This window comes from Cornus florida, unplaced genomic scaffold, assembly GCF_030987335.1.
Source record: "Cornus florida cultivar Cherokee Brave unplaced genomic scaffold, ASM3098733v1 CherokeeBrave_3.0.0_Hap2_Chr11, whole genome shotgun sequence".
Classification (NCBI taxonomy): domain Eukaryota; kingdom Viridiplantae; phylum Streptophyta; class Magnoliopsida; order Cornales; family Cornaceae; genus Cornus; species Cornus florida.
The window spans coordinates 107,043,059-107,148,014 of NW_026775581.1; the positions used below are offsets into that span (position 1 = coordinate 107,043,059).

Sequence of the window (104,956 nt, forward strand, 5' to 3'; positions counted from 1 at the left end):
AAGCATCACCTAAAAAATAAAATAAAACAGAAAAAAAGAAAAATAAAATATTCTCAACACTTTTTTTTTTTTCAACACCTTTAATATTTTTCTCAACTTATTTAATTTTGTTCTCAACACTTTTTAATCTTTTTATCAACACATTTTAATCTTATTTTCAACACTTTTAATCTTGTTCTCAATACATTTTAATCTTATTCTCAACACTTTAAATCTTGTTCTCAACAATTTTTAATCTTTTTCACAACACATTTGATGTAGTTATCAATGCATTTAATCTTATTCTCAACACTTTTTAATCTTGTTTTCGAAAGTGTTGAGATAAAGATTAAAATGTATTGAGATAATGATTAAAATGTGTTGAGTTGGAGATTAAAGGTGTTGAAAACAAGATTAAATGGCGTTGACAACAAGATTAAAATGTGTTGAGAACAAGATTAAATATATTGATAACAACATTAAATGTGTTGAGAAAAAGGTTAAAATTGTTGAGGACAAAATTTAAGGTGTTGACAAAAATATTAAAAGTGTTGAGAATAAGATTAAACGGTACAGTATTGATAAAAAGATTAAAATGTGTTGAGAACAAAATTAAATAAGTTGAGAAAAAGATTAAGACTATGTTTGGTGTAAGTGAATGGAATCAAATGAAGGTGGAATGGAATGCATTTGTTTCCATTCTTTTGTTTGGTGTGTCACATTACAAGTGGAATGAGCATTCGGCCATTCCTAGGGAATGCCCATCCCATCAAAAAGGTGGAATGCCCATTCCACTTCTTGAGAGGTGGAATGATCTCTCTCTATCTCGTTTATTTTTCTCTCTCTATTTTCTCTTTCCCTTTTATTTTTGCAAATTAATTTTTTTAGTTAATTTTTTTTACTAATAATAAAATGTAATTTAAAGAAATAATATAAATTCATTCTATTTTAACTTTCTTACCAAACATAGGAATGAGAATGAGATTTTATTTTTACACATTCCATATTTACAACCAAACGGTGGAATGAGAATCATTATTCTCATTCCATTCCATTCTCATTCAATTCCCACCTCCATTCTCATTCTATTCCAATTCATTCCACCACACCAAACATGCCCTAAAGGTGTTGAAAAAAATAAAAAAATAAAAAGTGTTGAGAACAAGATTAAAGAGATTGAGAATAAAATTAAATGTGTTAAAAAAAAAAAATGTTTTGATAATAAGATTGAAGGTGTCGAGAAAAAAAATTAAAAAGTGTTAAGAACAAGATTTAAAGTATTGAGAAAAAAATTATTATTAAAGGTGTTGATAAAAAGATTAAAAAGTGTTGAGAATAAGATTAAAGGTGTTGAGAAAAATATTAAAAAGTTTTGAGAACAAGATTTAAGGTAAGAAAAAGATTATTATTATTTCATGTTGTAATCAAGATAATATTGGGTTTGTTAATAAAAAAGAAGACAGAAATCACTATTAGAACCACCCTTTTGTGTACCTGAAGAGTTGTACATTTTTCAATAATGGCCTTATATTATGAAGCTTTGCATCATATATAATCTTCAATCAGTCTTTCTATAAAAGGTGTTGAAAACAAGATTAAATGTATTGAGGTAAAGATTAAAAGTGTTGAAATAAAGATTAAAAGATATTGAGATAATGATTAAAAGGTGTTGAACTACAAATTAAAGGTGTTGAAAACAAGATTAAATAGTGTCGAAAACAAGATTAAAGGTGTTGAGAAAAAAAGATTAAAAAATGTTGAAAGGTACTAAGGTAAAAATTAAAAGGTATTGACTATTGAGGTAAAGATTAAAAGTGTTAAGATAAAGATTAAAAGGTATTTGGGTAATGATTAAAATGTGTTGAGTTAGAGATTAAAGGTGTTGAAAACAAGATTAAAAAGTGTTGAAAATAAGATTAAAAGTGTTTATAACAAGATTAAAAAGTATTGAGAACAAGATTAAATGTATTGATAACAACATTAAATGTGTTGAGAAAAAGATTAAAAATTGTTGAGGACAAGAATTATGGTATTGATAAAAATAAATAAATAAATAAAAGTAAGTGGTTTTGATAATAAGATTGAAGGTGTCAAAAAAAAAAAAAAGATTAAAAAGTGTTGAGAATAAGATTAAAGATGTTGAGAAAAAAGATTAAAAAGTGTTATCTTTAAAGGTGAATAAGATTAAAAGATGTTGAGAAAAAAGATTAAAAAAGAAAAAAAAGTGTTGAAGGGGTTGAGAAAAAAATTAAAGGTGTTGATAGTAAGATTAAATGATGTTGAGAATAAGATTAAATGGTGTTGATAATTAGATTAAATGTATTGAGGTAAAGATTAAAAATGTTGTGATAAAGATTAAAAGATATTGAGGTAATGATTAAAATGTGTTAAGTTACAGATTAAAGATGTTGAAAACAAGATTAAATGGTGTTGAGAAAAAAAATTAAAAAATGTTGAAAATAAGATTAAAGGTGTTGAGAAAAAAGATTAAAAAGTGTTGACAACAATATTAAAGGTGTTGATAATAAGATTAAAAAAAAAAAAAAAAAAAGTATTGAGAACAAGATTGAAGAGATTGAGATTAAGATTAAAGGTGTTGAGAAAAAATGAAAAATGGTGTTAATAACAAAATTGAAGGTGTTGAGAAAAAAGATTAAAAAGTATTGAGAATAAAATTAAAGGTGTTGAAAAAAAAGATTAAATAGTGTGAAAAGGTCCTGAGGCAAAGATTAAAAGTGTTAAGATAAAGATTAAAAGTGTATTGGGGTATTGATTAAAAAGTGTTGACTTAGAGATTAAAGGTTGTGAAAACAAGATTAAATGGTGTTGAGAACAAGATTAAAGAGGTTTAGAAAAAGATTATAGGTGTTGAGAAAAAAGATTCAAAAGTGTTGAGAACAAGATTAAAGTTGTTCAAAAAAAAGATTAAAAAATGTTAAAAAGTAGTGAGGTAAAATTAAAAGTGTTGAGATAAAGATTAAAAGGTATTGAGGTAATGATTAAAAGGTATTGAGGTAGATATTAAAAGTGGTGAAAATAAGATTAAATGGTTTTGAGAACAAGATTAAAGAGTGTTGAAAACAAGATTAGAGGTGTTGATAATAAGATTAAAATATGTTGAGAATAAAATTAAAAAGTGTTGAGAACAAGATTAAATGTATTGATAATAACATTAAATATGTTGAGAAAAAAGATAAAAAATTGTTGAGGACAAAATTTAAGGTGTTGAGAAAAAATTAAAAGTGTTGAGAATAAGATTAAAAGTGTTGATAAAAAGATTAAAAAGTATTGAGAACAAAATTAAACAAATTGAGAAAAATAAAATAAAAAATAAAAAAACTATGATATTTTTTAAGGCGATGCCTGAACAACTATGCTATTTTGAGGTACATAGTGATGAGGGAGAGATATGCTATTTTGAGGTACATAGTGATGAGAGAGAGATGACGGGATGGTGACGAGGGAAAAAGGTGCTGAAGCACCAGAGGATATTTTGTTTTCTTTTTTTCTTTTCTTTTTTTCTTTCTATTTTTTTTTTTTTTTTTTTAATGTCGTTCCTTCTTTGGTGGGACACGACCTGTTTACAGCAAAGATCTTAGCCCTTTGATAGGACCTGAAATTTCACTTTTCCAGCACAAGGCTAGATTTAGCTGCCTAGTTTCTTTGAGAAAGGCCAGAATTGTCAATTGGATTTTTTTTAAGAAATTGTCTACTACTACTACTACAATGCTACCGCTAAATATGAACAATTAATAATTTCAGTAGGTTGTGCATACACATGCACAGGACTTCTGCAGCGAAATAATATGTACGTACTTTAGATAATTATGTAGCATATATAAACAGTTCTATAACACACCCAAGAACTATGGCTCAGCAGAATCCGGAGGGATTCCAGAGATCTCTGAAAACTAAATAAATAAATAAAAAACCAGCAACAATTGGATTTTCTTGAAATTGGATAGCTGTCTAGGTTATATGGTAGCAATTAAACACAAATTATTGTCTATTTTTATAAGCTTCACATAGTTTACCAATTGTGATCCACCCTTCCAAATATAATAATAATTAGAAGATCAAAGCAATCGATATGCAGCATAAAACAGAAGTAGACCATTAAGGTGAAAAACAATACAAAAGCCATGAGATCTGATCCCTATTTTAGTCCCTAGCAAGCATCATTATCACAAGAATTGCTCATAGAAATTGCAATATATCTGGCTTCTGTCACTAATGCAACATCGACAAGATATTGTCAGCACATGCACCATCAGGAGCCCGCCATCATTTTCCCCTGGATGAAGGAAAAAGCAAAAGATATCAGGAGAAGGAAATTAGGAGGTAGAACTGTGGTGTAAAAGCGTGTATTCACATGCATATGGGAAAATGAGTCATGGCATTTACGTACGTGTTCATCATCAGCGTGATGTTATCCCCTTTTAGCAGGATCCTTCCTGGAAAAAAAAAAAAAAAAACAGCAGCAAGATTTACATTAAAAAGGGAAGAGATCTTGTGGGAAATGCAAACCAAGGGTTATTTTGCTACCCACCCAGAGACTTTCTGCTCTTCTTCTTTACATTGACTTCCTCGGCATCTTCCAGAACCAAATTCATGTACTCATCAAACCCCTAACATCCCAAATAAAAACAATATAAACAAGGATGTAAAATGTGATATAATGGAACAGAAAATCAACAATTGGCCTATTTCTTGCAGCACAAATACTGAGAGAACTCTTGTGGTGGTCCAATACATGCTATTCATTCAGTAACACAAATACAAAAATGCATGCACCCTTCACATGATAAATTTTAGGTGCATTCATCAGCAAATTTTTAAATGCATTTGTAATGTACATGAGAAAATGCATAAACCATAAACAATTTATGCATTGGAATCTATACTGTTAGCACTAATATAGGAGTCTTCCACTATAGTACTAACTGGTCGCCTGCATTAATTATCAGAGGAAACAAGGATTTCCAAAGCCAGATTTTACATAAGAGACTTCTGACCATAGGAGTGCCCTCTTCCCAACTGGAATTTATGCAGTTTATAGGACTTGTTCCTACATTAAAACCCAAATTTTAAAATGCTTGAAAAATTGCTTAGGAGTATGAGTTAATTTTATTTATTTTTTAAAATTTTAATTTTCACTTTTATGCACCCATATGTTTGAAGTTTTTCATTTTCAATGAAGATGTGGCAGTAATTTCATTCGTCAACACATGTTTTACTTTGGTGTTGGGAAGGAGAGCAGGGTATTGGATGTGCATGTGGTAGCATATTTGATATGTTTTATATTAGGACAGCTTGTCATTTACAAGTTTTGAATTCCATGAATTGTCCATGTTAGTTTGGATGGAGTATCCATCCGTCAATCCAACCAGACATACCAAGATATCATATTGAAAATATGGCCCCAATAGTCGATTACTAAAACTTGGGAGGGTTTGAGTCTAACAAATGCCCATGATAAAAAAGAGTTACGTCTTGCAAATGGGCCAAACCCAATCTCAAGAAGGATACAAACAACACATCTAAAATCAATATGCCAAATACACACTACACTCATTAATTTAGAAAGAACGCTAATCTAATAGAAAACAGTGCCGACCATGGTCAATCTCAATTCTGATATTTCGAAATCTACAAAAGTTAAGAGAAAGGGAGTAACCAATAATCAGCAGATTGATGTTGAGAAATTCTGAAATTTTCTAAGGTTTAGCAACCAAGAAAAAAGGTAGGGTTATAGAAGTTTGTTCACAATTTATCTAGATTATAATCTAGCCTTAAAATAATTAGCCATGAGATGCTATTCCTCATGGGCATCCTCTAACAGGCACACCCACTGGGTTTAAAAAAAAAAAAGAAGGCACATACGAGCGTGTGAAGTCTTCAAGCAAGAAACTCAATAAAGATTTTACACAATTTAAAGCATACCATAATAATCACTTTCTATGTTCCTTAATTTCTAAAGCTCCATAATATGCACCAGTCGCCACCCACAATAGAATATCTCTCCCAACTATCAAAATACATTCATGTATTCATGAGTTGTGACCTTGAAAACTGAAGAACTCGTAATGAGAGGAAAAAAATTCCCTTTTCATTTAAATTCACCACCATGCAGTGTTATTATGTTTTATATGTGTGTGTCTGTAAAGATATTTATCAGATATGACTATATATGATAAATATCATCTCCAAACTTCAGAATGATATATCCAGGTTTCCTAAAAACAAATTTCCACAGAACCAAACATAACACTGAAGAACTCATAATGAGAGAATAAAATTCCCTTTTAATTTAAATTCACCACCATGCAGTGTTATTATGTTTTATATTTGTGTGTCTATATATATATATTTATCAGGTATGAAGATATTTGATAAATATCATCTCCAAACTTCTGAATGATATAACCAGGTGTCCTAAAAACAATTTTCCACAGAACAAAAGTAGGGAGGAATAGATACAGGAAGCCCAATCAACATGAACAAGCAGAAAAGGGTCTGAGAGTAGTAAACATACAATAATGCGTCCTTCAATCCTCAAGTCCTTCTGCTCAAAAAGCCAAATCTGGATACGAGCTTTCTGTTTCCATTCAAAGAGAGAAAGCATAAGCACAATACAATTAGCAAAGAATAATAGACAAACGCATGACAAAAATCATCTTTTATATCAAAAACATCACTTACACTTTGAAGAAACCTGAATATGAGATTCTGAAACCACCAGTCGTTCATGAAACAAAAGACATAGTAGATTAGTAACAATTATAGCCAAATCGAATAGCAAGACATAAAAGCTCAGATAGAAAACCGCATACAAATATATTGTATCCAATTCCACAGAATACACAAATTACCGAAAAAAAATTACAGAACACACAAATTTCAGAAAAAATTCCACAGAACAAACCGAAACAATGTATATATAGAGAGAGATAGAGGGAGAGGTGAACGTACGATGGGTTGGGTCATAATCCTCTGGACTTTGGTCGCCATGGCTGCTTCGTGGTTCGGTAACAGAGTTGTCTCTTTCTTCACAGAAACGCAGCACAAATTCCTACAACAAGAGAGAGAGGGGTTTGTATCGTATTGTTATGGTGGAGTAAAAACCCTAGCTTCGCTATCGGGGTCGGTCTTGCTAGGATGTACTCGGTGCGAAAGACCATGAATTGGGCTTAATATCAGTTTTAACTAAAAAAATTTTGGACCCGACTCGGGCTAGATTTAGATCCTTGGCTTTTTTTTTTTTTTTTTTTTTAGACAAATGACATTCAATATTCTTTTAAAAGGAGAGATCTCTCATTAAGTCATTAGGACACTAACCTAATATGAAAAAAAATTAATTTTGGCATTCAATATTCTTTTAAAAGGAGAGATCTCTCATTAAGTCATTAGGGCACTAACCTAATATGAAAAAAAATTAATTTTGGCTTGTCATTTTGGTTCAACTATTTCTAAACAGTTTAATGATAAATTCATTTTTTTTTTTTTTAAATACCTTTGAAAGCTTTTAATATCATTATGTACTCCTTATTTTACCCTTTCTTTGAAGAGAAATCTCCATTTTGCTGGCATTTCTAGAATGTTTCTCCCTTAACTGGTACTCAATATTTCGTAACTAGAATTTATTTTTAGAAAAACTCATTTATTACTACCCTACCTACCAATGTGGGTGTCTAGATGGACTAGACTACCTTCCAATGTGAGTGTAGATGGATTTAGCCAATATGAGTGTATTTCCATGAATTCTAGTTGAAAAATAACTGAGCCCAAGCATAAGGGTGAAGGCATGCATCAGGTGAGGCCAGCCTGGATTCAACTTTTACTTGCTGCAGTAGCCAATGAGTAGAACAAATTCGGATGCAATCAACATTTACAAACAAACACTGCTTGCGGATTACCTGGTAAAAGACACCATATTTCATCAAGTTCACCAAGTTCTTAGCCCATTGTTGAGTGTGCGAGCCACTAGAACTTAAACAATCTCCATTAGTATGGAGATAAGAGAACATCAAGCCCGGAAAAAATATACAAAACCTAAAATAAAAGAATAAATTGGGACACGAATATATGACAAAAAAAAACCTCATAAAGATATTTCCCCATGTTAAGCAAGAGTAGATACCGATTTGGTTCTGAAGACAAAATTATAAGTTACATATAATATTTGATCTCCCATTATCAAGGACACTCTATCCAAGAGATACAAGGGCTAATAACTCTACATCCGAAACGGAGAAAATTATGGTGCCTCCTGAACAAAACAGCATCATAGTCTCCAGACACTAACTTTGAAGTGTGTTAGTTTTTCTCAACCTGGTTTCTACCATGAGCAACCCTTGTTCTGCTCCCGTTCACACTAATCCTTCTAGACCAGGAGAACTGCATTAATACAACCATCATTTTCTGGATTATTTGTCACTTGAGCATATTTCCCTGCATCCACCATGTAAACAAATGAGGATAATTGACGGTAACAGAGGAAAAATGGGAAAACAACAACGATTACATAAGAAGAAGAAGCTTTACCCCATACAACTTTTCCAGCTGGTGTGACCAGACCCAGTTCACTGACATTCACCTATAATTCATGGAAGGGGATATTAAACAAAGACAAACACCACCAGATTTGACTTCTAATCAAAACAAAACAAGAAACTAAAAGGAAAAATTACCTCGATGATGGTTCCTTTAGTCATAACACCAAGAGATGTATACATTGGACCATTAGGATTTTTCTTCACTCCAATGATCTCGAGATTGAAAGTGCATTTAAGTTCAGGGTGCGTCACGTGAGCTTTATTGAATCGCAAGCCTGAAGGACGGATGAATCGTTCATACTTGGGAGGTTTCCTCGTAAAACCTGGTCCTACAAATGTGGCTTTGGTGATCATCCTCTTCCACTGCTTGGCTGTGGAAAAAGAAAACCGGGCATGGACATCAGTGACATAACTAGACAAACAAATATATGTTTCATTCCTTCAGTAGTCTCATAGTCAAAAACTCTGCCTCATAAGAGAAATCACAAGAGTAATATTATGTTGTTCTTTAAAATAGTCGATCATCAAAAGTAGCTTTTATATGGTAACTACATGACACACATACAAACACTATAATCAAACTAATATTATACCAATCAGATCGTGGATCGAGTAATTAATGTATTCCAGTTGAAGGACCCGAAGTTATAAAGATTCAGGCCAGCAGAGCACTTTTCAAGCATGGGGTTTAAGTCCCATAGGGGACAGTTGTTCGTGAGAGTGTACCTTACTCCCCAAAAAAATAATAAAATAATAATCCATGAAACGAAGTTTAATAATTCATATAAATCTAAATATAAAAACAATATAAGAATATTTTAACACTAAACCAAGCAATGACCAGATCCAATAAAATGCTCAGTAAGTTACATATTCAAGCATTCTCAGGAACTGTCCTTGCTGATCACTTTCTATCCACCCTAAAAGGCTAAAACTATCACAAACTTTTTAGTCTAAAAGAAAATTTAAATATTAAGTAACTTAGCAACCTAATATTAGGATTTCTCAGAACAAAACAGATGGAACATATAAACAATTCAAACACAAAAATTAAACCAGGAAAAGAAAGAAAGCAAAAGAAACCATGTAGAATGCTTACTTTTTCGTTTACCGGATCTGATCACTTTAAACATCTCATCTTCAGCTACAGGCCTGACCTGAAAAGCAAAAATAACTTCCACTTATAAAATTGTCTACTCATTATGAAGTAATCACCAGCAACTTATGCAACATAAGATACTAGGTATTAGCGTATTAAAGTTCATTAACTCATCAAACACATACGATCATTACTCCTTGGAAATCAAATTCGTACTTTAGATTCTCTTAGGCGTGCACAAAAATCTGTTAAAATCGGTGAAACAAATGGCTTAGTTTTGAGAACGAATGGTTTGGCTCAGGTTCCTAAAATTAAGGACCATTCTTTTGGTTCAGTCCTTTTGGACCCCAAACCATGAACTGAACCGTTAGAAACACACATACATACATAAATACATATATATATATGTATATATATATTGGTTGGCAATAACCCTTATCATGCACCACGATACATAGGATAAGTCTATATATATAAACCTACTAACCCAGTAACTTTAATCTGTCTTCTCAGCCCACAGCCCTAAATCTCTCTCTTAGTTCACCGCTGGTCCTGTCATCGTCGACCCAATGCCATCGCCTGCTGACACGTCATCTCACCTCTTTGTGGTTTCTCACGCTCACTCTCTAATTTTTTGTTCTCTCCCTCTTTTTCACGCACAACCGCCTGCCTCCTGAAACTTCTCAACAACCATTGTTCATCTCCTTTGGATAAACCACCAATTTGTTTGTTTGTCTGTCTGTCTTTAGACTACACATAGCTCCAGTGTAGTTTATCATGTAAACATATTTCATATTTCAAAAGTAGTATATACTACAGAATTGAGTCAAAAAATTGACTCGAATGTTATGGAATTAGGTGAAGTTACATATTTAGTTAATGCATAACTTAGTCACCATTAGCCATGTAAACTTTAAGTCAATGTATATAGCGTTGTTAAAGGCGCGTCTAGGCTCTATGCTCATACATGCGCCTGTTGTGTGCCTAGGTGCGCCTTTAATATGGAATATGAATATGTTTAATAGTAATTTAAAATTTTAATTGTGCGCCTCGCTTCACTTAGGCTCGCGCTTTGCCTTGCGCTTTGTGCCTAGGTGTTACAAAGGGGAGCTTGTCCCGCCCATTGCAGTTGGTATCAGAGCCAGACCAGTCATTGATTTGGCATCATGCCAAGCGCCCCGCCCACAGAGCGTCTGGGTCTTCACCACGAGTGGGCAGGGTGGCCCAAGCCGCAACAAGGACGTTACAAATTCAGGTGGGGAAGAATGTTACAAGGGGGAGTTTGTCCCATGTCGGATCCAGATGGGAAAATGAATGGGTATAAATGAGTGGGTATGCAGCACTACCCAATAGCTTAAGCTTTTGGCTAAATGGGTAAGCGTCCACCCGTTACACTAGGCTCCAAAGGACATTTAGCGCCTTAGTGTGCCTTGGGCCTTTGATAACACTAAATGTATACGTTGGTCACTATTAGCCATGTAAACTTTATCATTTTAATGTTACATTTTAATCCTCCCATAAAACTTAAAAAGAGATTCAAAATCTAAATTAGCCATATAAACTTTATTTATGTTGACAAAAACTACACTATTTTCAAATAAAGGTGCTACTTAAAAAATTTATTTGTTCACTTTCACAAGAACTTCGCTCTATGAAGAGTAATAGGAATATCTGCCTACAAATATCTTTATAAAGTTTGATGTCATTGCACATAGAAGTACAAGTACGTAAAGGATTAAAACAGATGTCAGGGTGACTAGCACATAAGCTATAAAGGACTAAAAACTACACCACTGAAAGAAACTTCCAGCCTTGTAAAGAGTATTGAGAAGGCATTTGGGTGCCGAAACGTGTTCTACGTATAGTTGCCTTGTATAATCATTTATGAAGTCTCAAACTTCACTCCAAGAGAACCAATTTTTTATGTTAAACATCTAACACAGCTGAAAATCATTTCTATTCTTCACATTTCTGTAAGCACATGGTGCATCCAATGTATGTGAAATGAAACAAGGAAGAAGTGCAACTTATTCTAGAAAAGATGAAATGTGAAAAACAAGCACAAGAACCTACCTTGGGTAGAGGAACCTCCCATTTCCCAGCTTTTTCTTTCCTCTTTTGCTTTATGGTGTTACTAAGAACCTGCATACAGCACGACAGATCCATTAATTGTATCCAGATTCCAGTCAATATAGAATTATACCAATCGTATAAAAAAAAAGGAGACTGAAAAGTAAAACAACCACCAAAATAACATACCTTTGCTCGTGTTGTTGTTTCACGATCAAGCAGATAGGCAGGAACAGCTCCTTCATGTACATCATCATCCACCTTGCGCCTTGTTGAAGATTCCTCATGCATAGCCAATCTGTCATCATGGTTAAAATAAAGAATCAGAAACAATCTTGAACCATTAGACATTCAATAAGAATAATAGCAATCTGGCACATGCAAATATAAGAAATAAACAAATTCTTCACAAACACTATCTCAGATGCTCGACTTCAAAAATAGAAGTTCTGGAATTAGAGTGGCGCTGCACGAGTTGCTTTTGTGAGGGAATAGAAGAGAAATGAAGAAAGTTCGTTAGGGTCATAAGGTAAGGCCAGAGGGATTGGTGCACAATTTTCTAGAGGCGGTCAAGCAGTTTCGGCACCAGAAAGATTGCAAATCATACAGATGAGATAGAATTGCTCTTTCTTTGTAGTCATGGTAAGCAAGTCTATTACTTAGGGGAAAATGCAAAAACAAAAAAATAAATGAAAGAACCACAATTTAAAGGCCAAAAACAATGATAAGCTCAAATCTCATAAAATAAATAAATAAATGACATATTAGAAGTATACACAATTCCCTTAAACACACCTCAAAATATCCATCACATGGATGGAGTATTAAATGTTTATTCATTTATCTTCAACTGTTTTCCAATATATTCCTTCCTTCGAAACAGATGGAGCCATAGGATTATTGAATCCAAAGAAAGACTCTCAAAGTCATGAGTGTGTTTCATCAAAGATATCTGTTATGGCATGTTACACATTATGTGTAATGTAACATAGTAATTAATTATCTTTTTTTTTTCAATTGGGAGAGATGGCTGAGTGGACTAAAGCGTCGGATTGCTAATCCGTTGTACGAGTTATTCGTACCGAGGGTTTTGATTCTTGCTCGAGCCGGATGATGAAAAATTATCATGTCCGGTTCCTTCGGGACAACAGTGTATCGAACAAATATAATTCATCGTGATAAGTGGATCTATTTATCTCCGTTCCATAGGTTTGTAGTTTTATTTCTTTTAGCAATTCTTTCTTGATTTGTTTCATTATTGTAAATGTATTTATCAATAATTTTGTTTGTTGATGATGCAAGAAAAAGTTGTGTATTGATTCTGGGAATATTAATGATATATAGAAAGATATCAAATCTGTTCCTATCTAACGGAACGCTATTGGATCAAATGACAAAGACATTGTTGAGAAAAATCGAATTGAGTTCCTGGATTTACCTAGGTCAGTTTATGAGCCAATAAAGGAATCCCCCGACGAGAAAATGGATTATGGGAGACGAAGAATCCCTTCTAGAATTTTTTTTCCCAGCATTTATCCGTTTTGGGGTTTCTCTCGCTTTTGGCATAGCGGGCCCCCCTGAACCCGGGGTTTTTGATGCATACAAGTATTTTTGTTGGAACGTTGATACATAACTAAACTGTCTACCTGAGACTGTCCCTTGGCCCATAAAACAAACTTTTTTGTCCACAAAAACAGTCTTTTATGCGTATGGAAATCCACTCAACTCAATTCAGTAACAAAACAAGTAACAAATACTCTGAAATAATAGTTCCACTTAATTAGTTTCATTCCCACTTTACATTGACATCTTTAATTGATGGTCGAAGAGTTAACAACAGCTACCCTATAATTTCTCCCCCCACCACCCTTCAAGCCCCAATTCCTCCTTGATGAGTGTGCCCATAACTTCAATAATGTGGAAACTATATATTGAAGGAATCCTGGTTGAAGAGGAAGGAAATTTCACCGAATAGATAGAACTTCTCTGAAATTTCATACTACCTCTGTCCCATTACAGATGTCCACGTTCAAAATTCACACATTTTAAGACACTAGCTTTTATTACATTGGCAGAGCATATATTTCCAAATTTATCCCTTTTAAATATTATTCTTTGATGGGGTCCGCCATTTTGAGACTTTAATGTGTTTTATCTTTTAGGGGTAAATTGGGAATGTTAAAACAAATAGTGCATTGATTTTTGAAATGGAACAACTATTATGAGACAGCCTAAAATAGAAAGATGAACTATTAATATGGGACGAGGGAGTACCATTAAGGCATTAAGGCAAAAAAGAAAAATGAAACTCGGCTTTTTTTAAATGACTCTATACTTCAGTTCTCCAAGTATCAAAAGGTCATTCAGGAATCAGGAATGATATTTTGTTTATGGCTATTTTATATATATATATAAAAAAAAAAAGCATCATACAAGTTAATAAATCAATACATTAAACCCAATCATATGTGAGAAAAACACTCACGTTTTCTTCATTTGAGCCTTCTCGGCATAGCGTTTCTTAGCGAACATCTTACCCTTGATACCCAAGGCCTGTTCCATTCGCATTAAAGCACAAAAATGAGAACTTTACAGAAAATTTTCACAAACACACACATTGGATAGATATAAATAATAGAGGAATGAAGAATTTGAACCTTCTGGGCAATTTCAGATCGCTTGTGAACTTCGCGGGCCTCTTTCTTCCTTTTGCGCTCGAAATGATCATGGCGATAGCCATGTCTCTTCCTGTGAAGATCTATGTAATCCCCTTGCGGCTTAACAATTCATCAAAATAGCATTAATCAATAAACAGTTACATAAAATCCTATGAGAAACCGAACTACTACTAAGCCTATATAGTGAAATTGGTATGTCCAGAAACTAACCATTGCTGTCGACGAAGATTTTAGATTTTCTAGAGAGAGAGTAGGTAGAAACCCTAGCTTGTGACGGTGTAAGGGGGTTTTGTTGATTGAGAAAGAGGAAGAAGTAAACCGGGTTTTAGGATCTGGGTGGGCCGGTGCAGAAATAATTATCTGAATTCTGAAATAAACGTGACCCAACCCGATATGACCCGATCCAATAAATTACACAATGATTCGTTTGGTTAGAGAAGAAGATTGAGACTTCCAAAAACAAAATTAAAAATAAAAAATAAAAAAAGTCAAGTGAGAAACATATTTTCAGAGAATATTTTGTTAATTATGAAAAGAATTTTCAATAAATTTTCATTTTATCATTTAGATAGTGTGAAAATTATAAATAAATAAAATGTAGTTTTACTTTTCAATTTTTTTCTCCAAAACAAACATGGTTGTTTGATAAATTTTAAGAGCTGAATTTTAAATACTAATTTTTTTAAGTGGTAATTAAATATTTTTATATTTTTAAAAAATTTTCAGTGTTCAATATTTAGTGATGAGTGATATTTCCGTCACTTAAAATTTTATTTCATTTTAAGTGGTAATTACTGTTTTTGGTGATATTCAAATTGCTACCAACACAATTGGATAGACGCTTAATCCATTTAGAATTAAGCACTGAATTGAGTAATTAAATATCACCGGACCTAAAAGAAAAATAATGGTGATAGTTTTATATTCAATAAATATTATATAACTTAAAAATTAAATATTTGTATAAGGTGTGGGGATGGTGGAGTTAGATATAATATAAATTTATATTTTAACAAATTGAATAAATTGTAAAAATTACCCCTTGAATTATACATGTTTTGCACCCAAAAAAAAAAAACCAGTGTTGCAACCCTTAAAATTAGTGGTTAAAGATGTAATTTTATCGTATTTGTCATTATCAAAGTCATGCGATGAACCAATGGGTATTTTTCAAACAACATCCTAATGGAGGGGTAATTTACCTAAAAAAAAGAATAATAAAAGGTAGTTTCATGCAAATTTGGAAGTTTGGAGGAGGGCTTCTTGTAACTTGAAGTGTAATTCAAAGAATTTGTGTTTACTCCTTAGAATTATATAAAATGATTGTCTTGCTAAAGTAATATTATGTATGTTTAATCTTATAGAACTTCATATAACGGTTCAAAGTTTGTTTTCAAAATAATAAAGATATATCTTTATATTCTGTAGATGTTGAATGGAGTTTGTGTGTGGATTTGGATCCACGCGTGATGTATTCTTTGAATTCAGATGATGATTATTATTCTTTAAAATTTAAAAGAATTTATATTGATTAGTGAACAAATAAGTATTATAATTAGTAGTTGCATGCCAAAACTATTTTATAGTAGTATTATAGTATAATGTTAGAGTTTAAACAGGACTTTTTAAAAGGAGAGACAAAATTAAATATCCAATTTTTACTTGTTAATATAAAACAATCTAAATTTTCTCAAAATAAAAGTGAAAAGGCAATCAGTTCAAATAAGTGGTGAAAAAAAAAAAAAAAAAAAAAAGAAAAAAAAAAGAAAGTGGTGAGAGGTTTTATTTTGATTAAGGATTTGTGAAACATTACCAACAGGTATGGCCTAGCGATACAAGGCTCCTACTTCTTAAAGGAATATCAGGGGTCGAATCTTAGTGGAGGCAATGTGTATGAGTCCCACCTAAGTGAAAAAAAAAAAAAAAAAAAAAAACTTGTCACACGTTTGATGTTGACAATTGGATTGCATTTACATGGATTAATATCCTCCATGACAGAGCTTCATATCATTACTTAATTTTTAAATTTGTATATGCTATAACATGAAATTGAAATTGAATTGAAAAAAAAAAAAAAAGTCCTAAGTTTGAATTATTATTATTTTTTAATTCCAATTATAAGTCATCAAATTCATGTTACCAAATTAGTAAATATTTGGACAAAATTATCTTTAAGTTGTTGAGGATATTGGAAAATATTGTTTTGATTTTTTCAGCTAGGCCAATGAATTGCTGAGGCGTTCTTTTGTACCTAAAGTTGACTGTTGAAGGTCTTAATTGCATGGAAGCAGCAAGGAATGTCCAAAGAATATGCTATTATTAAATACTAACAAAAAGTGTATATATATATATATATATATTCGTGTATGTGTGAAATCTTGCTGGCAAGTTCAAAGTTTCCTACTGTCCAGTGTTTTTGAAAATTGGAATAAACCAATGCTCAAGATCTAAGAGGAAAAATAACTAAATTAAAATACTCATGAGTCATGATCTAAGCAACCTTGTAATTGTTTTATTGTCGCGTTACTATAATATATATTTTTTATAATATTGTTTTCATTTGGTGTTCTTAGGAGTAAGAAGAGTTTCAGCCAAGGTGTCTCATAACTACCCAAAAATTATAAAAATTATTTAGGGTTGTTTGATAATTATTTTTTGTTTAGTGTTTTCTCCCTTCGGTAGGAATAAAAAATAAATAAATGAAAGGGAGAGAATAAGGGATGACTGAGGCATTCCTAGGGTAAAAATTAAGTATTTTTCTATTTTTGTTTGGTTTGGTTAGATGGAATAGAATGGAAAAACTGACGATTTAATTTGATCTTTAAGATAAAAGGGAAGATAAATTTTTAAATTATTTTTACCATTAAACCCATCACTACTTTATTTATGAAATTTATGAAATATTTATGAAGGGTGATATAGTAATTTAAAACTTTTATAATTTTTCCTATCTTGCGTTCACATTTGGACTGATTAAAATTTGTAAAGGAAGAAGGATCATCCATCATTCCTATTATCCCTTATTTCCTTATATCATCTCTCCTTCATTCCCATTTTCCTTCCACCTCCCTTCTTTTCTTCCTACCGAACATAGCACTAACGTAGTGAAGTGAAGTAAAAGCATGAAGCGTTTTTTATAATATTTATTACAATTTGAATAATATTGAAGTGCTTAAAAAAAAAAAAATGCAAAACACAAAGCCAAAACAAACTTCCAAATATTATTAATCTGCTTCACATCAAAATAAAAGCGCAAAGTAATTCTGATTGCCAAACATGTCCTTACATCACCAATAATCAATTTGTTAATTTTTCTTTTTTTGGGCGAGCATTATTTTGCATATCTTTCGCATCAAACTTATTTTATTTAGTGAGATATTAACTTTTGGTTCAACAGCTATTCTTAAATTAAAGAAATGTTGAACCTCTAATGGAAAATTGAATCAGCTCAGTCTCAAATGAAAATTTCGTAATTTATAATATGCAAATGTATTTAGCAGCAAAGAAACATAAAAGATATTAAGAGCATGTTTGGGTTGGAATAAAAAAATTACTTTTATGCATAGAGCTATCAAAAAATTGCGGTGAGTAAAAAACATGTTAGTTGTTTGGTTACATATTATAATAAGTAATTTTTATTATTAAATTATTTTTTAATAATATTTTTTAAACATTTATATTGCTAATTTTATAATATAATTTAACAGAATTTTACCATATTCGATAATAGAAACTTTATTAAGGAATGAATGTTATTATTTTTATAAAAAATAAAAAGAATATAATTGACTAATGAAAAAAGAGTTACCTAAAATATTTAACATTTACTTAGAATGCAGTTTTAAAAGTTTCAAATTATAATTTCAAAATTTAGTAATGGCGTCTTTAATGGTTACTAAATCCATTTAAACGTAATTTTTTAAAATAAAAACCATAGATAAGCAATCCTAAAGAACTCTAAGCCAGGACAAAAAGGGATAACTAAAAATAAACAGATTATTTATTTGTTTATTTTTTTATTAGTAGATTTTTGGTCACCATTGAACTATTAAAGTGCGCTTTAAAAATAAAAAAAATTAAAGTGCTCTTTTTTTATTTATTTATTTTATATGCCAAATTCTTTTTTCTTTTATATGCATTCACCACTAGGCCACACAATTTGATTATGCCATTTCTTTTATGAAAAGTTTCATACTATTTAAATCATAAAAGGATAATTTTTTCTTAATTTTATTGAAAAATTGTTATGCTAAATAACTGCACAATGAAAAATTTATTTTTCTTCTATTCACTCTATCTTTTACTATTAATTTCATCAGGAAAAATATATTGTATATTGTAAATTTATCGGCATTTAGCATATATACCAAAAATATTATTATCTTTTTTTTTACTTTCCCAAAAAAAAAAATTATTATCATATATATATGGTAGGTATATTATTATAATGCATTCTATAATAAATGCTATCTACCAAGATCTCACAGACATGACATGATGTAGAAGATCCGCCACCAATCTAGCTCATATATTGGAAAAATTTATGCCAGGTTGGAATTGTGATCTGTCTAATAAGGATTTCCTTCTTAATCCATTATTATTACGGAGTATTTTCTAACTATTACTATAATTATTATTCTGACTAATTTAACTTCCCTTAATTTGTCCTAATAACTAACTTATTTTCCGTGATTTCTATTTCATCACTTCAAAATTCCAAACCCCTTTTTACCAAAGTGCTCTTTTTTTTTTCTTTTGTCTTTTTTTTAAAAAGAAGACCGAGGTTTCTCATTCCATTCTCACACGGTTTGGTTGTTTCTTGTTAGTGGGTGTTCTTAGTTGATCACTTTATTGCTTTATTATCTTTATTGTCTTTCTGGTTGTCATTGTTAAGTGTGTTCTTAGTCCATCACTCTATTATTATTGCTTTATTGTCTCTCTGCTAGTCATTGTTAACAGAATCTACCTTATCCCAACCACCCCATGGTAATATGTAGGAAGTTAAAATCAGGGTTGTGTTTGTTTTGGATTATTTTCGACTATATACGGTATACCCACATGGATTAGGGCTTTTGCAAGCAACTTTTTCCCATATTGATTATTGGTAATTTTCCCCAAGTTGGGTTGTAGGTTGTAGTACCTTTTGGGAATAGGAGGAATAGAGCCACTCCACACACCCTTCTCTTCAAACAGCCTTTCCTCTGCTGCATTTGGTGTGGAATGCAGGGGTATTGAAATAGGGTTTTTGAATTTCTGAGTTTTTTGGTCATTTTTCATACATGAATTTGAAGTTTTCTTGGTTATTTAAGGTTTTATATCGTTAGACCTCGAATGGGTTTGTGATTTTCTTCATTTTATGATCTGGGTTCTGATAATTTCTTAGTTTTCTTAGCTTTTGCTCATTGGGTTTAGTATATTTGGGTTCTCTGAGTGAATTGAGTTCAATTGAGTGTCAAATATGGCACCAAGAACAGATTTTTTTAAGTGGTGGGCAAAGGATACTACCAGGAAGGGAACTCCTGTGGTAGTGACCATGGAGAACCCCAATTACTCTGTACTAGAAATCGATGGCCCGGACGCTGCATTCCGGCCGGTTGAGAAGGACCGGGGAAAGAATGCAAAGCAAGTGACATGGGTTTTGCTTCTCAAGGCTCATCGAGCTGTCGGTTGCCTTGCCTGGCTCGGCAATGTCGTCTGGTCATTGCTTGGTGCCATCAAGAAAAGACTGATACTTGGGCAGGGAGTGACAATGGAGAGTGAGAAACCTAGCAAGGGAAGGCTATTGTTCAGAGTCATTCTAGTATTCCTACTGACAGCTTTGGTATTTCTGGTCTTTGAAGTTTTTGCCCACTTTAATGGCTGGTATTATATCCGGAATCATAGCTTGCACGTTCCACAAACCATGGAGATTCAAGGATGGCTACATACTGTATACATTGCTTGGTTGGAGTTTCGTGCCGACTACATTGCACCTCCAATTCAAGCTCTCTCTACATTTTGTGTTGTTCTCTTCCTAATTCAATCCGTCGACAGGCTGATGCTTTGTCTAGGTTGTTTCTGGATTAAGTACAAGAAGATTAAGCCGCGAAGCGAAGAGGATCCATTTGAGTCGCATGATTTGGAAGGTTCAGAATGTAAATATCCAATGGTTCTTGTTCAGATTCCAATGTGTAATGAGAGAGAGGTAAGTTTTCTCATTTTTCTAATATATCAGTTATTTAAGTACTAATTGTAGCTCATGCTCAATTGTTTGTTCTGTTCTTGATTTGATCTGTTGCTTACATTCACTGTTCAAGTTCTAAGTACCCTTGATTAGAAGTGTCACAACTATTATAGTGCGTGGAAAATGATATAAAGTTGTCGGTGGTGTTTTGACACTGCCCATAAATTTCTCGACACAGTGACTACAATGACTTTGGCATTATCTGGTTTAGGTGTATGAACAATCTATAGGAGCAGTCTGCCAACTTGATTGGCCAAAGGACCGATTATTGATTCAAGTTCTTGATGACTCTGATGACGAGAGCATTCAGTGGTTAATCATGGGGGAAGTCTCCAAGTGGAGCCAGAAGGGTGTCAACATTATTTATCGTCATCGATTGGATAGAACTGGTTATAAAGCTGGAAACCTAAAATCTGCAATGAATTGTGATTATGTGAAGGCCTATGAGTTTGTTGCAATCTTTGATGCTGATTTCCAACCAAACCCTGATTTCCTTAAGCAGACAATTCCACATTTCAAGGTGAGTATAACTCATGTGGCCCTTTTAAACCAGTTCACAGATTTTGGTGGGAGGCTTGTTATAGTTAGTCATCCATTCATATTTGCATTGCAGGACAATCCTGAATTGGGGTTGGTTCAAGCTAGGTGGAGTTTTGTGAACAAGGATGAAAATTTGTTGACTCGCCTCCAAAACATTAATCTGTGCTTCCACTTTGAGGTGGAGCAGCAGGTTAATGGGGTCTTCCTCAACTTCTTTGGTTTCAATGGAACTGCAGGTGTGTGGAGAATCAAAGCACTGGAGGATTCTGGTGGTTGGCTCGAGAGGACGACTGTAGAGGATATGGACATAGCAGTCCGTGCTCATCTCCATGGTTGGAAATTTATTTTCCTTAATGATGTGAAGGTAATCAATATTTTTGTCATTTTTCGTTTTCCTCCTACTTTTTAGCATATTTCTTACAATTTGAATTGGGTATCCTATAAACTACTAGTAGGCAAGTTAAATCTCAAAGATGAATACAAGAGATTGAATTTGGGGAACTGATAATGGAATGGTGCTTAATAATTGGGATATTAAATAACTTTTCACATATTACCTTACATGTTAAGTACATATTATTGATGAGAAAGTTGGATACAATTTAATGCATCCCTGAAGATTTGGAAATCATTGCATTATGGAACTACTTTTCAGGTCCTTTGTGAAGTTCCCGAGTCTTTTGAAGCTTACAGAAAACAGCAACATCGTTGGCATTCAGGTCCAATGCAACTATTTCGTTTGTGCCTTCCAGCCATCATTAAGTCCAAGGTTGGCCTCAATTTCACACTTTTTGTTTCTTTTCTAGGGTATAATTTCGACCATAATGTCTCTAAAAGTTGAAATTAATGCCATGATTTTGCAGATATCATTTTGGAAGAAAACAAACCTGATTCTTCTATTTTTCCTATTGAGGAAACTTATCCTCCCATTCTATTCTTTCACATTGTTTTGTATTATTCTTCCTTTAACCATGTTTGTCCCCGAAGCTGAGCTACCTGCCTGGGTTATTTGTTACGTCCCGGTATGCTTGTCATTTCTAAGCATACTTCCCTCACCAAGTTCCTTCCCTTTTATTGCTCCTTACCTTCTATTTGAGAACACAATGTCCGTGACCAAATTCAATGCCATGGTATCTGGATTGTTCCAATTAGGAAGCTCATATGAATGGATTGTCACGAAAAAGTCAGGTCGATCATCAGAGCCTAACCTATTGGCTGCAGCAGAGAGGGATTCCGAAGTCATGAATCAACCTCCTCTTCATAGAGGTGCTTCTGATAGTGGCCTGTCTGAGCTCAACAAGCTGAAAGAACACCAAGAAGTAGCTTTACTACCTCCCGTGAAGAAGAAAATGAACAAGATATTTAAGAAAGAGCTTGCTCTAGCTTTCTTACTTCTCACGGCTGCACTCAGGAGCCTGTTATCAGCTCAAGGAGTGCACTTTTACTACTTACTATTTCAGGGCGTGTCCTTCCTCCTCGTTGGTCTTGACCTAATCGGTGAACAAATGAGCTAACATGATCTGTGGGAGAATTAGAAAAGAACATTAGGGGGAGAAGAGAAGGTAAATGTAAGCAAGGAAGATCCTCAATCAATCCGTTAAAAAAATTACATTGGCATTTCTACTGTTATTGTGTTCAGTCAATCCTTTGCATCCCATCAACCTCGGTTAACAGAAACCAACACTGCTGGCTAATAGCCCCTTTGGTGCTGCAGGTAAAAGCTAACTAGCTCACCATTTCAATTAAGCTTAAACCCAATTATAGTTTCCTTGTAAATAAATTTTTTTCATGCTACTTTATTGATTGTTTCACTCTGCAATAAATCTTCAACATTGTATCATTATCACCATATATTTAATTTCTTCCACTTCTTTGGTTCTTATTGATTAACTGTGCACATTCTCTCTTTTTCCTTTTTGCCTCTGGATTCTTGGTTGGGTTTGGTCTGGATCTTAAATACTCCACTTCATTGTATATGATTTTGTATCTTCAACATTGTATCATTATCACCATATATTTAATTTCTTCCACTTCTTTGGTTCTTATTGATTAACTGTGCACATTCTCTCTTTTTCCTTTTTGCCTCTGGATTCTTGGTTGGGTTTGGTCTGGATCTTAAATACTCCACTTCATTGTATATGATTTTGTATTCAAAGAAACTTCCAGGCTTAATATACACATGCTAATTGGTGCATTGAAATTAGAATTGAAAAAAAAAATTACCGGGTAGTTCAAAGTTGCAATGTATTTGTGAATTTATAGTAGAAAATGACAGATATATCGATTAGTTGTTATTATCGACTGATGTGTCATTTATTGAGATAAACACCTAGAAAGATCGATCGATTATTGTAACATTATTCTTTATAGTTCACTCTTCTCTTTCTCCTTTTATCTTTTGAATTTTAAATGTAACTAGTTTTGATGGTGAAATCAATTAGTGAAGAGCTAAAATGTGTCGGCAGGCAATGGAGGAGAGTGAGGAGGCCAAGGCTGCCAAGCTAGTGTGACAGTAGACCCTGAACATTGGTGGTGGCATGCCCATTACTCATCATGAATTTCATCGTTAAACATGTCCTACTTTGAGTCCCAACTTGATATGATCTGTTTGGGTTTGGTGCCATTTGGAGCTTAGCAATTATTTAAACATAGACCATCACCACTCAACTGTGGGTTGAATGTTGGTGGGCCAGAGACAACTCTACATTCCATGCAACTCATGTGGGCCTTTTCCTCTATTCCGAAGCCTTTTCTACCTTTGCAACACTTTTGAAGCTGGCACAACTATTTTCTTTCATTATAACAAATGTTAATGCATGTTTTGGGAATAAAGTGGTTAGAACTTTTAATACTACTTATTTATTATTATTTTTTATAAAAAAAATATTGGACAGTAAAGAATCATTAATGCCTATAAAAATAGGAAAAAAAAAAAAGAAAAGAAGAAGATTATTATTATTATTATTTTGGTTTTGCTAAGAAAGTTAAATGTATAATTAAAAATATGTGATTAACTATTCAACTCAAATCAAATTAAAAAGACTAGTGCTACAATGCTCGGTTATATAGTGACTTCAATAAATGGAGTCCAACCGTCATTCTTTGTCGGTATTTTTATCATTGATTGTCACATAAGTTAGTCTTAGTATTACGAGTGATAAATTTATATTTTTTTAATTAAAAATAATGGCGTTGGTTGGCTCGCACTCTTAATTTAAATGGTGTTTATATTTTTTTAATTAAAAAAAAAAAAAGGTAGATGGGCCCAGAGTTGATTTGTTGAAATTTAAATAAATAACCAAACTCACATATAATACTGAAATGTCACTGCTACCAACTTAAAAAACTTTTCACACCTACCGTATATACATATCATGAGAAAGCCACAATGTAAATCTAGTTGACACGACTACCTAACCACCTGTTACTACTTCTCTTTCATGTGACATCCACCCCTTTGCATGCCTGCTGTTGTGAAAAATATATATATATATATATATATATATATATATAAAGTGAAATTTCTTTGACTCGGTCGACATTTTTAATTTTAGGTGGAACACGTAAAATTTAATATTTCTTTCTTTTATATTATTTTTTTGTATTACTAAAAATAACTTTTGTTAAAAAAATATGTATTATTCCTAATTCCTCCTTCGATTAATGGGGGATCATAATCCACAAGCACTCTTTCTTAAACCCTCAATTAACAAGAACCACAATAGTGTCTCATATTGCCCAATTATTGTTCTAAATTCCTAACATCTATGACCATATTAATATTATATCACTTAAACCCTATCACTTAAACCCTATCAGCTAATGAATGAAGATGGAAAAATAAGATAATAATAGTTAAATTCTCTATTAAAATCTTGACATAATATTCATTTAAGAGATGAAGGCATTGTTGAATTTTGTAAACATTGCTTTATTTTATTTTTCAGAAAAACATTGCTTTATTTACATGTGTCGGTTGTGTTAGTGGGGGAGAGCTAATTGATCTTTTGGACTTCAATTCACTTTGTACGGATATAATATTTTTGGATCTTTGCCCCAAAACATGAAAGGAATGTGACAAATGCAAATCCTGTTTGGCTTTTGTGGATGTTCAGCTTCCATCTCTCTCTCTCTATATATATATTCCCATCTATATATATGTGTATATATATCTCATTGGAGAAGTTGAATTGTAGTTCATGTAACCATGGATGTTGAGATGGCTAGTTGCCATGTGCTACCTTGTTTTTGCGAATGAGAAATTAATTAAGATATATAGCATCAAGACAGTGCAAGTCTAAGTGTGTCCTATTGCATTGAGTTGGTTCATACCCTCTCGGTACAGACCTCAACTTGTGGACCATAATAGATACTTCTAAGCTAACAATCAAATGTGTGGACCATTACGTTATCGATGAATAAACGAGTGTCCTCTTGAATTACTTGATTAACAGTAAGAAATTTGTAGAATTTAGGGGTAAAAAAAGAAAAAAGAAAAAATATTCACATCCCGAGAACAGCAAGACCATCCACTTACGATTACCCAAAGGGTAACAGTTATGTAATATTCTCGCCAATAAAAACACCATCTTTCCTTCGACAGTAAGAAATTATAAATTAATATTGGCCAGGGTACTATTTTTCTCATACACCGAGATATTAAATAATTACTCGTAAAAAAGGACACTTGCAATGACGTTTACCCTCATGATAGACCTTTTTATTTATTTAAAGGAATTTGGATTTCTAAGTTATCCTAAATTGAATTCTTTACAGATAGACACTTGATATTTAAAATCTATCTATGCTTATGTTAAACCATTCCAACTATTTAAAGATTTTCGATTTGGGCTTTGAACTTTGACACCATTGTCCTTGGCATGTCCAAGATGGTCATTTCATCTTTTGATATTAGCATATCTATACTTTGAAAAGAATCCAAACTGAGGAAATTGAGCCCACAACCCAACTCTTCTAGTTCGAAAAACATTGTGCTAACAACAGTAAATGGTAAATAAATAACCGCTCTTGAGCATGAAGAACTAGTCAATCATATTATATGGTTTTATATCTTAACGTTAAATTTAGTGATGGTTTAAGCTAAAAATCTGAACGCATGGTATTATATGACCTCAATATATTGCTACAATTAAATGTTCCATACACAGGGTTGATTAATTTGCTACCATCAATGACTTCCATCCTGTACTGAAGGTGTAGTATTGTGAAATATTCAAAAGAAAAGTACGGAGAGAGTTAATTTTGACACTACTTCACCTCCTCGCAACTTCTATTTCTTACTATTATACTAAAAAAATAAATTAAAATTGATTGACTTGTACATGTTACAGTTGAAAAAGATTCCCATTTCCCAAACAATTCAAAGTAGAAACAGCATACTAATTACTCAAATAACAATAACATTTTACATTAAGTTATAAATTTATAATTCTGTACATCAGATTTCCAATTTCTGCATCAAGTCAAAACAGCCAGTACCAACCTTTGCCGGCAAGCCAAGGCAGATCCTAGCAGACGGTGTCTCCAAGGTATCAGACATCCCATGATATGCTGCTTCAACAATGAATTTGGAAGCTGTCTCAAAAGACATCTTTAGAAAAGGCGATGTTGATTTTGCTATGCCCCCGTGTCTGCTCATCGGCTGGTACCCACCCGAGTGGGTCATGTAGTCGGCAATTAGGCTAAGGTGCCGGTAATCAACTTCTACGCCATAAATCCCAAAAACATGTTTCACCTCCCTTATGATGGTTGCCCTGGCAGCTTCTACTCCAAACGTATTTAGCATCGCATGGATGTTGTTGGAGTAAATACGGCTGATATCGAGATTTTCTGGCATTTCCCAAAATGCCCAGAAATCCACTCCAGCTGTCTTCAGTGCCCAAGGGGCGGGAATATCTGCATCTGTCCGCTGTGCCTGATTATCTTGGTCTGTCTTTTCTGCCTGTAGTGACGTAGCATTGGGATCTTTGATGTCTGTCTGCAATTCCTGAACACTAGAAACTTTCATGTTCTCCAATTTTATAGCCAATGTATTTTGTTCCTCATCCTCCTTCCAAATCACTTGTTCGTTTTTATCATATTTAATCAATTGACACAGATCAATCTTCCCAGAGCTCTTGATTTGAACTTTCTTGGCAGCCTTCTCAGCAATCTGCAATATAATTACAATTCTTGCAAAACGTTCAGGGGGGGAAAAAGAACAGAGAGGCAAATCATACGTGCCATTGGTAAATGAAAAAAATGCACAACTAATGAAAAAAAAGGCAAAATAGACAATTCTAGATTACCTGAGCCAGCAAAATATGAGGTTGATGGGTAAATTTGAAGTGGACCTCGAAGTGCAATCCTTTAGCTTCCACGAAAATATTTTTATCAGTTTTTTTTGGGGCTAGTTTCACCTTAACCTTATTCTTTTTGTCTTTTGATTTGGTTTTCCTGTCCATTGATTTAGGCTTCGAGAGAACGTCATCCTTGTATGACATTTCGGAGGATTCATTTGCCCCAATTTCATCATCATCCCTAATTTCAATTCCAGCCCCAATTTCATCATCATCCCTAATTTCACTTTCAGCCCCAATTTCATCATCATCCTTAATTTCACTTCCAGCCCCAATTTCATCATCATCCCTAATTTCTTTCTCAAGCTCAGCTGATGCCTCTTCTTCATCAGATCCATCCTCATAATCCATCTCATCTGTAGCTTGTTCTTTTCTTTTATGTGCATCCAAACCTAGATCCTCATCAGCCTTTTCATCACCATCTCCATCGTCGTCATCATCACCATCACCATCGCCACCACCACCACCACCACCACCACCACCACCACCACCATCACCATCACCATCACCATCATTACCACTTCCTTCTCCTCGTGATCTGCTGCCAGAAGCATCTTCATCTGAGTCCTTGATGCCGCTAATTTTGGAGAGCAAAACCAGATGATTTTGTATCCCGTCCTCTAGCTCCCTCAAGAAAATAACTTCCAGGGTCTCTTCCAAGGTCTCCACACAGTCTCCTAATGATATGAGTTTAGGTTTGGATAGCTTTATTGTCAGCTTATAAATTCTACAGACTTCGCCATTGTTAACGGATAATGGCAAAACATGTACTTCCATAGTTTCCATCACGTCAGCAACTGTTACCTTCTTCATTTTATCCACAAGGCACTTAGCATCACCCCTGCACGAAAAATGTATGAAAAAAATTGTTGAGCATGAATGTCTGTGAGGGGTGATGTGCGTGTGCATGAGCGCGCTTGTGAAAGAAAGAGGGACATAGATGCATGTATGTCAAACAAAAATCGACAATCACATATAACATAATCAGGAAAAGAGGCCACAGGTGATCTTAGCCAATCAAAAAATTAATTTCAGAGATGTTGCAACCTTATTGCCCACTGAAATGTTCAGATTGAAGATAAATCAATGATAATGCAAGTTACCAAGGGTTCCCACTTCCCACCATGGAACAACTAACACTCAGCAGGTCATTGCTCTATTTTAAGACTAAATAATAAAGAGGTTAGCCACTGGAACAAAAGATAGCTGCCCTTTCTCTCTTAGGGTCCATTTGGTCAGATAGAAATTAATAGTGGAAAGTGAAAGTAATGAACGATAAGAAAATCAATTTTCTAGCATACACTTGGTTAGCATTTTTTTTCCCTCGGAATGTTGTGGGAAAGTATTACCTAATTTTTTAGAACGTTCAGAGAAGATATAAATCATTTTCTTATTCTTATCAAAAGTTATGCAAGAACGCATTTTATTTAAGAGAAAAAAGGGAATAATTGTAAGTTCACATAACTTTCTCAAGAAAGCGAAAATTTTCAATGTCTTCGTAGAAAAAATAATGAGAAACTTAGGTGGTTATAGAAAGTTGCTTTCCCTCGCTATTTTCATTTTCCTGCAACCCAAACTCCTAAAAATTTTTATTTTTATTTTTTAATGCTATTTCCATCTAACCAAATGGAGCCTTAGAAAACAAGGGAAAAAAGAAAAAAGCCTGGGAAAACTATGTAGGTGGAAGGTTGTCTGCTCTAAAAACTTCTTTTACGTAACTTAGTACAAATATCTCTATTTAATCCTTGTACATATTTATAGTTCTTCATTGGCAAGCTTGTCCACTTACAGACCTCAACCAATGTTGTTCACATCAATCCTGCGGTAGCACTGGCATTTTTACTTCATATTATTTATTTTTTGAGAAACAACTTATACATCAACATAACATGCTGTGTCACCTTCAAATACCATCCAACAAAGGAATGCAAAAGGAACTTCTAACCTGCTTAATGGTAGCATACTGGGCTAATAAACAAAAAAAAAAAGGCACACAAAATGAATTGTAGGCAATGGTACACATGATGAATTGTAAGCAACTTACTTTGACCTCAATTCTAGAAAAGGACATGTCATAATAGGAGTCTTAATATCATTTGAAGCAGTCATCAAGATCTCCTGCAGACGTGGTATACCAAGTGTCACATTCATTTCTCCACGGCCAGCAAGATGGAAAGTGTTTAGTCTGAAAAAAAGAAAGAAATGTCATTCTTAGTTATAAGGAAAGGAACATCCATCATAAAGACAAATACAACTCAAACTTTAACCACCGCGGTCGGGGGGAGGGAATAAAAAACTAAAAATAGTACAAAGCAATTGAACTATTAAGTGAAAATCTCAAAATCCAACAAATTCATTGCGACAAACTAGGAGGTGACTCACATTGTGGAACCGATAGGAAGGTGAACAAATTGCATGTTCACAAAAAAATTGATATTATCTTCATAACTAATATGCAGAAGCATATTTAAACATGAAATATATACAAATACATGGGATTACAAGTACTAAACATGAAATGTAATCATAGACCACTTAAGGGAAAGAAATTGGAAGATGTGTAGCATATGCCATTCAAAAGCATAGATACCAAAAAAGTCTATATACTCTCAGGCACAAACCTGCGTTAACGCACATGGCAGTCCAAGCTCTTACCACTGCACCGAGCAATGGCCCTAGTACCACTCAACCCCTACAGAAAAATGGACTTTATATCCAGACCCACATCAACAATGGCAGGTCTAGAAAAGGTTTCCAAACTACATACAAAGGGTGGCAGTCATGTCAATCTCCAAGAGCCCTTTTTCTTTTTTCTTTTTTCTTTTTTCAATTATCTGTTAGGGTTGGGCAGGAGAGGAAGCTACTAATTTCAGAAACAGGTCTCATCATTGGTCTCTACAACATTCCAACGAAATTATCTGAAAAACCCTATCAAACTGTTTAATACCAATTGGACCACATTTCCAAGGTGCTTTTGTTGCAGGTCCTGGCAAGAAAATATTGCATCACGACAAGAGGTACTTGGTGCAATAGTAAAAGCTCGGCCATTGCATGTACAATGTATCAATAGGATTAAAGGAACTTGATAAAGGGAAAACAACTAGTCGCAACAACTTAGGGACTGCTTGGCAACCGCTTTTGCTGTGTGTTTTTACTTGTAAAAACAAAAACAAGGTAGAAAACATGTTCCGTAAAGTTGTTGCAGTTTGGTAAAAGTTGATAAAATGATTGAGCTTCTACTTTCTTTTTGCAAACGAGTTCCCCAACCACAACACCCCTCCCGCCGCCCCCCCCCCCCCCCCCCCCCACCAAAAAAAAAAAAAAAAAAGGTTACACCAGTCTCCACAACTTAGTCCCCACAAAATCTACATAGCAATTGGCGCTCCGAAGGGATATAATCCAAAGTACTACCTAAGAAACATGGACGCGATACGACACGGATAAGCCAACATGTCAAATTCTATGGACACAACTAATATAAATATAAATTTTCATATATAAATCTATTGACTAAGATAATTATAGAATTTTAATTAATTTACAATTTTTATATTAAAGTTATGTCAAATTTTATTTGTGATGCTGGATAGGCTGCCTTCTATGGTGAATCTTCAGCGGAGGAAAGTTATGTTGGCAGCTAGATGTCCTATCTGTCATCTTGATGTGGATACTAGAGATCACCTATTCCTGTTATGTACATTTGCTAGATCAATATGGCAGTGGGTTGGTGACCTACTTGGATCGGATGATGTTCTTTTTGCAGAGGTTCAAAGTTTTTGGGATTTAATTGCATGGTTTGGTCACATGTACCATAGCTCCAAGTTTCATAGTGCTCTTTTTATTGCTATCATTTGGGGTATATGGCAGGAGAGGAATGCTAGGCTTCATGGGGCTGCAACTAGAGCTCCTGAAGTACTTGCTTGACAAATGATATTTGAAGTACTTGATGTGCACTGAGTCTCAATTCAGGATCTCTTGTAGTTTTTTGATTGTTTTGGCTTTTGGCTGGTATTGAAAATGGGCCTTTTCACTTTTTCTTTTTCATTTCATTGTCGCTTATTTCTCTGAGGGTATGCCCTCTGTGCACCTGGAATTCTTGATCTTTTATAATACAACACCAATTATGAAAAAAAGAAGAAGTTAAAAGATGAGGCTATTCGAATACAATATATATATATATATATATATCACATTACTCTCCAATCATGTCATTATAGTTATGCATTACATACTGAGACGTGTTTAACATCAAATTTTTAAAGAAAAAGAAGTTCAACACTTTGGTGTATGTTCATAATATTGTGTCCAGGCCATAGTGTGTTTGTTTTGTATAAGTTGTGTTGGTCAAGTGTCCGAAACAATAAAATTATTTGTCATTTTGGACACGGCCATGAAGTGTTAAGACATGTCCAGAAATGTCCAGCGTCGGACACGGTACCTTCGTAGAAGTGTCTGCCTTCCTTAAATTAGATTGAAACCTCAAAGTTGGAGATGTAACTTACTTCTCCAAGTTGGAAGGTGCATATTAATCCACATAGTAATTGATGGTTGCCCATTCAATTAATGTCAAAATTAATATTCCTTGACTATCAATGCAACAAGGTTAACTCTATAGGAATAGTTTCGACAATGTCAAGTGAAAGAGGATTGAAAACCCATTCTCTTGAAAAGAAATATATGCTTTTATTTAAGAGTAGATAAGGATTGAATACATGGATTTTTTATTTTTATTTTTCCAATCAAACATCACTTGCTAAGAAGCCACTTGTGTGAATAATGCCTTGAGGTTAGTTTTGCACTCACCAACTCTAATGGCTTGCCAATTGAAAGGAACAAGAATGGATTATGGATTTTATTAGTGAGAATCAAATAAGTTGAATGGGCATTTGTCACAAACCGCCCCACTGTGTAGATTTTGTCCGCTTTGCACTCTTTGTGCTCAAGGTTATCAAAAAGCATTCACACAGTTATGAGAACCACCCACACCCCCACCCCCCCCCCCCCCCCCCGGGCGGGGACGACACAATAGCCCCTCTTGAAATCCAGTGTCCTCTTTGGCTTGACCCTCATGGGCTTGTATACACTCCCCCATTTCTGGCTTTGGATTGGCTCTAATACCAACTGTCACGACCCGCCCTATTGAGTAGATATTGTTTGCTTTGCACTTACATTAATCTCACATCGCCTAGGGGGAAAGAGATTGGTGGCACTTTTACGTGTGGACATCTCCGAACTGTGTAGACACGTTTTTAAAACCGTGAGCACGGAGAGTGTGCAAAGCGGAAATTATCTACAAAGCCAGATGGTTCGTGACAACATTTGGTGATGGAATTCAACTTTCCCAAGTTCAGCAAGTGCTTCCCATCAAATTCTTTCTAAGTTGGAGGTCCCTTGTCAAAGTAGCATTTGGTGAAGGAAAAGATTTAGTCCATAAGATGAAGGACGATCTTCCAATTCTTGTACTTCCTACTTTCAATATACATATCCCATTTAATGGGCTGATCCATCCTCTACGAGATTCAAGCTCTATTATGCATTTCATACATGGAGAGGAACATATTCAAGATCTTTACTGAGCACATATGGTATGCAAGATTTGTTTGTCCCAACCAGAATGAGCTCAATGATTTGTTATCTGGCAATATAGTAATTCAGGTTTTTATTGAAAACAATTGTTTATAGGTTGGGAGCACGCCAATTGCCTTGCAGCGGAGGTAGTATCAAATGGCAATTTGTGGTACCTAGTACGGAAATTGTATGCCTTCTGAATTCCAGTTATATATTGGAAAGCTATGATTTCCTACTACTTTAAGAAGCTTTCAGGAGGAGGAATATTTGTGTGAGATAAATTTGCCCTATTAGTGAGGTTTCAGATAGGCCACTCACCCATCTATTAATGGAGTCTGATGGGGTGAGGATTGAGGAGAGTGCAGTTTGCATCAGTCCTTGGCCTTCTCATGGTGGTTGGTTGGTTCTACAGCTTTCGATAATGGTTAAATGGTAGCTTCAGGTCAAACTTCTTGCCAATATACCAGGCTTTTGTTTGCCTAAATTATGCTATAATACCCTGAGGGCCATTTGGAAATGCTAAAACAAATTACTTTCAAAGTTCAAAATTGTTTTAAATTCTGAATCTATTTCCTCCAAATGGGAACATTTAATATTAAAACCATTTAAGAAAGATCACTGATATCTAGTAAACAGCCCAAATTAGCAGGGAAATAAACTTGCTACCCCTGCAAATGCATCATTGCCAAAAAAAAACCAATTTGGCAAAATAGACAACCATCTTTGTAGGCAAAACATGGTTTACAAGATATAAGATAATGACAGCATTTACTGAGAGAAGAAACGATCAAGGAAAAGAATATCTTACGTCATCTGTGTCGACGGTTCACCTACAGATTGAGCAGCAATCACACCCACTGGTTCTCCTGACTGTGCAAGACTTAAGAGGTACTTTTGCTTCATCAACTTCAAGAAATCCTCTTGCCTCTCTAGTTTTAAAGAAATTCTCTCTTCCATTGGTAACTTATCAACAAATTTTACCGCTTTCTTTTTGAGCCCGTCGGGCAACTCCTTAATATAGGTATTGAATTCAAGCTGATGTTGAAAATTTTCGGAAATGATATCTTGATTCTGAAAATCAATAAATATAAAGACATATACAATAAGTAATTATTTTTGTTCAAGAATTCAAATTCAATAAAGCAGGATTAAAGTACTTACTTCTGCCAGTGCTTTAAATCTTGTAATAAAGCTTGTTTGATGTACATCTACACCATCTTCTCCATAACAAAATTGAATGATGGAACCATCTGCATCACGAACGGTATGATCATAACAAACTTTCAGGCACTCCAGATTTTTTATCAAGCACCTTTGCAGGTATCCACTACGAGATGTTTTGACTGCCGTATCAACTAACCTAAACAAGAGAATTAACCAATAAGGCACAATAGACAGCTAACAAACCTCTAATTACTCTCAAGAGGAATCAGTACAATAAAATCCCTAAGAACCAAAACAGGAGTGTTAAACTAGAGTCATAAGACTCACTCGGAATATAACATTGAAATAATGAAGCAAATACGATTATTTAAATGATAAATTATAACTGGCAGCAAAGTGAAGTCATAAATTCATAACTTTGGCATAATTCTCAATATGAAATACATCATTTTTTTTATTTTATTTTTTCATTGGAAAGAAACTCATGAACCCATTTGGCCCTGCGGGCAAACAGATCAAATAAAGTGCACAAGCAATCATTGCAGTGTTGCAAAAATCGAGGGTATCATGAGAATATTGTTTCAGTAGTGTCTCAAGGATCGGATGTTTGTACTATTTCTTTCTCAAATCATTTCAGAACTTTCTGTTAATATCACAATTTAGCATTCATTTGCACTAACCATTGAGTTAGAATATAAGGAAGCCACTCTAATAGGCCAGAGTGAAGTGCCAAAAAGTATATAGTGGGTAAAGAAACACTAGCACCACGTGTATGGACCTTGTTGGTTTAATAAACTTCATGAAACTAGATGGGTATCACATATTACTTGAGGAAGTAGCACAACTAGATCCTGGTCTGCCACTCAAATATCCCCATTTTCTATCATTCATTGCTATAGAAAATCAAGAGGGAATGTGCATAGGTACAAGATATTGAAAGAAAATGTTCAAATATTGAGACAAAAAGTTTAGTCCAACGATTAAAACGTGTTTAGGCTAGATAAAGTAATCCCGAGGAATGGGGGCCCTTGTGTAAAGATTCTAGCAAGAATGGTGTTCCATTTGGCATTTGGTGCTCAAGAGTGAGTCAGAATGGAATGCAGAAGAAAAAATGAAATAATTTGATGTAAAGAAAGTAGTTGGAAAATCAATCATATTCTGGAGGAACCGTGGTCAGATGGGGGTCTGGGGCTTATTCTTCAGCTCAAATCCTCATCATTACTGCATCTCTAGTCCTAGACTTCATGTAATTGTAGATATCCTTATATGTTCCAACTTCCAAAAACTACATCAGTTGGAATCATATTAATCCCAATGAAGCCTTTTCCAAGTCCCTACATTTGATCTAAACATATTTAGCCATATGAGTCGCATCCTTGTGCACCTCTTCCCTATCGTTACCTGTTATTACAACACCATCCACATAAACTGTAACATTTTGAAAATTTTCATCTAGAGTATTCAATACAAACTGTGATCCACTTGAAATGAAGAGGCACTTCATAAAATCTCTCTCAAAACAAGATCTCAGTAACTGTATGAAGAGAATGGAGCTTTCCTTGATTCAAGGCTTTGCCTTTAACAGAGACGGCATGCAAAAGCTTTTTCCTCAATATCTTCATACAGGATACATCCTTCAAATCAGACAGCAGCATCAACCAATTGGATTAGTTAGGCCAGATTTATCATTTCCTTGAGAAATTTTACGCTCGTAATTAGTACCATGAATTTTTATCAAGCCTTCAGCTACTATATTTCCCTTGCTTTCCTCCATTGTTGCATGTCCTTTTTATATGAAATTTCTACTTCAGTGTCGACACCTATTGCAACTAGTTACCTTCTTCACCATGTTAAATCCACAAGCTCTATTCTTCCTTTTCCTTTCCCTTATCTCTCTCTCTCTCTCTCTCTTTGGCTCACATGTCCCCATGTATATAGCTGGTAGTACTTTATGATTTCCCAAGCAGTACTTCATTTCTTGAATTCCTCCAAATCCTTCATGTCCTCTGGCTTCTCTCCCCTAGAACAAAAGGTACAATCCTTGAATATATAGAATTGTATAAGTGAAGATTAGTTCTGTATCATTCAATGAGCATCTTCTATTTCATAAAAATTGGGGGCTTGGGGGGCTCTGGACGACCCCAAGTTGGTAAACCTTGACCTACCACCTAGCGAAGAAGAAACTTGAACCCAAGAGGAGATAGCGTCCTCTTTCTGAAAACATAAAGCTCCCGCTATATTCTCCAGACTCACCATCCTAACCTCACTGTCAATACGCGCGAAGAATGAGAAGGGGAACGGATAAATCTTGTGAGATAACTAAATAACATAACATCATCATCATCATCCTTGCCTTATTCCAATATGAATGGGGTCGGCATGAATTCTCTGTCTCCATCCTTTTCTATTACCTGCCATATCACCTACTTTTAACTTTTAAAAGGCATTTCAAATAACTTTATATCCCACGTTATTTTAGGTCGTCCTCTCCGTCTATTATCTTCTATGGAAATTAAACTTCATGTTCTCATGGTGCATCGCTCCAAAAAATAAAATCACAGGAATGAATGTCAAGTTATCAGATGATAACACTTTTATAACCTTTCTGAACTAACAATTAACAAAAACATATTTCCTAAATTTAAGATCAGAGCACACCAAACATGCCCATAGAAGTGGAAGAAAAAACAAAAGGCAAGGACTCAATGGAGAAGAAATGAGAACAAGACAAAGGTTTTGATGGATCTATGAAATTCAATTACTTCAGACAGCTTTGAATTTACAATATGCAACCAAACATAACAAGAGCATCTCTCCAACCTTTAGGAACACCATGTCAAGGCATGTAGTATGGACAACTTCTGACAACAGATTTTTCACTTAGTACTACTGTTCCGTTGGAATTTTAATGGGGGAGATAATTGAAACATGCCACTAAAAGACTACTATGGTTTGAGAAATAAGTCAGACTAAAATATCAAATATCAGAATCTTATTTGTTTCAAAGTCGGGATTTCATATTTTTATAAGTTCTAAAAGCAAGAGTCAACTTCATTTTTTCATTCCATCCAGAAAAGTAGTAAAATAGGTTTCGATCATGGCTTTTCCCAAAGAACTAAATAAATTTCTTAAATGGGGAATTTCACAAAAACAGTGTTGCTCGGGCAGTACCTCAATCAACTAGCAATTCCCAGAAAATTTTGAACTCAAGTAAAAAATAACTTGATCGATTAAATCCTGAGTAGAAGCTCTTGATAAAAAAAACTCAATTGATTGAAGCTTGGCCAAGTCACTTGATTGAAGGATCGATCGATCGACCCGTGCGAAAACTCACGCAAAAAAGACTATCAAAAAGAATTTATATTCCTATTCTAAATATGACTCTTATATCGACTATAAATATTAGGTTATAGTCAGAATCTTTAGATCTCTACAATTTTATTGAGAATCTATATTTTTAGAGAGACAGCTTTGTGAAATCAATCTAGAGTTTACAACATATATGGGATTCAGAGATTTAAAACAAGGTTCACAACAGAGACAACAAAAAAAGAGCAATTAATGAAGCAAGAGTCCAGATGTATCGGCCAAGTATTTGCATGGTTCCACTAAGTGTCCTAAATAATAAAATTCTATTTTAAAATTGTGGACAATTATATGAAATATCGGACGCATGTCTAGGAGTGTCTCCGACACAGTTACAACACATTCCTAGATGTGTTCTTTCTTAGGCATCCAATATTACGCACCATAAAGCAAGGTTACTCTGATAATTTTATTTGTAAAAAACAATACTAAATAAAAGTTACATTTCAGCTTGAGAAGAATATATTGACCATACACCATGCCAAAAGCATTACTTTTCTTCAAAATCCCATTTTAATTTTATAAGCAACCAATCGCAACTTCTCGCTCTAGCCTCCTAATTTATATTCTGTATATCCAAATTCACTCCTAATCTTAAATCCTCTTAATTATAAGAATAGTCCCAAACTATTGATTTAGCATTTATCCACACATTATTAATTTTTTATGAACATTTATCCACACACTAATTCATCATCAATGCAATAATAATCTACAAATAGCACATATGATGGAACCCCATTGTGAATGTGTCAATTGATCCACTAACATGGAGAAAAATACAAGGACTTAATATCGATCCTTGTTTAAGCCCGACCGTAACTAGAAGTCACATATTTTGTCTTTACCAAACCACTGATACATTTATTGGAATTTGTTGCACTACCAAACCATTGTTGGCAATTCTCTTTCATTCATTTTCAATTGGTGCTACTTTCACCATCAAATTTTATCTTTTCTTATTTTACCATACACCCAACTCAACATCCGTACTTTGACCAACCTCATTTGATGAAAATGTTCCTTGACACCCACCATTCTGTCTAAGTATGCCTTGTCTAATGGTTGCTTCATCAAATTTATCTTTCAAGTCAATGGTATACGCTGACCATACAATGTCAATACGCCATTGGTCAAAGTACGGATGTTGAGTTGGGTGTACGGTAAAATAAGAAAAGATAATGGTTGCTTTATTAAATTTATCTTTCAAGTCAATAGTATATGCTGACCATACAATGTCAATATGCCAGAACAAAAATTATCTAATTAACCCATCTTGCTTTAGTTCTATGGAGGTATTATTTGCCTCTTACATTTCTAGTTTAACAAAAAATATATTCCATTGTTCAGTTTAAGGTTTTTCAGGATAGTAATTTGGATGTCCCTCACCTCTGTGAACGTTGGTGACTTGTTGAGCTATGTAAACCTTGTGTTCTTGCTTTGTGAAATTATTCTTTACTTCTTTTGTTATTGAGTAACAGAAAAAAAAAAAAAAAAAAAAAAAAAAAAAAAAAAAAAAAAAGAAAAAGAAAAAAAAAAAAAAAAGAAGAAGAAAAAAGTGGAGAATAATATTTGTTTTACCCTTCACGACCGGCCATGCAATGGAAGTAATATTCTTGAGGGCGAAGACCGGTAAGAAAGCGATCAGTAATATAGCCTCCAGCTCGAGAGGCAAAATCCCACGGAACAAAGCAGGGTAAGGTCTTTCCAGAAACCATTCGAGGCACTCTTTTTCCTTCTAATTCTTGTGGCCCCAGAAAAGAAGAAATTTGTTGGAAATTAACCTGTTTAAAGCAATTCAATTAGCAGGCAATGCTAAACTATTTATGGTCTGAGAAAGAGGTTCATAATAGCAAATCAAAATAAAAATATTAGTTCAGATTTCAACTTGTTCCCTAATATATTAGCATCCAATTCAATGATAGGTCTAGAAGACTAGAACCGAAATGTCAAAAATTAAAAGGAACTTGAGAATGTTGGTTATAGGGTCTCATATAATTTAATATTAGACACCAAGAAAGTCATAAAGGCATTGTATAACCCGACAAACTTAGTGAGTGATATGCAAATGTTCACCTTCAGCTGATAAATAATATGACATATACAGGTGGAATAACACATCACAACAAACTCTGACTTGCAGCCGCAAAAGATCGTGACATCACATATTCATTCACAATACTTGAATCATTAATAACCACAATATCTTTAAACAAGGGAGGAACACCAGCATAAAGTATTACTACTCTTGGTCTCAATATCAGCAAGCACCAGAACAACTCAGCAAAGCAATACAGTAATTCACTCGGGACAAATCCAGATCCAAGAACAATATGCTTAAAAATAAATAAATTATAAAAGCATTAAATTTAGAGGTAATTAAAAAAACTCAATGAAACCATGAAATAAATAAAGTACACCAATAATCTAGAATCTAAGGAGTCAAAAAATACCATTGCAACAAAATTTGGGCTCAAAAAACACTATTGCAAATAGTTCTTAAAATTCTCCCATCCTTCCATTAATGTATCAATCGTAAAACTTATGTAGAACGTGTATAATGCTCAAGCTGACAAGGACCCTTACATACACACCCAAAACCCACCAATGATTGAAAAAGCCCAATGGTTCACAAACCCAACAATCCAGATATAAAATAAAAAATTCATCCCCAAATATAGTACAAATGCATTTTATATCATACCAGAACTCAAGCAACTTACCGTACTACCTTTAGCCCCACTTATGGTCATAAGAGAGATGCAGTTCTTTGGGAATGGTTTTAAAAGTCCTTTAAGCAACAAATCTTTGTTGATCTCAGAAGCTTTCTCACTGAGTTTACTTTTCATCTTCATATCCAAGCTTGTTATGGCAGATTGTCCATTACGGCGTATAGCCTTTTCTATTTCCAATTGGAGTTTTTTTTCATCTGCAAAACAAAATAAATGATGAAAACATCACAAATTCATCAAACATAATAACAATCATCGGCATGAAGATTTTACAAGGGAAATTTTGAATAATCTAAGTGGTTTTTTTACTTACAAAAAACAATGGAAAATCCAAATTCTATCATCAGGGAAATTCTTACCAAACAAATCAACAGCTGTAGTGGTTGTGTCATGGTGTAATGTATCGTGTATCTTGAGTACTGGTCAATGTGTAACAGGATCAATTACTGTAGCTGTTACTAGACAACATCCTAAACTCATTGTGCTCATTTTGGCCCTAGTTTCTCACTTTTTCAATGCCATTTACATTTTTAATCAATTTAAAACACCTAAAAATGTGTTCTGCAAATGATACTGCACTTCACACTGATTTTAAGTCAACTTAAGCAGGGTATGTCTTTCAAAGTAGAAGGTCTAGGTTCAAGCCCCCATAGGGGCAAAAGTGGGTGTGTGAGTGTGTTTCTTGCCAATGGAAAAAAAAATGTCATTTTACATTAACAACATAACTAGCATGAATATAATAAGCAGCCAAAACTAATAAACGTGTTTTACCAAAAAAAAAAAAAAAAGGGAAAAAAGAAAAAGAAAGGAAACATAAACTGCAGCTAAATATTTGTCGGTAGAATGTAGTTTATTGCCATATCATCACCATATAAAGATCTAGTGACTCACATCTATTGCCATATCATCATCATTTTGACCTTATTATGTCCATCCATGTTCATGAGAAGTCGTTAAAACCCCTCATTACCATAGTGCCACTAGAATTGTTCCCCAATATCAAACATGGTAACCATCGTAGTGCTACTATATGGTGGTGGATGGTGATGAGACTCAGAGTGCATTACAAGAATTGGTGGTTTACAATATTATGCTGCTGGTTGATAGTATGAGGGTAGGGTACAATACTTATAATTTTGAATTATTCCCTGACGGACTCCAACTCCAAGCTCTCAAAAACAGTGTTCTATATGATAATCATCATTACTATGATTTTCATTATCTACTCAGAAACGCGAACATCCCTTCAATCCATTCATGCCTATAAGCGCTTGCGACTCTTCAATTTCTTCTATCATAAAAAAATCCATACATTTCAACTTCCCATAATAAGATGTAAGATTTCCAGCATGATTATCATGTGCAGAAGTTCTGGCTTCCAAAATTGCAGTTGCTTGTCATAAGAAATAACTTATCCCAACCCAAACATTATTATCAAAAAGTTTTATGTTTGCACTACTAGTCCATTACCACTACAACCAAATTGACTAGCAAAAGGAGTTGAATTTTTTTTTTTGATAAGCAATAATTTTTTTTTTTTGATAAGTAAGATTTTATTAAAAACGCTTAAAAGGGGAGCGAAGCCCAAAGAAACAAAAGAAAACAAAAGGGCCAAAGGGCGCTTTAGACCTTCAGAGAGGCCAAGAAAACAATAATTTCCTCCATAGATCTATAATCTCTCCCTGAAACCTAACAAAAAAGAGTAGAAATAACAGAGAACTTAAGCATAGAAACAGGCTTCTTTTTTCCGTCAAAATATCTCCTATTTCTCTCAAGCCAAATACACCACCAGATACAAAGCGGCGTAGCCCTCGAAGCGTCCTTAATGCCAGCCCCAACAGAGACGCCTCTCCAAGCCTCAATCAACCCTCTAGAGGAATAAGGCATGGCCCAATGGACCCCAAATAATCTAAGCATCAAATCCCAACAATCTCTTGCCATGCTGCAATGTAAAAGGAGGTGATCAACAAATTCCTCATTACACAAACACATGTAACAGTGATTGACCACCACCTGATTCCTCCTCCTCAGATTATCCTGGGTTAAAATCTTACCCAGGACAGAGGTCCAAGCAAAAAAAGCGACCTTGCGGGGAGCCTTGGACCGCCAAATAGACTTCCAAGGGAAGGGATCTCCATGACCAACCGAAAGGCATCTAAAAAAGGACCTAACCTCAAAACGGCCTTGTGAGTTAGGAATCCAGAACCACCCATCCGATTCCCCAAAAGAAATCACCTGGCTATACAACAGCTCCAGAAAACGAGAAACATCCTCGATTTCCCAATCCTGAAAATGCCTCCTGAACTGAACATCCCAAGACAGTCTCCCGTTATCAAGATGATAACAGTCAACAACCATGGCCTGTCGATGAGAAGCAATCCTATAAAGCCGTGGGAACGCGAGAGCAAGAGGGAGTTCCCCACACCAGAGATCCTTTCAAAAACTGATCCTCCTTCCATCTTTCATACGAAAACGAACATGCTTGCAGAAGTCATCCCAACCCCTCAGAATGAAATGCCAAACTCCCACCCCCCTAGGACCACGCATTGCCAGAGAGCACCACCCACCACGACTTTCTCCAAATTTGCTAGCAATAACTTTCCCCCATAACCAATGCCTCTCGATCTCAAACCTCCAGAGCCATTTACCAAGGAGAACCTTATTAAAAGGCAACAACCTCCGAAACCCTAAGCCTCCAAACCGAATTGGACGGCACACTTGATCCCACCGAACCAAGTGAAACTTGAACTCTCACTGCAATCTTTCAATTCTCTCAGCCACTGAAGAAGGAATCTGAAACAGAGATAAGAAGTATGTAGGAAGGCTAGAAAGGGTGCTCTTAATCAGGGTAACCCAACCCCCCTTGGACAGGTACTGCTTTTTCCAACCCGCCAACCTCCTTTCGAATCTGTCCACAACCGGATCCCAGCTCCCCACACATCTCGAAGGGGCACCCAAAGGCAATCCTAAATAAGAAATGGGAAAAGAGCCAGTGCAACATCCAAGGATCTAAGCAAACAACTCAATCTCCGGAACATCCCCAACAGGCACAAGAAGACTCTTGCCAACATTAACCTTAAGGCCAGAAACAACTTGAAACCAAATCAGAACACATCTCAAATACCTCAGCTGGGACGCATCCGCATCACAAAACACAATAGTGTCATCTGCAAACATCAAATGAGAAACCTCCAATTGAATAAAAAGGCGTTCAAAAGGGGAACGTGTCCCTCATACACAAAAGGAGTTGAAATTTAATAGGCTCAAGTTGTACAATGTTTGCATTGTCCATAATAAGGCTTACAAAATCAGAATTGTCTAGGCCGTCTAACATTGATTCTTCTTTCTCCTATAACCATGGAGCTAAAGGTTATTTTCACCAAATAAAATTTTATTCATCTTCCCTTGGCTTCGCCTTCTTGTTGTATATATGTGGCTAAAGGTGCTATACCAACACACACAATTAGAGGACAAGGCTATTTCCGCAGCTATCTTCTTAAGTTCAGGAGGGTATGTGGATCCACCATTTAAGTGGAATAAGAAGAATTTGAACATAACTTCTAAAGTTAGATAAAAAAAGATTACGAGCATAACCTAATTCAATCTCAGTAGAACATCACAACTTAGAAGATATACAAATACATGCCAACACAAGCAGTCCCATGACTATCAAACAACAGAACCGAATAAGAACTATTACTAAAGCCCGAAGTAGACAAAATTGAGGCAAAAGATGAAGGACACCAAAAAACCTCCAGTTACCCACAACAAAAATCAGATAGCTCGATTAAAGCACTCTTACACTACTACTGCTTACGGAACCAGTTCACCATTTGCCAAAGACCAAATGAAGTCTTGAATCATAAAGCATAAAGTAACACGTAAATTCAAAAATCATATCTCTCGAGATCTATAAAGTGAAGTTTGATACTAGTCTATGTGCTTGATCGAGCAGGAGCCTCTGGCAAAAAAACCCAATTGATCAAATAGCTCACCCAATCAATTTTTCATTCCTATATCTATATCAAATTAACTAAACAGACCTTTATCCTAACTAATTGGGGAAGGTAACGGGGATCCTTCTGTTAAGGGTCCATGGCAATCATGTCATTCCTCAGACCTTTATCCTAACTAATTGGGGAAGGTAACGGGGATCCTTCTGTTAAGGGTCCATGGCAATCATGTCATTCCTCATCTATCGCAATCATTTCAGATACACTCTTAAAAGCATACACTGTCAACATGCTAGATTAACCTGAAACCAATTTTAGTGTCTCAACTCATACTCCTAATCCTTATAAAAATAAAAATTACTTTTCAAATGTGAACTGTAGATAATAAAATCTTTTTGAAACTTTTGAGTCAACAATTTGAGTATCCAAACTTCCCAATTTTGATATGTGATTTTTTCAGAAAGTTTTGACATTAAAGCATATCTTAGAAATGCGTACCTATTTTATCACGCGTGAGGTTAACGAACTGATAATGAACCTCCTCACCAACATCTTCACCTTCAAGTTTATCCTTCCTTTGGACGTCGTAATGTGGTGATATAATAAGGTCATCTACCCCACAAGTGAATCCATTGATCTGATACAAATGTGTTATGATAGAACACAAAGACTACGTCCAGCAAACAGGTCGCATAGAATGAATTTTCAAAGAGAAGGAAAATTAGGAACAAAAGCAAGCTGACCTGCAAAAATACTGTAAATAAGCGACTGAGAGCAGAAAGCAAAATGCCTGCAGTGTTTGAGCCATAGAGCTCTTGCACCATGTGAACCAAACCATATTTGCCAAACTGTGCCTTGTCAATCACACCACGGATGAGCTCATTTTTCCAAATTAACAACTTATGTTCAGAATTCTCTTCTTTATCTTCGCTCGATTGATTTAAACCAGTTTTACTTGCAAAATATGTACTGGGGATCTTCCCCTCATGTTCAACAGTAAAAGGTTTGCAACCTTTAGTTAGATGATTCAGCACTGCAGTTATGACCTAGAAAGAGACAACAAAAGCAGAAGATAATAAAACAATAAATCCATTTCCAAATGTAAAACAGTGTCCCCGGTTCTCAAACTCCAAAAGTTAAACACACAAGACTTTGTTTCAAAGACCAAAAAAATCATATATGACCTGCTTCCCTGTCCAAAGTGGCATTGGCTTCCATACAGCAGGCAAAACTGGCTGCACCACGGCTTCAGAGTTCACTACAGATATTTTTGGGCAACGATTGCCAGCAAATGAACCAGGCCGAGCAACAAACACACCAGAACTGTAGAGAAGCTGATTGAAATCGTTGCAAGTTAGGAACGTATCCTTCATTGTAAGAAGCACGGCACTTACAATGTGATCCTGACAATTAAATAAATAAATAATGGATTAATAATAAACATTATGGCAAAAACATATGATACTAACCACCATCTACTCTAAAAGCTTAAGCTATTAGAAAGGGTATAAATTTAAAATTAAATCATCTAACATGCTACCTCACATGTGGCCTTCCTTTGGTCCAACATGTGTTCAATTTTAATTATCAGGGTAACAGCTCAGGACGTTGCCTACTCTAATACCAAGTTAACCACCATATGCTCAAAGAGCTTAAGTTGTTAGAAAGGGTATAACTTTAACATTGAAATCCTCTAACAACTGAAAATTTGAAATAATGATACCTGAATCAAGCCTCTAACAGTGTCTCCCCTTGTTGGAACAATGTACTGATTATTAGCATTTACAATGTTATAAGCTTCAGCACGCGAAATTTCATCTTGAGGAAAATGAACATTCATTTCATCACCGTCAAAATCAGCATTGTAGGAACTGAAGTGAGATCATTTGTGGGCATATGCTAGTCAGGTAAATCTCAAAATGTAACATGATTAAACAACTAAAAAGTATAAACATAACCTACGAAAAAAATAAGTAAACATAAAATTAACCTGCAATTTGCATAATGCATGCGAAGAGTTTTCTCTCCTTTCAACACACGAACTACATGTGCCATTATACTTGGCTTGTGAAGTGTAGGCTGCCATAAAAAATTTATCAAGTTAAATCAGAACCCTCAAGGTAACTAAGAAATCAGTGTTATAATAAGATACAAAATATATTACTTTACAAAAAAAAAAAAAAAAAAAACAAACAAACAAACAAAACAAACTATACAGAACCTAATATTAAGTAATTTAAAAGTAACAAGCATAACTTATATTACGAAATTTAAAAGTAAACAAGCATCGCTCCCTATGCTTTCACACCCCAACGTCGGTCACTGCGCCACCCCCCGCCCCCTTTCTGCAGCTGCTGGCACGGAGGAGGCAATGACACATGGTTTTGAAGACAAGTAGTAGTGGGAGCTATTTCAAAGAGCTATTCCATGGAAAAAAGAAGTGCCTTTCCTTCTCTATTTTTTATATTTAATTGTTTCATTTGTAATTGTGCTCACATTTAAATTTTATTATCAATTCAAAATCAGGCAAAAAGAGTAAACTAGACACCCCCGCGCCCCACCCCCCCCCCCCCCCCCCCCCCCCCCCTTCTCTTCCTTCTCTAGCTCTCATCTAATTGATATATTAACCACATTCACATTGCACAACTACCACCCTCAACCTACGTCTATTTATCTATGGAATTGTCCTTATTGAATCGTTAACCTTCATATTCTAGGTAAACTCATACAAAATCACAGAATGCCCAAAACCAAAATTTGGACAAACATAAGAGGGTAAGAACTCTCCCAAAGTAATGTAAAAAAAAAAAAAACTACAGGGATACATCAAAGTTCCCACCAGCTTGTTTTTATCAAAGATGATTGGCTCCAACTGTCCTCTAAATGACAATTTTTAGAATGGTTAGAGATCTAAAGCAAAGGATTTAATGGGATGCAGGATCCTCCTTCTTCAGACTCGAAGCGTGTCTTTCCTGGAAACAATAGAGATAATTTCATTTTTTGATAGATAAAGTATCATCTAAAAGAACCAAGATGGAACAGTCGATGTGCTATACTCTCATCATCATCATCCTTGCGTTATTCCCATATGAATAGGGCCAGCCACATGAATTACATCCCACCATATGTCCTACTATGTTTAAATTTTTGAAGCCATTTTGGTCTCCCTCTCCGTCTCTTACCTTCAATGGAAATTAAACTTCCTCTTCTCACCGGTGCATCTATAGGTCTCCGGTGTATGTGCCCAAACCATTTAAGTCTACTCTCTTATTTTTCTCTTACACTTACATTTGAGACCCTATCTCTTCTAGTCAAACCATCCATCTTACCATTCGCATTTCCACTACATGAAGACATTGTTGCTTGTTTTTTTTTTTAAAGCCCAACGCTCCGCTTCATAAAGCATAGTTGGCCTAATAACGGTCCTATATTATTCGGGAGACACAATTTCCAACAATAAATTCCATCCAGTCAATCATCAATTTCCACAACATTGATCAAGACAATTCATTGCACCTTCAATCTTGACGATCCTCCTATTTGTCCACACTGCACTTCTCGATCAATCAAACCTCCAAGGCTCCACTTTGACTACTCAAGCTCCATGCCATGTAACACACCACGATTTTCTAATCATCGTGACTAACCAAGCCGATTGACTCCACCTGCAACTGAATCCCGTTGCAGCACCTGTTGAGACTCCTTGTGTTTTCTGGATCTCCTTCACCTTCGGCTCCTATACCAATTTGTTGGGGCAGTAGAAGCGCGCAAATACAAAGATCCAACAATGAAAACTAACAAAGCAATCACACACAAACACAAGATATAACGTGGTTTAGCCAAAACCGGCTTACATCCACAGATGAGAAGAGATTCCATTATGATTTATAGAGATATTACAATAATAGAGTATCAACACCACGTACATGTCTTTTCAACATGTACCACTCCACGAGTCTATCTTCTCGCTACCGATGCCACTGGTGTTTTTCCTACTCTACCAACCCACATGTTACCTTTACCCATCAACTCCCTCATGAGACTACATCACTCTCAATCTCATAAGTCTCAACCCATAACCTAGGTACCTATTTATAGAGTTCCAAACCCAATTCCTTGTTTGACATGGATTACAATTTCTTAAAGCCCAAGACTTGCTTGACAAGAAATTTCCTAACATAATACAACTCTAAAATAGAAATCTAATTAAGATAGGAATTTGAGACACAATTTCCAACAATTGCCAATGAGATGTTTGCTGTAATATGAGGAGCATTAAGTAATTATGCACAAATAAGCAGCTCCTAGTGCCTCACCTCACAATATTTGGTTACTCTCATCAAATTAGGTGAAAGCGAAAAAAATTTGCACATACCATCATATCCAACTATACAAGTGACATTGATATACAGCCAAGAGAAGAAATTGCAGTACCTGTCGATTGACAAGCACAACATCTCCATCTTGCAAGTGGCGATATACAATTTTGCCCTCAAATTCATAGTCACCAGTCTTCCCAGATTGCGTAACCACACCTCTTGAAGAAGGTAATTTTCTAGAAATTGACATACGCATTTTTCTGTTTGGTGTCAGCTTCACAGTAGACAAGTTATCAACGTAGTGTGTAGCCCCAGGATGGATTTCAGAGCCATTAATGATGGCATCCCTCAATTTGTTAACATTCCAAGGAGTCACCCTCTGCAAGAATATTAAGAAAATTTTGAAAACATATTATGAAGTTAGCAATGAAAGGACAAAATAATGAAATCTTGCTTTAATTTTACACAGGAAAAACCTGCCTTGCATTGTTATTCCAAGAGAAAGCCATGGAAACCACATACACCAAACATAATATAATATCTAAGTATGAAATATTGAAAAGATATATGTCTGAGACAAGCAATTTAAAACACTGAAATAGATGAGCTTGGATTCACAAAAAACACAAGTTTAGAGTTGAGCTTCTGGCTTTCAAAAACAAGTTTTAAAATCAACATTTTCCAGGATCCAAAAGATTTGCACCTCTGTAATTGATAAGAAAGGGATCATCTGCACTACTACTGAAAGCCATTCATTCAACCCTCCTGCTTTGTGATTACTTATGGTACAATTTAGCTGCATATTCTAATAATACCTTGGTATCTTGAAAGGCATAAAGGGTGATTACTTAAAATGTTTCTTGTCAAAAACATATTATATATACACACATGAGTGTGCGTGTACCACCAAGCCCTTTGCTTTACTGGTATCCCCTCCACCTCTCCAAAGGGGAGGTTGAAAATTCAAGCCCCACTTGGGGTAAAAAGTGAGTGTGCTGCTTACCTATCACAACCTCCCCCTCCCCCACCCCCCAAAAAAAACAAAAAAAACAAAGCGTTCATCTTATAGTACCAACCAAAACTATTAAGCTGCAACCTAGCAAATGCTTTCACTTCTATTTGCTAGAAAAAGAAAAGCTAGCACAATCATCTTACACAATTCTGAGGTTTTCGGTTCTATTTGTACTTATCAAAAAGGTTTTGAGTACTTGCTTTACAGAGGGAAAAGTACCAAGGTTCTTAGGCCCATGAATTTGTTTGCTTGGAAGGTTGGTTTTGGATGAGGAACAAAGTTAGGTTAATATTTTTGTAGTATATGCACAAAGTATGTTTTGATGAAGGGCGTGGTACAGCAACGAGGAAAAAAATTCCAAAATTATTATCTATAAAGAAAATTTTATAAAAGTTTTGACATTTGCAACATGGTTATTTGGGAATATACAAAAACCACAAGTAATGTAACGAATGGGAGCCTCAACCAATAGATCACTTAACCACACTATGATATAAATTAGGACAAGACAAATCAACTTCCTTTCCTTCTTGTGCAAACAACGCTAATTAAGAGGAATTTTTTTGCACTAATAAAATTGCTAATCATAAGAAGTTCCCACGGTTGTTGAAAACACCACCTTGGCAACTAATTATTGAGGAAATAAAACATGGCATGTGGCACTGCATCAAAAGACCATATCAAGGTCAATCTCAACAAAAGCAATTTTTTTGACTTTGAATATTACCTTTCATAAATTTTTTAATGTTTTCCATATGTTAATTAAATCATATCATCCAAATGTCTAACTAAGTTACTATTGTAGATTTAATCTAATTTAAGAGATAGTATACGTAAGAAACAATTTTTGGTTTAAAAAACTAAGAAATCTAACAATTAAAAAGAAGAAGGGAAGGTAGAAAAGTTTCAACACGTAGTAATCCAATTAATTTATAGCATCTGCAATCTGCAACCCCCATTATTATTAATTAATAGAGGGCTGATTGGCAAATGCAAGAACATATTAGAGGGCTGATTGTATATAAACAAGGCTTGAGAATGTTTATAAGGTAAAATGATTGGATTCATATTGTGTAAGAGGGAAAATAATCGCATCTACATGAATGAAATCAGGGACGGAGGCAGTATAGGACCAGGGGGCACATGCCCCCCTGGATTTTTTCCTTCCCATATTATATACTCCCTCTGTCCCAAAAAGAATGTCCTTTTTGGAGAGTATAAATTTTTAAGGGGACATGTGGGCCATGTATTGTCTCCTGAAAAGTTACTAACTTGCCCTTTTAAGTTTTGAATATTCAAGTTTGAAAATTTAAAATCCAAGGACATATATGGAAAGATGTAAAATATAATGCTTGAAAAAGGAAAGTGGACAATCATTTTGGGACAACCCAAAAAGGAAAAATGGACATTCTTTTTGGGATAGAGGGAGTATATATTTTTTCCTATAATATGTATAGATTTTTTGGATATGCGTAAAAATGCCCCCACCCCCCCCACCCCCCGGGGCGAAATTTCTCCATCCTAAATATATGCTTCCTTAAATTGTTTTCTTAAATTGTTTCATTACATTCTATATAAGTAATTTATTAATTTACCTCATCCCAAAAATATCAATCTATATATACATATCCACCTATATCTCTTTCTATATATATACTCCATAACAATAATTTATTTATAGGGAAAATTAGATTTTGGTGACCAATCCTAAACAAAATTGTTAAAAAGTGACCTTAAATTCAAGAAAAGATGAATAGTCATCAATTTTGAAACTTAATTGCTAACAAGTGACCATTTTAGGGCAATTTGGTAAAAAATGAACACTAACTAGTTTATTAAATATTCTAGAAATAATTTTTATATGACAATATTGCATGATTTTTCTTCTTCTTTACAATATTGCATGATTCATTTTTTCATTCTCCTCTCTCTTGTTCTATTTTTTGCCTTTTTAATTTGTAGCCAACCAATTAAAAAATTAAGGTTTTTTTTAATAACCTTATCCATTAAACTTTCTTTATTAACCTTATTTTTTTTCAAAGCTCTCCTCCACCATGATCGGAAAAACATGCTAAGCACATAATTAAGTACCGCATCAATACAAATATTACTCATGTAAAATCAATCACACTGAAGAGGTTTATAGACTTAAATTTATATGATTAGTTGTATTCGCGGTTTGATGTATTGTTGTGAGAGAACAAGAGAAGGCACATATGCTTCAATTTGAAGAAGATTAAACAACCAGAATACTACTCAAATATACCTCCTCCTTAGTTCCCTTCCTTCTTCGTCTTCATCTTATCCTCCGACGTGATAGAATGTGCCCTCTGATTGTCGGATGGCAAAATTGTTTAATTAGGTTCAATGTTTAAAATTGTTTAATTGGGTCTAATGTTGTATAAATTTAATAAGGATATTTACGTAATAAATCATGAAATGGTCACTTGTTAGCAATTAAGTTTCAAAATTGGTCACTATATATCTTTTGTTGACTTTAAGGTTACTTTTTAACAATTTTGTTTAGGATTGGTCACTAAAATATATACGCATTATTACGTAAATATGTATTTAGTGTACAATTTAACCCCCTGAAACAATTTTCTGACTCCGTCCTGAATGAAATTATGTGTCCTGAGTATGTTATGCATGTGCAGCCTCGAATCTCTATCAACAGTAAGCAATATTTTTTGTAAGCACTTTTATTATATTATAAAAATATATATATATGAATTTAATTTGTCTTACGTACCTCTGGATAGGTTAACCTCAGTGCAAAATATGGAGGAATCCCAATTTCATTAACTGCCAAATAAGGATCTGGTGATATAACAGAGCGGCATGCATAATTAACCCTCTTTCCCATCATTTTCTGGCGGAAGATGCCCTCCTTTTTCTCCAGCAACTGACATATTCCAGAAATAACATCTTTTTGACCTGCCATCAAGTATAGAAAACCATTGCTTAGCTGCTACATGTGTTAACTAATTCAACAATGTTCATGACCACACAAGAGAAGTAAGTTTGAAAATTTGCTAAGTTGCCAAGATAACCAAGAGCCTAAGCACTAGGTGTGGCACCAGTCTGATGGAAGTAAGATATATGTGCCATAGAAAGCTGGATAAATATGGTTACCACTAAACCAATTCAAATGGAAACACAAACTAGTCAACAATAGAAAAAATGACACATTAATTGAGAATATGAATTAAAATTAAGTTCTTATATCCTTTCATATTGTATAAACATTCTACTAAATCAACAAAAAGTAGGATCAATTCAACAACAAAAAGTAGGATCATTTCACTTTTTTGTACCTCTTGATTCTCAATCCTCACTACATTTTCTCCTTATCAAAAAGGAAAAAAAAATCATCACTGCATCTTCATTTTTCTTTCTAGATTTACTATAGTTACACTCCATATATTCAATTTTATTTTGACTTATTTTATACCCTTTAGTTCTAAAGCTTCTCTCCAGACCTCTAATTTGGCATTAACTCCTTCTATAGTCTCATCAACTAAAACAATATCATCGGCAAATAAAATACACCACATAATCACATGTTGGAGAAAATGCATATAAAAAAATTATTTACCTCATCACTTGGTTATTAATCCTACATTCAATGTTTCACATCTGTATGCATACCATGATAGAACTTAACTCGGGGACGAGTTTCTTCTAAGGAGGAAGGATTGATGCAATCAATAATGTCTTGAAAAGTGTAGTCAAAGTTTATAAAGTAGTAACTGTTGTATGGGAAACTGAAGATGTCGTGGGAATAGTAAAAACTGCTATTAATCCTTTGTTGGTAGTTGAAAAGTCAATCTAGAAAAAAGTCAGGTGTCATTAATAGTTGTCCTATTAAAGGGACAGCCCTATTATCTGTTGTAACCAAGTCTTTATAAAAATACTTTTGAGATATTATCAGATTTTAAACTTCTCTTTGGGCTTTGCTAGATTTCCCTTTAGAAATCTAGGCTCCAATGGTGGTTGGAGTAACCCTAGTCTTTCTTACTGTTACAAGAAGACTTCTGTTCATATCTATTCATATCTGTTTGCTTCACTATTTTCTTATTGTATGATTATCGTCAATAGTGGTCCACAAGAAAATAAGGTTTGAGCCCATTTCAAATTGCTTTAACCCCCGATTTTGATGCTTACAAAAATGCAACTTCACCTTAAAATTGTTAATAAAGCCAAACTATAATTGCAACACAAGTTTGAGCTCTCTATTTCTTCTTTTCTTGGAAAGTTTAAAGTACCATATGATATTTTCCCACGCTTACCTGACCTTTTGACTTTTTCTTAAAACTAAAGAGATTCACGAAAAGTGCCAACGCTCGCAATCCATGCACACACATCACATGAACTATACGAAAATCAAAAGCAAAGACAAAATTCCAAACAGAAAGAGTTCCTCAAGGATTCGAAACCATAAACCCACATCACCGTAGAAACTAAATAAGAATCGAGAGAAATAAATTTCTCCCCAAACGCCAAAACTAAAAATTGATCAAAAAGTGACTTTGTCAACTCTTTAACCGATTCCTCTGCATGACTCCTCTGCGCACACCTCTATAATCCTCCTGAGTGTACAACTCCATCTCCATCCACAGTTTGGAGTTGCATTATTGGTTGCTAACTCAAGATTCCAAAAACGGGAAATGGTCGTGTTGTATCAGATTGGAATCAGGAGATATGCAATAGTTTATACTTCAACCGCTTTGCATCCATAGAATATATTTGACTTGGATTCCTGTGCAGATTCATGCTTCAAATCACTTATTCTTACTCATACTAAAACTCCACTATCACCTCTCGCTTCACTAAATTAATCCAATATGACAAAGTGTCCCCAAAGGTGATTTGGGAAAGGTTGGGCCAGTCAACAGCTCACAGAAAGTTAATTACCAATGATATGCATCAGCAAAGAAACCCATAGAGCACATGCACCCATGTGTTATGACCAGGTCAATAGAAGTATGGTCAATAATTTTCTTTTCTTCACATGTTCTGCTGCTTACCATTCCAGTAGTAGTAAGATAAGCTTGTTTGGTCACATTATCTCTGGAACTTAACTAGCAAAAGTCATGGGGATATGACCTAACCTGACTTGAAGACTCATCTGACAACACTCGTGGTTTGCTATGGCTAAAGTTAAGGGTGAAATTTCGTGGAAATGTGGAGGGAAGTTATCAGGCTTCAATTGTTATGATTTCAAAGGATAACTTTCCATCTTTATCTTGACAGCCACTTTACACTGATATTCCTATTCTAGTGATGGAATTACCATTCTCTCTTTAGATCACTTTATCATATGGAAAATTCAAGTTTAATTAAATATATTAACTTGGTACTCAAACTAAATTGAGAATAAAAATACAACTTCAAAGAAAGCTGTGGTCCAAATTATGTGTAGCTTTTCTAATCCTAAGAGCATGTGTGCGTCTCTGCATCCGTGTTGGGTGGGGGGTGGGGTAACGTGGGGGGGAAGAGGGGGCCAATTGAAGTTGCAATGTTGGCTTTGTGAGATGGCATCCGAGAAGCTACTATATTGACTGAAATAAAAGTTGTAGTAGAGAATTAGAGATATAGGTGACCACAGAAGAATATAAATAAATAGAGAATAACTGGGTCGCAGATAGTTAAAGAGACAATGAAGTAACAAACACGAACACAATGAGCAAACTCACCCATGCCAGTCTTGCTGTCAAACAACACATTTACAGAATTTTGAAGATCCATCCAGCGACCAACGGTTTTGGACTTTAGTTTGTTATCAAAAGCATTCCCCAAAGCAATATTGGACTGGATCACTTTGCCTAACAAAACAGTATGAGGATGTTCCATCACCTGAAAGAAATAACAAACTACAAAATCTAAATAACATCATCAACTAAAGAACTTTTAAAACCACAACCATGATCCATTAAGTACAAAAAAAAAATAGAAGTTGATAATACATCTACATTAGCTCCAACTTCCAACTTTTATGCAGGATAAGAAATAGAAGTTGATCATAATATTCAAAAAGTCACAAGAGATTTAAACTACATCCAATTCCAGAAGAAGGAACTACTTTATTTTACAAGTACAAATTCAGAGAGAATGCCAACTGGGGAAGCAACCTATGCACATATGGGGTTATACAATTCCACAAATTAGCAATAACATATCTCGCAAGAAGTATACAGAAACTCAATAGAGATAGTATTTGTTATATTTTCACCAAATGCACCACATTAGGTGAACGACAGCTACGTTATTTAACGCCCTGCCTTTGACAGCACCCTCTCCAACCCTTTAACATATCCACTACCATCACTGTCATCATCCAAACAACACCCAACACGGAGAGAAGAGCCCGCAATTCCCCTGCACATTAAATTAAGAAGGTGGCTAAACATGTCTTTTGCTCCAATCATTTTATGAGGCTTTGACCAGGGGAGGGTCCTAGGCTTCCCTTAGAGAGGCATTTGGACTATGAAGGCCTCAAAAATAGCCTGTGTCGAAGGGTTGTATCAACTAAGTATGAAGGTGGTAAAGGTGATTGAATCCCCATGAAGTGCATTTGATGTAAGAGTCAGGTCCTTGGAAATATATTAGGAGGGTGGGAGGAGTCTTCCAAACACACTAAGTTCAAAGAGAATAGTGGCAGATGATGAAATTTTGGTATGGTAAGAACTAACCAGTTTTGTTTACAATTGTAGTGGAGGCTCTTGTACCTTCAAGTGAATGAAGAAGGGATGATTTGGTATCCCGGGTCTAGTAGGCAATGCAGAACTAGGAAACTGAGTCAACAAATGCTTTTCTTGTAATATATGCTACCCACACTAGGGTGAAGAAGGTTTTTTTAACTTGGGTAGCCACAAGGAACATGTGGTTCGAGGTACTTATCAAAAAAAAAGGAACATGTGGTTCGAGGTGAAATCCAAATAGCGTGTTGACTAGTGAGGAGCCATCATGCTCTCCATTGAATGCTATAGGGCACAAAAGAGGCCCTTTTAAAGTGGCTTTCTCTACATAGACAGTCGTGCTCTACATAGGCAGTAGATGACCTCACAATAGATAATCTGACTCAAAAAGCCTACGTACCTCCAAATTTGTGTGTATACTTAGTGGCCTTGTTGTTTTCTTCATAACCAATTAGAACATTACGGAACATACCTAATTGGAAAATTTTTGGTGCGCCATTTTGGCACTACATACAGTTTCATGCTTACGTGAAGTAGAAAAATAGAAAAGAGAACTGTGAATTAGCAAGATAAGAATCAGAATGAGAGAGAAGATATTTGTTGCGCTTGTAGTTTAGTACACTGTTTTTGTGTGACGCGTATTAATAGTCAAATAAGAAGATATTAGCTGCAAGTATCAGTAAGGAGATGTTTTCCCTTTCTCCTGTCCAAAAGTTCAGAAGAATAGGATTTATGTGAATATCAAAATCTTCTAATTATGAATTGCAAAGTAAACCGTCTTTTGCTTGTTCAGCTAGATTACAAATTTACTCCAGTGAAGAAAATAATTGAGTTGCTGTCAAACAAGAATTTGTCTACAGCTAGTCCAACACTGACAGAACATCATGGTTTCTCAAGAAAACAGAAAAGGGTGCAACTGTGCAAGATTATGAACTGCACCAATCACATAACGTTTTGTAAGTAACATACACCAATTCTCTTCTATAAATAACATGATATAATAACATGCTTACAGAATACTTACAGATACAGCTCCCTTGGAAGCAGGGCGGAATTTGATTGGGGGCACAAGAATAGTATTCAAAAAAAACATCGCATGGCCAGAGATCTTGCCAGACGTATCAAATCGCTCCCGCTGAAAATCACATATAAATGAGCAAAGGCGGGCCTCTTTTTCCCACAATCCCTCCATAAGATCTCTAGCCTGTGATTTGCAACAAATGAAGATTCTGAATGCATTTCCAAAACAATATAGGTTGAGAGGTCATATTAGCTGAGGTTCACATGCAAGACAACAAACAAAGATGTTATACAAGACACTCAAGATGACCATGAAATATATATTTGATGACATACTTCAGTTGGCAAGAAAGTTCGTGAATAGATCTTCTTCTTCTTCTTCTTCTTCTTAAGCTCAACAAATTCCAAAGGCACAAGCCCCTCTTTGTGCCAATTCCGTTTTGTCATAAAATCGTTAAATGAATTGATTTCAGCAGTGTCAGTACCATCTTCCAAAGGAAAATTGTTAGCATTTACCACCTCAGAGGAAGGATTCTCCTCAGCTCCACCACTATCTTGTCTTCCCAATTCGCAACCTCTAATAATGTTTTGTTTAGCTCGCTCACTATCCGTTTGCTACAGGCATTAAATAGGAAACAAGGAAAGTAATTAAATTAAACACCACAAGAAGTTTAATATGGCAGAAAAACTACAGAGAACTCACATCAAATAGTGGGTTAGAAGTGGAACTATCAGCTAGCATAACGACATGATTTATAAGACCCACAACAAGTAATAACAGAAACAAAAAAGAAAAATAAAAAAATAATGATTATTATCAAGCATGATGACATGATTTCATTTTCACACAGATATTCAACCAAAATAAAGATATTATATAAAAATTCTAAGATTTTTACTTTTGAACAGTCCTTTTTTTCACCTTTTGAGCATGCAAGAACTTCATACCCTTGTAAACTTATTATCATAAAGGTTTCAGCATATCATAAAGCTGTCTTAAAACATTTCGTTTGCTGTTCATTCCTTGAATCAGAGAAGACCATTAAGGTTAAAGATTAAAGTGAAAACCTAGCTTCTCAAAGACTTCATTTTCCATTTTGCAAGGGTATTATGGAGTTAAAAGAATTGACAGACAAAGAGTTGCATACTATGTAAACACATTATAATGGATAGCCATCTGACATCAATCAATACAATAGGTGTCATTAGCAGATTACCAGATGAAACCATCCGAAAGTAGGCTTAACGATTGTAGGATTCATGGCCTCACAATTCACACATTTTACAGAATTTAGCTTCAGGAATCTATCAAGAACAGACATTGCTTCAGTTAGTTGAAGAGAGGTCCAATCTTGCTTCAACTGCTTAGAGCTGATATTTCTGTCACCAAAATGAACTGTAGGAAATGGAATATGGTTCTCATCACTATCCTCCAAATCTAAGATTGAATCCAACCTTTTGGCCCCAATAATGTCACCTATCGCTATGAGTTCCAATTGAGAAGCACATTTTTCAACCTTTAATGTGCAAGAAACCATGAAAAAAGGTTGTCAGTAGTGGAAATATAATAGAACCAGATAAACGTCAACAACAAACGCAAAAATAGGACTGGAGCACAATGCCCATGATGATACCTAAATAAAAGCCCCAATAAAATATAATTACCTCAAATTTGCCCGCCTTAAAATGCTTACATGAGTGACAGGTTCGTTGTAGAAGTTTGTGAAGAATATTAAATAGTAAGGGATTGTAGACCAGTTCAACAAGGTCAATATGACCACAATGACCTGGGCAAATAAGCAAACGCTGACTACATGAAGTACAACTGCACAGATACAAAAATAATTATATTAAACACATGTCAGAACATAAGCACAGAATATTCAACACTTTAGAATACCGTTCTCCAAGAGTGAAATTTTCTCTTTTTCCCAACTATGGGACCACAAAGCAACCTTTGCCTATATCTCAAAAATCAATTATTCAGTGCTAGAATCTTATCAGGTAACACAACCCAACAAAAAAATAGGGCAGAGAATCACAACCCGCAACATCCATAGGCAAATCAAATATGTATAAGTTGCATTAACTAGTGGCAACACTAAGGTACCTTTTTTTTTCCCTAGTTGAAACTCACACACCCATTTTGCCCCTATGGAGACTTGAACCCTCAACCTTCTAATTTGAAAGATGAGGAAGTACCACTAGGCTACAGCCCTTTGGTGGTAACACTAAAATACATACACGACAGGCAAAATCTCACAAAGCACATACCACAGCCGAAAAATAGATTTATCAAAATATATCCTCTACGGAACCCAAGCAAAATGAATTCATCTGTCACTAAATAAAAAATTTATATCCATTCCATCAACATTTTAATTATACCTTTAGTACACCATCATACAACAAAACAGTTTCCCTCCTTCCTTTACTTAATGGTTTCCATCAGGATACTGATCATTGTTGATAAATTTAATAATTAAGTAGCTACAAGCATAGGATGCCAACGGATAGATGTTCGATTCACACAGAAAGATAAACAATCAGGTCGTTAACAAGTTTGAATGCAAGAAGCTAGAAACTTACACTGCCTGTTCATGCATTGGACCCATTGCCGGATCATACAGCCCACCAGGCACTGGATTGTTCATATTGTCAACCAAATTGGGGTTTGTAATCTTGACAACACTATGCTTCTTCACTTCTTCATCCGTCATGAAACTGAACCGGACTGCTTCCACAGTCTCAGATACTCCCTGCAATAAACCATGGAGTTAAAAAAAGAAAAGGAAAAAAAAGATCACTCTGCTACATATCTATCCGTTACTATTTCAAAAACAGAAAAACCAGAACTTTTTTTTTCCTTTGGCAAATAGCAATATAATTTTAAAAGGCGGAAAATCACCTCCGTTGTCTGAGCCATCCTCTACACTCCAATCGAAATCGGTTCAAAGAACAAAAAAAAAAGATTGTGAAATTGTGATAGATTATGAATATAGTGTTTCTTGAATGTGTGTGTATGGAGAGAGAGACGGTAGGGTTTAGGGTTTTTGTGTATATGTTGTCAGGAACCTGTGCTAGGCTCTAGAAGAAACCTAGCACGGCGCCGTTTTGGACTGGGTTTTAAAAGACCTAGAGCAAAACGACGTTGTTTTGCTCTAGCATCTTCACTTCATCAGACATCCGCAGAGCGATGACGTGGCGCTCTTTCCGCCCGCTGGATGCAGAAGTGGGACCCACGGTCAGCGCGAGCCGGATCCAATTCTACGAACTCTCTTCTCTCCCCTCTCTCTCCCTCCTCTTCCCAGATTATCTCGCAAAGCAATAATCTTGGAAGGCGCGATTGACCTCACACAGTGAAGTGAAATGGTTTTACAAACCCAATCTCTCACAACCCATCTTCTACCTTCAGTCCTCCCCACTGCCCACTTCTCCAGACCACCACTTTCTCTCTCTAAACCCACCATCACAACCCAATTCAACATTTCAAAGCCATACCCATTTCGCAAATCTTTGGTACAACCTCTCAAATGTTCAGTTTCTGTCGTTTCAGAGCCTACCCAGCTGAAGTCGACTAGCAATGATAAACCATTCCCAGCTGAGGTTTCAAGAACAATCATGGAGTTGTCCTCTGTGGCCACTCTTTCTACGTTGACGCAAGATGGTTGGCCTCTTGGTATCGGTGTCCGCTTCGCCGTCGACAGCGACGGCACTCCAGTCTTGTGCTTGAATGTCTCAAATAGGCAATTCTCTATCGACAGGAGGTCTAGCCTCCATGTCCAGGTACTTACCTGCTACATGATTCAATTCGTTGAAAATTTCAGTCTTTGTTATGTTAATTGTTTAATAATCTAACAGGTTATATTTATATGTGTCACTTTCTATATGTGTGCTTATGCTTATGAAGATGAAAAGATGATATATTGCAATTGTGATTTGTTTATCAGTTAGAGCAATGTGGGTTGCGGACTCCGCAGTGCACCATTCAAGGTAACCTTGACAAACCAGGAGACAGAATGGTTTTAAATGTAAGATTCATATTTTTAAATTTTGGAAATTCAAACACAACTTGATTAACCTGTTATAACTGCTGTGTTAGAGGAATGCTGGTTAATTCAGTAATTGGATTGCACCTGACATTTTGATTCTGACTAGCTTTTAATTTTTGAGTCTGGCTAGCTTTTACTTAATGGGAACTGGGTTTTCTGCATTCGGGACACTGTGAATTTCTTGAACTGAATTTGAATTTTAGCTAATAATCACTACAAATTTCAGTTCAACCTAATTCAACAAGGCCTTGTCTAATTATGTCAAATTAAATAAACAGATTTGTTTCTGCCCTTCCATTATATATTGTCAATTCTTTCATTTACTTATTGGTTCTGGAATTCACAGACTTGGGAGTATGAAATTGACTACTGTGGAGATATGTGAATCTTTTGGTGGATATTCCATTTTAGTAATCGGTCCCTTGGATCATTGCAACCATATCATTGCCAATGTCAATTTATCACTGTGCTACATAATGCATTTTCTTGAATGCTTTGTTTCAATAGAGTTGTCATATAAGTCTCTGAGCAACCTTAAATAACAAAATCAAATTTATGGTAAAAATTTGCTAATGGTTTTTGCCGTCTGTATTTCGACACAAACTTCCGATCCATTTCTTTGATAAAAGCTTGTCATACCTCAAGGTCCTGATGTTTTGAAATTTCAGCCATGTTCTCTTCTTGTAACATGTACTAAAATGTAAAAAAAAAAAAAAAAAAAAAAACTAAAATTTGTGGTTTGGGATTATTTCACAGCCTTCTAGATAAGCAGTCTTTCAATTTATATTTCATCACACCCAAGGCCACTCATCCATCCATTTTCACTTGGTTTATTATAATATAGATTTATCACTGAAGTCCATTGATTAATAAACTGCAAATGGTGTATATTTCTTTAAATCATGAAAGGGATTTTGTTCATACCATATAGACTCTTTCAACATGTCACCAACAATGATGTGGCTATGTGTTAAAAAAAAATTTCCTTGCATCACTAACTACATACATGGTGGCTAGGTTGACATACTATTTCATTGTGGAACTCTCATTGCTGGTATATAGTGAGTTTTGTCCCTCTCTTCTTTTCCTATTATCACTCTTTAAGTGTTGTTTGGTGATCAGCTTAGACTGACATCTGGTGCTTTTAGTTTTTTGGTGGTCTTCTTGTGTATTCTTTATGCAAAATTAGTTAATTTAATATCAGTGTTGGATTGAAAATATGAAGGGACACTTAACATTATTAAAGATATTGTGATCCTTCCATGCCTTCATAAATCTACTTTATGAATTGCAGTTAAGTTCATTTTTGAGTGTAATGCTGGGGAGACAACCTGCCATATTTGGTTCATTGATGTTTGTGAAGTTTTGGTTATGTGTCATTAATGGCACATTGTGTCAATTTTACATGTATTAACAAACGGAAATCATACTTGATTGCCAAATAGTCCAACCACTTGTAGTTATAGCCTGGAACATTTGGACAAAACTATGTAGTTGAATAGCTACGTTACACTATGTATGTTTATTTTATTTTATTTTTTATATATTGTAAACCCAATAGAATTCATAGAAATCAAATTAATGGGTGTATTGCTATTTATTATTGCATTGATTGAAGAATGTTTAATCTAAATTCTGATCTTCATTTTTAAGCCTCTTTCTCCTTCTGACAGAAACTTCATTCGATATGGAAAAAGAAGTTTGAAGAAGAAGTGGACGAAGACCTTATTTATGTTGTTGCTGTGGAACGGGTACTTCAGATTGAAGATTTTAAGGAGGTGTGGTCATTCACTGTTTTTAGCATAATTTGACATGTTTAATTCTTTTGAGCATTTGAGTCTGCTATTTGTCATAATGATAACTACTTCTTTTTTGGTGTTTATGTAGAGAACTATTTGGGTCTTATTGATTAATTTGTTAGTGTAATCCTGATTATGAACTTTATCAGGATGGCATATGGGTCACTTCGTCAGATTATAGAATGGCAAACCCAGATCCACTCCGAGACTTTGCAGAAAAGATTGTTAATGAGATAAACATTCATAACATAGAAGATATTCATCGCTTCTGCAACATATATGTTGATCTGGATTTTCAGGTAGGCATGCAGTACCTTTTTTTTTTTTTTTCTTCATTCCTATTTTCGGTTATTCCTACAATATGGGGATTAGTGATGGGGCTTGCACACATGCGCATGCACAAATGTTTTAACTTACTAACAGATGCGTGTTTTAAGTAACACTTATTTGAAAGAATAAATCATGCTTAAGATCCATTCTTTGCATAGCTGAAAGATATAACATCTTAATTAAAATTGGGTATACCACTAGAAGTATCTAAATGTATGATACCGCTTCTGATACTCATGGAGTGTGATAGGAGAAACCATTTTATTGATCCTAAGTAGGAGAATGAATTGTCAAAGTTTGAGCTAAATAAGCACTCATTACATATATCAATGGTCAATCATAGGAGAGGAGTGGTTGAATTTTGACGTCAATGCAGAGGATGCTTAAATCTCTCATTCCTATTTACCATATTGTTGCCTTTTCTGGACTATAGTTTAACTTATATTGAAGAATAAACGGTTAACCTCTTGTAAAGAAAGAGGGTAACAGAAAATAGTTAAAATATTGTTTAAATCATTTTGTAGGAGAGAGAAATTTTAACATCACCATAGACTGATATGCGGGGTTTCTTGGTTATTGATCTCTGTATTTTCCTTTGTTACAATAATTTATGATGAAAATTTGCTCCTTTCCTCTGTTGTTTGATTCCTATTCTGTTTCTATTCTTTATCCATCTTAACTTGGCTGTGTCTGTGTCTATGAGCTCTTTAGAAAGTGTGACAAGTTTGGATAACCGATTTAAAAGTTCGATTTCAACTATTCATTTGGTGGTTTATTGGGTTCCGTTTGGCTTGGCAGGTGACGGAGGCAAAGATGGTTTGGGTTGATCGGTTAGGCTTTGACATGCGTCTTAGCTGTCCCCAAAATGGTATATTTGAGGTCAGAATTCCTTTCCCTAGAGAAGTAATGGATGAGAAGGGGGCAAAATCATCTTTTAATTGCATGTCCCAACGAGCCTGGGAGGTGGAGAAGAATTACCATGCTCCAGATTTTAAGAAGGTGAAGCAATTAAAGAAGATCGCATGTAGAGTATGACAATTGGAAAATAAGTTTGTGTTGTTATAATACATCAGAATGCATCCCGGCCTTCCTCTTCCATTTTGTTCTATTGATTTCTTGCACGAAAATGACTGTTTTTCCTTGTTAGCTTCATGGTGCCCAATTTTTTTTTAAGATAAAAGAGATTGTATGTAACCTTCTTTCATGGGTTTCTGAGGCAACCAAAATATTTCATAATTGAGCTAGTGTCCCCTTCATATTCATTTCATTTCTGGGCATAGCAAATGTGTTATTGAACTTGTATTCAAATGCCGAGCCTGATCGTTTATGCCGTCAAATGATTCTGTAGATAGCACCATGAAACTTTTATGTTTTAATTCTAAATGATTGAATACAAAAATGCAGAATGGTATATTTTATACATCATGCCATTGAGCATTATACCAATTTATATAAAATGTAGCAGTAATACTTGAGAGAGAAATGCCTCTCCCTATTTTTTATTAGGTTTGAAATGTGGTAGTTCTAGAGTTACGACTATTGTACTAACACATTGATTTATTTCACATTTTCTGGGCAAGGAATATGCAGTGAAAAATAACAAATCATCCAGAGAGAAGGTGCCAATCTAAGGGACCCATATTTCCTTGTTTTTGTGCAACTAGTTATTTATATATATATATATATATTGGTTGCTCAGAGCAAATTTAATTTTTTTATAGTTGTCTAATAGAAGTTACAAATGATCAATTATATAATGATATATTAATTGTTTCCTTTATTTTTTTATTATTATTTTTTTTTTCTTGAAAGGTAAAATGATATAGTGACTGCCCCTATGCCATTTGTCAGAATGATATAATTTTTCTTTTCCAAATGGAAGCTTGAAAGTTCAAGCTCTTTAAAGAGCATTTGTTGATTTCTTGATCCCCTTTACTGGATTGATGAGAAGAGTAAATCACATGGAAACTTAATCTTTGCCAAAATTGATATATAAATAAATAATAAAGCAAAAGAACCCATTTGTCATCTTGAATTGGTTAAAATATAATCTCTCTAACAAACATAACAAAACTTCACACGATGAGTCTCGTACCCTGAAATTTAAGTCGGCATTGGATTTGAACACCTAAATACATACTCTAGAAACCGGCCCATACAAAATAAGCCCATTTGAATATCACTTGAATTTCAACACGACTTTGATTTCAACGCCTGAATACACATATAGAGGCCCACACGACATAGTATTGTACGAATAAAATTTGTTAGATAGACTTCGACGCTTAACTTTGAATTGTAGATTTGCACTACCTAAATGGATAGAATTAGTTAAATCATCCAACATATACATGAATATTCGTTCTACTTCTAACTTGATTGATTTTCTCTCTCTCTATCTGGATATTCAAGAGAAGAAAAATAGAATGGAGAGAAATAAACGAGTACAAAGAAGTGAAATTTATTTTTTTTAGAGTTTCTATATATATTGTTTGTTGCTCTAGACTAGCTCTAGAGCGACTGATATCGCGATTGCGAATTTTGGAGTGATATGTAAAAATGCAAAAGAAGAGGGAGACAACTTGTATGGAAGATGATGACGACGATAAAGCCGACGACGGAGCTCCATTGGTGAAAGCATTTGTGTTTGCATGCATGAGTGGTGGGATCATTTGGTATTTGGTGAGGGACAACAAGAGAGAAGAAGTAGTAACCCTTCCCCGCATGTCAACATTTCAATTGGTAAGGCACGTGATAGTCACTGTCTTTGTTATCATATGTGCTCTATATCTACTCTACTTCACCTGCATAAATTGTATCCTTGTGTGCCGAAGAATCAAGCACAAGTACTGGTGGAGGAAGAGGAGGACTGAGCAGCAACCATTGCTGTCTTAGTTACATCATTACTGTTATATTTGTTTCTCTTTTTCATTGGTTTAGTTATAACTTGCTTTCTCTTTCCTATAAGCTAGTTTGTGTTTTAGTAGGATTGTGACTCTCTGCATTCAGTTAAACTAGCATTCTATTTATTTAGTAGGAGTGTGCTAGTTTAACTTTTTATTTTTATTTATTTATTATTAGCGTTATTATTAATGTTTTTACCTTACCGAGTTTCCTGACCATTTTGTTTTTAATTAGAGTTAAAAGGTTTTTATGTGTTTTTGCATCTTGAGACCTTTCATACCTTTTTAAATAAATTTACTATCATACCTTTTTTTCATATATTTTGTCTTTTATTAAAAAAAAAAAAAAAAAAAAAAAAGACAAATTTAGTATTAATAAAGTTTCATTAAAAATGTTAATCTTTCCTTCCATTTCCTCTCATTTTGGGGAGACTACAAAACTAACATTCCTCTTTGTTTCCTTTCTATTCCTTTAAAAAACTATACCAACCACACTATTTCATTTCCCTCCATTTCCTTTCTTTTCTTTTCCTTCTTTTTCATCCTTTACCCTCCAACCAAACTGAGTCTCGAAGGGACTAATGTTGGTAATTAATGCAAGTGAACTAGCATAGTAGCATGGTACTTGCTCTTGTGCGTGTAATAATACTCCGTATTTTTATATACTTTGTGGGAAAGTATATAAAAATAAATAAATTAATAAAGAAAAGAAAAGAAAGAAAAATGTCATTAAAAAAGGATGTTAAAAGAAACTATGAACCAAATACATATTTTTTAATAGTTTTAATTTTCAAAAAATCTGAAGAAAACTATTCTTATAAAACCGAACCAAGCATAAATTTTATCTGCAAAACAAACCAACCCCTACCAGTTGGAAGTTGGGATAATGCGTTGATGAGCAAATCTGGCTTAAGAGCATATTTATTTTAGGGTCAGTTGAATTTAGGATGATCTACTTAATCATAAGACCAAGAAAATAAATATAAATAAAAACTTTACTTTCAAAAAGGTTGCACATTCAAAAAAATGTGAGATGCTTCATTTGAGAATCCAGAATTCAGAAATACAAAGTTCATTACAAGAGGTCTAAACATTACCAAAATTGTCAATTAGAGTATGGTTCAAATATACTAAATTCATTATACAACGGAAATTGATGCATCCACACTGTAATCAGAAATTGTCAATTGAATTATACACTGTTTTCATTCCCTCCCTGAAATTGCTTCCTGACAGACTTTCAACATCATATATTTGCCTTAAATTTTAGATTTAACACTTGTCATGGAAGGCACCAGTATGAGTAGCCTGTGTGTGCAAAATAATGCACAATAATGTGAATCATTTACAAAGATAAGAATCACATTCTAGGTTCAAGATCACCATTGCGAGAACAAATGAAACACGAGGTGAACCATAAAGAGAAATCCCCGGGGGGGGGGGGGGGGGGAATACTACAAAAAATGTAGATGGATGTCGGTCTTCTAACCTCTTCTAAACTTTCTGATAAAAATATACAGCAATAGTTACACAGAGCTGTGGAAGTACCCAACTATATCAGTGTACAAACTACAAAATAACCTAGGCGAAGCAAGCTGTTAAGAGTTCGTTGCTAAAGTACTTGTTTGTCAGTTGTGTACAATTAAAAGTAAAAAATATATAGGAAGGCTCCTTGCTTACTACATGCAATCCTAGAAGTAATGCAGTACGGGCAGCTAGCTATTGCCAATGTGGCTTCGTGAATAACTTGGCAAGCTGTTAGAGTCCGTTGTTAAGTACTCGTTTGTCAGCTGTGTACAATTAAAATTAAAAAATATCTAGGAAGGCTCCTTGCTTACTACATGCAATCCTGGAAGTTATGCAGTACGAGCAGCTACCTATTTGCCGATGTGGCTTCGCGAATAACTTGGCAAGGGGAGTCTAACCCAGCCTCACATGAAAACTGAAGCCCTGATCAACAGGACCAGGTTTACATATTTCAAGGCTAGATCCAATCCAGAAAGCACATGCATTCTATGGAGCTGCAACCAAATCTGCCCAAGAGCTAACTGACTACACCTAAAAATATGTTTTCCCTTCTCAATTTTTAATTTAACTAATAATCTACTCGGGTGTATTTTCAAGTACTCCATCTGATAGTCATTCTTTTCTAATTTAAAGCAACAGGCATGAGCCATTGAATTTCATGATCAATTAAGAGCTCGTAATAGCACCAATTTACTTTAATGTAACTCATGTAAATGAAAACATCTGAATAAAAATAAAAAATATCTAAAGTTTATCCATTTAAGCAACACAAGAAATCCAACTAATATAGGCCATTATACAAAATTGACAGAATTTCATCCCTGTAATGTGGCATTGATCAAATCAATATGTCCTTACATCCACAACAAAAAGGTATTCAAGCAAATATTTACAAAATTGGTATCATTTGAGCTATCATTTTCATCCAAATCAACTCTTACACAACAGTCACTGACTAAATGCTTCAACGCTTCATTCCATCGGTACGCTTAAAAACCTTTTGTAAATATTACTCAAAAGTTTCCTTACATGCAGACATCATGTTCCAATCTAAAACAAACCAGCATCTTCCTTTCCCCAACCCGATAAAAGGGGGTGTTGGGGGGGGGCGGGGGTTGGGGGGGTGGAACTTCTGTGTAGACGTTTCCAATTCTAAAACTAATTATTGTCTTACAGATATCTAAACCAGTGTGTTTCAACAGACATGGTGAGACAAGGTTCTCACCATTAACTTTCTAAGATGGTACTCCTTATTGCTTCATCACAATCTTATAACTACTATATGTGTACAACAAATAATTAACTCTATAAGGTCTAAGTAATCAGATTTTAAGATCTTCAGATGCAGACAAAAAAAGTCGTCAACAGTCTTCAGAAATCACCAAAGTAAAAGCATTAAAATCACAAAATGAATCAATTACCTGTTTCATTGCGACACCGCCCCAGTTTTCCTCGGAATTAAAAGGAGAAAAATGGAAAAGTGTAGATTCTGATCTCATAGCATCAAACTTCATCCCTAACTGCAACACAAAAAATAACAATATCAATCAATTCCAGTCCAAAAATAAATAAATAAAATAAGAAGAAGAAGAAGTAAACACTAAAATACTAAAAAGAAGGATAACTTGATACCCCAATGAAGGATAGCTTTTTCCGTGGGAGACCCAGAAACCTCTATCCCTCCACCATCCTAGTATTATAGATACACTGAAAGCCTCCGTACCTGCACACACCAGTTGCTGTCAAACAACTTCATATATAAAACCATAAGGTCTTACAGAGCCAATTTTTATTTTTTATTTTTATAAGTAAATATTGTATTAAAAGCGTTCAAAAAGGTAATGCATCCCACAAAAGGCGAAATAGGGACTTTAGACCCTCAAAGGGTCCAAAAAAATCAACACCTTGACCACATTAAGAGAACTCCAAAACCAAACTTCAGAAATCACTTGGTGGATTTGGGCCTCCAAGCTGAAGAAGAAACCTTCTAAACACTTTGAAATTTACAAGTTTGAGAATTTTTATTTCCTTTCTCCTTTAAACATAAAATTCCCAATGATTATCATGGAATTTTCTCCAGTAACTTGTATTCTTTTTCTTGAGAAGTCAGATTCTTAAAGTTATTTATAGTTTCGGTCGTACTAAATTGCAATGATTAACCTGAAATATTTGTCTTCATTGAGGTTTTGTAATCTCATCCGTCTTTCGATGAGCATATAATACACGATATACAAAAACAAAAGTCAGCCACTAGTATGGCATCACAACTAAATTTAAATAGTACACTCACACACACATGTCTCCACTAAGACTTGAACCATTGACTTTCATTTGAGAAGTAAAAGCCTGATACCACTATTCCACTGGCCCGTTGGTACAACACTATTGCTTTTACTCATTCTTTTGCTTCAATTGTTTTTCTAATACTTCACCTTTTCATTTTGGAATTTATTACAACCGTATTTTTGTTACACATTTTTGCGCATAGCAACAGTTGAACCCAGTGTAGGTATCAGGACCTCTTAATCTAGAGCGTTATGTTAAAAGGACCGACGGAGAAGAAGTAGTAGGTGTAAGAGCTAATTCGTGCTCGCGTTGCTCATCATCAGTTAGTGTTTGTACATTAATGGTTAATATGTTATGCTTCTAAAGTCTGAATTGGTACCCACAAAGTCACAATGGCTGAGGGCATCTATGAAGAGACATGAGTTCAAACTGCGATTATGAAGAATCATCCATATCCAGGTTGATCCAGCTGCAGAGAGACAATGCTATTGATTCTCATGGAACTTCTCCAAAGGGGCCCCAAGGGAACGCAACACACAAAAACTCCCCGAATCTTACGTGGCTTGGCCACATCAGATTCTTTGAAAAACAAAAAAGTCCCACGTCTACCCAATTTCTTCTTCTCATCATTACAATCCAAACTCGCCGTCTGATCCCTCATCGCCATCACCGGCTTCTTCCTCTCTGGCGTACCTTTCCTCACATTACTCAAATTATTCACCGGCTTCACTTTACTAACAGAAAGTGAAAACAACTCTCCTTGAAATGAAACCCACAAACTCCTTGTCGTAGTGCTCAATAGCTTGTTCGCTGCTGAAAGCTCGCCGGATTTGAACGACGTAGTAGGCCAAAACGTGATTAGCCACCTCGAAGAAGAAGAATTGGAAGAGATGGCCAAGGACGAAGTTGTTGAAGTTATTGAAGTAAAAGACACGTACATAGAGGCAAGTTCTCTCGACTTAGGTCTCCGATTGCCAGCGACGCCATTGTCGGTGCGGAGACCACCTGGTTCATGAGAGTCCCAAAAACCCTAGGGTTCAGTGAAACACACAGAGTACCCATCATTACAGTTCACAACATTCACATCTCTCTCAAACCCTAATTTTTGCCCAAAAGTAAAATTCTGCTAGTAAAGGGTGAATGTAAAATTCTGTGAGTAAAGTGTGGATGTGGTGAGGGAGTGCAAGAGGTAGAGAGAGAAATAGCCAGAAATTTGAGTGTTGGGTATGCCCGGAGAGAGGATAGAGAGAGAATGTGGAGTTGCTTAAGGTATCAGAAAGTGCAGATGTGCAGTTGCATAAGAAGGACTCCTTTTCTTTTCTTTTTTTTCTTTTTCTTTTCAAGAGGCTGGCATGGACTAGCCACGTATGATTCCAGGAGTTTTCGAGGCGTTCCCTATCATTGTTCTTAACATCACTTATTGCAAACAATCTTTCCTCACCATGGTAGGAGCTTGTAGCCGACCTTATTGGAAAAGCTGTCCACATATCTCTATCTGTGGCCTACTCCAAAGTCCTACTATCTTGAGAACTGTGTCAAAAGGAATCATCATGTAATTAGTACACTGGTCCAAGTGGGAAAAAGATTTGAGGGAAAAAGAAAAAAAAATTGTTTGGTGGCTGTTGGCTGCTGGGAGGGTCTCACCTCTAGGTGGTCTTGTTTTTGGTTCTGAATAAAATTTGTTTGACGAGTAAGAAAAAAAAAAAAAAAAAAACTTTAAGGAAGCGTATACCCCTCGTTGTGCAGCTGATTTGTCATGGTCCATCTTGAAGTACATGGATATGGCACAAGTACAGCTCAAGGTCACATGGCTGACTTGTAATTACTCACCTCGATATACGTGGTTACGATTTGTGGCTTGGTAGCATGGTTATGTGAAACATACAGTATTACATAAATTACCATGTCGGTATGAGCCAACCTCATTTGCCTGTTTATATGTAATAGCAATTCTATTGTTCATTAACCCTCACCCACCAACACACTTAAACTAAAAATCAAAATTACATCGCGAGAAATAAGAGTAAAATACAAAACTTACATTCAACACCATGCAAGTTTTTTATCCTCATTTTCCAAGCACCTACATTTCAAAATATCACAAAAATGATATGACATTCAATTAATTTTAAAACTAACTGAGGTACTGATAATAGACTACAAGTAGTTAATTTACCATGGCAAAGAAAGAAAGTTCATCGATTTCATGTTATAATAATTCTTAAATAAAAAATTACATTCTCAAGGACCCAACAGAACCAGGCGGCAACCACTAAAGAAAATGAGTTTGGAAGTATATAAATTGAGTATGGCATGAGGGGAAAAATGTTAGGTGTCTTGTTAAATTTTGTGGCAAGTCAAAGTCCAGAGGTGTCTAACATAGACAATTCACTCAGTTTAGAGGTTCCAGGCATACACTAATTGAGAAATCAACCAGACGCAACAATCATTTATACTTTTGTATTTTAGGAATGACAAGGTACAATCTCACAGATAACATCATATGAACTTTGAGAATGTAATTAAGACCCTAAATTATTTTGTCAAACGTCAACTAGACATGGCTAATAAGAAAACTTGGGGAAAAAATAATAAAACTTAATAAGGGGTATTCGGAACATGCTAAACAATCAAGAACCCCTAGATCCATTTTGGATATTATGGAAGATCTATATGAATTCTCATATGACCCAACTCACCTGAGTCTTTATTCCTAGTAGTAATGATGCTGCTGCAGCTACCATCAAGGTAACAAGTGTTAAATCTTGCCAAGCTTCCCAAAGGAACCTCTGTAAGCCAAAGCATACAAATGAATAGCAGTCACAGAAAAAGATCTCCATCTTAAGATAATAGCAAATAAGAAAATACCACCATATAGACAATTAGAATATACCAAGAAACTCCGCCTTTTTCACACGATATGTATTTAATCTGAAAGCAATCCTTCGCTTTACTAATTCACCGTCATCACCAATAATTCCTGTTTCCAGATTTGGTTTCATCATATCTGATAACAATTTGACCTGTTGCACATGATAATTGCTATATGTAAACTATACATATGACCACAGAATATAGCATTTGAAAACATAAGTTCATAATTGACTTGCCCCTCCATAATGCGGGAATGAAGAAAACTTTTGGTACCTGGTCATTGAAGAAAGTTGTTCGAGTGCAATTCAATAATCACCTCTAGGACTGGGAGGTGTCGCTGTGGTACTTAAGACTAAATAAACCAAACATAAATTAACACAAGAATGAGCATTATATGACTTAACCAACAATAAGTGCAGCAACTATTTGTGCAAGATCCGCATATAAATATTTTATTCGAAAAAAAGAGAATACCCAGCTCTAGGATGCAATGCAGATCAAAATTATTGTGTGGCAGCAATAAATATTTTGAATCCTGTTATCTAACATACCAAATTTAAAAGTTTTTGGTTAACTGTTCACAGACCATCCATACAGGAGCTTTACTTAAGCATCTTTATGTAAACATGTAATAAACTGCAAACAACCTCAATGGTTAAAGCATACAGTAATGTCACAAAGGCAAAGAGGGGGAAAAAAACTTTATTAAAAAACTAGATGCAAGCAAACAATGGAAACAATCTGGCAGCAACTCCACGAAGAAAAAAAGAAATAGAAAAAGGATAAGAAGCTTCTTACAAGATTTCAACCTTCCAAAGAATTAAATCATTATTCTTCGCCTCACTAACAACTCTCCAACATGCAAACACATGTTCATGTATATTGCATGAGTACGTTAGAAAAGAAAACTTTTAAGCCATACAGACAAGTTCAAAATGGGCTGCCAAGCTACTGCACCTAGCAAAACTCACTCTTTGGAACCGCCTGTGTAAAGATAATGCACTAAGCCCAAAATATGCAGAATTACCTCTTGAAATGTGAAGAATTTAAAAAATATATTAAAATAATAATAATAATAATTTTGTACCATAGAAATTCTATAGACTATAGATAAGAACTTAATTCCTTACAAGAAAACAAAAGAAAAGAATGAAAAAGAATGTATTCATGGTTCACGTCCAGCTTTAACAGGAACTCTAAAAAGTTCAGACTTTGTAATTTGTTAAACCATCTCCAAGGTTGCGCCTACAGGGAAATTAGACATGGAAAGAGAGAAGATTCAGAATAATTTTTTCAGCCCCTCTTCCAGGACATTCTAAAATCATCAATGACGTGTAAAGGGAGAGCTTTCAATATAGAACATCAATTGTACATTTTTTTTTTTCTTTTTTTTCAGGTGCATATAATTTAACAGAAAGAAGAGCATTACAATGCCTTCAAAGAAGGTTACACAGTCCAACCAAAAAAATACACAGTCCACGTGAGAGGAATGTGTATAATAAATAATAAATGAGCTCACTGATCCTTTCACATTATTAAATATGTTAAGATCATTCAATGGCAACAGCTGGTAAAACGTACAAGAAAGAAGCATCTATCAAGGACCATTCAACACTATGAAAGATTTAGCTGCAGAGAACAAAATATCCAATTTTTTGAAAGCCAACCAAATTACAAGTCTGGCTACCAGAGATTATGCACATATTTTCCACCAGTCATGAAAACTGCAAACAACGAAACCTAGAATGCCAATACCTTCTTTAGCAAACAACAAAACTTAGAAAACTGCCAACTCCACCTCCAGATAGAGTCGGCAAATGATGCAGCAATAACTATACTTAAGACAAAACAGTAATATGGTCCTCCAGCTCAACAATGTTTATCAGAAATATTTATGAAAAAAAAAAAATTGTTCATCAAAAATTAAGAATCGCTTCTAACATAAATAAATAAATGAAAACTGTAGTGATAAGAAAATAGGAAAAGAAGACATTTCTTACTTGAATGGCAAGAATATTAAATGAATTAGTCATTGTAGAAAAATCATGTTCTGTTAATTTCAGTGACAGGTTAATTTAGGGAACAATAACCCAATCTGAGAAAAAAGTGAAGTATGATAAATGACAACTTCACATTCAGGAGTAATGCAGGTAACAATGAAGCTGTTTTTGTTCATTTAATCAGCCACAACCTAAAAAGATAAAAAAGACCACTCACCCAAAGATGACATACACGCAACATGCACTTAACTCTGTCAACTCTGTCAAACTCTAAGACAGTACTACGTTCACTATTCAAAAGACTACAATGATTAATTTTATGTGAGTAACATATTTCCTCCACCTGAAGCATACTTAAGTTTTATTACCATAACAATATAGATTTCGCATTAGAAGAAATATGAACAAGCAATATTTTAATACGGACCAACCAAGGAAATTAAAATTCCAAACATTATTTTATGAATTAACAATGGTCAGTTTCTATTTTCAAAGATTAAATTTCAGAAATTTCAGTAAAATATATCACAATTTTTTTCAGAAAATCTATGATAGATGGTACGCAGAAAGAAAAAATATATATATGGGGGGGGGGGTGGGGGGGTGTCAGTGTTCATTCACCATCACCCCAACAAATCCAAGGACCCGTTTGGGATCTAACTAGATATAGACAAACCTAATGAGACTTTTAAGCAAACATGTAGAGATGGATTCTCTAATTTCAGTAACACCACATCAAGCAGCAGTCCAAAGTAGTCTTGGAACCCATACAAGAAAAACTAACGAGTAAAATAATCACAGGACTATAGTCCAATAACATTATTAAGTCCAGTAACACAAAAAGTCTCTTTAACATTCAGTAAGTTCATCAATGTAACTGCAAACAAGGGAAAAAGTAAAGAGAAACCAACAACTACTCAAAGAGTGAACCCAAAAAAGAGGGGGAAAAAACACTTCTCTGGCAAAAAAAAAAAAAAAAATGTAGCGGAGACAGGATCTGAACCCGTGATCTCAAGGTGATGACCTTACAAGCTACCAAACTGCTCTACTCCGCACTAAAGAGAAGAACTGAGAACTAATAGACAAACAAAGATTGAATGTGCCCCACTACTATTCTGATAATAAGCAACGAGAAACAACAAATCCATGAAATTTAAATTTTCAAAATCAATCATTAGAGTCTAAGAACCATAGTTTTCCCCCTAAAACCCTATTCGCCTACAATACGCAATCACCTTGAAATATTTTATATATAAAAATTTGATTGCTTATAAATGAATTCTTATTGATTACACCAACTTTTAAAGGTTATAAATAAAAACCTTTACAATCATATGAATTTATTAAGAATATATATATATTTAAAATATATATAGATCAAGGATGATTAAAAACTAAATATAGATGAAGTATCCATGAATTTTCAAAACAAAAATTGTGGATAAGAGAAATATAGATGAGGAAGATTAAGAATTAAACACAGCCGAAAAAGATGGAAAGAAGGAGAAATAATACCACAGATATGGTTTCACATATTTCAAACCGTGGATAAGCACAAACCAAGACCAATTGTTGAGAACATGCAGCAAATAATTTGTGGATTTGGGCTGGGCAGAGTGAGGGATTTAGCAGTTTTCAGGCGTGTGTGGGATGTTTTCCAGTGGTTGTGGAGGGCGTTTGGAGTTGCGATTAGGATTAGGGTTAGGATTTGGAAAGGGGTAGGAAGAGGATTTGAAGGACTAGGGTTTGTGTACGGTTTCAGGCTTTTGGCGCACCTATTTGATACCAGTCATGTATTAGCTCAACAATTGGTGATTATGCCCAAAGAAGCCAATCAAAACCAAATTCATGATTTGAAACTGGACTGTCCCCAAAATCAACCCTTTAATCTTTGCTTGGTTGTCTCCAATATATTCCACATATGGCTCCGATCAGAAGATCTTTCAGATGGAATTCCATAATCTTTGAGAATGCAGGATGAGGCAGCAGTAGCCGCCTCCCTTTCCAAACAGAAAGGTAATTGTCTTCAAATTCGCAAACAAGATCCTTGTCCGTGCTGCTGAGAAAAACCAGACATTTGTCAGGACTAAGGTAGCTACGGAAAAAGCGGTAAGAAGAAAGAGATGCCAGCACTTACAGTCAACCAGGTGAGCTAGGTGATGAATGCTTTTTTATTTGCGTCCCATTGAACTTCAAAACCAGCACAATCTTTATTTTGAGAGATGTATATGAATTGGCCAAAGCATTCCGGATATGAAGTGGTAAGAAACAACTTGCCTGCTGATTGCCCATATCCTCATATCCAATGTTTACTTCACTTGCAAAGACCCTGCAATGGAAGAGAGAGATTAGCAGTCCCCAAGAAAGACCATCAGCGCTCCTCTTTATCATAATGAAAAAGTATAATACTAACCAGGCCTGTTATTGTCACCAATGATGACAGAGTTCAGAATTCAACTCTCAAAAAGAGAGGAAAACAAAACAAAGCATTGTGTGAAAGAGGATGCTAGTGCAAGATAATTAACAAGCAAACCAGAGACATCGTTTGGCAACTCGTGAATATTTGTTTAGGGAAAAAGCACGCCATTACCTACGATAGGAGCACTATCTGCTCCCCCTTAAATCTTGCCAAAGAGTAATGTGCTTTTGCCAGGAATTTCAAAAGTAACCAAAAGAGAGAAACGACAAATCAGGTAAAGAAATAAACGATGTGATTGGGTTGATGATCATAAGATTATTAGGATTCTAATAACATTATTAGTATCCTCGCTGTCAAAATTATTAAATTTGCTGACTTGGTGCTTTTCACTCAGAGTACGTTTTATGAGATTTTTTTAACCTATCAATATGACAATTACGTCTTTCAGATTTCATTTTTTTTTTTTTTTGGCAACTATCAAATATGAAGGTTGAGCTCCGTCGATGAGATAGGAACCTTGAGATGAGAGAATTAGGAAACCAAATTAATCAACACCAAACAAAATTTACGTTATCAAGGTATCAAAGTTCACGCCATTAGAAAGCCAAGTTTCTCTTTGCATTACCAAATGCACAAGTGGATTCAAAATTGCTTGAACTTTCATGAAAGCTCCAGCTCTAATAATACCAACCTCCACTACATCACCTGCAAACCTGAACTTGAATTTCCTTAGATCAAAGACGAAAACTACAACTTTCTGATTATTGGACAAATAGCAGCAACGATATAGGTAAACATGTCTCCGCCAGAGAAACATACAACACTGCAGGGTCTACCCAATTCAACAGGACATGATCCACTTTAGGTTTAAGTAGATTGTGTTGTACTATATTTTGCAAGTAAAATAAACAAGAATCAGTCATTTTGCACATATCCCTATAAATTGTAGTGTAAGAGTAGGAGAGCAAGAGTAAATGAGTGCTACAGTAATGTGTATGCTATACCGAAGTGAATTGCCAAGAAAGCAATATGTGTCATTACACGGTATTCCACATCTTAAATATTAGTTACAAGAACTTGTTAAGGCCACTAAAATGAGCTGAGAAATTCATTATCTGAACACAGAATAAAAACACGTTACTTTTCACTAATGAGGCAGCTAAATGCTACGCGCTCAGTTGATCTGAATGGCACTGTTGCTTCAAACCCTACACAAATACCAGCAAAAATTACAATCACACCCCCCTGAAAAAACATGAAATTTACAAGTAATACTCGATTCTCTAAGTGTTAATCTTATGAAAAGCCAGAAACCCAAGACACTTGTATCATTATTAAGGAGAGGGAATTAAAAGAATAGCAAAATCCAAACAAGAATACTACAAGAGGCTCACCAGACATATATATCAGCAATTAAGTATTGATTAACACAATTCTCAACACTCATGCAACTTTTTGTGGTACTCTTCAATGGTCAAGCTTGCCATCGGATAAGAAACACCTATCATGCTTGTCGCAGAGGCCAGAGATCAATTTTATAGGAAAATGGGAATTATATTGCACTACCAATTAATATCTTATTTCAAATTTGTTTTAAAGAATGTGATGCAACTATGGATAGAGCCACCTGTAACCAATCAAATTGATATTCCGCATGCATGACAAGAGTGATATCAATATTTTTTTGGCATAGTTCCACTAGTTACAATTCACCGTTTTACAGAGTTTTGATGTGTTTTGATGTTTTAACCTGTGTGAGTGAACTCTCAACGTACCCGTGTTAAAACGACACTGGTACTATGGGATCAATGAAACTCAAGAACCAAATCGAACACTGGGATCCTCTAGTTGTGATGATGAAAGAAGTAGAAAAGCTCAAATTTGATAGCAAAGAACGGTTTCTTATCTTTGAGATAGATGATACATCTCTTTTTATCATCACCTCTTTCCCCAGTTTTCCACACTTCCTTCCATATCCAACTCTCCCTACCTTTTCCTTCCAAACATCCACCCCTCAACCCACTGGCAAATACTGTCACTCTCAATCAAACACATAGCGTAGCAACTAACAAAAGAATTGAAATGAAACCAAGTGTATATATATTTTGTTTCTAACTAGATAAAAACAAACCTCATTATAGGGAACTTTTAAGCAGGCACGTAGAGCTGGATTCTCTAATTTCTGTAACACCACACCAAGGCAAGGGAATCCTGGAAATTTATGCATAAATGATTATTTGAGATAATTTCATGTCAATTAGCAACTTATGCTCAAAAACCAAATTTAGATCTTGTCAGGATAAAAACAAAAAACAAGTGCCAACATCTAATGCAAGAAAACATCAGGAAGAATGAGATGAGCTGACAGATTTGACAGTGTCATCATGAAAGTGCCAACTTGTTTCCCACCATTAAAATCTCTATTAAGTGTGGCGTGTGCATGCAGGTGCATGTGAGAAGCAAAAGATTAAAGAAACATTGCATGTGTGAAGCACAAGATTAAAGAAACATAGAATAACATCTTCAACAAAAAATGAAAGAATGGAACAACCATACAGGAAGAAAGGAAAACAAAAAATGATGAATCTTATACAACCACCCAACTACTTTTGAAAGAAATAAAGGAAAAAACAACGGTCTTTTATAGCTTTAGTAATCAGACCAAAACACTGTGACATACAAACCATGGCCCAGCACAGAGACTGAATGCCGAAATATATACATCTGTCATTCTCATAGTGTAAGTTTTTGTCATTATATATATTTCTGTCTACATACTGGATGGAAACAAAACTATTCCTCGGCTAGGAATAAGTATCAAAGCAACACAACCTAAAAGGAGGCAAACGTCCAAAATGGAGAGGTTCAGCTCCTTTCCCAAGCTTTCTACCACAAGCAGAGCTATGTCACACTCAACACCTCTAGCTAAAACCTGTATATTAGATCCCTGAGAGAAACGTAAGCAGCAACAATTACTTATTTTAAACATAAACGATTTGAGAATAAAAAATAAAAAAATTCTTGACTAGTCAGCAAACACAAAAATAATAATAATAAGATAAAAATTAAACTACAACTACCATCTTCTGGTTTTCACCAGCGAGAAATGTGAAACTCCGAATTCTGGATATTACAAGCATGTTATAGTTCTTGCACAGCAAGTAAATAACCCAAATGTGGAGAAAAAGTGAAGTATGATACATGACAACTTCAACATTCAGGAGTAATACAGGTAACAATGAAGGTGTTTGGTTAATTTAATCAGCAACCTCCTAAAAAGACAAAAAAAAAAAACCCACCCACATATGACATACACACAACATGCTACGTTCACTATGCAAAAGACTACAATGATCAATTATATTTCCTCTTTGTTCGACCTGAAGCATACTTAAAGTTTTATTACCATAACAATAAAGCTTCGCATTAAAAGAAATTTGAACAAGCAATCTTTTAATACGGACCAACCAAGGATATTAAAATTCCAAATATTAGTTTATGAATTAACAATGGTCGGTTTCTAGTTTTTTCCAGAAAATCTATGAAAGATAGTATGCTGAAAGGAAAGAAGAAAAAAAAAAAAAACGAAATATATATTTATATATATGGGGGTTCATTCACCACAACAAATCCAAGGGCCCATTTGGCATCTAACTAGATATAGACAAACCTAATGAGACTTTTAAGCAAACATGTAGAGATGGATTCTCCAAGTCCAAAGTAGTCGTGGAACCCTTACAAGACAAACTAACAAGAAAAGTAAGCAAAATAATCAAAGGATTATAGTCCAATAACATTATTAAGTCCAGCAACCAAAAAGTCTCTTTAACATTCAGCAAGTTCCTCAATGTGACTGCAAACAAGGGAATAAATAAAGAGAAACCAACAGTTAAAATAAAATAAAATAAAATAAAACACGTTTCTGGCAGGAAATAAAAAGCCAAAAAAAAAAAATGTAGCGGAGACAGGATTTGAACCAGTGATCTCAAGGTGATGACCTTGCAAGCTACCAAACTGCTCTACTCCGCGCTAAAGAGAAGAACTGAGAACTAACAGAAACAAGGATTGAATGTGGCCATCTACTATCGAGAAACAACAAATCCACGAAATTTAAATTTTCAAAATCAATCATTGGAATCTAAGAACCATAGTTTACCCCCCAAACCCTAGTCGCCTCCAATACAAGCGACAATACACCTTTAAATCTTTAATAAATAAAAATTTGATTGCTTATAAATGAATTCTTATTGATTACACAAGGGGATGAATAATGTAACTTTAAATTCAGCTTTTAAAGGTTATAAATTGAAACCTTTACAATCAGATGAATTAATTGAGAAAATATTGATAAATTATTAAAATATATATAGATCAAGGAAGATTAAAAACTAAACAGAGCAGTAAAAAGAGAAATATAGATAAAGTATCCACGAATTTTCAAAACAAATATTGTAAAAAAAAAAAAAAAAAAAAAAAAAAAAAAAAAAAAAAAAAAAAAAAGAAGAGAAATATAGATGAGGAAGATTAAGAACTAAACACAGCAGTAAAAAATGGAAAGATGGAGAAGTAATACCACAGATACAGTTTCACATCTTACAAAACGTGGATAAGCACAAACCAAGATCAATTGCTGAGAACATGCAGTAAAAAAATTTGGGGATTTGGGCCGGGCAGAGAGGGATTTAGCAGTTTTAAGGAGTGTGTAGGATGTTTTCCAGTGGTTGTGGAGGGCGTTTGGAGTTGCGATTAGGGTAAGGGTTAGGATTAGGGTTAGGGTTAGGATTTGGGAGAGGGGTGGGAAGAGGATTTCGAGTATTACGGTTTGTGTAGGGTTTCAGGCTTTTGGCGCACCAATTTGATACCATTCATGCATTCATTCAACAATCAGTGATTATGCCCAAAGAAGCCCATCAAATCCAAATTCATGATTTGAAACTGGACTGTCCCCAAAATTATCCCTTTCATCTATTGCTTAGTTGTCTCCAATATATTCCACATATGGCTCCGATCAGAAGATCTTTTAGAAGGAAGTCCATAATCTTTGAGAATGCAGGATGAGGCAGCAGGAGCCGCCTCCCTTTCCAAACAGAAAGGTAATTGTCTTCAAATTCGCAAACAAGATCCTTGTCCTTGCTGCTGAGCAAAGCCAGACATTTGTCAGGACTAAGGTAGCTAGGGTAAAAGCGGTAAGATGAAAGAGATGAAAGCACTTACAATCAACCAGGTGAGCTAGGTGAAGAATGTTTTTTATTTAAGGCCTATTGAACTTCAAAACCTGCATATCTTTATTTTGAGCTGGATGAATTGGCTAAAGCATTCCGGATCTGAAGTGGTAAGAAACAACTTGCCTGCAGATTGCCCATATCCTCATAATATCCAATGTTTACTTCATTTGCTAAGACCTTGCGATGGAAGAGAGAGATTAGAAGTCCCCAAGAAAGACTATCAGCACTCCTCTTTATCATAATGAAAAAGTATAATACTAACCAGGGCCATTATTGTCACCAATTATAATAGAGTTCAGAATTCAACTTTCAAAAAGAGAGGAAAACAAAACAAAGCATTGCGTGAAAGAGGCGTGAAAGAGGATGCAGGTAAAACAGAACTAACAAGCTGACCAGAGCTATCATCTGACATCTCGTGAATATTTGTTTAGGGAAAAAGCACACCATTACCTTCGATAGGATCACCCCTAAATCTTGCCAAAGAGTAACATGCTTTTGCCAGGAATTTCAACTAACGAAGAGAGAAACAACAAATCAGATAAAGAAATAAACGATGCGATTGGGATGATGATGATCAGATTATTGATAGGTCAATTTTTTTTTTTCATAAAACTTACTCTGAGTGAAAAAACCAAGCCAGCAACTATCAAATACGAAGGTTGAGCTCCGTCAATGTGACAGGAACTTTGAAATGAGAGCATTAGGAACCCAAATTAATCAACAACAAACAAAATTCACGTTATCAAGGTATCAAAGACTCAAAGCTCATGTCATTAGAAAGCCAAGTTTCTCTTTGCATACCAATGCACACGTGGATTCAAAGTTGCTAACTTTCATGAAAGCTCCAGCTCTAACAATACCAATTGCTTGAACTTTCAAAATCAATCACTGGAATATGTGTCATTACTACTGAACTTTCAGCTCTGATAGGACCAAGCTCCACTACATCACCTGCAAAGTGCAAACCTGAACTGGAATATCCTTAGATCAAAGACGAAAACTACAACTTTCTAATTATTGGACAAATAGCGGCAACGATATAGGTAAAAACATGTCTCACCCAGAGAAAAATACAATACTGCAGTGTCTACCCAATTGGCCCAACAAGACATGATCCACTTTAGGTTAAGTAAATTATGTTGTACTATATTATACAAGTAAAATAAACAAGAATCCGTCATTTTCCCCATATCCCTGTAAATTGTAGTGTAAGAGTAGGAAAGCAAGAGTAAAGGAGTGCAACGGTATCGTGTATGCTATACAAAAGTGAATTACCAAGAAAGTAATATGTGTCGTTACAAGGTATTCCACATCTTAAATATTAGTTACGAGGACTTGTTAAATTGGTCACTCTGAAAGGCCACTAAAATAAGCTGAGAAATTCAATTTCTAAACAGAGAATAAAAACACGTTACTTTTCACTAATGAGGCAACTAAACACAACACGCTCAGTTGATCTGAATGGCACTGTTCCTTCACACCTACACGAAAACCATCAAAGCTTATAATCACATCCACCTGAAAAAACATGAAATTTACAAGTAATATTTGATTCTCAAAGTCTTAATCTTACGAAAAGCCAGAAACCCAAGACACTTGTATCATTATTTGTCAGATAGGGAATTACAAGAATAGCAAAATCTTTTTTTTTTCCTGAATTACAAGAATAGCAAAATCCAAACAAGAATACTACAAGAGGCTCACCACACGCATATGTATCAGCAATCAAGTATTACTAACAAGATTCTCAACACTCATGAACCTTTTGGTGGGACTCTTCCAGGGTCAAGCTTGCCTTTGGATTAGAAATTCCTATCATGCTTGTCACACAAGCCAGAGATCAATTTCAAAGGAAAATGGGAATTATATTGCACCACCAATTACTTATCAAAAAGTATTGCACTACCAATTAATCTCTTATTTCAAATTTGTTTTAAAGAATGTGACGCAACTATGGATGACCTGTAACCAATCAACTTGATATTCCACATGCATGACAAGCATGGTATCATTTTTTTTTTTTTTGGCATAGTTCCACTAGTTACAATTTAACCGTTTTACAGAGCTTTGATGTTTTAACCTGTGTGACGTGGACTCTCAACGTAACCGTGTTAACATGACATGGGTCACAATATGGGATCTATGTCCGACACAAGAACCAAATCGAACACTGGGATCCTCTAATTGTGATGAAGAAAGAAGCAGAAAAGCTCAAATTTGACAGCAAAGAACAGTTTCTTATCTATGAGATAGATGATACATCTCTTTTTATCACAACCTCTTTCCCCAGTTTTACACAGTTCCTTCCATATCCAAGTCTTCCTACCTTTTCCTTCCAAGCATCCACCCCTCAACCCACTAGCAAATTGCATTTTCCAATCCAGTAGCTACCAAAAACTCTGCAACCATATGACCAAAAAGAGTTACCAATAAACTCAAGACCAGGAATTCGCCTAAACAAGAGGCTAAGCACATAGCAATGATCGAAAGCTAGAGATGGAAGCAACAGACTTTTTAATCTCATCATTTCTTTCCAAAAAAGACACGGAGAAAATGCATTGTTTGTTCCAGCAACATGTACTCTTCAGTAAACCACCAAATAGCTCAGCATGTTGATGCAGAACATGCCGAGCTGGTGAATCATACGGTAGCCACCGTCTGCATACAGTTGCATATCTAGCCACAAATTTATTAGATGTAAATTATTACCTTAGTACCAGCATTTGAGCTGCATCTCTGACACGTGGACGACAAGAATCCTGCAAATAAATACACATACGAGCTAAATTGGGACTTTTCCCATCATATGGGAAAAAGAAAACCAAATTTATGAAAGAAAAAAAATATTGAATAATAATTTAATCTAAACACAATGGACAAATTGAAAATTACACGCTCGCAACATGCAGTCGAGCAATTCTCATAAAAATTGAGAAGCAAAACTATGTTATACCTTTATACCAACCATAGCTAACAAAACAAGGTCATCCTCGAGTAAAACCCATTGTGCTACTTGTTCTTCACCAGCAGGAACTTTGTCCTTTTCATATGATCTGTATGCAAGGGCAACACAACGCAAGCTTTTTGCAGCCATATCATCGATAGCCTCCTTGAAAAACAACTGCAGCAAGAGTCGAAAACACCATCTGGGGTTTGAACAAAATTAAAGCTCTATGGATCTATTCTATTTTTTTACAGAAAGATATTGGTCGTATACATAAAATAATTGCAGACCACCTCGGCTCATATTCCAATCAAGTTCATGTTTTACAAAATCAATTTTTCATAGTTCCGGATATATTTCCTTCTTTGCTAATTTTTTATCAGAACTTATCATACCATTTGCTTCATTTCAGCCAGAAAACCATGGCTTATTATTCGACCTTATCCTTATCAATGAATTTAAGCAATCAGTTGTGTCAAGATATCCCCGTAAATGAGGCCAGAATTATTTCAGCTGCTCCCTTCCAATGTAAATTTGAGAGTCGGGCTGCCATCAAAATGAAAATGAAATGATACCCCAATAAGATTGATCATTGCACGAACGCCTGATCAGATAATAATCATTGACAGTTTCGGAAGGAAGGAAAAAAAAAAAAAAAAACATGGGAAGTTGCACAAGTCCAGCTAATAGACAATTTGAAGTCCAAAGAATGTCCATCACTGCTTCTATATAAAGGGCATAAAATGCACAAGCATCACTAAGAAGCAACAGTAGTATTTTTAAACATGATATTGATCCCATCAAGGATGGGAAATTCAAAATCAAAAAATTTTGATAATTTCTGCTATATGCCCACTTATCCTAACATATTTGAATCACATATATTTGAGGCCTATATATGCATTATAAACCTGCACCTGTAATTTGTATTAAGTTCAGGTAACACAGCCTGTATATAGGTACCACTCTTATGCCTAACCCAGCCTCCCATGCAAACTGAAGCCGAGATCAACAGGACCAAGCTTACATACTTGATCCGATCCAGAAAGCACGTGCATTCTACGGAGCTTGGATGATCAGTTCAAAAATTGCAAGGATTAACCTGAAATATTTGTCTTCATCGAGGTTTTGTAATCTCATCCGTCTTTCGACAAACATGCAAGACATATACATCATATGAACTTTGACAATGTAATTAAGATCCAAAATTATTTTGTCACACATCAACTAGACACTTAATAAGAAAAACTGGGGAAAAAATAATAAAACTTAAAAAGAAGTATTCAGTACATGCTAAACAATCAAGAAACCCTATTTTGGATATTATTGAAGATCTATATGAATTCTCATATGACCCAAATCAGCTGTGTCTTTATTCCTGGAAGTAATGAAACTGCTGCAACTACCATCAAGATAAATAAGTGTTAAATTTTGCCAAGCTTCCCAAAGGAACCTCTGTAAGCCGAAGCATACAAATGAATAGCAGTCGGAGAAAAAAGGCCTCAAACTTAAGATAATAGCAAATAAGAAAATACCACCATATATACAATTAGAATATACCAAGAAACTCCGCCTTTTTCACACGATATGTATTTAATCTGAAAGCAATCCTTCGCTTTACTAATTCACCATCATCACCAATAATTCCTGTTTCCAGATTTGGTTTCATCATATCTAATAACAATTTGACCTGTTGCACATGATAATTGCTATATGTAAAGTATACATATGACCACATAATACAGCAATTGAAAACATAAGTTCATAATTGACTTGCCCCTCCATAATGCAGGAATGAAGAAAAATTATGGTCCCTGGTCATTCAAGAAAGTTGTTCGAGTGCAATTCCATAATCCCCACTAGGAGTTGGAGGTGTTGCTGTGGTACCTAGGACTAAAAAAACCAAACATAAATTAACACAAGAAACTTAACTAACAGTAAGTGCAGAAACTTTTTGTGCAAGATCCGCATATGAATATTTGATTGAAACATATGAGAATACCCATCTCCAGGATGCAAGGCAGAAAAAAATTATTGTGTCGCAGCAATAAATATTTGGATCTAACATACCTAATTTCAAAAACGTTTTGGTTAACTGTTCAAAGACCATCCATGCAGGAGCTTTACTTAAGCCACTTTATGTAAACATGCAATAAACTGCAAACCTCCTCAAAGGTCCAAGCATACAGTAATGTCGCAAAGGAAAAGAGCGGGGGAAAAAATTATCAAATAACTAGATGACTGCTGCTTGAACATGATCATGCTCTTTAATAGTCCAATAACATTATTAAGTCCAGCAACACAAAAAGCTATTTAACATTCAGCAAGTTCATCAATGTGACTGCAAACAGGAGCAAAAGTAAAGAGAAACCAACAATTACTCAAAGAGTGTACACAAAAAAGAGGGGGAAAAAACACTCCTCCGGCGGAAAAACAAAAACCGAAAAAAAAAATAGAAAATGTAGCGGAGACAGGATTTGAACCCGTGATCTCAAGGTGATGACCTTGCAAGCTACCAAACTGCTCTACTCCGCACTAAAGAGAAGAATTGAGAACTAATAGACAAACAAGGAATGAACGTGCACCTTACTATTCCGATAATAAGCAATGAGAAACAACAAATCCATGAAATTTACAATTTTCAAAATCAATCATTGGAATTAAAGAACCAAAGTTTTCCCCCTGAAACCCTAGTTGCCTCCAATACAATGACATTAAACCTTGAAATCTTTTAGATATATAAAAATTTGATTGCTTATAAATGAATTCTTATTGATTACACAAGGTGATGAATAATGTAATTTTGAATTCAACTTTTAAAGGTTATAAATAAAAACCTTTACAATCAGATGAATTTATTGAGAATAGACTGATAAATTATTAAAATATATATATAGATTAAGGAAGATTAACAACTAAACATAGCAGTGAAAAGAAAAATATAGATGAAGAATCCATCAATTTTCATAACAAAATGGTGGAAAAGTGAAATATAGATGAGGAAGATTAAGAACTTAACACAACAGTAAAAAATGAAAACATGGAGAAATAATACCACAGATACGGTTTCACATTCAAAACGTGAGAAGCACAAACCTACACCAATTGAATGCTACCTCCCACAAGTGCTCCAAATGCACCATGACATTTACCAAACACAACAGATCATTGTTGAGAACATGCAGTAAATAATTTCTGGATTTGGGCTGGGCAGAGTGAGGGATTTAGCAGTTTTCAGGCGTGTGTAGGATGTTTTCCAGTGGTTGTGTAGGGCATTTGGAGTTGCAATCAGGGTTATGGTTAGGATTTGGGAGAGGGATAGGAAGAGGATTGGAAGGACTACGGTTTGTGTAGGCTTTTGGCGCACCTATTTGATACCAATCATGTATTCGTTCAACAATCAGTGATTACGCCCAAAGAAGCCCATCAAATCCAAATTCATGATTTGAAACTGGACTATCCAAAATCATCCCTTTCATCTATTGCTTGTTGTCTCCAATATATTCCACATATGGCTCCGATCAGAATATCATTCAGATAGGAAATTATGACCTTTGAGAATGCAGGATGAGGCAGCAGTAGCTGCCTCCCTTTCCAAACAGCAAGGAAATGTCTTCAAATTCGCAAACAGGATCCTTGCCCTTGCATGCTGAGCAAAGCCAGACATTTGTCCGGACTATGGTAGCTAGGGAAAAAGCGGTAAGATGAAAGAGATGCCAGCACTTACAATCATCCAGGTGAGCTAGGTGATGAATGTATTTTATTTGCATCCCATTGACAATCAGCGCTCCTCTTTTAACATGATGAAAAAGTATAATACTAACCAGGCCCGTTATTGTCCCCAATTATTATAGAGTTCAGATTCAACTTTCAAAAAGAGAGGAAAACAAAACAAAGCAATGCGTGAAAGAGGATGCACGCGCGAGAGAAGTAACAAGCTAACCAGAGCAATCATCTGCCATCTCGTGAATATTGTTTAGGGGAAAAGCACACCATTACCTACAATAGGATCACAATCTGCTCCCCCTTAAATCTTGTAAATAGAATGTGCTTTTGCCAATAATTTCAACTAACCAAAAGAGAGAAACAACAAATCAGATAAAGAAATAAACAATGCGATTGGGTTGGTGATCGTCAGATTATTGGTATTTTAATATCATGCTATAAGGTGTAGTCGGTTATTTTAACAACTAACTCCTATGATGTCTTCTCACTCCTCACTGTCAAAATAATTGAATTAAAATAACAATAGTTGCCAAAAAAAATATCTGAAAGATGCAATTGTCATATTGATATGTCAAAAAAATCACATAAAACATACTCTATGAGTGAAAAAATCAAGCAAGCAACTATCAAATACGAAGGTTGAGCTCTGTCAATGAGATACGAACCTTGATATGAGAGCAGTAGGAACCCAAATTAATCAACACCACACAAAATTCATGTTATCAACGTATCAAAGTTCACATCATTCATAAAGCCAAGTTTCTCTTTGCATACCAAATGCAAATGTGGATTCAAACTGCTAGAACTTTCATGAAATCTCCAGCTCTAATAATAGCAGGCTCGGCTACATCACCTGCAAACCTGAACTGGAATATACTTAGATCAAAGACGAAAACTAAAAATTTCTAATTATTGGCCAAATAGCAGCAACAATATGGGTAAAAACATGTCTCGGCCATATAAATATACAATACTGCAGGGGCTACCCCAATTGGCCCAACAAGACATGATCCACTTTTGGTTAAGTAGATTATGTTGTACTATATTATACAAATAAAATAAACAAGGATCGGTCATTTTGCACATATCCCTATAAATTGTAGTGTAAGAGTAGGAAAGCAAGAGTAAAGGAGTGGAACAATATCGTGTGTAATATAACAAAGTGAATTGCCAAGAAAGCAATGTGTCACATTAGATGGTATTCCACATCTTAAATATTAGTTGCAAGGACTTGTTAAATGGATAATTGTGTGCATGGCCACTAAAATGAGCTGAGAAATTCAATTTCTTAACAGAAAATAAAACACGTTACTCTCAGTTGATTTGAAAGGCACTGACTGTTCCTTCACACCCTACACGAACACCATCAAAACTTCCAATCACAACCCCCTGAAAAGACAAGAAATTTACAAGTAATATTTGGTTCTCGGAATGTTAATCTTACAAAAATCCAGAAACCCAAGACACTTGTATCATTATTTGTTAGGTAGGAATTAAAAGAATAGCAAAATCCAAACAAGAATACTACAAGAGGCTCGCCACACACATATATATCAGCAATTAAGCATTAATTAACACGATTCTCAACAATAGTGCAAATTTTTGTGGGACTCTTTCATTGGTCAAGCTTACCATTGGATAAGAAGCTCCTATCATGCTTGTCTCACAAGTGCCAACATCTAATGCAAGAAAACATCAGGAAGAATGAGATGAGCTGACAGATTTGACGATGGAACATGGAATGTGTGAAGCACAAGATTAAAGAAACATCTGTATCAGCAGATAACATCTTCAACAAAAAATGAAAGAATGGAACAACTATATAGGAAGAAAGGGGAAAAAAATCATGAAATCTTATACAACCACCCAATTATACTTTTTAAATAAAAAAAAAAAAAGGAGAAGCACGAAGCATTTTACAGCTTTACTAATAAGACCAAAACACTATTGGCATACAAACCATGGCCAGCACAGAGGCAGAACGCAGAAACATTACATCTTGTAAATACAACATAAAAGTGTGCAGATTCTGCTGTAAAATCTTTTACAAATTTGAACTGAACATATGAAATTAGACAAGAAGAAATCTTAACGAATTTTTTTAAAATCAGTATAAAAGCAATAAAGATCCTTGTAAAACAAAATCAAAAAATATTTATATAAATAAATATTACGGTTTACCTCTGGCACACAGAAACACAGAGAAATCATCATCATCATCAAAAAAAAAAAAAAAAAAAAAAAAAGGTAGAAGAAGGACAAAGAGAAAGACAGATAGACTAGGGTTAGGGTTTACCTCTGCATGGTTGCGCCATTTAGGCGAAGGCTAAGGAAAGAGGAGAAACACAGAGAGATTGCCTAAATCATCATCAATTAAAAAAAAAGTAAGAAAAAGACAGAGAGACAGACAGATAGACTAGGGTAAGGGTTTACCTCTGCATGGTTGCGCCATTTAGGCGAAGGCTAAGGAAAGAGGAGAAAAATGATTCGAAGGAGTTGAGTCATTGTGAGTGTGTGACAATGAATAAATATTTATGCCTTCATGTGATATCAAAAATATATATGTAACAAATATTTATATAAATAAATATTAGGTTTTGCATGTGGCACATAAGTGTACGATAGAGGAACACAGAGAGATTAGGGTTTCCATGGGGTTGCATAAATCATCAACATCAATCAACGAAAGTAAAAAAAGGCAGACGACAAAGAGAAAGACAGAGAGACTAGGGTTAGGGTTTACCTCTTCTTGTGGTTTATTGTCAACGACCAGACGATTGGGTGACGAAGAGGCGTTTGGAGGAGAGAGAATAACGATATGCGCCGGTGAAAGAGAGGACAGAGAACCAGGTCCGCCGCGGATCGCTGCTAGGGAAAGAAATTTAAGAGGAGGAGAGAGTATCGATCAATTCTCATCATACTCGGATACAAGGAAAGATGTTGACTAGCCGTCACTTGTTTGACAGACGCAATGTATAACCCTAACCTCAGATGAAACTGCTAATACGGCCTAGGCGATTTATATAGGATCTCTGCTTTTTTTTAAAGCTACCAAAGAGTAATGCGTTTTTTATAAGCAAATAATGCTTCTTCTTCTTCTTCTTTTTCTTCTTTCAAGTAAATGAGTAATAAACTAATAATTTGTAATTAGAGTGTAATATATATAGAAGTTTCTATTTTTTATTTTTTAAATTAATAATATATAATTATACAATTGATAGCTAACAAAGAAGGGTTTTTAAATCTAATAATATATAACTGTTGAAATAATGTTATATATATATATATATATATATATATATATATATATATATATATATATAAAATATCTAAGCTTTGAATTTATTTTATTTTTGTGAATCCTTGAATTAAATAGGTATAAAGGTACTTACTTTTCGATAAAAGTTTTGAAAGTTTGTGGTGAATTATTATAAAAGTAAGATTGATATTTGTAAATTATTAAATTGTTTGAATTATTAATTTGTTGTGTTATACTGTCTCCTTTCTAAAATTTTTGTCTATCTTTTTATTATGAGATGTCCCAAAATATTCTAAAAATGAATGTAATTTTTTCTTAATATACTTAAACTATTTTTTACACATTGACTTATGCACTAATTACAGAGTGTCTTTTGTAGTAAGGATAATTTTGAAAATTTACCCCACTACCATAAAAAGTTAAAATTTCCAAAACACCCAACAATTTTGAAACGGAGATAGTATTATTTAAAGACATGTAATTTTATGTGGAAGAAGATAAGATATGTTATTTATTCTCTCTTAATGCCGGTGTTAAATTGTAACACCCTATAATTTAATTAGAAAGGATTTAATTGCCTTACTTTTAAATATATTTTATGTAGATATATTTATATGTTTTATGAGACGCATACTTTTGTTCATCCTACCTACTATTTATATCATTATTAGTATTATTATTTTTACTTACTTATGTGGTGCCATTTTGCTATTAAGTAAAAATATAGTGTTAAGTTATGCATAATTGTCATTATATATAATAGTTTTAGTCTTAGTGGAACAGGTGTCCACAAATAGTTTAGTGGAATGCAGGTGTCCAAACCGCATGCTTAGGACACTTATGTGCATCAGGTTGACACCAAAACTTTAAAGCACCATTTATTTTTATATTTATCTGCTTACAGCAACTTAAAAACAAAAATAAAAAAAAAAATAAAAAAGAATAGAGAGTTAGGATGAGAGGGTACTGGCGGGATCTAGAGAGAGAAAGATATAAGGAGATCGAAATAGAAGGAGGAGGAAAATCAAGGAGGAAAATTGAACTCTTCATCACCACCTATTCTTCTTTTGCCATTGGTAGGGATTATTCTAATACTTGCTGCTTTGAGAGATTTTAATTAAATTCGTCTCTTTGTTAATTTTTCTTTCATACATTGAATGTTATTTTAAGCTAATGAATTTTCCCTATTTTAGAAGATGTTTTATATCTTGTTATGACTTTATTGTTTCAATTTCATTTGACTAAGCATATTCTTTGAGATTCAAGTATCTATCTGGTTCAAAAGTTGGGAATGACTGTTATAATTGAATTTTTCATCATATATTAGTGGTTAAACTTGAATTCCCAAGGCTACTCTAGAAACCCAAGAGGGGGTTTTACTATTTGATGTTTTCCAGAAAAATTAGAGTCCATAAATTTTGTTTAATAGATATACAATGCTGAACCTTTTGAAAAACAAAGTCTTGGGCTGAATTATAAATTTTCTATATCATGTGATTGGTACTTAAAATGTTTTTGGGACAAACTTAACACTTGAATTTGGGGGCTAGGAGGGTAATGTCCCAGTTGAAAGGGGTACGAGTTACCCGCGGGTGCAAGTCCCGCTACCCACGTGGGGGACCATGACAATGGAAGTTTGGAGTTAGTTTCGCCCTTATTCTAAGGGGGAGTGGACAGCAGCGAAACACTCTGGTCTGTTATAAGGATAATTGATAAAATGTCCCAATAATAAAAATCGTATTTGAGTTTCCTATTGGAAAGGTTTCTAATTCAGTTACATCTTTCTTTTTAGTTCAGTTTCAGAATTTTGATAAATTAAAGAATTAACTTCCTTTGCATTGAAATGTTCTCATTACTCTGTTAATGTCTTTGTACAGTTTTACCTTAATACTTTTTCAAATCATATGCATAAAACCTCATAGAAGCATTTATTAGATTTTTCATACTGGGCTTTGCTCACTCCTAACATTTTTCAGGGGTTATCACCCGAGATGGTAGACTAAAGGATGCTAGCTATGAAATTTGAATTTATTTAGTGCTGGATGTGTTTTACATGAAGCCGAGGTTGCTGTACTAAATTGAATATGATAACATACATTTTTCTAGGGGTTTTGCCTAGTTTTGGGATTGTATATAAATGCCCTATAGTAAAATAAAAATCATGCTAGGGTGTTAATGTATGCACGTAGTTTGTTTTGGTTTGAGAGTTGTACTCTCTGTGCATGGATGATTTTGTTTTTTTGTGTGAAACATGTTGAACTTATCTTACAAGGGACCTTAGTATGTAAATGTCAGCATGTTGTTACTTAGCATAGTGAGGTGCTAACATGATTTTCCTCGACCTTGCTTATTGTATAATCTTGTTTGGGTTAGGAAGGGAAAGTGTTTTGTGTAAAATGGAATGAATAGATTATGTTTGTATTGTTTAGCTAAAAAAATAATAATAATTTGTTTGCTGCTCGTTATGGAAGGAGTTTACATACAGTGCCTGCTCCTAGCTTTGTTGAACGCGTTAGAATGAATTTTAAATTTTTGTTTATAGAGTTGTTGCCTTCTAAATGCTCCAAAAATTTTACCATACGTAGCCTTATTGGTCTAATTGTTCTTCGAAAAATTTGAGGATCATTGGGCAAGTGATGATTTTTATAAAAATTCCATAGTGGCTGTTATCAACTCATTTCCATCGGGTGTAAACCGGTTTTTGAAAATTTTATTTGAGTCACTTTCTAACCCCAAATAATATTAAAATTTCCCGGTCTATAGTCCTTTTGGTCTAGTTCCTAAAATCCAAGGCCTCTCAATTTTGTCAGCTCTGTAATTTTCCATCATGGTTAAAGTTGGTTACACTATTTGTTTTCAGTTCAATCATTATGGCCGATCTTCGATCTGAAAATTGATTTCATTGGCGAACTTTCATCGTGGGGATTGATTTGGTCACGTTAACCTTTGAGTCTAGTCTCTAAAGAATTTTAGTTTGCCCTGTTTTAAAATCGAATTTTATACGAATTTTTTATTGGGCATTACGCAAAATTTTGTTCCAACAAGGATTGCTGTCCCAATTTCTTTTTATATAATAATTTATCGCGCCTTATAAATTTGGGGCGTGACATTAATACTACTTCTAAATTGAATATGGTACTTAAATATTCATGATTTAAGTTTATCATTATAATGTTTATTGTATTTAATTTTTAGTTACGTTTTCTTAATGCAAAAGTTAGTTTATTTAATTTTAGAGATTAAAATTTAGATTGCTTTTTATTTTTTAAAATTAAATATATGCCATTCATATCCCCTGGGCTCAAGCACTTGGGCCCATTTGAGTTGGTATTAGATTTGAACCCGCGAATAAATGCTCTAGTACTAGACCAGACAAAATAGCCCATTTGAGTTGGTCTTGAATTTCAACACCTTAATACATTGTAGTTGTTATCGGAGGAGACTTGTCCTGCATCGGATTTGAATGGAATGTGAAATTAGTATAAATGGGTGGGTATGCAATACTACCTAATAATTTAAATTTTTGGTTAAATGAGTAAACGCCCACCGGTTACAATTGGTATCAGAGGCAGACATAATCCTTGAACCAGTGCCACGCTAAGCGCCCGGCTCGAAAAAGTGTCCGGGTAAGCGACTCGAGTAGGCAGGGTGGCTCGACCGCAACAAGATCGTTGCGAGTTTGGATGGGGGAGAATGTTACAAGGGAATACTTGTTCTACATCAGATTTGGATAGAAAGTGAAATATGTATAAATAGATGGGTATGTAAAACTACCTAATAACTTAACTTTTTTGGTAAATGGGTAAGCGTTCACCCGTTACAGTAATACCCGCATGAAATAATATATTTTACTAAAACATATATGTGTTCGCTTCAATTAATTTTTCATGGTTTTCAACACTTGAATACTAAGGATAAACTTTGTTTGGAAGATTTTCATTTCCTAAAAAAATAGGATGAGTAATAGAAAAATGTTATTTATGTGGGTGTGGTAGTGGGCCTCAAATGTTGTTATCATGACATAGTGTGATGAGACCTATCACCCGTCTCACATAAATTGAATTCGTAATTAGCGAATTCGATCCATATATTACTATTTTTTTAAATAAAATTCAACATACACATATACATGTACCATTCAAAATTAAACTTCATAGATTTGAGAGATTAGAATGGATCGAAGAGAAGGAAAAATAAGAAGAAAAAAAAGGATAAATTATATTATTTATTTTGTTAATTTAACAAAAAAAAAAAAAAAAATTCAAACTATCTAGGGAAAAAAAAAAAAAAACTAGAGGTCATAAGATCAACTTTAGCGCGAGCATTAAGTGTACAATATCTCAACCTGTGTTGAATGAAATGCTTTCCTATGCACATTAAACACAAGTGGCGCCCATGCAATATTACACATTCTACATTCCAAAGTTGAAGAATGAAGTAGCGCCTGGCGGTGGGCAGTTGCAACAGGTGCAGTGGGCCATTGTGTGTGATAATAATATAAAATGAAAAAGTGATATTGTGTGATGATATGTAAAATAAATATTGTATATGTATTGGATCAATTAATTAATGTAAAGATAGTCAAATTTTAATTAATTAAAAAAAAATCATTTTTCCTAAATAAATAAAAAGAGTCATTTAATTTGCATAATAATTTAATTAATTCTTTTTTTTTAAAAAAAAATTGTACTCTTTGACTTATCAATTTTATTTATTTATTTATTACATGATAATTTAATTAATTTTCATAATAATATAAAAAATAAAATTTTATTCGATTAATAAATTTAAACATCTTCATCACGTACTGATTTAATTAATTCGCATAAAAATATAAAAATTACATTTTATTCGATTATACCAAATTTAAACATCTTCATCACCAAATTGATTTCACGAATGTTCCATCAGATGTTTCCTGAGATCAGCATTATCCGCTCTATTACGAAATCTTCTAAAACGACCGGAAATGTGTGCCACCAACATTGTTGGGTTTCGAATGTATTATGGGAGGGATATTGGCTCATCCGGTGGAGGTGACCATTGCAAAATGTGTCAACGCTCATCTTTAATAATCATATTATGAAGTATGATGCATGTTCTCATTATCTTGTTTAAATCTTCTTTATCCCACTAATACATAGGTCCTCGCGTTATATCCTACCTGATCTGCAACACGCCAAACGCTCGTTCAACATCTTTCTTAACGGCTTCTTGTTTTTTAGCAAACAAATTCTCTTTGCCAGTTATTAGGTGTGGGATGGTCTGAATCAAAGTTGCCCACTTGGGACAAATACCATCAGATAGGTAATACCCCATTGTACGTCGATACCCATTTACCTCGTAATTAATCGGAGGCATTGTGCCATTGATTAAGCTATTGAATACTGGGGAATGATCTAAAATATTCACGTCATTGTTTGAACCAACCATACCAAAGAAAGTATGCCAGATCCACAGATCTTTCGATGCAACCGCCTCCAATATAAGGGTAGGCTTATGATTTCTTCCCCTGTGTGTGCCATGCCACCCTGTAAGGCAGTTCTTCTATACCCAATGCATACAATCTATAGAGCCAAGCATACCTGAGAAGCCTCTTTCTTCCCCTTCTCGAAGCAGGCGTGCAATATCCTCTTCGTCTGGTGTGCATTGGTACTGCTCTATATACACCGCAATTACAGCATCATAAAAGCGCTCCAAGCTTTCAACCGCAGTGGTTTCAGAAATCTTTATGTACTCATCACAAAGATCTGCTGAAATTCCATATGCGAGTATACGTATTGCAGCTGTCATCTTCTGCATAGGAGTGAAACCCATACAACCGAGGGCATCAGGCTTCTGGATGAACCATTCGTCATATGTTGTAACACCGTTTAAAATGCGAATAAACAACTCTCGGCGCATCTGAAATCGTCTACGAAACATCTTGGGTGAAAAAATGGGATTTTCAGCAAAATAATCTTGGAATAGCCGTTGGGCTACTTCCTCTCGATCACGTTTAATATATCTTTTCTTACGACATCGAAATAATGCCTTTACCTTCTCAGGCGATAACAGTTGCATCACTCCATTCATCCTTTTTTGACTTTCTTCAAAAAATTGTTCCCCGTCAAAAGATGAAAAGAAACTCAATGGAAAAATTGACCTGGACATTAGAATAGATTATGATAATGAAGCCATTTTTTTCTATAATAAAGATAAAGACTCAAATAAGAGAAAATTAATTCGAAGATGTAAAGAAGTGGACTTGATAATTGAAAAAATGAGAGAATGAGTGGTTTATATAGCCATTGAGAATATAATTGTTGAAGAAAAAACAAACAGAATATATCCGTTAGGAATAAGACAAATGTAATACCCCTAATTTTAAAAGGATAGTCCTGGTATTTTAATTAATTATTTAATTACATTTTTGTTTGTTTAATTGTTTGAATTATTTGAATTAATTGAATTGATTGAATTAATTGGATTAATTGTTATTATTTGAATTAATTGATTTAATTGTTTTTTATTTATTATTTGTATTTAATTGAATTATTGTAATTGTTTAATTATTTAAGTAAGTTAATTGGATTAATTAGGGTTTTATGATTCACGGTGTTGCCGACTTGTGTGTGCTTTTCATTCCCTACGTAATTAGAATTCGGTTAACCTAAGAGGCCTATAAATATAACAGTTTAAGGTCTGCAAGGGTTTTTAGAACTTTATTTACGAATTGTGGAGGTTGAGGGAGAATAGAAAGAGACAAGCTAGGGTTTTGGTTAGGGGCAAGGGCTGAACCAAGGAGAAGCAATTGACGCATGCTTGTGGGTTGAATTAGGAGCAACAGATGTCAGTAAAAGCAATTAAGGTCGTCGGAGTTGCTAGAGAAGACGGTTTAAGATTTCTAAAGTGAAATCAGAGGCAAGTCTCTATTCTAACTCTTTCCCTTAAACCTGTGTTCTATGCATGCCTAGGTAGACTCCAGGGGTTTAATTAATGCTAAAACAAATCTTTTATACATGTTTAAACTATATTTAATCTCGTTGAATTAAACTGGTTTGCAAATTTTTAAAGTTCTGTTAACTGGTTCCTGCTGTCTTTGCGTTTAAGTTTTGTTTAATTGAGATCGTTGATGCATAATGATGTCTTATAAATAATCTGGGACATTAATTGAACACTGGAATAAGTATTTAAAATACTATAGAGGCCTTGGGAATCGCCGGAGGTGAGGAAGACGATGCGGAAACACAGAACGGCTTCAAGGAGTAAGAGAACAGACTCCCAAAAGGAGGGAGCCAGCTCCCTCGTCAATGGAGCCGGCTTTAAGGAGTGTGGAGCCGGCTCCTAGCTCCACAGAGCCTGCTCCCAAAGTTAGGGAGCTGGCTCCCATGTTAATGGAGCAAGCTCTCAATTTGTGAGAGCTTGCTCTCGCCTAGAATTGTGTACTGTTGGTTTTAGGGCGCTGTTTGGATTGTACAAGGTATTTTCACTTCGTTTAAACTGCTTTAAATGATGTATATAATTGTTACATACCTGTAAAAATATAGGGAAACAATAATTCATAAATGGATTAAGGAATGGACAGTGTGAATTTAGAGAAAAATCCTACATATTGCATTTTGGTTGTTAATCAACTTACATACTGGAACTTGGAAATTATTGTAAATATGATTTAGTACTGTTTAATCATATTTAAATAGAGTTATAAGTGTAGTGAATTACTTGTAATTAACTCTGCTTGGTTTGGTTTAAATTGATATTTAACTTGCTTTTAACTGTATCAATTTATGGACGATATGGGGGATTTAAATGCTATGATTTATTTTAGCAATTTAAATAGATGGGACATGATTTTTAGGTTCTGTAATGAATGCCTAATATCGTTATATATGTATTAGTTTATATTGATGCATATTTTGGAGACATGTTGATGAATACCTAGTGTTATTTAATCTATTATGCTAAATGGAGGAGTGTATGCACAGGTATGGGACGGTGGCATACTAGGGATGGATTAGTTCAAATACTAAGTCCTACCTAATCTGGATTGAGGTATGGATTAACCATAACGGTTAAGTCCTACTCATATTTGTGTCATATCAGTAAAATAATTGAATGACCTACTTTGGTTTCTGGATGGATTGTTATACATATATCAGGCCACTATACCAGATGGATGATATTTTGTATTAGGAGTATATGGATTTTATATATTTATGTTATGGAGCCATGGTAGGAGCTTAAGTCTCAGAATTATGGTTAGGGTGCGTATATCGCCAAGGATAAATAACTGGACATAAGTATTGGTCCCTGATAGGTCTAGGTACACATGACCACGTTATGTGCGATTTGCATGGCATCTCTACTCAAGCTGAAACAGACCTATTGAACTAGTGAGCGTTCTGTAATGTGTATCTATACATATGTGGACTATTCTAGTTATTGTTGAGCTATCTATGATGTATTTACGTATCGGGTTTCTATATGGATCGTAGTAAGATAGGACTTGCATATGGGCTTGACCCATTCTCTTATTTTTCAGGTGTTCGTCAGTTCCAGGGTTAGAACTTGGTCGTGCAGAACAGATACAATGACTCACTCCTCCGACTACGTAGGATTGCTTTCTATTTTTAGCTTTGGATTTTTATTACAGTTATTTCCTTTTCAATTTGGGATTTTATTAGGGGTCTACTAGATGGATTCCCGAGTTGTTAAATAAATGGAGGGTTTTGGATTATTGGATTTAACAATTATATTTTGAGATTTTTAATTTAGAATTCTTTCAGCCTGTAATTATTTATTTCTTATTTCATTTTGAAATCTGTGTTCATTTAAATATTAATTGTCTGATATTCCCTCGGGTTTGGGTTTGGGCCTGATCAACCCATATCTCGAATTTAAGGGGTATCACAACAAACATAATATAGCTGTTAGAATAAGACAAATATAATATAGCCGTTGGGAATATAGCCGTTAGGAAAAAGATAAACATAATATAGTTGTTGAGAAAAAAATATATATATATAACCGTCTGTAATATTACATATTCTTTATAAATACCATTGCATTTCTATTAAAATTTCTTATCATTCATCAGTTAATTATCTTTCTCTTTCTTAATCTTCCTTTCAGTTTTTTCTAACGAAATTTTCTTCCTTGAACACTCCATGGATCAACGACCTCCATTACCCTTATCGCAAAACTCTGAAGTACAACCACAATTCAATTATGATTTTTAACTTTCAGGATTTTACCAATCCGAAAACCTATCTCAATCTCAATTCTCTTCTTTCCAAAACCCACCACATTCCCTGTACTAATCTCATTCCCAATACCTACCTTCTTCCCAGTACCAATCTCTTTCTCAATACCTACCTTCTTCCTAATACCAATCTCATTTTTAATACCCACTTCCTCCCTAATACCCACCTCCTATCAAATCTCAATCTCCTTCTTATGATTATTATATGCTAAACTTGCACTATCTGTTGACTGAGAAAGTGGTCTGAAATACATTCGTTATTATCTGTTCCAGTTTTGTTCCTTAAAGCATGATCAGTTCTGTTGTAACTTGGTTTGTTGTGCTTGTTTTTATTTACTTTAAACCAACCATGAAGATGTTAATAGGGGTTAAGAAGACTCTTAGAATCAGTGTTAAAGCCAAACAGAAAGGCTGGTAGAGGTGGAAAGTGACCGGAAGCAAAGCAGAAAGTCGCAGGAATTGCAAAGGTTGGAGACGGCTCTTAGAAGGGGAGAGAGCCGGCTCCATGGAATGAGGGAGCCGGCTCCCTCATCTTTTCTAGGTAAAGAGCCGGCTCCATGAAGTAATGGAGCCGGCTCAAGGCTCTAAAAGAGCCTGCTCTTTCCAAAAATTGAGCAGGCTCTCTTGTAATTTCATTTTTGATTTATTTATTTATTTATTTACGAATTACCTGCTACTGTTGGAGCATTGGAATTGTTTTGAAACCTCTGGGAATTTACAGAGGGATTAGATAGTTTATTTTGGGTTTCATTAAGACCATAAATTGATTAAAATTGACCTCTAAGTCTATGGGACAAACAGTAGAAAATTTGTGAACTTTCTATGCGGTTGACGGCTGAAAGGTAATAAATTGTCTAGTTTTAATTTGAAAATTTAGGATGCTAAAACATGATTCTAAATTAAGTTTTATATGCATGGAGAAGTCTTTTAGTTAATAAATCAGACTTATGGATTAGTGTACGGCCCTGTGTTGAAAGGAATAAAACAGAGTACAAGTACGCAACTTAGTACGCTGTTACCTGATGGAAGGAACTAAATTGTTTAGAATAATTTTAACAATTTATTGGACTATAATATGATTATGGAATGGATTTTAAATGCATGATAGTGTCAATGATATATTAGATTTGATCTATGCATGTCTGGATGTTAGTTGTTGAATTATGAAATCATTCCTTACAACTATATGGTTTAAATGCTTGGATTTAATTGCAAATACTTGGATATTGGTTTTGGATTATAAATCGCTAAACGATTATATATATATGTGGAATTTTAATTGCTGAATTAATAGATTCTGTCAATTACATGGTTGTGGAGGATGGTATGAACCGGTATGGGACGGTGTCATACTAGGGATGGTTTAGCTCAAAACGCATAAACCTAACCTATTGGATTTAAGAGAAGGATTGTAAAATATTGAATCATAAACCTTGTTTAGTCAGATCGACTGATTAAGTTGAAAGACTATCTGGATTAATTGTGTTTGTGTGTAGTCGGATCGACTGATTAAGTTGAATGACTACCTGGATTAAATGTTGGTTGTGTTTAAGTCAGATCGACTGATTAAGTTGAATGACTAAACTGGATTAAAATTCTTATGTCAATTCAATAAACAATAAAATGGCATACCTTGGGTTAGACGGATTTTATATATATGATATGGCACCACGATATGGGCATGAGTCTCAGAGTCGTTGGTTAGGGAGCGTATATGCATTGGGATGCATAGCTGGATATGATGGTTGAGGTGTACCTTGTTAGGTCTAGGTATTAATGCCCACCTTTGGGTGCGTTTTTGCATGTTGCCTTCTACTCAAGTTGAGACCCCATTATAGTCCAGTGAAGGTCCTCTAGTGTGGATATATTTATGTATGGATTAGATAGATATTGTGAGGTATTTAGGTGTATCTGCGTATCGGGTCACTGTATGGATTGCAATTAGATTAGAACTTGTTCGTGGGCCTGACCCACTCTTATTTTTCAGGTATCGGACGGTTCTAGTCTTAGGCTTGATCGTGCTGTGCAGGGATTATCATTCATTCCACCGACGACGTAGGATGTCCTTCCATATTTTAGTATTTGGTTTTATGTCAGTTGTTTACATTTCAGTTGAGATTTTTATTTAGGGGTCCACTAGATGGATTCCCGAGTTGTAATTCATGGAAGTTTTGGAAGTTGGATTTTATTAAGTTTTATCAGGCTATTGAGGATTTTATATTAGTATTCTGTTCAGCTTTTAATAGTTATTTTTATTTCATTTTTTTTCATCTGTGTTCGTTCTAAAATACTTTAATTGTTTGATTTCCCTCGGGCTTGGGTATGGGCCTGATCAACCCATGTCTCGGATCTGAGAGGTATCACAGTTGGTATCAGAGCTCAGGTGGTAGACGCCGCTTTGCAGCAGTATCAGCTGACAGTGGACATCAAACAGGACAAGGGTGAGAAGTGGGGTGATAAAGACTCTGCTAATCGGTCAGTTGAGAAGGGAAATGGAAATGATCATCGACAGAATGACAAGGGTAAGTTCCAGGGACAGCAGCCTTGGAAGAAACATAAGGGTGGTTCAGATGATAACAGGGATCTGTCACCTATTTTTGGCAGCAGAATGGGGGACCACAGACTGGACAAGGTCAGCCACAGGCTAACAGACAGAGGAGGCCATTTGGTACTTTCCAGGGTAGTTGCTACACTTGTGGAGAGTATGGTCATACCTCCAGGCAGTGTCCTAAAGCAGGATAGGGATAGGGGCAGCATGTGCAGCAGGGGCAGAGGGCTTCAGTACCTTTACCCGCTCCACAGGTACCTCGGATTCAAGGACAAACTTATCCGGCTTTACCGGCACTGCCGCAGCCTCAGGGATAGGCACCGCAGCAGTTGCACTATGGCAGGGTGTACAACCCCATGCCACAGGATATGCAGGCACCTCAGGCTATTGAAGGTAAGTTTCCTATTCATGATTACTAGGACATGTTTTGTGGAGTGCCACACACTCGTTATATTTCGGTCTTTATATTTTTTTATCTGGGA

The 104,956-nt window shown here is 34.9% G+C and overlaps 7 protein-coding genes across 9 annotated transcripts; 2 read left to right on the forward strand and 5 right to left on the reverse strand.

Moving 5' to 3' along the window:
• Positions 1-3,967: 3,967 nt before the first annotated feature.
• Positions 3,968-7,162, reverse strand: LOC132283171 (uncharacterized). Its single transcript, XM_059785095.1, has 6 exons — positions 6,952-7,162; positions 6,682-6,708; positions 6,515-6,577; positions 4,529-4,607; positions 4,388-4,433; positions 3,968-4,273 (listed from the first exon to the last, which is right to left on the reverse strand). Exons 1-6 carry the CDS (start codon positions 6,988-6,990, stop codon positions 4,264-4,266), a joined length of 264 nt encoding a protein of 87 aa, XP_059641078.1. The 5' UTR covers positions 6,991-7,162; the 3' UTR covers positions 3,968-4,263.
• A 901-nt stretch (positions 7,163-8,063) lies between these two features.
• Positions 8,064-14,782, reverse strand: LOC132283170 (uncharacterized). Its single transcript, XM_059785094.1, has 9 exons — positions 14,592-14,782; positions 14,361-14,480; positions 14,189-14,256; positions 11,893-12,001; positions 11,707-11,775; positions 9,634-9,691; positions 8,670-8,905; positions 8,524-8,575; positions 8,064-8,430 (listed from the first exon to the last, which is right to left on the reverse strand). The coding sequence occupies exons 1-9, from the start codon at positions 14,592-14,594 to the stop codon at positions 8,363-8,365; spliced, it is 783 nt and encodes a 260-aa protein (XP_059641077.1). The 5' UTR covers positions 14,595-14,782; the 3' UTR covers positions 8,064-8,362.
• A 4,253-nt stretch (positions 14,783-19,035) lies between these two features.
• Positions 19,036-23,034, forward strand: LOC132284491 (probable xyloglucan glycosyltransferase 5). The gene is made up of 5 exons (XM_059786603.1): positions 19,036-20,565; positions 20,816-21,124; positions 21,218-21,508; positions 21,800-21,913; positions 22,008-23,034. The coding sequence occupies exons 1-5, from the start codon at positions 19,840-19,842 to the stop codon at positions 22,656-22,658; spliced, it is 2,091 nt and encodes a 696-aa protein (XP_059642586.1). The 5' UTR covers positions 19,036-19,839; the 3' UTR covers positions 22,659-23,034.
• A 3,388-nt stretch (positions 23,035-26,422) lies between these two features.
• LOC132282884 (DNA-directed RNA polymerase I subunit 1) lies at positions 26,423-60,406 on the reverse strand. The gene is made up of 21 exons (XM_059784699.1): positions 60,247-60,406; positions 59,928-60,097; positions 59,004-59,163; positions 58,556-58,855; positions 57,675-57,953; positions 57,343-57,522; positions 55,317-55,476; positions 52,370-52,554; positions 48,721-48,984; positions 46,277-46,365; positions 46,010-46,157; positions 45,471-45,689; positions 45,030-45,332; positions 44,785-44,923; positions 40,325-40,530; positions 39,183-39,385; positions 34,233-34,431; positions 33,880-34,142; positions 29,548-29,688; positions 27,453-28,344; positions 26,423-27,316 (listed from the first exon to the last, which is right to left on the reverse strand). The coding sequence occupies exons 1-21, from the start codon at positions 60,262-60,264 to the stop codon at positions 26,603-26,605; spliced, it is 5,232 nt and encodes a 1,743-aa protein (XP_059640682.1). The 5' UTR covers positions 60,265-60,406; the 3' UTR covers positions 26,423-26,602.
• A 212-nt stretch (positions 60,407-60,618) lies between these two features.
• LOC132283792 (glutamyl-tRNA reductase-binding protein, chloroplastic) lies at positions 60,619-64,786 on the forward strand. 2 transcript variants are annotated; one of them, XM_059785816.1, is made up of 5 exons: positions 60,620-61,124; positions 61,289-61,369; positions 63,064-63,168; positions 63,339-63,488; positions 64,318-64,786. In XM_059785816.1, the coding sequence occupies exons 1-5, from the start codon at positions 60,708-60,710 to the stop codon at positions 64,552-64,554; spliced, it is 990 nt and encodes a 329-aa protein (XP_059641799.1). In that variant the 5' UTR covers positions 60,620-60,707; the 3' UTR covers positions 64,555-64,786. The 2 variants fall into 2 exon arrangements, with proteins under 2 accessions (XP_059641800.1, XP_059641799.1); XM_059785817.1 differs by lacking the exon at positions 61,289-61,369 and having other exon boundaries at positions 60,619-61,124.
• Positions 64,787-68,733: 3,947 nt separating this feature from the next.
• Positions 68,734-75,654, reverse strand: LOC132286459 (uncharacterized). 2 transcript variants are annotated; one of them, XM_059788795.1, is made up of 5 exons: positions 73,129-75,654; positions 72,935-73,024; positions 72,277-72,318; positions 69,582-69,672; positions 68,734-69,469 (listed from the first exon to the last, which is right to left on the reverse strand). In XM_059788795.1, exons 1-5 carry the CDS (start codon positions 73,238-73,240, stop codon positions 69,466-69,468), a joined length of 339 nt encoding a protein of 112 aa, XP_059644778.1. In that variant the 5' UTR covers positions 73,241-75,654; the 3' UTR covers positions 68,734-69,465. The 2 variants fall into 2 exon arrangements, with proteins under 2 accessions (XP_059644778.1, XP_059644777.1); XM_059788794.1 differs by lacking the exon at positions 68,734-69,469 and having other exon boundaries at positions 69,486-69,672.
• A 22,188-nt stretch (positions 75,655-97,842) lies between these two features.
• Positions 97,843-98,757, reverse strand: LOC132281803 (uncharacterized). Its single transcript, XM_059783470.1, has 2 exons — positions 98,268-98,757; positions 97,843-98,213 (listed from the first exon to the last, which is right to left on the reverse strand). The coding sequence occupies exons 1-2, from the start codon at positions 98,755-98,757 to the stop codon at positions 97,843-97,845; spliced, it is 861 nt and encodes a 286-aa protein (XP_059639453.1).
• Between the last annotated feature and the right edge of the window lie 6,199 nt (positions 98,758-104,956).

Coding starts and splice junctions, on each gene's coding strand:
- LOC132284491 (XM_059786603.1), top strand. CDS start 19,840: ATGGCACCAAGAACAGATTTTTTTAAGTGGTGGGCAAAGGATACTACC. Junction 21,509..21,799: donor TTTTCCTTAATGATGTGAAG/GTAATCAATATT, acceptor ACTACTTTTCAG/GTCCTTTGTGAAGTTCCCGA. Junction 21,914..22,007: donor CAGCCATCATTAAGTCCAAG/GTTGGCCTCAAT, acceptor ATGATTTTGCAG/ATATCATTTTGGAAGAAAAC.
- LOC132282884 (XM_059784699.1), bottom strand. Junction 55,477..57,342: donor CTTCCAAGGGAGCTGTATCT/GTAAGTATTCTG, acceptor TATTTCTTTCAG/GTGATGGAACATCCTCATAC. Junction 28,345..29,547: donor TTTCTAGAATTGAGGTCAAA/GTAAGTTGCTTA, acceptor TTTTTCGTGCAG/GGGTGATGCTAAGTGCCTTG.
- LOC132281803 (XM_059783470.1), bottom strand. CDS start 98,757: ATGAATGGAGTGATGCAACTGTTATCGCCTGAGAAGGTAAAGGCATTA. Junction 98,214..98,267: donor GGAAGAAAGAGGCTTCTCAG/GTATGCTTGGCT, acceptor ACTGCCTTACAG/GGTGGCATGGCACACACAGG.
- LOC132283170 (XM_059785094.1), bottom strand. Junction 14,257..14,360: donor GATCTGAAATTGCCCAGAAG/GTTCAAATTCTT, acceptor CGAATGGAACAG/GCCTTGGGTATCAAGGGTAA. Junction 8,431..8,523: donor AGCTGGAAAAGTTGTATGGG/GTAAAGCTTCTT, acceptor TGGTGGATGCAG/GGAAATATGCTCAAGTGACA.
- LOC132283171 (XM_059785095.1), bottom strand. CDS start 6,990: ATGGCGACCAAAGTCCAGAGGATTATGACCCAACCCATC. Junction 6,578..6,681: donor TATTCAGGTTTCTTCAAAGT/GTAAGTGATGTT, acceptor GAATGGAAACAG/AAAGCTCGTATCCAGATTTG. Junction 4,434..4,528: donor GAAGAGCAGAAAGTCTCTGG/GTGGGTAGCAAA, acceptor TTTTTTTTCCAG/GAAGGATCCTGCTAAAAGGG.
- LOC132283792 (XM_059785816.1), top strand. CDS start 60,708: ATGGTTTTACAAACCCAATCTCTCACAACCCATCTTCTACCTTCAGTC. Junction 61,125..61,288: donor GGTCTAGCCTCCATGTCCAG/GTACTTACCTGC, acceptor TTTGTTTATCAG/TTAGAGCAATGTGGGTTGCG. Junction 63,169..63,338: donor AGATTGAAGATTTTAAGGAG/GTGTGGTCATTC, acceptor GAACTTTATCAG/GATGGCATATGGGTCACTTC.
- LOC132286459 (XM_059788794.1), bottom strand. CDS start 73,240: ATGATGAAACCAAATCTGGAAACAGGAATTATTGGTGATGACGGTGAA. Junction 73,025..73,128: donor GAAAAAGGCGGAGTTTCTTG/GTATATTCTAAT, acceptor TTTGGCTTACAG/AGGTTCCTTTGGGAAGCTTG. Junction 69,673..72,276: donor AAACTTGCATGGTGTTGAAT/GTAAGTTTTGTA, acceptor TGGTGTGTGCAG/GTACGGAGGCTTTCAGTGTA.